A 144,179-nucleotide genomic window follows, 5' to 3' on the forward strand; every position below is an offset into this window, starting at 1 on the left:
TGCGGCTCCTGGACTGGTTTGAGCTGCGCGACGGCTTCGCGCTGGTCATGGAGCGTCCGGAGCGCTGTCGGGACCTGTGGCACTTGCTGGACGCGGGGGGGTTCCTGCCAGAGCCCGTGGCGCGGGGGCTGTTCCGCCAGGTGCTGCAGGCCGTGCGGCACTGCACCAGCCGCGGCGTCCTGCACCGCGACATCAAGGCCGAGAACATCCTCGTTGACCTGGCCACGGGCGAGGCGAAGCTCATTGACTTTGGCTGCGGAACCTTCCTCCAGGACACGTTCTACACCCACATGGCAGGTGAGCCCAAAGCCAGGGCCCAGCTGGGCAGCGAAGGTTCTCCCCTTTGCTGGCACAGGGGAGGATGGAGGGAGGGACGGAGGGGGAATCTTTCTTCAGCCGGCTGCAGCCAAGTTGTTTTTTGGCTGGGGCAGGGTCTGGCTGTGTTTGAGCTGTCTGGGAGTGAGGGAGCAGCATCGGCCTGATGAGCTGCGCCCGTGTCCCATAGGAACACCGCAGTACAACCCACCAGAGTGGATCCTCTTCGGCTGCTACCATGGCCAGCCAGCCACCATCTGGTCCCTGGGCATCCTGCTCTATGACCTGGTCTGCGGGCACCTTCCTTTCAAAACCCCTGAGGACATCATCCGGGGCCAGTTCTTCTTGCCACCCCAGGTGTCTCAAGGTGGGGATATGTTTTCAAGGCAAGGGAGCAAGAATGGGCTTGGGAGATGGCAGCTGGCACATAAGCGTCCTGCTCCTGCAGCTAGGGAGGAGGTTGATCTCCTGGGCTTAGCTGGAGGAGGTGGCATGTGTGCTGCTCTGCTCCAAAAGGGAGGATGGATGGGAAGCTTTGGGTGCAGCCCCCAGCACTCCTGGTGTGGGGTGGGCACTGTGGAATCTGGGAGAGCCTGGACAGGAGGTGACCAGGGGTTTTTGGTTTCTCTCTGCAGAGTGCCAGCACCTGATCAGGTGGTGTTTATCCATGGACCCTGCAGACAGGCCATGCCTAGAAGACCTTTTTGAGCATTCCTGGCTGCAGAACCCCCAGGTGGCCCAGGAGACAGCAGAGATCCATCCCTCTGCACAGTAGGATCCAGGAGCCCAGCAAGTTCCAGCTGCTCGTGTCTCATGGCGCTCAAAGCAAACCCCAGAGCATTTCCCTGTGGCCGTGGCACGGAGCAGAGAGCGCGGCCGAGGAGACGCTTCCATGGGTCCCCGGCGAGCTGTGGAGGGAGCGGCTCAGGGCTCCCCGTGCTATTGGAGAAGTGGTGGCACAGTGCAGTGAAGTTGGCACAGACTGGACAAGGGGAAACATCCCCCTGCAGCTCAATGGTATCGTGATGTCCCCGCAAGCCGAGGCACAGCTGGCGTGTTCTTCTGGAGCACGACGCGGAGCCGGAGAACACCATCCTCGAGCTGGCCGCTGGCAGGGCAAAGCCCACGGGCTTTGGTTGTGGCCCCTTCCTGGAGGACAGGACAGGCTCTGTGCCCCGACGAAATCAAGATGAGTCCCCAGCCGGTGCAGGGGCGGGGGGATGCTCGTGCTCCCAGGCATGCCAGGGCTCGGCCTGGCCACGCGCTGGAGGTTCCCCGCTCGGCGGCAATGGGGAATATTCATCTTTGCGCCGCCCGCCCAGCTGCTTTTTGGCAGGACAGGGGACGGATGTTGTGGAAGGGGAGCCGGCTCCTGGCCTCGCCTACAGCTTCTGCCAGCCAGCCTGGTGTGGGCTGGGGTGGGGGCAGCCTGCCTGACAAAAGCATCCATCCATGAGGATGGGGGACAGCATAGGGGGGGTGGGTCCCAAAGCCATGCCCGAGCTGGTCTGCTTTTCAGGCCCTTGAGGAAGGGGTGGGCTTACAGGCAGGAAAGGTGGGGTTTTTCCCCACCTGGGGAGAGGTTTAACTCTTGCATGGAGTGGTCAGACCCTCCCCAGGGCCATCAAACATTGATAACCTTTGGTGGTTTTTCTTCTTTCTAGGTCTCATTTTGAATTGACTTTCATGCAATTGTTCTTTGTTTTTTCCAGGAAGATTGCACCTTGTGCCCAGACCGGGTGGGGAAGCGCCGGCACTGGACGCACTCCACGGAGGTGCCAGCGCTACCCGGGGCAGCCACGGTGTGCAGGGACATCCCCTTCAAGAAGGACGAGGACCTTGTGTGGGATCAGCTCCTCTCCTGGCAGCAGCTCTGCAGAGGTGGGTACCCAGCTCCACAGCACAGGTGGCACAGGGGCAGATGGGAGTGGGCACACGAGAATCTCGCTCTTGCAGCTGCTGAGGAGGTTGCTGTGCCGTGCTTAAGCAGAAGAGGTGGAGCGTGGCCTGCCCTGCTGCTCTCCTCTAAAAATGGGAGAATGGGTTGGGAGGTTTGGGCTCTGGGCACAGCCAGCAGCCTGGCCCACACACAGGCCCTGGTGGGACAGGGGGGACAGGAGCCTTCTGTGAGTGACCGTGGCTTTCTGGCTTCTCTCCCCAGGCTCCCAGCACCTCATGCCATGGAAACGGCACTGCTGGGCCTGCCCATCTGGGAGGGCTGGAGGGCGGCAGGTGTTCATTTGCTGCCAAAAATAAATCTTTTTCTTGTTATCATCATCGGCGTGTTTCTTTCATCCTTTTCCAGGCTTTTGGCCTCCCTTCTTCCACGGAAATCTTTTTCTGTCCTTCCTCTTGGTGGGATTTGGGTTGGGGGGGTTAAGCAACGTGAAAAATTCAACAGCAGCTCCTGTTGCCAACTGCAGCAGCCCCTTCAAGAACCCTGAGCTTCCAGCAAGGTCTGAGTGTGCCTTGCAAAAGGGAGTGGTTTGCAGGGCTGGAGCTGTCCCCCCTCTGCTGAAGCTGGGAGGAAATCACAAGTGGCAAAATGCCATTTTGGCTCCAACATTGCCCAAATTCTTCATCCTTCCCCATTCCATGCAATTGATCAAACTACCCAGGGAAAACAGCTCAATGTCTTCCAAGAGCCCATTTTGACATGGAAGTTGACAAGTTCAATGTTGGTCATATGCCTTTTTCTGGGCACCAGATGTTACCCCTCCATCACCATGCAGGCATCCTGCCTTGCTCCTGCTCCCAGAAACAGCAGCCCCACCCCTCCCTATGGCCTGGTGCCCTGCCCTCTTTGCCAGCCCTCCCCACACCCTCTCACTGTTCCCTGAACTGCCCAGGAAGGAAAAGCCACTTGGCATGGCAGACTGTGTGGCCTGCCTGAGGATTCCAAAGCCACACGAATTTCACAAATAACTCCTGGGATTAGCACATCCAGGTCACATCCTCACTTGAGGATATCCTGCTCTCCCTTCACTCCCCTGTTCCCCACAGACAAGAAGAAGGCTTGTGCTGGAAGAAAACTGTTGATTTTTTTAAATAGAACTTGTTTTTCAAATCCCTGGGTTATCATTCTTTTTTGGCAAAGATAGAGTATTATCTGAACAATCTCTGCATATATATAAAATATCTGTGTGTGCATATATTTATAAACTTGAACAATTCTGCAACCTTGTGTCATTCATAGCAGCCCTTCCTGCTTCCTGACAGAGAAGAAAACTCCAACAAAGGGCAAAAATGCAGCCCCTCTCAACCAGAGGAATTGAACCACATCCATCTGTGGCTGGAGAGCATCCCACCAGCTCCAGCTGGGAGGCTTGAACTTGAGTGTAAATGCATCTTCTTACAGCATTTCTAGACACTGGCCATTGCTAGACAGGGCTGTGCTGGGACACATGCCACCCTCCCCTGTGCCCATCCCTTGGGGAGGGCACACCAAGCACAAGGAGCAGCCCTTGAACAGGTGGCAAGTGGTCCTCACTCTGCAGGTGGGCTGTGACTTTCTAACTCAAATACCTACAGGCAGAACTGGAGAACAAGGGAAAAAGGCAAGGAGATGCCTTTCTGAGAGAGGTGGCCACAGTAACACAGACCAGCTGCCCAGAGCATGTTCCTGCATATCCAAGAGTCACTGAGCAAGAAACATCTCAGAGGAAATGTTTTGTTCCATCTGAGAGCTCCTCCCTGCCTTCCAGGAAAAACATGAACACAAACCGGTTGAGACAAAGAAGAGGCAGAGGTCCAAGGTGGCAGGCTGGGTGACAGAACACAGCTATTGTAGCTACCACTGGAACATCATTATCATAAAAGTAAGAATCACAATCTGAATCATTATCAATCATAAAGTTGTCTTCATCAAGGTCATCATCATAGTCTTCCTGCCACTGTGGATCACACTCCTCATCTTCAGCCTCCTTGCCACCTTCATCTGTGTTGGGGCAGTCACACAGGATGTTGAGGTTTTGCCTGTTGAGAAGGAGAGCACAAGAGCAGAGCCTCTGCTGTGAGCACCAGCCACCACCCAGCCCCACAACACCCCACTGTCATGGTCTCAGCATCTCCATCCAAAGAAACTCAAGAGAGTCCAGGGAGAGCAACTTCCATAACTGAGTCTGCCAGTGTTGGAGCTTTCTGGATCAGAGCTGCATACAAGCAGAGGTTTTTCTGCTTTCCCTACACCACTATGTTGCCCGATGCCCCAAACAGAACACAAACTAACAGAGTTAGTTTATGAGGTGCTTTATTCAGGGCCCGGGGAACCTGCGGACTAGCGTCCAAAGTCAGGATCCCACAGTTCCCTTTTTCGTCAAGTTTTTTATACCTTTTTACAAAGTAGTCCACGTGCAGAGGTACACATTCTTCAAGACAATACAGATACATAAATCTTGTAGATATCATTCCTAAAAGTTATAAATTTTGCATGCTTGTCTATTCAAAACTATAGGCTACCCCCCTTTAATTCCCCCTTGCATGTTTTCCCATCACCAGAACCCTTTATTTATTATTATACTTTAGCCTTATCCTGAAAGTTTCTAGATGTTCTGTATGCTCCACTAAATTCTTTAATTATCTTTAATTATTGTTTCCACAGTCCCCAGCTCATTCCCAGGGCTGGTTCCCAGGGCCTGTCCGAGAACTGCAGTTTTCTAAGCCTTAGCATGACTACTACTATATCTACATTAGTCCTTTTTCTCATTATTTCGGTATCAACTCCCCCCTTTTGAGCATTCTTCAGATTTTCTGCAAGGATGCTCAATTCTTCAAGTTATGGTTTCTAAGTAGGATGGTGAGTCTTCTTTTCGAGTTGGCAGGATTACTTCTTTCCGGGTCAGTGCTCTCATAACACGTCGAGTATGAGTTCCTTCTCTGGCAATCATTCCTAAAAAACATCTGTACATAATCATGCATACTGCAATAATCAATACAATCATTATTACATATTGTACAATTGATGATATCCAACCAGAGACTTGGATTCCTAGGGAGCTAAACAGTGCTCCTACCCAGTTATGTTCAGCTTCCTCCTGGACTTCATGCACTTTTGTTTCAATTTGTTCTAATTGACTTATGTCTTTTTCTATTTCTTCTGTGACATTTGGGATATGTACGCAGCAATGGTCAACCTTTCCTTGGAGGTACCCACAGACTCCATGTTCTTTTAATAAAAGCAAATCTAATGCCATTCTATTTTGAATTGTCATTCTTGTCGTTGCTTGCAACTGTAAGTTTAGATCCCTAAATCCTTTCTTTGTAACTGCGGCTAGCCTCTCAGTTTGTCCTACTAATTTGTACAGCATCTCCCGGTTTCTATATGTAGAAATTGGTGCAAACAAGGACTCCAATACCCATCCAAATTTAACTCCTGATGAGGGTTCATGCCATTCATCTTCATCTCCCAATCCTAGTTCTTCTGCCACTTCATTTGTTTCTCTCTTTGTTCGTGACTGCATCTCTTTCTGCGTTAATTTAGACTGTTTCCAAAAAGGGCAAAGTGTAGGGACTCCTAAAGTAATCTGTGTGACCGGGCCATTAATAGGCATATGAGTAGTCCACTGTCTGTGCCCCATTACCCACACTGAATGCCCTGGACTCCTGATGGTAGTCGTCTGACAATCTTTCCATGCCCCTTTTATTTCACCTGTTATTGTATGATTATACCTTTGACATTCACAGCCCCATTTTAATAGTATCCGTACTGGCACTAAACCAATTTGGGATTCAGGGGTATCACAGGTGATGATTTTGCTACAATTCCAGCTAGGTGTGAGGGTCACTCGATCCTGTCTTACTGTTTCAGTTCCTAACACTCCTAGATGTCCTTGCTCTCTCTGGCCTGACCATTCGACACACCAATGTACTGGTCCTATGTAACTGTAAGGTTCTAACAAACTAGGACCCCAAATCGTTTTCCAATGTTCCCATTCTTCCTTCCCTTCTTGACATACTATCTCATAAGAAAATTCTGTGACTGGTTTTTGTCTTTTTTGTCTTATGTCATAAGTACACCATCCTACATTCTTGAACCGTCCAATTCTTGTAAAAACTGGATTTAGTAATTTTAGGCACTCACTCTTTTGTCCCGGTGTTGACCATTTCCCTCGAACTGTATAGGTTTCCTCTATCATCTTAGTATGATTCCGTATTTCTTTGTTACATCTTTTTGTCCCATTTATAGTTACTGGAGGCATTTCCCCAACGGGAATGATGCCCCATGGTATTGGATCTCCCGCCGCTTTAGGTAAAGGTAAACATGCAGTGATGGACGTAGTATTTTGTACTTGTCCAAAATCCCTAACTAATCCCACTATTAAATTTTCTTGTCCCAATTCTTGTTGTGTTTTTCCAGCTTCTGTCACCTGCCGTGTTCTCCCATTCTCTTTTAGAATACCTACATTTATGTTCCCATAATCAAAACTTTCTCTAATCCACACAATGCATGAGAATTGTCCTACCTGATCAGCTTGCATATGAGATATTGTCAATGTGGTGTTAACTCTTTGCTGTTCCATATCCCAAAGTGTCACAATTCCTTCTGTAAATACCTCGTCTGTGGTGATATGTCTCCAGGCTGCATGTACTTCTTTTAATCCAGTTCTCTGGTTGTCAGAAAACAAACAGGTTAAATTTACTCCCGCACCCTCAGGCACCATTACATCTGGCTCCGGAACTGTAATTTTAACAAACGCTTCTCCCACCTGCATTATACAGACTAATGTTAAAATAACTAAGGCCTTGCCCTGAACACCAGCTTTGTTGCTGACAGAGGCTGTACTTCCCATCTTGACGGGACCTTCTTGATTCGAGTGTAGTGAATCCAGTTTTCGATCCCTTGGACTTTCACTGCCGTGTAGGTAGTCATGATCACCTGGTGAGGACCGTCCCATACTTCTTTCAAGGGTTCCGTATTCCAGTTTTTCACATATACTTGATCTCCTGGCTGTATGTCATGGACAGGATTCTCCAAGGGCAGAGGCCAGTTCCACTGCAATGCTCCTCGCAGCGCTGTAAGGACTTTATTTAAAGACAAAATGTAACTCAACAATACTTGATCTCCTACTAAATGAGGGTCCCCTTTGTAGGTTGTAGCATGATATGGTTTGCCATACAAAATTTCGTATGGACTTACTCCTATCCTTTCTCTGGGTTTAATCCTGATTCTTAGCAAGGCTAGAAGTAGTGCCTGAGGCCACTGTATCTTCGCTTCCTGACAAATTTTCTTAATCTGCCCTTTTAATGTCTGATTCATCCGTTCCACTTGGCCACTAGATTGTGGTCTCCAGGGCGTATGGAGATTCCAAACTATCCCTAACACTCTGGCTACCTCTTGGACTACTCTAGCTACAAAGTGAGGTCCTCTATCTGAGGACATTCCTAATGGGATTCCAAATCTAGGGATGATTTCCCGTAGTAAAGTTTTAATTACTTCCTTTGCTTGGTTAGTCCTGCATGGGAAGGCTTCTGGCCACCCTGAAAAGGTACACACATACACCAGTAAATAACGGTACCCTTGTGCTTTTGGTAGCTCTGAGAAATCTATTTGCCAATAGTCTCCTGGTTGCGGCCCCACTTGTAACTTTCCTAGTTGTATCTGCCTTCATGTCACTGGGTTATTTTTAATACAGACTGGACACATGGCGTTAATCCGTTTTGCCATTGTTAACATCTGATTGGAAATCATCTCACGTTTTAAAAACTGTACCAATGCGTCTGCTCCCCAATGGCACTTGTTATGTTCGATTTCTAAAATTGTTTTCATTACTTTTGTTGGCAATACAACCTGACCTTCAGCTGTGACATACCATCCTTTTTCGTTCTTCTGGGCCTGAACGAACTGAGCAAGCTTCTCATCTTCATGTGTATACCATGGTTTCTGCTCAAGAAAAGAAGTGGCAGGGTTAATTCGCACTGGCAATAAAGCTAATTGTGTCCATACCTCTCGAGCAACCTGTTTGGCAACTCTGTCAGCCAGCTGGTTTCCTTGGAACGCTTTTCCCTCTTCCTTTTGATGTCCTTTTACATGCATCACTGCTACTGCCTGAGGTTTATGCACTGCTTCCAATAGTGCTAATATTTGTTCTTTGTGCTTAATTTCTGATCCTTGAGAATTCAACAGTCCTCTTTCTTTCCACAGTGCTCCATGTACAATACTCCAAAGGCATATTTTGAATCAGTCCAAATGTTTACTCTTTTCCCCTGACTCAATTCTAAGGCTCTTACCAGAGCTTGTATCTCGGCTTTCTGGGCTGAAGTTCCCGGGGTTAAAGCTCGAGCTTCTATTATTTGTGTCAAAGTCACTACTGCGTATCCCGCATACCTGATTCCGTTTCCCACAAAGCTGGATCCATCTGTAAACAGTTCCCATTCCGGATTTTCCAAAGGCTCATCTTTCAGGTCCTTCCGGCTGGCATATACCTGTTCAATGATTTCTAGGCAATCATGTGTCAATTCGCCTCCTTCTTCCTGGCTGCTGCTCCTAAGAAATTCTGCTGGATTAAGATGATTGGTTATTTTTAATTCAATGTCATCCTGTTCTCGGAGGAGTGCCTGATATTGTAACATGCGACTCGACGAGAGCCAATGCCCCCCTTTTTGTTCCAAAACTGCAATGACCATATGGGGAAAAAATACTTCCATCCTTTTTTCCAAAGTCAATTTTCTGGCTTCTCGAATTAGGAGCACTGTTGCTGCCACAGCCCTAAGACAACTGGGCCATCCGGCACTTACAGAGTCTAGCTGCTTTGAGAAGTACCCCACCGGGCGCTTCCATGAGCCCAATTTTTGGGTGAGAACCCCTATTGCCAGTCTCTGTCTCTCATTTACGTATAGTTGAAAAGGTTTTGTGAGATCTGGCAATCCTAGTGCTGGGGCTTCCTTTAAAGCTTGTTTCAGACTCTGAAATGCCTTTTCTTGCGTTTGTCCCCACTGAAACACAGGGCTTTTGGCTGCTTCATACAAGGGTTTTGCTTTCAGTCCAAATTCCGGAATCCACAAGCGGCACCACCCTATCATGCCCAAAAAGGATCTTAACTCTTGCGGATTTCGTGGTGTGGGTATGGTGCAAATTGCTTGTACTCGATTGATTCCTAACTTTCACACCCCTTGTGAAATTTCGCAGCCTAAGTAAATCACTTGGGTTCTTACCAGCTGAGCTTTTTCTTTCGATACTCAGTATCCAGCTTGTCCCAGCATATTAAGTAATTCAATGGTGAGTCTAAGGCAAACATCCTTTTCTGCGGAGGCTATAAAGATATCATCAACATATTGTAGGAGAACATATAAAAAAGGTGATTCTTTTACCTGAGTCATCTTCCATTCTTCTAACTCTCGAGCCAATTGATTTCCAAAAATAGTTGGTGAGTTTTTGAATCCTTGTGGTAGACGCGTCCAGGTGAGCTGCTTCTTGCGTCCCGTGTCTGGGTTCTCCCACTCAAAAGCAAAGTATTTCCTACTTTCAAGTGCCAAGGGGATACAGAAAAATGCATCTTTCAAATCAATCACTGTGAACCACTTAAACTTTTCCGACACAGCTGTCAACAATGTATACGGATTAGCTACTACTGGGTGTATATCTTTAGTGATATTATTAATTGCTCTTAAATCTTGAACTAATCTATACTTACCATTTGGCTTTCTAACTGGGAATATCGGAGTATTGAATTCTGACTCACATTCCTGTAAAATTCCTAAGCTAAGAAATTGTTCAATCATAGGTGCTATTCCTATTCGTGCTTCCAATTTCAAAGGATATTGTTTTACCCTTACTGGGGAGGCTCCTTCTTTTAGTTCTATTACAACCGGTTGTGCCGCTTTTGATTTTCCAGGTACTCCTGTTTCCCATACCCATGGTACTACAGCTTGCTCTATTTCTTGTGGTATTTCTACTACTTCTACTTCTTTCACTACAAACAGCTTAGCAATATTCTCCTCGGGAAATTCCAATCTTACTCTACCTTTTTCAAATATTATCTTTGCTTCTAACATTGACAATAAATCCCTCCCAAATAGTGATTCTGGGCTGTTTGGCATATATAAAAATCGATGGTCAAATTCCTTCCCCCCAAATTTTATATCTAATGGCCGCAAAAATGTTCGTTCCTCAACTTGTCCCGTAACTCCCACTACTTGAATAGTAGAATCACTCAAAGGTCCTATCTTAGTGTTGACAGCTGAGAATGATGCCCCAGTATCTACTCTAAATTCTAACGGTTCCCCATCTACTTCCATTATTACCTTTAAATCCTGGTCTAGTCAGCTCTGATTCTGGTAATTTCCCATCATAAAGGCCTGGGCGGCACCTTGTGGATTTCCCGGGAAAGCACCTGTATTATTCATCAGCCCCTGATTTCCATCCCCACTGGCTATAATTCCTCCCCCAAAACCCATTCCTTGGTTGAGAGGACACTCATTTTTCCAATGTCCTCTATTTTTACATAGAGCACATTGATCTATCCCCAGCTGCATTCTTCCTCTTCCCATATTCAATTGTCCCATGAGTCCTCCCGCCCCCATTGGCATTTCCCCCTTTGCTATTCCTCTTCCCCTTCCTCGTCCACGTCCACGACTCCCTCCTCTCAAATTATTTCCAGCCACTTGCTGTAACACCGCTAACATAGTAGCCTGTTGTTTCCTGGCCGTTTCTTTTTCCCTGTTATTATATACCTTCCACGCAACTTCCAATAGTTTATCTAAATTCCGAGTATCTTCTCCCTCCAATTTTTGTGATTTCTTTCTAATATCTTCCTGGGACTGCCCCATAAAAATTAATGCTAGCTGTAATTTTCCCGATTCTCCCTCAACTTCTAAATTAGTGTATCTACGAGCTGTCTCCTTAAGCCGCTCTAAAAAGGTTGATGGAGACTCATTCTTTTCCTGTCTGACTGAATATAACTTAGACCAATTCAAAGTTTTTGGTATTCCATTCCGTATTCCTTCTGTTAACAAATCCTGATAAGCTTTAAGTCTCCGAGACCCGCCCGTCGAGTTGGGATCCCACTCCGGATCTTCCCTAGGCACTAAGTCATTTACTGTACCATCCGCAAGCCGCAACCTAATCATTTCCCGTGCTTTCTCTGTCATGGCTTTAAACACCATTTCCTTTTCAGTAGAATCCATTATTGTGTCTAACAGAACTTGTAAATCATTCCAATCTGGGTTCTGAGTCTTAATTACCATTTTTACCACCCGCGCAGTTCGTTCAGGATCCTCCCGATACGCCCCCGCTGATTGTTTCCAAATTAGCAAATCATTCGGAGAAAAGGGAACTTTCACTATGACCCGTTCCCCCTGCGGCCTGACTGCTTCACGCAGCGGAACCATTAAATGAGCACCTTCTTCCTTTTTCTTCCTTTCTACCTCCCACCGCCCTCTCCGAGTTCTTTCGCATAAGGGGGTTCATGGTATATCTGTGGTTCATATTTTTGTTTCTTGATCCTCCCTTTCTGCCTCTAGCATGCTTTCTCCACGTTCTTCCATCGGAGGAGCACTAGGGGCTATCAGCAAAGAAACATCCTCTTCAGGTTCCGAAAACTTAACTGAGCATTCCTTCTCTTTCTGCCACCCCTTACATCCTTCACAATTCAGGTTTAATGTTTTCAAAACCATGATCCCACACTCCTTTTGCCACTCTGGTTTATCTTTCAAATAATAAAAGAGGTCTAGATACGGTATTTCATCCCATTTTTCATTACTTTGCAGGAAATGCATCAAAGGTGTAATAATGTCAGGATTCAGTGTACCGTTCCTAGGCCATTGCATACCATCGGGTTCATATAAAGGCCATACATGATTACAGAAATCAATCAATTTCCTTTTACTTAATTCTTGACCAAAGTTCCCATCATTCCAGTGTTGTAATAAACAGCCCAATGGTGAATCGTCCGGGATTTCCATCCTGGAACTTGCTAGAGTTTTAAACGTTTTTAAAGGCATCATTACACTTTTTCTTTCTTTTTTTTTTTTTTTTTTTTTTTTTTTTACAATACACACCACACACAACACTCACACCCTTTCCACAAACCTTGCCTTTCTCGTCTCTGCGAGTGGCAAGTGCTGAACCTGCGCAGTCACTGCTCCATCTGACGGTCAGCGCCTAGGCTTTTCCACAACCTTAAAGACGTCTGTGACCCCCGTGCAGAAACGCCGTTCCGACTTAATCGGCAGGCCCCCCTTTCCCACAATAAAAGGAATAAGGCACCTTCGGGCTTACCTCCTGGTCGTCCGTCAGGCGCGGGGTCGGGCACGGGTTGATGTCCTCCCCAGAAATCACCTGGTGCCGGCGTGGAGTGGATCAGCCCACGAACCGCCCCTGCCGCCTCCGGAGTCCCATCTGGGTCGCCAGAAAACTGTTGCCCGATGCCCCAAACAGAACACAAACTAACAGAGTGTCAGTTTATGCGGTGCTTTATTCAGGGCCCGGGGAACCTGCGGACTAGTGTCCAAAGTCAGGGTCCCACAGTTCCCTTTTTCGTCAGGTTTTTTATACCTTTTTACAAAGTAGTCTACGTACAGAGGTACACATTCTTCAAGACAATACAGATACATAAATCTTGTAGATATCATTCCTAAAAGTTATAAATTTTGCATGCTTGTCTATTCAAAACTATAGGCTACCCCCCTTTAATTCCCCCTTGCATGTTTTCCCATCACCAGAACCCTTTATTTATTATTATACTTTAGCCTTATCCTGAAAGTTTCTAGATGTTCTGTATGCTCCACTAAATTCTTTAATTATCTTTAATTATTGTTTCCACAGTCCCCAGCTCATTCCCAGGGATGGTTCCCAGGGCCTGTCCAAGGACTGCAGTTTTCTAAGCCTTAGCATGACTACTACTATATCTACATTAGTCCTTTTTCTCATTATTTCGGTATCAAATTCATAGGTCCTCCCACATCAGTCCACGCCCAGAATATCCCAGTCCAAGAGTCTGTCCCAAAATTTGTGTGTTGGTTTGAAAGTAAAACCAGTGCGAGACTCCAAGTCAGTAATACAATTTAATAGGAGAAAATAGAAAAAATAAAATACATGCAATAATATAAAAGAAACAACCATCAACACAGTCAGAAATACAACCTGACACCCTGTCAGTCAGGGTGTTGGTAGCAGTCCGTATAAATGATGCCTGCAGTCCTCCTGGATGATGGATGTGGTTCTGTTGAAGCAGTGCTCCTGTAGAAGGTGCAGTTTTCCTCCGACGATCCAGCGATGATGTGGAAAAGGTCCGACTTTCCTCTGGGATCCAGTAGAAAGGTCTGCCTTCGCGTCCCAAACCCCAGTTTTTTATCTAGGTAGGAAAGGCTTGGCTCCTGCCCCTGGCTGGGGCATCTCCCAATGGGATGATGTAATCTTATCAGTCACACAATAGGACTTAATGGCCCATTAACTGAATATATCTTCTGGAGGAAGGATGGGTTGTGAATAGATAACGATGATCATCCCCCGATCTTATCAGATGGCACATCAGCAGAGGATATCTCCCACAGAGATAAGGATCACCACCCCTCCCACATTTTAACAGATGGTGATAGAATACACATTTTTGCATTGTACCCCAGGACATAATCCACCCCTTATTCTATTGCCATCTACATCATACCCAAACCAATACCCTCTTACAGATATATAATACAAAATGAAACCTTACATACAGTTCTCACTAAAAATTAGGTCTCCTTGCGGTACACAACGGGTTTCCCCATCTTTCTGCATTACCCACCAAGTGCAACCAGGTCCTTGAGCAAAAACAATCCCACAGATTGGTTTGCCTTTGCCTGTGGTGGTATTAATCCAAACAGTCTTTCCTAAAATACCTTTCATGTGTACCACAGGGACCTTGTCCCCATCCACTGTGTGCAGGGGTTCAGAGTGGGCAGGACCGGCTCGATTGATGGACCCTCGGGTGTTAACCATCCAGGTGGCTTTGGCCAAGTTCATTTCCCAATTTCTGAAGGTTCCACCACCAAGTGCTTTCAAAGTAGTCTTAAGGAGTCCATTACACCGTTCAACTTTCCCGGCAGCTGGCACATGGTAAGGGATATGATATATCCATTCAATGCCATGTTCTTTGGCCCACGTGTTGATAAGGCCGTTCTTGAAATGGGTTCCGTTGTCTGATTCAATTCTCTCAGGGGTACCATGCCTCCAAAGGACTTGTTTTTCTAGGCCCAAGATGGTGTTCCGGGCAGTGGCATGAGGCACAGGGTAGGTCTCTAACCATCCTGTGGTTGCTTCCACCATGGTCAGTACGTAGTGTTTGCCCTGGCGGGTTTGGGGAAGGGTGATGTAGTCAATTTGCCAGGCTTCCCCATACCTGTACTTTGACCATCGTCCACCATACCACAGAGGCTTTACCCGCTTGGCCTGTTTGATTGCGGCACAGGTCTCACAGTCGTGGATGACTTGTGAGATACTGTCCATGGTAAGGTCCACCCCTTGGTCACGGGCCCATTGGTACGTCGCATCTCTCCCCTGATGACCAGAGGCATCATGGGCCCAACGAGCTAGGAATGATTCTCCCTTGTGCTGCCAGTCTAGATCCACCTGTGATACTTTCACTTTGGCAGCTCGGTCCACCTGCTCGTTGTTGTGATGTTCTTCATTAGCCCGGCTTTTGGGTACATGTGCATCCACGTGTCGAACCTTTATGGTCAATTTCTCTACTCGGGCAGCAATGTCCTGCCAAATCTCAGCTGCCCATATGGGTTTCCCTCTGCGTTGCCAGTTGGCCTTTTTCCAGCGATCCAGCCAACCCCACAGAGCATTAGCTACCATCCATGAGTCAGTGTAGAGATAGAGCCTTGGCCACGTCTCTCGTTCAGCAATATCCAAAGCCAACTGGACGGCTTTTAGCTCTGCGACCTGACTCGATCCACCTTGTCCCTCGGTAGCTTGTGCAACTTGTCGTGTGGGGCTCCATACTGCAGCTTTCCATTTCCGGTTAGTGCCTACAATTCGGCAGGAACCATCAGTGAAGAGGGCATATCGTCTTTCAGTCTCTGGTAGCTCATTATATGGTGGGGCTTCCTCAGCACGTGCCACTTGCTCCTCTTCTTCTTCAGAAGACAATCCAAAAGTCTCACCTTCAGGCCAGTTTGTAATTATTTCCAGAATCCCAGGGCGATTTGGATTCCCAATACGGGCACGCTGAGTGATGAGAGCAATCCACTTGCTCCATGTGGTGTCAGTGGCATGATGTGTGGAAGGCACCTTTCCCTTGAACATCCAGCCCAGCACTGGTAGTCGGGGTGCCAGGAGGAGTTGTGTTTCTGTGCCAATCACCTCTGAGGCAGCTTGAACTCCTTCATAGGCGGCCAAGATCTCCTTCTCTGTGGGAGTGTAGTTGGCTTCAGATCCTTTGTAGCTTCTGCTCCAGAATCCCAGTGGTCGACCCCGAGTCTCACCAGGCACCTTCTGCCACAGGCTCCAAGACAAACCATGGTTCCCGGCTGCGGAGTAGAGCACGTTCTTCACATCTGGTCCCGCCCTGACTGGGCCAAGGGCTACTGCATGAGCAATCTCTTGCTTGATCTGGGCGAAGGCTTGCTGCTGCTCAGGGCCCCAGTGGAAATCGTTCTTCTTGCGGGTAACCAGGTAGAGAGGGCTCACAATCTGACTGTACTCAGGAATGTGCATTCTCCAAAAGCCTATGGCACCTAGGAAGGCTTGTGTTTCCTTCTTGTTGGTAGGTGGAGACATAGCAGTGATCTTATTAATTACCTCTGTTGGGATCTGACGACGTCCATCTTGCCACTTGACTCCTAGAAACTGAATTTCCTGAGCTGGTCCCTTAACTTTACTTCGCTTAATGGCAAAACCAGCTTTCAGCAGAATCTGGATAATCTTCTCTCCTTTCTCGAAGACTTCCCCTGCTGTGCTGCCCCATACAATGATGTCATCGATATACTGTAGATGTTCGGGGGCCTCACCCTTCTCCAGTGCAGCCTGGATCAGTCCATGACAGATGGTGGGACTGTGCTTCCACCCCTGGGGCAGACGATTCCAGGTGTACTGCACACCCCTCCAGGTGAAAGCAAACTGAGGCCTGCATTCTGCTGCCAGAGGAATGGAGAAAAATGCATTGGCGATATCGATAGTGGCGTACCACTTTGCTGCCTTGGACTCCAGCTCGTACTGGAGTTCCAGCATGTCTGGCACAGCAGCGCTCAGCGGTGGAGTCACCTCATTCAATGCACGATAGTCCACGGTCAATCTCCATTCTCCTTCAGATTTATGCACAGGCCAGATGGGGCTGTTGAAGGGTGAGTGGGTTTTGCTGACCACCCCTTGGCTCTCCAGTTTACGGATCATTTCATGGATGGGAATCACTGAGTCTCTGTCAGTACAGTATTGCCGACGGTGTACTGTTGTTCTGGCGATTGGTACCCGTTGCTCTTCAACTCTCAGTAGTCCCACAGCAGAGGGGTCATCTGCAAGACCAGGCAAGGTGCTCAGTTTTCTAATGCCGTCTGTCTCTACAGCAGCTATCCCGAAAGCCCAGCGATATCCTTTTGGGTCTTTGAAGTATCCATTTCTAAGATAGTCTATGCCAAGGATGCATGGGGCCTCTGGGCCAGTCACGATGGGGTGTTTCTGCCACCTGTTCCCAGTTAAACTCACTTCGGCCTCCACTACAGTCAGCTGCTGGGATCCTCCTGTTACCCCAGAAATAGAGATGGATTCTTCTCCTACATACTTTGATGGCATCAGAGTACACTGGGCGCCGGTGTCAACCAAAGCCTTATGTTTTTGTGGGTCGGATGTGCCAGGCCATCGGATCCACACAGTCCAATAGATCCGATTATCCCTCTCCTCTACCTGGCTAGAGGCAGGGCTCCTCTATTCCTGATCCTGGTACACGTTGCTCTCTCCCTGTAAATAGGTTCTTGAGGTTCCTTCAAGAGGATCAGTCATATCATCATTCTGATACTGTCTGGAGTTCTGTACACGAGAGACTGGAGCAGCATTGACTCTAGATGAGCTTCTTGGGGTAGGTGTCCCTCTTTTCAGCTCACGTACCCGGGCTGCTAAGGAGGAGGTGGGTTTTCCATCCCACTTCCTCATGTCTTCTCCATGCTCCTGAAAGAAAAACCAGAGGTTACCTCGTGGAGTGTGTCCTCTCTCCCTGCCTGAGGAACGCCGGCTCCTAATGGCAGAAACTCTTGTTGGTTCAGGAGAGATCTGGTAGTTGTTTTCCTTAAGTTCTTTTTTTAGTTTCTGATGGCCCTCTTCAATCAGGCTTCGGACTTGCTCCACCAGCCGTGTTTCCACGGATGAGACATGGGTACGAAATGGGGCTGTGACAGTGTCCTCATAAATTCTTAGTTTATTGGCCAAGACGCCTACCATGTCCTCACCTTCCCTCCACTGCAGCGTTGCCAGGTAACGGGAATACATCTCTGGTCCAAGTCGTGCAAATCTCAACCACATCTGTGACGTGCACCGGACACAGTCTGGGCTCTTAGGAAATCTCTCATCTTCTGAGAAAATGATCTCCAGCACGGCCAGTTCCCTCAGGCATCAGATACCTTGTTCTATTGTGCTCCATTTTCCTTGGTGCACCTGAAAATCTTCTTTACAAAGGTATCTGTCCTTCACACTTGTCAGCAGTCGCCGCCAGAGGCTGAGAGTTTCTTGGGTTCTCCCAATCCCCTGGTCAATGACCACATCCCGGGACAGAGATCCCAGTTGCCTGGCCTCACATCCATCCAGAATGGTGTCATTGGCTGCAGCGTCCCAGATGCGGAGCAGCCAGGTCAAGATGGACTCATTTGTCTGGCGGGTGAATTCCCTCCGCAGGTCACGCAGCTCACCCAGGGATAGAGAGCGAGTGATGATTTCTGGCTCTGTCACTTCTGCTGGGTGCGAAGGTCCTGCCACGTCCTCGTCAGTCACTATGCGAACTGATTTGCTCTTTGATTTCTTCTTCTGAACGGGGGCAACTGCTACTGGTCTAGGCTGTTCTGGCTCAGTGATGGTTTGTGTGGAGATGCTGATGGTGCTTCTGGCTTTTTTCTCCTCTGTGGCAGTCTGCATAGACATGGACACTGTTGCTTTGCTTTTGGCTTTTTCCTCCTCTGTGGCAGTCTACGTAGACATGGACACTGTTGCTTTTTGTTTGGTTCTTCTCCTCTTTGTGACATTCTGTGCAGACGTGGACGAAATTGATTTGTTTCTTTTTTCCTCTTCCTCAAGAATACACATCAATACACCATGTAGTGTTTTGTTTCTAAGCATGTTGTAGGCTGTAAAGGCTGTGCAGAGGAGACAAAGCAGAACTAACAACAATATTATGCTGTCCTTAGCATCCAGCGGGAACTGAACATTTCCAAAACCTACTGTATCAGGCCGGAAAGATTGGAAAAAATCAACCTTTACCCCTCCCCCCAAGGGCTGGGTGTGATTGTTAAAACCCCGGATGTAGCAACCTAGACTAGGACAAGCAAACAAAGTCGAGTATATATTCCGGATTATGTTCATTGCCTCAGAGGTTATCATGCAGTAGACATAATAGGCCAGTAAAGCAATTTTTATACCATATCCTGGTCTACACAGGAGCATTACAGCTGGCAGATAGTTCCCCATGTGTGGAAAAATATAGAGAGCAAGATATAAAACCCATGTAAGCATGTTGAGAATCATGGTGAAAACAAAATTGTAATACTGAATTTTCTCAGTACCCTTCATGCCCCAAGTTGGGCGCCAATAAATGTGTTGGTTTGAAAGTAAAACCAGTGCGAGACTCCAAGTCAGTAATACAATTTAATAGGAGAAAAGAGAAAAAATAAAATACATGCAATAATATAAAAGAAACAACCACCAACACAGTCAGAAATACAACCTGACACCCTGTCAGTCAGGGTGTTGGTAGCAGTCCGTATAAATGGTGGCTGCAGTCCTCCTGGATGATGGATGTGGTTCTGTTGAAGCAGTGTTCCTGTAGAAGGTGCAGTTTTCCTCCGAAGATCCAGCGATGATGTGGAAAAGGTCTGACTTCCCTCTGGGATCCAGTAGAAAGGTCTGTCCTCGGGTCCCAAACCCCAGTTTTTTATCTAGGTAGGAAAGGCTTGGCTCCTGCCCCTGGCTGGGGCATCTCCCAATGGGATGATGTAATCTTATCAGTCACACAATAGGACTTAATGGCCCATTAACAGAATATATCTTCTGGAGGAGGGATGGGTTGTGAATTGATAACGATGATCATCCCCCGATCTTATCAGATGGCACATCAGCAGAGGATATCTCCCACAGAGATAAGGATCACCACCCCTCCTACATTTTAACAGATGGTGATAGAATACACATTTTTGCATTGTACCCCAGGACACAAACAGAGAAGGACTGGTGGGAGATGTGGTGGTCAGAGGCTGTTTGGACAACGACTATGAAATAATGCAGCTTTTAAATTTTGTGTGAAAGAGGATGGGACATCAACAAAACCTCTACACTGGATGTAGAGAGCAGACTTTGGCCTATTCAGGATTCAGATTTGGGGATAACAGAATGAGGTGCTGATTTTTTTAAGGGAAATAGCCTTTTAAAACAAAGAGATCCAGGCAAGATGGAAACATTTCAAGAAAGAAATGTTGAAGGACCAAGAGCAGCCTGTCCCTATACCCCAAAAAGAGAGCTAGCAAGGAAAAAGACTGGCCTGGCTAGGCTTCCATGTAGTCAGGGAAAAAAAAAGGTACATCAACTTTGGAGAGAGGGGAAGACAACTCAGGAAGTGTTTAAGGATGTTTTCGGTCATGCAGAAAGAAAAGGAGAGAGCTGAACGCTTAATTATACCTTAACCTGGCAACATCTGTGAAAAAATAATGAAAAATATTTGTACAAGTATATTAATAATAAAAGCAGGGACAAGGAGAACCTCATTTTTTATTGGATATGGGGGTGAATGTAGTAACTAAAGATGAGGAAAGGTTTGAGGTACATCAGGAATTTGCCTGAGTTTTCAACACTAAGACAGTTTGAGCTCAGGACAAGTGTTCTCCTGAGCTGGGAGATGGGGACAGGGAGCAGAACTAATCCCTGTAATCCAGGAGGAAGCACCTGGGGACCTGCTGAGCCACTCAGATGCTCACAGGTGTCTCTGGCACCAGATGGGATCCATCCTAGGGGGATGAGGGAGCTGCTGGATGAGCTGCCCAAGCTGCTCTCCATCATTTCTCATCAGTGCTGGCTCAGCAGGGAGGTGCCAGAGGACTGGAGGTGCCAATGTGAGCCCATCGCCAAGAAGCGCTGGAAGGAGGATGTGGGGAACTGCAGGCCTGTCAGCCTGACCTGGGTGCCTGGTGAGGTGATGGAACAGATCACCTTGAGTGCCATCACAGGGCACCTACAGGATGGCTGAGGGATCAGAGGCAGCCAGCGTGGATTTCAATATCTGCATTGATGATCTGGATGAGGGCATTGAGTGCAGCATCAGCAAATGTGCAGATGGCACCAAGCTGGGTGTGAGTGTGGATGTGCTGGAGGGTAGGAGGGCTCTGCAGAGGGACCTGGACAGGCTGGATCCAGGGCCCAAATCCAAAAAGGTGAGGTTTAACAAGACCAAGTGCAGGATCCTGCACTTTGGCCACAAACACCCCTGCAGTGCTGCAGGCTGGGGACAGAGTGGCTGGACAGCAGCCAGGCAGAAAGGGACCTGGGGACACTGATGGACAGCAGGCTGGACATGAGTGTCTTGGTTTGAAAGACAGGTATGGTCTAAGGAAAGGCAAGAGCCCCTTTTCTGCGATGCAGAGTGCAACCCCCCTCCCTTTTAATTATTTTAGGTCCAATTCAGACGCCTTCAGGCAGGAGATATGGGGATAAGAAAAGCAGTTCTTTACTGGTATCTAACAAGGCAGAAAACAACAACAGCTATAAAAATTGGCAACAGAAACAGTCTAGCTCTGCTCCAGTCCCTTCTGGCCCCAGGCCGTCTCCCTGTGCTGTTACCGGTGCTGTGGGGGCAGGGCAGGTCCCGCGCAGTTGAAGAGGGCTGGGTGATGGCAGCCGCGGCCCAGGGGTGAGAGGGGATGGGGAAAGTGACTCCCCCTCACGGTGTCGGTCGTGGTGCTCAGCAGAGTGTCCGAAGGTAGTAGGGTGAGCTGGGAGAGCAGCAGAGCGATGTCCAAAGGCAGGGAGCGTGGATCTCAGTGCTGGGATGGCAGGGGAAGATGCCAGAGCGGAGCCCAGGCTGTATTCCCACTCCACGAGCCAAGCGAGAGAGAGTCCCCCTCTGCAGACCCCCCGTCCCACCTTTCCTTTTCCGGTTCCCCCCCCTCCCCCTCCAGCCACTCCCCTACGAGAGAACATTATCTGTCGTTTCAAGGTGTAGCCACAATTACTTAGCATAAAAATGGGAGAAAATTCCACTGAAAGAAAAGGGAATAGTTCAACCTCCAACAATGAGCCAGCAATGTGCCCAGGTGGCCAAGAAGGCCAATGGCACCTGGCCTGGGTCAGGAATGGTGTGGCCAGGAGGAGCAGGGCAGTGATTCTTCCCCTGTGCTCAGCACTGGTTGGGCAGCACCTCGAGTGCTGTGTCCAGTTCTGGGTCCCCAGTTTAGGAAGGACATGGAGGGTCTGGAGCATGTCCAGAGAAGGGCAGGTTGGTGAGGGATCAGGAACACAAGTCCTATGAGGAATGGCTGAGGGAGCTGGGGTTGTTTATCCTGGAGGAGGCTCAGGGAGCCAAGGTGGTGTCAGAGCACAGGTTGGACTTGATGATCTCCAAGGACTTTTCCAGCTTTTCCGATTCTGTGATTCTCTGAAACTGCCCCTGGAGCAGTTGCAGGATGAGCCCTGGGCCTCCTCTTCACAAGGTCCAGCAGCCCAGGTCCCTCAGCTTCTCCACACAGCCCCAAAGCCCATCCTGTCAGTCCTGCAGAGCCTCTCCAGCCCCTCCTCATTGCCCACAACAGGGAGCCCCACACCCAGACACAGCAGCCCAGATGTGCCCCCCTGGCCTGTGGTGCCTCTGGCAAGGGAGCATCACGAGGCACTGCAGGACCCTGCAGACAATTCCTGAAGCACTTGCAGGATGATCCTGCTTCCCAAAGGATGGTTTGTTTTGTTTTTTTCCTGCTGCCAGCTCAGGAACTGAAATAGGGAGTGGAGCCAGAGAGGAAAGGGCAAACAAGGATGGGGTGTTTGAAGGGTAGGGAAGTAGGGTGGGCAATAGGAAGAAATCAGGAGCAAGAAAGTGGATAGAGAGCAATGGTGAAGCCAAGGAAATGCTCAGGGCAGTTTGGGGGTGGCTGCCAGCCAGCCCTGGATCTGAGCAACAGCATCTGCAGTGGGACAGGAAACTCACAGCTCATGGGAACAAACTTCCTGGCTGACTTCAGAGGCCAAAAGAAAGCTGAGTGGTTTCCCTGCTGTCCCCCAGCCCTTGCTGTCGCCAGGGCTGATGGCATTTGTGCTCACTCAGCTCCATGTCCCCACAGCAGCACCATGGGGGTGCTGACATTGCTGTGTGCAATGCAAACAGGGGCTCCTGAGCCAGTGCTGCCGTGTGTGTGCCTGCAAGGATGTGGCTCCTGTGTGAGCTGGGGGAGAGGCCAGGGCTGCAGAGGGGGGATGTTGTTGGCAGGTGCATGAGGACGCTCTGGGACGCTGCTCTGGGGTGTCCAGTGCAGTGGGGATGGATCAGCCCCTGCTCTGCTGCTCCTTGCCAGGGTGTCCCCCTTGCAGGGAGCTTGCAGAGCACCAGCCATGCTGTTTGCCCCCAGCCTGCCCACGGCCAGCCTGAGGCTGCTCCCGGGGCTTTTCTGTGCTCAGCATTGGGCTGGCCAAGTGTTGTGGAGAGAGCCTGGCCAAGGAGCCTGGAGCCCCCAGGCCTTGTCCTGAGGCGTCAGCGCTGCCCCAGCAGTGCCCATGGCCTGTCCCTGCTGCAGTCCTGGCACTGCCACCCCCAGGGCTGTGCCTGTCCCCGAGAGCACTCAGGCCCTACAGCAACATGAGGGCCAGGAGGGCAGCGGGGCAGTGGCACGGGAGCAGCACTGGCAACACCAAGTGCTGCTGCTGCTGCTGGGCACAGCTGCTGTGCCAGCACTGATCTGCCCCCAGCTCTGCACACAGACATTGCTGCAGCAGCTCCAGAGAAGGGAAAAAAGGGACATCTCTGGAGAAAACTTTGTTGGGGAGAGATTCTTTAGTTCATCTAAAGCCACCAAGAGCACAGCACCTTATTTACAGTCTGTGGCCACAGGGAAGGTGGAGAGAAAGAAAATGAGAAACAACATGAACAATGAAATTACTTTATGGATTATAGTAAAAAACTAAAAAAAAGACAATAACCTCCAAAATGAAACCAACAAGAATTTTCAAGGGTGGCTTTTAGTACAAATGATTTGCAGAATCTGACCAGCAGTTTACAGTTTCTTAAATCCTCCAGTCATCAGTGTCCACACTGCAGCCTTGAGCTCCTGGTTCCTCAGGCTGTAGATGAGGGGATTCAGGGTTGGAGGCACCACTGAGTACAGAACTGACAGGGCCAGATCCAGGGATGGGGAGGAGATGGAAGGGGGCTTCAGGTAGGCAAATGAGGCAGTGCAGAAAAACAGAGACACCACAGCCAGGTGAGGGAGGCAGGTGGAAAAGGCTTTGTGCCGTCCCTGCTCAGAGGGGATCCTCAGCACAGCCCTGAAGATCTGCACATAGGAGAAAATCATGAACATGAAACAACCAAATAACAAACAGGCACCGAGAGCAATGATCCCAATTTCCCTGAGATAGGATTTGGAGCAGGAGAGCTTGAGGATGGGTGGGATTTCACAGAAGAACTGGCCCAGGGCATTGCCATGGCACAGGGGCAGGGAAAATGTATTGGCCGTGTGTACCAGAGCATTGAGAAAGCCACTGGTCCAGGCAGCTGCTGCCATGTGGGCACAAGCTCTGCTGCCCAGGAGGGTCCCGTAGTGCAGGGGTTTGCAGATGGACACGTAGCGGTCGTAGCACATGATGGTCAGGAGGGAAAATTCTGCTGACATGAAGAACAGAAAGAAAAAGAGCTGTGCAGCACATCCTGAGTAGGAGATGTGTCTGGTGTCCCAGAGGGAATTGTGCATGGCTTTGGGGACAGTGGTGCAGATGGAGCCCAGGTCGCTGAGGGCCAGGTTGAGCAGGAAGAAGAACATGGGGGTGTGCAGGTGGTGGCCGCAGGCTACGGCGCTGATGATGAGGCCGTTGGCCAGGAGGGCAGCCAGGGAGATGGCCAGGAAGAGGCAGAAGTGCAGGAGCTGCAGCTGCCGCGTGTCTGCCAATGGCAGCAGGAGGAAGTGGCTGATGGAGCTGCTGTTGGACATTTGCTGTGTCTTGGCATGGGGATCTGTAAGAAAAGTAATCATGGAATAGTTCAGTTTGGAGAGGACTTGAAACATGCCAGCCCAGCTTGGTGGCACTTTCCCCCCACTACGTGCCCAGGGCTCTGCTGCCTGGAGCTGTCCCTGCCAGCAGCTGCTTCCCTGTGCCCAGGGCTGGGCCCTGCCAGTGCTGCCAGAGCCCAGCCCAGCCCTGGGGGCTCAGCTCTGCCCTGCACACCCCTCCCAGCACAGGGCACTGCCCAGGGCCAGCTCTGCCTCTGCAGGCTCTGATGGCAATGTCATAGCTATCCTGAGGAGGCTGGAAAAGTGACACTGATGCTTCCTGTGAGGGACCCTGGGCTAATTTCTGTCAGTGCCTGCTTTACTAAAATCCAAAAAAAAATTATATTTTTCCCAACCTGAACTTAGAGATTAATATCTATATGCAATTTCCCATCTACGCAACTCAGAGCAGTAGATTATAAAATCAGGATTTTCTTTTTATGCAGGCCCTACCTCACTGTGCTCCCTGTGTAATCTACCAAGAAATATTCTGGAGTTAAATGTTATGCTGGGAAGAGTTCTGAACTATGCAGCATCCTCACCACACAAGGACAACCCTTCCAAGCCTCACCAGCTGTCTCCTTCCACCCAGACCTTGTCCCCCAGTGCTGGGAGCAGCTCCCAGGGCTGGCTGAGAGCTGTCCCTGGCAGGCAGCAGAGTCCCTGCCCCAGCACAGCGCCCTGGGCTGCAGGACCCTGCTCTGCACCACAGCCCTGGGCACCCCTGGCTGCTCTACACAAGAGATCATCAGAGAATGTACTCACACAGTCTGCAGGCATTGGGATGTTCCAGCTTTAGGAGATCACTGCAGGAGCTGCAGCTGCATTGTCCTGTAGCCAGAGGCTTCCTGTGTCAAGGGCTGGGAGTGATTCTGCCCCAGTCACTTCTGAGCATCTTCCCAGCCCTGACTGATTGAAGCTCTCTGTGCCTCTGTGCTGTGCCCAGGGTGGCTGCAGGCAGTGCTCCAGACCTGCTGGGCTGGGAGAAGTGCTCCTCATCAAGGGAAATGTGTTTTTGAAGCTCTTCTTGGTTGCCAGGATTGCCTTCTATGCCAGGAGCCCAGCCCAGCTAATAAGCACAGACACAGCACAAGGACTTTAATGACCCTCTTGGGGATTGGGGCTGAGTCTCTGAGCATCAGTCCTGAGTGGGAGCTGAAGAAACTTCTCAAGAACTCCAAGTCACAATCAAACTCCAAAGTTTCCTAAAGTTTTAATGGTTCCCTCTGAGGGACACAACTGAGAAAGTGTCCCCAGGTTCCAGTTAGAGCAGGAAATTGGAGGCAGAGATGACAAGTGAAGACAAAGAGAAGCCAAGTCTTGGTGCCCTGGGGCACAGCAGGGTCTGTGCCACCAAGGGCTGGGAGGAGACACCTTGTCCTGAGCCACTGGGGCCTCCTGGCACAGCCCCAGCAAGGCTGGCCACTGTCACCCCTTGTCCTGCCCTCAGCATCCCCCCACATCCCAGTGGCCTCAGGGATGTGCTGGGACGAGTCCCTGGGGAGCCTTGGTCAGGAATGGCCCTGGGGGGCTCCTTCATGCTCTCAGGGACTGCAGGTTTTTCAGAAGACTTTGGGTTTTGCTTTTGCCTTGGAGTCTCTGAGAGCTTTGTGCAATCATGGCCTCCAATTATCTGCTTTAATTAGTCTCTTGAGAGCCTTTGTCAGTAACAACACTCAGCGGGGCTGATTAATGCTTCAAGGTACTCAGTTTTTTTAAGGTACTTGGAGGTTCTCTTTTGACACCAACTCTTCTAGTAGTTTATGCAATCATGGCCCCAATTATCTACTTTAATTAGTCCCTTGAGAGCTTTATATTGACACTCAGTGGGTCTCATTAATACATTGAGATACTCAAGGTTTTAAATGTAGTTTGGATTTTCCTTTCCTCTCTGACTCTCTGAGAGGGTTTTGGGCGATCCTGGCATCCAGTTTTTTCCTCCAAGAAGTCCATGAGGAGCCTGTGTTGGGGATGGACTTCAGTGGGACCCATTAATGCTTTGAGACACTTTGGGTTTTTCTTCTGCCTTGAACTCCTGGAAAGGTTTGTGCAATCTCCTCACAGGCCCTGAGGTTCAAGGGCTCAGCTCCAAATGCACCACGGGGCTGATTGGGATCAAGCAAGTCCTGACAAGCCATGGCTCTGCCTTCATTTCCCTCTGGTGAAGTTCATTCATTAGGAATATTTTCAAATCCAGTTATGGAGAAATATTTCCATGAGATTCTAAGACATACACATTCCTACTTTGAAGAGTGTATTTCATTGCTATTCTCCTTAGAGCAGAGGTGATTCCAGCATTCTGTGATTGATATTGATGCAGGCTCTCTCCTCAGGTCTGGCCTGCTCACAGAAGCTGTGCCGAGGTCTGACCCTGTGTGGACAACCTTGCTCCACATTCTCCAACTCCATCCTGTCTGTCCTCACTCACCTGCGACCTGCTTTGCTTGGAGAACTGGCTGCACACAGGCCAAAAGGAGTGTTCCCCTCCCCCCCCTTTTTTTTTTTATGTTTTGAAGCAATCTACAACTCCTTAATGTCCCCATTGAAAACAGACACCTTCTATTAGTGTGTGCTAAAGCCAAGGTGCCACCAAGCAGCTTCCCCTTCCCCAAGGCAGAACCCTGCAAGAAATGTTTGAGTCCTTTGGACTCCTTGGTTCCCTGAGGCCTTGCAGTGTCACAAAGGGCCCTTGGTTCTGCACTGTCACAATGGAGATTTGGGTCCATGGTGTCCCACAGTGTCACAATGCACTTTTGGGTTCCATGAGGCCATGTTCTATCACAATGGACTTTTGGCTCCTCGAGGTTCCATACTCTCAACAATGGTCTCTGTAGTTCCAGAGTGTCACAATGGACTCTTGGTTCCAGGTGGCCCCACAGTGTCACCGTGGTCTCCTTGGTTCCACAAGGCCGTGCAGTGTCACAATGGCTCACAGGTTCCATGAGGCCCCACAATGTCACAGTGGCCCCTTGGTCCCATGAGTTTCCCCAGTGTCACAATGGTTCCTTGGCTCCACGTGGCCCAGGTGTCTCACAATGGACTCTTGGTTCCGTGGGGCCCCGCAGTGTCACAGGGGTTTCCTTGGTTCTGCCGGGTCACAATGGACACTGCAGCGCCCCCTGCTGGCCGGGAGGACCTGGCACAGTGCAAGCACCTTCTGGTGGCCAACCCCTGCAACTGTGAGTGTCTTGTACTGGTTTGTACTGGTTTGTGCTGGGACGAGGCTGGGGTCACTGGGTAGTACTGGGTTATACTGAGAGTGAGTGTGTGAGTGTCCAGGAGGACCTAACACTATGTGTACAATTTGTACTGGGTTATACTGGTTTATACTGGGATGGGGTGCTGGGGTGTTACTGGTTTGTACTGGGTTCCACTGGGAAAGGGAGCAGGGCTGTATGAGTGCCCCCTGCTGGCTGGGAGGACCTAGTGGCCGACTGTGTGTTACACTGGGTTATACTGGTTTGTATTGGGATTGGGTGTTGGAGGTCAGTGGTTTATACTGGGTTATACTGGTTTGTATTGGGATGGGGTGCTGGGGGTGACTGGGTTGTAGTGATTGATACTGGGTTATACAGGGATATTCTGTATTTTACTGGGTCAGACTGGGGTGTACTGGGTTATACTGGGAGGGGTCTTGGGGACGCCTGGCACTCCACTGGGAGTGACTTCAGGTTGTGCTGGCCTTACTGGTTTATGCTGGGAGCTGCCACCATGAGCTCAGGGGCTCAGGGGTGGCTCCCAGTGCATACTGGTTTATACTGGTGCCTTCCCAATATAAACTTGGGAGCCCCAAGAGCACATTAGGAGCCCCTAGACTACACTGGGAATGGGTTTGGGTGCATGAGGCCATACAGGTTTATACTGGAAACTGCTGCCATGAGCCTCAGGAGATCAGGAGTGCTTACTGGTTTATACTGGTGCCTTCCCAGTCCACACCTGGGAACACTGGTAGGCACTTGTGGCTGGGCAGGACCTCAAGGCCGAGGTGGCCTTCACCAGGGCCTTGCTGATCCTCAGCTTCTCCAACTTCTCAGCCTGGCAACACTGCCTGTGGCTGCTGATGCCCACCAGGAACTACAGCAAGGGCACTGCCCCCTGGAAGGCTGAAGGAAGGTGAGGGTTTCCCTAAAAAACTCCCCCAATTTTGCGAGATCCCCAAAATTTTCCAGCCCGTCCCTCGCCTAAAGTGGGAGCTGCTGGGTTCTGTTGCATTGAATGGGTAGACCTGGTGTTCCTAAATCCCTATTGACTTCAATGAGTAGATCTGGTTTCCCTAAATCCCCACTGACTTTAATGGATAGACCCGAACTCCTGGATACCTGGGTGCCCCCATCAAGATATTGGAATTTTCCCCCGGTGTCCCCCTGAGATTTTGGGGTGCCTCCTTTGCCCACCCCAGAGCTGGAGCTGCTGCAGAATAGCATCTTCACCAACCCCATGCACCAAAGCACCTGGGTATACTTGCCCTGCATCCTCTCCCGAGGTAACTCAGGGCTCTCTCCCACCCCTGATGTCCTCACCTGGACTTTTTGGGTACCCCTGAATGTTGGGGTGTCCCCCGACAGCCCCACAGCTGCCCAGGGTCACCTGTGTCCCCATCGACTGGGAGGACGGTGGCCATCATCTTCTCGTGGCCTGTCAGGGTGAGTCAGGGCCCTTGGGTGCCCCAAAAATCACCTGGGTACCCCCAGAAATCACCTGCATACACCTGGGTACCCCTTGCACACCTGGATCACCAAAACCCCCTTGGGACCCCCAGAACTAGTGTCTCAAGCATCCTCATTGCTTTTAATGGGTAGACCTGGTGGCCCTAAACTTTATTACCTTTAAAGAGTAGACCTGCTGTCCCTAAATTCAATAGGTTAGCTCTGGAGTCCTGTTTATCTCCATTTATCTCTATAAATTCCTCCCAGTTGTCCCACTTTTTTCAGTGCTCTTAGTAACCCCAGTGTCCCCCCTTAGCCCTTCCCAGTGCTCCCAGTTTAAACAGTAACTCTTCCCAATCAAGCCCTCTCAATGGGTAGACCTGGTGTCCCTAAAACCCCTATTGGCTTCACTGGGGTAGACCTGGTGTCCTTCAATCCCCTTTGACTTCAGTGGGCAGAGCTGATGTCCCAAAAATTTGGCGTTAAAAGTCCCAGTTTTGGGCTTGGAATTCCCAGATTTCAGGCTGAAAATGGACATTTTTGGGCTTACCTGGAGGCACAGCTCCAGCATGGACAGCAGGTGAAGCATCAGGGATTCGGGATTGGCCTCCAGGAATTCATCCAGGACATCCAGAGCATTGGCACTGTGATTCTGGAGTGGAAATTCCCAGAATTCAGCCCAGGATTTTCCCCAAATTTCCCCATTTAAGGATCAAATTTATGAAAAATCCCCACTGACATTAATGGATAAACCAGGTGTTCCTAAATCCCTATTGACTTTAATGGGATAGACCTGGTATCCATAAGTCCCTATTGATTTCATTAGTCATGTCTGATGTCAAAAAAATGTGTATTGGGAGATTGATATTGCAAGAGATGAGGCAACTGAGAGACGTTGTAAAAGATGGTTTATGGCCTCATGGTGTCAGTCTCATAGAAGGGTGAAACATTAAAGGTGTTACATCCAACACCATAATATCAGAACCTGCCTCATTCTTAGTTACAATGCCTTAAGTTCGTTTTTTAGCCAATCAAATACTTCTGTGAAGTTTGCTAGCATTCTTTTACACTAATCATTAATTGCTTTCCTTCTCATGGCTTTACTGCAATGCATCATTTTTCAACCAATCCTAGAACACTGCACCAACCTACATTGATATATCTTAAACTTCTAATTAACTTTATAACAGGTTCTATTGCTAAGCTTTAAAATCTTTTACTATCTTACTTAACATACTGCTTTGCTTACATAATACTTATTTATGTTTCCTTAAAACATATTTCTACTTAAACTAAAAACTTATATTATTGTTTTAGATCTATTTTCCTTTTAATGCTCGGATTGTCCAAGATTTCTCCAAGGTCTTAGGTCAAACCTTGGATCCATCTCAATCTCTGAGCCTGTATGCACAAGGCCCTGAGAGCTCTCTGTGCCTGCATTTCCCACACCACCTGTCATCTCTGCCTCCAATTTCCTGCTCTCACTGGAACCTGGGGACACTTTCTCAGTCGTGGCCCTCAGTGAGACCCATGAGCAGTATCAGACACTTTGGAGTTTGATTCTGACCAAATTCTTCAGAGGTTTCCTAGAAAACAACGGTGCTGCCTTGATTTCCCTCTGGTCTGGTGCAGTTCATTTGGAAGTCTTTCAACTCCAGTTATGGAGAAATATGACAAAGAGCTTCTTAGAAATATCCATTCCAGTTTTCAAGGGTGTATTTTATTACTGTTGTCTTTAGAGCAGAGGTGACTGCAGCATTCTGTGACTGATATTTGTGAGAAATGGATTTGTAAAGGATTCTCAAAGCCTGACTGAAAGCTCACACAGTCTTGTACATCTGGATGCAAACTCTGAGATAAGGTGTGCTGACTCAGAATGGCCCTGGAATAGAGAAGACATTGTAGAGAGAGATTGAACTAGAAACAAGTTTCAAAAAATGGCCTTGCAAAAATACAAGATATTTTGGAGAATTAGAACTGTGAAAAATCCATTGTGGCATGACCATGTGGTGTAAAATACAAGGTGATTGGTGTTAGAATTATTAGCACCATTGTGTGGCAAAAGTTAATAGGCTGAAAAATATTTATAAAATATTGTAACCAGGAAATAACTTGACTTCTGATGGAATGGCATTGAGTTTTGCATCTTTTATTTTTCATCATTCAATGAGACTGATAATGGAATAAAATCTTTAAAAAAATGCACCTCTCTGTTGCCCCTTTTCTGTAAAGCTGGGATTTCCCAACAGTGCTGAGTCCCTGGACATCACTCCCTGAGAGGGAGCTGAAGGAAAACTTCTCAAGAACTCAAAATTAAATTGAAATTCCAAAGTTTATAGAAGTTGTAATGGGTCCCACTGAGGGATAGGACTGAGAAAGTGTCCCCAGATTCCAGTAAAAGGAAAACACTGGTGGCGCTGATGACAGGTGAGGACAAACAAGGGAAAGGTGTCTCTGATGCTGAGCACACCTGGATGTGTTTCAGGAATGCAAAGGGCTAAGGGCTGAGCCCCAGCCCCTGGCAAGGCAGATCCTGTCCCTCCCTCATTGCTCAGGGCTCTTCCCGGGCCACTGGGCTCTGGCCATGTGCAATGCCAAGGGCAGCACCATGGGGCGGCCCCTGCCAGGCTGCTGAGCAGGGACAAGGAGGCAATGAGGCCCCAGCACAGCAAGGCTCACTTGTCCCCTGCTGGCCTCAGGCCCAGGGCCAGCCTGCATGGCCCAAGTGCTGCAGGAGTTGGCTCTGTCAGGGCCTTTCAGCTGCTGCCCATCCCTGTGGCCTCTGCAGCCCAGGCTGTCCTACGGTGTCCATGCCCTGCGCCTCTGTCCCTGCAGGCTGTCGTCATCCTCCGGCTGCCCCACCTCGCTGGCCCCTTCCTTTGCTGACAGCTCTGCCTCCTGCCTGCCTCTGCCTGCACACACAAAGCCTTGGGCTGCTCCAGACTCCTTCTGGGGGATGTGTTGCACCACAGCCCTGCCCTAGGAGAGAACTTCCTTTATCCTTGTGTCCAGTCTGGGTTCTCCTCTGCTGTCCTCAGTCTCCACCCCACTCAGCACAGAGCTCCTTTATGTAGTGGTCATGTTCTTGCAGCCTCCAAACCCCACCTTGGGAGACATCTGGACACTCTCCCAGGTGTGGGAAAATTAAGACATTCTTCTCATAATCTAAGAAAATCATCAGAGGACAAGGCAGCCAGACTTTTCTGTCCTGGATAATTTTGTCTGGGCGCAATCCTTGGATGGATGGAATTTTAGAGGTAGAATCCCAGTTTTGGCCATTGACATTTAGGTGAGAAGGGCAGTTCTTTTCCACTGTAATGCAAGTACAGAGCCCCAGTGTTTGGTGGTAGATGAGAGACAGCCCTCAGGAGGCCAAGGCCAGCCAGAGCTGTCTGTCCTGGCAGTTTTTATCTGGGAGGACCGTTGTATATGGGGAACTCTTTAGGGGGAGTACCAATTTCAGCCTTGGGCACCTGGAAAGAGGGATGGTTCTTTTCCATGGGAAGGAAAGCACAGAGCCCCAGTTCTCCAGGGGCTGATGAGCAGCAGCCCTCAACATGCCAGGAACAGCCAGACCTGAGAGGTGGCCCCCAGGAGGCCAAGCCAGCCAGATCTGTTCCATGTCCCCTTGGTTCCATGGGACCTTGTAGTGTCACAATGTTCTCCTTGCTTCTGCAGTGTCACAATGAGGCCCTGCAGGGTCACAATGGCCCTTTGGTTCTGAGGGGCCCCACAGTGTCACAATGGTCTCCATAGGAAGAAAACAACTGAGCCCCAGTGCTGCAGGGGCATATGGGGGTCAGTCACCAGAGGCCAAGGACAGACAGACTTGATGGTGTTTGCAGATTTTTTGTGGGAGTAATCCCCAGATATACAGAATTTTAGAGGTGAAATACCAATTTCAGAAATGGACATCTGGAGGAAAAGGACAGTTCTTTTCCAGGGAAGCACGGAATACCAGTGTTTCAGGGGCAGATGAAAGATGACCATCAGAGGCCAAGGCCAGGCAGACCTGTCTGTTCTGACAGTTTTTGTCTGAAAGCAATCCTTCGATATAGGGAATTTCAGAGATGGAATCCAAATTTTGGCCGTATCTGCACTGATAAAAGGGACACATTTTTTCCATAGGAAGGAAAGCACAGAGCCTCAGTGATTCAAAGGCAGGTGAGAGGCAGCCCCCCAGAGGCCAAAGGCATCCCATCCTCTCTGTCCTGGCACCTTTCACTTGGGACCAATCCTTGGATGTACGGAGTTTCTGAGAGCATCAACCCCAACCTGTGACCCAACACCACCTTGTCACCCAGACCATGGCACTCAGTGCCACATCCAGTCTTTCCTGAAACACTTCCAGGGATGGTGACTGACCCACCTCCCTGGCCAGCCCATTCCAATGCTCAATCACCCTTTTTGTGAAGAATATTTCCTAATGTCCGGCCTAAACCTCCCTTGGCATTGCTTAAGGCTGTGTCCTCTTGTCCTGTCACTGTTTCCTTAAAGAAGAGCCCGATCCCCACCATGCTGTGCCCTCCTGTCAGGGAGTTGTAGAGAGTGATGAGGTCTCCCCTAAGTCTCCTCTTCTCCAGGATCAACATCCCCAGCTCCCTCAGCCACTCCTCACAGCACTTGTGTTCCAGACCTCTCACCAGCCTTCTTGCCCTTCTCTGGACACACTCCAGACCCTCCATGTCCTTCCTAAATTGGGGACCAGAACTGGACACAGCACTCGAGGTGCTGCCCAACCAGGGCTGAGCACAGGGGAAGAATCACTGCCCTGCTCCTGCTGGCCACACCATTCCTGATCCAGACCAGGAGCCATTGGCCTTCTTGGCCACCTGGGCACACTGCTGGCTCATGTCCAGCCTGCTGTCCATCAGTGCCCTCAGGTCCCTTTCTGCCTGGCTGCTGTCCAGCCACTCTGTCCCCAGCCTGGAGCACTGCAGGGGTTGTTGTGGCCAAAGTGCAGGACCTGGCACTGTTTTTTTTTAAATCTCACTTTGTTGGATTTGGGCCCTGGATCAGCCTATCTGGACCTACTACCTTCCAGAAGATCCACACTCACACCCAACTTGATGTCAGCACAGTTCCATACAGCCCTAGGGTGTCACAATTTCATGAGGCCTCCCAGTGTCACAATGTCCCTTTGGTTCCATGGAGCCCCTGGGTGTCACAATGTTTTCTTGGTGCCATGACACCCTGCAGTGTCAGTGTCACATTGGTGTCTGAGTCTCTCTACAGAGCCCTCCTACCCTCCAGCACATCCACACTCACACCCAGCTTGGTGCCATCTGCACATTTGCTGATGCTGCACTCAATGCCCTCATCCAGATCATCAGTGCAGATATTGAAATCCACGCTGGCTGCCTCTGATCCCTCAGCCATCCTGTAGGTGCCCTGTGATGGCACTCAAGGTGATCTGTTCCATCACCTCACCAGGCACCCAGGTCAGGCTGACAGGCCTGCACTTCCCCACATCCTCCTTCCTGCCCTTCTTGGGCATGGGCTCACATTGGCACCTCCAGCCCTCTGGCACTTCCCTGCTGAGCCAGCACTGATGAGAAATGATGGAGAGCAGCTTGGGCAGCTCATCCAGCAGCTCCCTCATCCCCCTAGGATGGATCCCATCTGTTCCCAGAGACACCTGTGAGCATCTGAGTGGCTCAGCAGGTCCCCAGCTGCTTCCTCCTGGATTACAGGGGTCTGTTCTGCTCCCTGTCCCCATCTCCCAGCTCAGGAGAACACTTGTCCTGAGGACATCCTGCCTTATTGTTTGAAACTGTGGCAAAGAATGGGTTAGTCAGCTCAGTCTTTTACTAATCTTCAGTTTCTCTATTCCCCACAGCATCCAATAAAGAGCTGAGATTCTCCTTGTCCGCCAGTTTGCTAATAACTTCTTTATAGAAATATTTTCTATTATTTTTCACAGAAGTGGCCAGGTTAAGTCCTAATTGAGTTTTCAATTCTCTCATTTTCTTTCTGCATGACCTAACAACATCCTTTAATACTTCCTGAGTTGCCTGCACCTCTGTCCAAATGTGATGCACCCTCTTTTTTCCCTGAGTGCCTGGAAAAAGCTCCATACCCAGCTAGGAGAGTCATTTTCCTCACTAGCTCACTTCTGGCACACTGGAACAGGCTCCTTCTTCTCATTCATGATTTCTTTCTTGAAGTGTCTCCATCCTTCTTGGAATGCTTTGTTTTTAAAGACTGTTTCAGTAAAAAAGTCAGTTATCCCCAAATCTGTATCCTGAATAGGCTGAATTCTGCTCTCTGTAAGGCCAGTGTACAAATTTTGTTGATGCCTCTTCTTCTTTCACAGAATATTTAAAAACTCAATAATTTCGTGATCACTGTACCCCAAACAGCCTCTGAGCACCACATCTCCCACCAACCCTTCTCTGTGAACAGCAGGAGACAGAGCTTTCCTGGGCAGTGAGAGTGTTAGCAAAAATTCAGTAAAATGAAAAACTCCTCAACACCAATATAACATTAAAAAGCAGCATTCTTTTTTTGGCTGGATACACAGGGGACAGCTCCTCCCAAAGCCAAGTACAGGAAAGTTTCTGTTTATATTCTGTACTTTACAAACTTATTCATTGACTGTCCTGGACTAAACACACATATGATAATAATTTCCCCAAGATCATGAACATATTTCCCCTCCTCTTTACCCAAGGGTTCTTCTGTCCTGGGGGTCTCTCTGGTGGTCCCTGGTGGTCGTGGACCCCAATGTTCCAGTTCAGCCTGGCTGAGCTGGCAGGACACTGAGGCTGGGGAACTTCCAGTTCTCCTTCTTACACAACGGGCATTGTGCAGTTTCCAGAGGCCAGTGGTTTTGGAGAACAGGAATTGTGTTAGCTCAGCTGGGGTAGGCAGTTTATCATCTGGTAACATGAGGTCACAGAGTGGGCTATGACGTCACAGAGTGGGTAATGTGAGGCCATTGAGCATCACAGGCTGTCCCTGGGACATCATAGAGCTGACTGTGACATCACAGGACAGAGGTGTGACATCACAGGGCAGGCTGTGACATCACAGGAGGGGCTGTGTGACATCCCAGCAGGGCTGTGTGAGGTCACTGGGTTGGTCACTCTGCCCCAGCCCCCCCTCACAGTTTCCCCAGACAAGTCCAATGCTGTTCATGCCCAGCAGGGTCCCCTGTCCCCCGGGATCCCCCTGCTCCACCTGGAGCCACAGCCTCCCCCAAGGATGTTCCACAAATCAACCCCAGAGCCTGACACGGGGACAAGGGGCCAGGGCTGTGTGACCAGGACATCAAGGCCGTGGATTATCCAGGTCACTGGGGCCTGGTTTGGGTTGCCCAGGGCAGGAAAGATGTCTGGCAGCTGGAGCAGGGTGAGGGAAGGGCCTCCAAGGTGGGGCTGGAGCCCTTTGGCTGTGAGGAGAGGCTGAGGGAGCTGGGCTTGTCCAGCCTGGAGCAGGGAAGGCTGAGGGGCTCCTCATGCCAGCAAGGACAGGAGTTTAAATGAGTCAGGGTGGCTTCAGTATTTCCACAACACAAAACACAGCATGAATTCCCTTGCTCCATCAACCTTGAAACTTTTGCATGTAGAAGATTTTTTTCAAGCTTTTTTAACCCCATTCCAAGCAGAGCATCCTGATACAACACCTTGATTGTTTTTATATCTATCACAGCATCATCTGTGCCTAAAATCAACTTTGTAGAGAAATCCCCTATGGATGGTGGACCTCTCAGATGCTGCTGGGATGTCTCTCATTGTTGAGGGAAAAGTTTCAATGTTTATTAAATTTTATGATGTTTCCATTTTTATGTTAGCAATGAAGAGAAACCTTTCCCAGCCTCTCAAGTCCTACCAGTTCCTGACCCCCAAAGCACAGAAACCAGATGAGGCTGTGGGGATCAGGGGCAGGGCACAGGCAGGGATTTGGGGTGGTTGTGAGCCCAGGGCAGGAGCCAGCCCTTGGCCTTGGTGAACCTCATCCAATTGTCCTGGGCCCATGGCTCCAGCCTGTCCAGATCCCTCTGCAGAGCTTCCTGCCCTGCAGCACAGCCACACTCCCACCCAGCTTGGCCTCACCTGGACACTGACTCAGGGTGCCCTCCATGCCCTCGTCCACATCAGCAAGAAAGAGATTTCACTGCCCTGGCCCCAGTCCTGAGCCCTGAGGACACCCCTGGATGTGGCTCCATTGCCCAGCACTCCTTGGGCTGGAATTCTGTTTTTTATGGAGCTGTGCCTGCCTTTGGTTTTGTTTGCTGACAAGAAATGAACATCCCTCTGTGTCTCAGGCAGCTCCTTCTCCAAGGAAAGCAGGTGGGAGTTGGAGCCAAGGAGCTGAAAGCTGCAGGCACAGCCTGGAGGGGAGGAAGCTCAGATTTGCACAAGACTGCTCTGAGTGCCAGGGGTTGGATGGGGGAAATGGTGGGGTGGGGGTAGGGACAAAGTCTGATTGATTGTCAGACATAAAGGGTCTTGATTTTCATATCTATTCAGTCTGCATTAGGAAGTGCTTGGGATCAATATCAACTGGAGATTGCTGATATCAATCTATAAACAGGAAAACAAAACCAAATAGGACAAAAAAACCCCTGCATTTAAATATATATATATAGCATATTCTCTATGAAGACACTTCTGAAATATGTATAATTAACCATAGAAGGATTTAATTCTTTAAAAAGAAAATATTCCCACAGGCTTGTCTTGTTCCAGTGTTTTGATATATTAATGAGTCTTTGTCACAGAATTCCTGAACAGAAGAGCTGAAGAATGGACAAGTCTCTGAAGAACTGAAATCCATCAGGGAACCTCCAAGTTGCTGAGGATCCATCCTCAGCAGAGCAGGAATGAACAGATTCCAGGGGTTTCCAGGCTGCTCAAGAGCTGTGAGCTCACGTGCAGGCACAGGGGCTCCATGGGGACATCTGAGGGGTCTCTGGGCTCCTGAAGATCTGTTTGGTCACACTCAGTCACAGGGGCTCCATGGGGACATCCCAGGGCTCCTTAATCTTCCTAAAGCTCATGAGGTGACAGTCACAGGGCTCCACAGTGACAACAGAGGTGTCTCTGCCCTGCCAAGGAGCCAATTTGTCACAGGCAGTGGCAGGAGTGCAGTGGGGACATCCCTGTGCTCCTAAAGAACAGTGAGGGCACAGACACTCACAGGGGATCCAGGGTGACACCCCAGGAGTGCCCAGGCTGCCAAAGAGCCGGGATGTCACAGACACTCACAGGGGCTCCTGTCATGGGCACAGTGGGAGCTTCACACAAAGTTCATTAGAGAAGCTCCTGTTGGGTGAAGAAAGGACCCCCATCACCTCAATTACACCCCCAACCTCCCCCAAACCAGGACCCCCAGGCTTTCTAAACTCCTTCTGTGAGAGGAGCCTGGGAGTGTCTGGATCCAATCCCAGTCCCAGACTTTGTCAAGGATTTATGTGTATAGGATTATACGGGTGGAATTGAATCTTTGTACAACTTTGTCCCTTAACATTAAGGATGCTCTGGCAAACCAGAAGTATTTATATACATAGAGATATGATTGATTGTGATCATGATTACACATAAAGGTCTGAATCAGAATTATTTACTCCACAGTACAGGAGCTGTAACATCAATTTTAATATAGTGCTCTAGGAAGCAATTTTGAAGCAATTGTATCAAAGCAGAACTAAGTAGAGATGGGTGTCACTCCCCCAGACCAACGACCCTGGGCTCAGTGTTCTTTAGCTCAGCCTCAAGCAGTGACCCTGAGGGGTGTCTCCACTCCTCTGAAAAGGAAATTGTCAGGAGATGCTGCCACTAAAATTTGGGACGGGGCTTTTCTAGGCTGAAGTGCTGCCCTGTCAGTCAGATGTGCCCAAGCTGTGCCAGCTCAGCAGCTCTGCACAAGTTCTCAGTGGTGTCAACTTGGTTGTTCCTTTCTCTGGGGATTTTACCAGCTCTGCCACAGCTCCAGCTCCCTCTCAGGATGCTGAACTTTGGGATGGAGGAGGCAGGCTGGTTTCAGCATTATTCACCCCAAAAGCAGTGTGAACCCCCCTCTTCATTTCCCACTGGGGCTTTGCAAACAGGGCCTTGCTGGAGTTGTTTGAGCCCATTCCAGGCAGAGCCTCCTGCTCCAGCAGAAATTGCCTTTCCTGTGCCATGGCCAGCCCAAGCCCATGGGTTGGAGAAGGCTGCAGATACGCCTCATGGTGGGCAAGCACTGTGACAAGACCAGAAGAGAATAACATTTATTCTTATCAAGAACAGTAGAACAGAACAGCACAGTCTTGGAGAAATGGATGATGGATGTAACTCCAGCATACAGAAGTCACACAAAATGTAAGCAGGATGCCAGCTCAGCTCTGCAAGGCTGAAAAAAGAGAAATTATGCAAAACAAGGAAATTGTCATCATTCAAAAGAAGGGATCGAGTAACAGTCACCTAAAAAGGACATTGGATGTCGAAGACAGACCACATAAAGATTTTTGATAAAGGGTCCAACTACGTCAAATAAAGAAAAGGCAATGGGGATAACTCATGAATAGATTATCAGTGTGTGTGATAGAAACTCTGTTCATTTGATGCTCAGTGCACTTGAATGGATGAAGGATCCCCTGAGTGACCACCATGCTGTAATAAAGAATACCTGCTTTCACATACTCAAAATTGTGTTCAAAAGTTTCTATCCTGTGGGTTTCAGTATCAGTGGAGTCCTTGACTCCATAATGTCCCTTGCACAGTTTCACGAGGGCCCCTTGGTTCCATGAGGCCCTGCTGGATAACAATGGACCCTTGGTTCCATTTGGGTCTGTACTGTAAAATGGCCTCCTTGGTTCTGCGCTGCCACAATGCTCTCCTTGGTTCCACAAGGCCTTGGTGTGTCACAACAGCCCCTTGGTTCCATGAACTGCCATAGTGTCACCACGGTCTCTTGGATCTGCAGTATCACAATGGACAACTGGTTAAAGCAGCCCTGCAGTGTCACAATGAATATTTGGTTCCTTGGGTCCCCACAGTGTCACCATGGCCCCTTGGTTCCACGAGGCCTCGCTGTATAACAATGGCCCCTCAGTTCCATGAGGTTTTGTTCTGTCATCAATGGTCTCCTTGGTTCTGCCATGTGAAATGGCTGCTTGGTTCCAGAAGGTTCCTCAGTGTCACAGTGGTGTCCTTGGTTCCATGAGGCTCTGCAGTGTCACAGTGTCTCAACGCTTCCATGAGCTTCTGTCCCATCAACCATGTCCTTTGTTCCAGTGAGGCCCCACAGTGTCACACTGGTTCCTTGGTTCCATGAGGTTCTGTGGTATCACCATGGTCTCCCTGGATCTGCAGTATCACTATGGACCATTGGTTCCATGGGGCCCTGCTGAGTCACTGTGGCTCCTTGGTTCCATGAAGTGTCACTGCATAACAATGGAATCTTGGTCCCATGAGGTTCTGTACTGTCACAATGGTCTCCTTGGTTCCACAAGGCCTTGCTGTGTCACACTGGATCCTTGGTTCCATGAGCTTCTGTGGTGTCACCATGGTCTCCTGGGATCTGTCACAATGGACAATTGGTTCCATGTGGCCCCTCTGTGTCACAATGGTCTCCTTGATTCCATCATTCCCCGCAGTGTCACAATGGAGCCTTGTTTCTGTGAGGTTCCGAACTGTCACAATTGTCTCCTCGGTTCCATGACTGCCCTCTGTGTCACAAGGGTCCCCTTGATTCCATGAGGATACAAAAGCTTTGCATAAACATTGAGCAACATCTGCTTAACACACCTGGGAACATCTGTCTGCATTCAAAAGAGGGGTTAAAGGTGAGGGTGGCACCAGAAGCTTCCATCTGCAACACAGATCCAGGGAAAGGACAGAGAATTCAGCTGAAAGATGCAGAGAATTCTGCTTACAGACATCATTTCTGGTCACACTGTCCCTTGTAGGAGGGTGACATCATTCCAGGCAGCCTGGACTGAGCATGTGGTTCCTCAGTGGGGTTTGTTGTTCAGGAAACCTGCTCAGGTTTTTCCATTCTGTCCGCACAAACAGGAAAATTTCTCCTGGGCCTGTGTGCAGGCAGAGCCCTGAGGAGAGCAGGTGGGACATGGTGCAATGGGCTGGGACAGCCAGCTGCAGAGCTCAGGGGACAAGGTTCTGCTGCAGGGCACAGGGATGTCAGTCCCAGGTGGGCGATGTCAGACATGGTGAGGCTGGGGGTGAGGAGCAGGTTGTCCAAACAGGGTCAGCCGAAAAGGGGCTCATTCTTCTCTGTACCCAGACCTCTTAAGGAAACATCCAGCATCAAGATCACCTGGGGAATGCTTCTATCCTCTCTTTTCTGAAATTAAAAATTAAAAAAATAATCACTTTATTAAAGAAAAAAAAGTTACAAGGTGCACTTTGAAACCTTCCTCCTTAACAAAACTCCAAACGGACTCCAAGCAGCTGCACAACCCCTGATAACTTGAAGACAACTGGAAGAAGACAAGGTGCTCCTGAAAACTTTGTGTATTTTTATGATCCCCACAGTGGATTTGGGGCTGAGTCCAGGACCCTCAGGCACTGAGAGAAGGTTGAAGAAGCTGCTCAAGGAGTCAGAAACAAAACTCCAAGTCCCTTGGAGCATCAGTGGCCCCACTGAGGGCAGGGAGTGCCAAAGGCTCCCCAGGGACTGGTGAGAGCAGATCCTTGAGGGCAGGATTGCAGGAGCCCAAGGCTGTGAGCAGGGAACTGCAATGCTGAGCAAGGCCTGGGCTGGGTGGAGGAAGCAGAAAGGCCAAGGCCTGAGCCCAGGCCTGGCCCAGCAGGGCCTGTCCCTCACGGGTGGCTCGGGGCTGTTGCTGGGGCAGTGGGATGGCAGGGGCAGCAAGGACAAATGTCATCAAGCTGCAAGCCCTGCCAGCCTCCTGAGGGAGGGCCGAGGCAGAAGCAAAGTGCAGCCCCTGCCAGGAAAGTTCCTTCTGTGGGGCTGCAGAGGCCCTGCCCGAGCCCAGGGCACAAAGGCCTGGGTGCCTCTGGCCCTGCCAGCCCTGCCCAGCCCTTGGCCATCTCTCCTGCAGGCTGTGCCCCCTGTGCGTGCTGCTCCTGTGCCCTGGCCGGCTGCACACGCCCATCTCGCTGTCCCCCCCAGCATTTCTCAGCCCAGCATTGCTGTGCCCTCCCTGGGCTCCCTGCACCCAGCGCTGCCGGCTCCTGGCACACAGAGCCATGGCATGGCCCAGCCTCACGCTGGGACACCTCGGGCACCAACATTCTGCCCTGGGAGGGACTTTTCTGCTTCCTCACCTCCAGGCTGAACCTTCCAGGCTGCACTTTGGGGAGGTTTCCTTCTCTTCCCACTCCCAAGGGAAGCTCTGTCTCCTGGTGTTCACAAAGAGAGAAGGGCTGGTGGGAGATGTGTTGTTGAGAAGCTGTTTGGGCTACAGTGACCATGAAATTATGGAGATTTTAAATATTCTCTGGAAGAAGGAGAGGCATCTACAAAACTTCTACATTGGACTTTAAGAGAATAGAATTTGGCCTATTCAGGATGCAGTTTTGGAGAGTACCAAATCAGTTACTGATTTTTTTTAAGGGAAACAGCCTTTAAAAAGCAAGGTTTCCCAGGAAGGATGGAGACAATTCAAGAAAGAAGTCTTGTAGGAGCTGCCTGTCCCTCTGTGCCAAAAAGTCAGATAGAAAGGAAAATGACTGGCCTAGTAGGGCATGGAGCTTTTCCAGGAACTCAGGGTTGAAAGAAGGTGAATCACCTTTGGACAGAGGGGGACAGGCAACTCAAGAAGTATTTCAGGATGTTGCTAAGTCATGCAGAAAGAAAACTAGAGAGGTGAAAGCTCTATTAGGTTTTAAAGTGGCTGCTTCTGTGAAGGATAACAAAAATGATTTTAGAAATACATTAATGGCAAAAGAAGGGAAAAGGAGAACCTCTATTGTTTATTAGGGGGGATATGGTTACCAAAGATGAGGAAAAGGCTGAGACACTTAACCCATTCATTGCCTCAGTTTTCAACAATAGGACAAGTTGTCCTCAGGACAAGTGTTCTCCTGAGCTGGTAGATGGGGACAGGGAGCAGAACAGACCCCTGTAATCCAGGAGGAAGCAGCTGGGGACCTGCTGAGCCACTCAGATGCTCACTGGTGTCTCTGGGACCAGATGGGATCCATCCTAGGGGGATGAGGCAGCTGCTGGATGAGCTCCCCAAGCTGCTCTCCATCATTTCTCATCAGTGCTGGCTCAGCAGGGAGGTGCCAGAGGACTGGAGGTGCCAATGTGAGCCCATCGCCAAGAAGCGCTGGAAGGAGGATGTGGGGAACTGCAGGCCTGTCAGCCTGACCTGGGTGCCTGGTGAGGTGATGGAACAGATCACCTTGAGTGCCATCACAGGGCACCTCCAGGATGGCTGAGGGATCAGAGCCAGCCAGCGTGGATTTCAATATCTGCATTGATGATCTGGATGAGGGCATTGAGTGCAGCATCAGCAAATGTGCAGATGGCACCAAGCTGGGTGTGAGTGTGGATGTGCTGGAGGATAGGAGGGCTCTGCAGAGGGACCTGGACCGGCTGGATCCAGGGCCCAAATCCAACAAGGTGAGGTTTAACAAGACCAGGTGCCAGGTCCTGCACTTTGGCCACAACCACCCCTGCAGTGCTCCAGGCTGAGGACAGAGTGGCTGGACAGCAGCCAGGCAGAAAGGGACCTGGGGGCACTGATGGACAGCAGGCTGGACATGAGCCAGCAGTGTGCCCAGATGGCCAAGAAGGCCAATGGCTCCTGGCCTGGATCAGGAATGGTGTGGCCAGCAGGAGCAGGGCAGTGATTCTTCCCCTGTGCTTAGCACTGTTTGGGCAGCACCTCGAGTGCTGTGTCCAGTCCCTCAGCTTCTCCACACAGCCCCAAAGCCCATCCTGTCAGTCCTGCAGAGCCTCTCCAGCTCCTCCTCATTGCCCACAGTAGGCAGCTCCACACCCAGACACAGCAGCCCAGATGTGCCCCCCTGGCCTGTGGTGCCTCTGGCAAGGGAGCAGCACGAGGCACTGCAGGACCCTGCAGACAATTCCTGAAGCACTTGGAGGATGATCCTGCTCCCCAAGGGTATCCGCTAAGGAACTAAAATAGGGAGTTGGGCCAGAGAGGAAACGGCAAACAGGGATGGGCTGTGTGCTGGGGACGGGACAGGGATGGGCAAGAGGAAGAAATCTGGTGAAGGAAAGAGGAAAGAAAGCATAGGCGAAGGAAAGGAAATGCTCAGAGCAGTTTGGGGGTGGCTGCCACGCAGCCCTGGCTCTGAGCAACAACATCTGCAGTGGGACAGGAAACTCCCAGCTCATGGGAACAAACTTTCTGGCTGACTTCAGAGGCCACGACAAACCTGAGTGGTTTTGCTGCCATCCCCCAGCCCTTGCTGGCCCCAGGGGCTGATGGCATGTGTGCTCACTCAGCTCCATGTCCCCACAGCAGCACCATGGGGGTGCTGAGCCTGCTGTGTGCAATGCAAACAGGGGCTCCTGAGCCAGTGCTGCCGTGTGTGTGCCTGCAAGGATGCGGCTCCTGTGTGAGCTGGGGGAGAGGCCAGGGCTGCAGAGGGGGGATGTTGTTGGCAGGTGCATGAGGACGCTCTGGGACACTGCCCTGGGGTGTCCAGCGCAGTGGGGATGGATCAGCCCCTGCTCTGCTGCTCCTTGCCAGGGTGTCCCCCTTGCAGGGGGCTTGCAGAGCACCAGCCATGCTGTTTGCCCCCAGCCTGCCCACGGCCAGCCTGGGGCTGCTCCCGGGGCTTTTCTGTGCTCAGCATTGGGCTGGCCAAGTGTTGTGGAGAGAGCGTGGCCAAGGAGCCTGGAGCCCCCAGGCCCTGGCCTGAGGCGTCAGCGCTGCCCCAGCAGTGCCCATGGCTTGTCCCTGCCTCAGCCCCGGCACTGCCACCCCCATGGCCGGGCACGGCCCCGAGAGCACTCAGGCCCTGCAGCAACACGAGGGCCAGGAGGGCAGTGGGGCAGTGGCACGGGAGCAGCACTGGCAACACCAAGTGCTGCTACTGCTGCTGGGCACAGCTGCTGTGCCAGCACTGATCTGCTCCAGCTCTGCACACAGACATTGCTACTGCAGCTCCAGAGAAGGGAACAAAAGGGGCATCTCTTGAGAAATCTTTGCTGGGAGATCCTTTTTTTAATTTAAACCACCAAGAGCACATCTCCTTTATGGTGCAGTCTGTGGCCACAAAAAAGTTGGAGAGAGTTAAAATGAGAAATGGAACAAACAATTTGTTTTCTTGAGGACAATATGATAAAATTGAATCAAAAGAAAATAACCCCACAATCACACCATCAAGAAGTATCAAAGATTACTTTTATTACAAGTGATTTGCAGAAATTGACCAGCAGTTTACAGTTTCCGATATCATCCAGTCATGAGTCTCCACACTGCAGCCTTGAGCTCCTGGTTCCTCAGGCTGTAGATGAGAGGGTTCAGGGCTGGAGGCACCACTGAGTACAGAACTGACACCGCCAGATCCAGGGATGGGGAGGAGATGGAGGGGGGCTTCATGTGAGCAAATGTTCCAGTGCTGATAAACAGGGAGACAACAGCCAGGTGAGGGAGGCAGGTGGAAAAGGCTTTGTGCCGTCCCTGCTCAGAGGGAATCCTCAGTACAGCTCTGAAGATCTGCACATAGGAGAAAACCATGAACACAAAACACCCGAGTACTATACAGACACTAACTGCAAGAAGCCCAACTTCCCTGAGATAGGATTTGGAACAGGAAATCTTGAGGATGTGTGGGATTTCACAGAAGAACTGGCCCAGGGCATTGCCATGGCACAGGGGCAGGGAAAATGTATTGGCTGTGTGCAGCAGAGCATTGAGAAAGGCACTGGCCCAGGCAGCTGCTGCCATGTGGGCACAAGCTCTGCTGCCCAGGAGGGTCCCGTAGTGCAGGGGTTTGCAGATGGACACGTAGCGGTCGTAGCACATGATGGTCAGGAGGGAAAACTCAGATGACATAAGAAAGAAAAAAACTTGTGCAGCACATCCTGCATAGGAGATGTGTATGGTGTTCCAGAGGGAATTGTGCATGGCTTTGGGGACAGTGGTGCAGATGGAGCCCAGGTCGCTGAGGGCCAGGTTGAGCAGGAAGAAGAACATGGGGGTGTGCAGGTGGTGGCCGCAGGCTACGGCGCTGATGATGAGGCCGTTGGCCAGGAGGGCAGCCAGGGAGATGGCCAGGAAGAGGCAGAAGTGCAGGAGCTGCAGCTGCCGCGTGTCTGCCTATGGCAGCAGGAGGAAGTGGCTGATGGAGCTGCTGTTGGACATTTGGTTTCTCTCGACATGGGGACCAGTTCATGGAGAAAATGTTATTGAGGAGTTAGAGGAGATAGCTGTACCAAAATCAAAGCCATATCCCATCCTCCCTCCCCTGGAACACACACAGATACACTTTGGTGATTCAGAGTTCTGAGGTTTTGTATTTTTAGCTCCCCCCACCTCTCTCCTGGTATTCTTGGATATCAGAAACCCTCAGCATTTTTGCTGCCCTCTGGTAGAACAGAGTGAGTTCCCTGAGGCAAGATGATCAGTGGAGACTGAGGGAAAATAATCTGTCATTTCATTCTGTTCAGAGTTTCTTCAGGCTTTCATATTTCTCAAATGGAGGATGTTCACACTGCCCTGTTTTCCTTAAAGATCAACAGATATTGCTGAGAGCAATGTATCCACCACAGCCCAGCACCATTTTTGTATCCAAGGACTCACATTGCTCATTTCACCACCCTAACAGAATTTTCACTGTCAGAACACTTCTGCCTTTCCCCGTGGGTTTTCAGATAACACAAAGATGCTCTAGGAGGGGTTTGCATCCTGGATTGAAGCTCCCAGCTTGGGCTGAAATCTCAGAGACACTTCCAAGTGTCCCAGTGATGGCATTGGAGTAAGGCAGATCCAGCTCCTTCCCTGGCTGCACTGACAGCATTGCCCACAGCCAGGCACTGGGGACAGCATCACCCTGAGCCAGCTGTGCCCCCTCCCAGAGCCCCCAGTGCCGGGCAGCTGCTCCCAGCCCTGTGCTCTGCAGAGGGAACTGGGCCCGGGGCCGCAGAGCTGCCCCACGGCTCTGCTGCAGCTCTGCCTGCACAGGAGGGGCTCCACAACTTGGACCCCCGGCCCTGAGGGCAGAGGCTTGGCTGGGGGACAGGTGGGAGGGGGCTTGTTTAGAGGGAGGGGCTGCACTGCAGGGGATCCTATGGAGATCTCTGAACTCTCCCTGCCACAACATTTCTGGGTTTGTTTTCTCTCATTGCCTGATACACTTTCTGTGTCCTGAGGATTTTCCTCCTGCAGGTGTTTCCCTGTGCCTAATCTCTCGCTTCCAGCATGTGAGGTTTAGGAAAACCTCCGGGTGCCTCTTGTGAACCCACACTGTCAGGCTTACTCTCCTTTTGTGTAAAAAGCAAGGTGTCGGAGAAGGGAGACGCGGACACCATATGGTCATCAGCAAAGTCTCGTTTATTGATACGCAGAGTGGCGATTAAATACAGTGCTTAATTAGCTCATGCATAGTGCAAAATCTGAGCTCATCATTGGTCTAGCTGTGCGGCTTAGCTAAGCACTTCGGCATTCATGTTTTTCTCAATTCTGCGTGCCTTCCCTATCTCAAGGACACTGTATCCGTGAGACTGAGGCCCACTTTGCTAGCTTTACTAAGTTGATCTGACTATGGCCTTTTTCTTCCAGCTATTCCTGCACCAGGCTCTCTACAGCAAGGCAGCTAATAGTTTCTGTAAAGTTATTTATTGTAGAAGCACGTTAGTCTCAAAAGCAAAAACAAAGTAAAGCAAAGCAATGGCATAAAGCAATGGCAAAACTGCAGTGGCAAAATGCAATGGCAAAATGCACATGTGTAAGGGTCGGTCCGAAGTTCCCCTCGATTTTGCCTCCCGACCGTCGCAAGGAGACCTTGAGGACCCCACCCAGGCTGACTCTGAACAATGGTTTACTGGCCGGGCCAGGTGGATGCTCATGACTGTGTGCTGGTGTATTGTGTTCACTGGACCGTGCTGTCGTGGCACCAACCAGAGACTGTGTTGCATCAACTGAGGACTGATTGTCCGTACCTGTCTCCTGCAGCACCACACAATGGTCCATAAATCTTCCCACCTTTTGGCCAGAGGCCACTCGCTTTGGAGAAAGACTATAAAAGAGAGACCCTCTGGAAAAGACCCTTTGAGATCTCTCCACTGATGAAGACCCCTGAGATCTCCCCACGGACGAGGACTCGTCTATCGGATGACCCGCGAGGACGCCCGTCTCGTCTGTTGGTAGCTATTCTCCCATCCCTTCCTTTCCTTCCCCTTTCCTTATCCTGTACCTCTCCCCTTTACCGTAACTGAATTGTTGGCATTTGATGAAATGCATTGCTGTTGTTGACTAAACTGATTTTCTGTTGTTGAATAAACTGATTTTGTCCCCTGCATTTTGCCTGTTTGCACCTTTGAGATCAAAAGAACCATCACGACCCCCGCTCTGCATTAATAGCGGATCGTGACATTAAATTGGCGTCACGGACAGGATTTTCTGGCAGACAGAAGGGATGCAAGGTTGTCTGTAGTCTGTATCAGGGGAAGGAAGTCTTACTCCAGCCGCACCTAGCTGGCCACCTCGGATGGGTGAGCCTGTCTGGAAAGCAAGGGTGGTTTTTCTGATTTCCCGCAGACTGCAGACACCTTGGTGTGGAGCATCCCCAGACTCGCTTGAGGGCTCTGTCGTCAGAATTTCACAAAAGATCTACTGGTGCAAAAGGCGGGACACTGTTGTTGTTGTTGTTGTTGCTGTTGCTGTTGTTGTTGTTGTTGTTGTTTTTTATGATGTTTGCCTACTTGGTGCAGTGAAGAGACAACCTGGTGTTTTGTAACTAAGGAGTGCCTCCCAAGTAGTTTGGTCTCTTCACCCACACAGGGAAGCGAAGGGGGGCACACAGCGAAAGCTGTTTCGTTGTGTGTGGTAACTTAAGCAATAGACCTCCCTGTTGTGGTTTTTACTTATCCCTTCACAAAATGACTGAGAATTCCACTGTAACAGATAAAGCTGCATTCTATGCTCTATTAGCTAAGTATAGCGCCAGACCGTCCCAAGGTGGGGAGGAATGGGCGAACAATAATTGGTTTAATCTGGAGAATGTGATTGATAGGATATATTCCTTGCAACATGAGTCAAGGTTCAAACTGGGCAAAAATAAAACCATACTCTGCTCAGTTTTGGGAGCTTGTCTTACGGCAGCCATAGAAACTCGCTTTAAGCGAGTGAGTGAAGAAAGCACAATTATAGATTCTTTGCAAAATCTTGTTCAAATTCTGCAAAATGAGAACCACTCATTGCGAGACGAAAATCATATGCTACAGGCTGCCCTAAAAAAAGAATGTGCAAAAAGATTAAAGCAGAATGAAACACACACAGAAACAGAGGAAAAGGAGATTGTTCACATTAATCAAATTTATCCCCAAAAGGAGTTAACTGTAATGAAAAATCTTGGGGAAAACTGCTGTCCAAAATTAAGACCTATGGTTAAAACACAATATACTTATCTTGGTCCTGATGATTTTGAACCAAACATATCTACAAAAGAAATCCCATATTCTGCCACTGAATTAGCAAAACTGAAAAAAGAATATGGGCGACTCCCTCATGAAACAGAAACTGAATATGTATTTCGAGTGTCTCTTACTGGGGGAGATCAGATTAAATTATCAGAAAGCGAAGCAAGTGGGTATTGGGGACATGGAGTTTTCTTAACAACCAGAGATAAAAGATACCCATGGTCCTTGACCCAACGTGCAGCTTTTTGGGCCGGGGGGCTTAACCCCCTGGAAAGGGGAGACCCTATAGCTTTAGTTGGTACTCCCGACCAACTTTTGGAAAACATTCACAAAGCTGCTTGCTTGCAAATGATACATGAGAGAAAACTGACTACCACCTATGAATCACCTATGCAATTACCTGTAATGCCTGAAATCATGACCCCTTTAATTCGTGGTCTCCCAGAAACTCTCAAATCTACCGCAATTCTCCTTCAAAAAACTATTGCATCCATGACACCTGTAGAAAGATTAGATAGATTTCTTGGGAACTCACATGAGCGATCTGGTTCCGTGGACTCTTTCCCTCCCTATGAAACCCCTCCTAGATGGACTCCAGAGTCTCCGGACAATAACCGTAACGTTTGGACATGGAGCAAAGTTGCACAGGAATTGCTGAATTACAGCAGGAAATATGGACCCGTCAAAGTCCCAGAGGATAAAGTGGAGAAAACCAAAGGTGTTAGACACATCATTTCTCCTAGTAGTGATAAGCCAGAAAAGGGGAAGTTGAATACTTCTCGTCAGTACTGGTGGTCGTTGGGGTTAAAGAAACAAATTCCTAAAGATGTTATGGATGGCTTACCACTTGACAAGTTGATAAAAATTGTTGTGAATTGGCATTGCCCTAAGATCCTTACATCAAACTCTCCTACTGTCCAGCCTAGTGCACCTCCTGCTCCACCGGCTATGGTCAGTGAGTAAAACTTAACCCCTCCACAGATTCTGGGCAGTGAGCCAAATCAATCTCCTCCACAGGTTCTGAGAGCTGAGTCAGAGTTTCCTCCTTCTCAGTTTTTGGGAATGGAACTGAAACGGCTTCAGAAGCAGGGAAACTAGAAACCCCGTCTCTCGTGGGTGAGCAGAGGGAGGGGGGGGAAAACTGGTTATTTCTTAGAACGCTCACCAGAAATCCCAATACTGGGGACCTCCTGATAACAGCAATAGTTGGTCCTAGAAGGTCACCTGTCACTTTTGTGGTTGACACTGGAGCCCAAATTTCTGCACTAACAAGAAAAGCTGTGCAGAAATGTGGAGTTGTTCCAACGAGGAGACAATGCTTTGTTCTCAGTGCCTTGGGGACCACAGAAGCTATGGATATAGCTCTGATAAAAATCCTACTACCTGGAGAAGAGAATTTGTTACTTATTAAAATTGTAATTGGGGATATTCCAAATGATTTATTAGGAATGGATGTCCTTGCTGGGAGGCAGTGGGAAGATGAGGAGGGTTGTCTCTGGTCCTTTGGCACACCACGTTTTAATATTAATCTGCTCCAAACCGCACCCTCCTTACCTTTCAGTAAAATTACTAATGTGAAACAATACCCACTTTCCCACGGGTGCCAAAGAAGGAATCAAGCCAGTTATTCAGGACCTGAGAGATCAGGGAGTGATAATTGACACTCATTCTCCCTTTAACTCTCCAGTGTGGCCAGTCCGTAAACCTAACGGAAAGTGGAGGCTGACAGTAGATTTTCGCAGACTAAATGCAAACACAGATCCTCTCACAGCAGCTGTCCCAAATTCAGCTGAACTGATAACTTCAATTCAGGAGAAGGCTCATACAATCATGGCAACTATAGATGTCAAAGACACGTTCTTTATGATCCCTATACAGCCAGAGGACATAGACCATTTTGCCTTCACCTGGGAAGGACAGCAATACACCTTCACTAGGCTTCCTCAAGGCTATAAACACTCCCCTACTCTAGCCCACCATGCTTTAGCCCAGGAATTAGAAAAGATACCCAAACCTGACAATGTAGCTGTCTATCAATACATTGATGATATTCTGGTGGGGGGAGATGAAATAGAAGTAGTGGGGGTTACCCAACAGAAAATAATTTCTCATCTGGGACGCCTTGACTTACAAATTCCCCCAGAGAAAATTCAGAAACCTTCTCAGGAGATGAAGTTTTTGGGGATTTGGTGGAAAGGAGGTATGACATGTATTCCACCTGATACTCTAACCTCCCTGGATCAAATCAAAATGCCTGGATCCAGGAAAGAGCTTCAACAAGCTCTGGGATTATTAGTGTTTTGGAGAAAACACATCCCTGATTTTTCAATTATTGCCAGACCTCTTTATGACTTGCTGAGGAAAGGGGTAAAATGGGATTGGACTCCTTCTCAGGAGGAAGCACTACAATTGCTGATTTTTGAAGCAACTGCACATCAAGCCCTAGGCCCTATCCATCCCACAGATCCTTTTCAGGTAGAATGGGGATTTGCCACCTCGGGGTTGTCAGTGCACATATGGCAACGGGGCCCAGAAGGCCCTACAAGGCCTGTTGGTTTCTATTCCCGTGGTTTTAAAGATGCTGAAAAAAGATACACTACCTGGGAAAAGGGGCTTTTTGTTGTTAGTATAGCTCTCATAGAAGTGGAGAAAATTACACGCCAGCAATCAAAAATTGAATATAATTGATTTGCTTTGTTTTCCTTTTTTCTCCTTTTCCTTATCCTTTCCCTTATCTTTTTCCTACTTTCCTGTCTCTGTTTTCCAGGATATGCTGCCAACTTGGACGAGTCCTGAAGACGCCACAACTGAAGACTTCACTACAACTCTACAAAAGGGCGCTCTTGATGATGATCGTGAGTCACGGGGTGGTGTAAGGGTCGGTCCGAAGTTCCCCTCGATTTTGCCTCCTGACCGTTGCAAGGAGACCTCGAGGACCCCCACCCAGGCTGACTCTGAACAATGGTTTCCTGACCTGGCCAAGGTGGATGCTCGTGACTGTGTGCTGGTGTATTGTGTTCACTGGACTGTGCTGTCATGGCACCAACCAGAGGTTGTGTTGTACCAACTGAGGACTGCTTGACCGTACCTGTCTCCTGCAGCACCACTCAATGGTCCATAAATCTTCCCACTTCTTGGCCAGAGGCCACTCACTTTGGAGAAGGACTATAAAAGAGTGACCCCCTGGAGAAGATCCCTGAGATCTCCCCATGGATGAAGACTCGTCTATCGGACGCCCATCTTGTCTCGTTGGTAGCTATTTTCCCATCCCCTTCTTTTCTTTTTCACTCTCTATACTTTGTTTCCTATATCTCTCCCCTCTATTGCAACTGAGTTGTTGGCATTTAATGAAAATGCATTGCTGTTGTTGAATAAACTGATTTTCTGCTGTTGAATAAACTGATTTTGTCCTCTGCATTTTGCCTGTTTGCACCTTTGAGATGAAACGAACTATCACGAACCCCGCTCTGTATTAATAGAGGATCATGACAGCAGCCAGACCTGTTACATGGTCCCTTGGTTCCATGGTGGCCTCACAGTGTCATCATGATCTCCTTGATTCCATGAGTCCCTGTATTGTCACAATATTCTCCTTGTCAAAATATTCTCCTTGCTTCTGTAGTGTCACAATGGCCCCTTGCTTCCATAAATTCTTGCAGTGTCACCATGGCCCCTGGGCTCCATGTGGCCCAGCTGTGTCACAATGGCTCCTTGGTTCTCTGGGCCCCACAGCTTCATCACTGACCCTTGGTTCCACAGAGGTCCTGATTTTTGCACTGGTCAGCCGGATTCCATGAGGCACCAGAGTGTCACAATGGTCTCTTTGGTTCCGTGAGGTTCCATGGTGTCTCCATGGTGTCCTTGGACCCACATTGTCACAACTGACCCATGGTTCTATGGGGTTCTGCAGTGTCACCATGGTCTCTGTCAGAGGCTGGATGAGATCAATGTCCCAGACACCTGGGGATGAGCTGTCAATCAGTCACACAGTGGGGTGGTGCTGACCCAGGCTCTGATTGCCCCAGCAATCACAAGTCCCACCTGGGGGAGGCCCACGAAGGCCCAGGGGCTTAAAACACGGAGCAGGCGCTCAGCCCATGGTCCATACCCTGCCTTCTCCTGGGGTCTGTGTCTCACCCACACTGGAACCCCAGGGGTTGGGAGCCATGTGTGTGTCTATCTTCAGAGCTTCTGTGTTTCTGCCTCTCTCTCTTTCCTCTCCTTCTAATGCTCTTTATATGGAACAATTTTGGGCACTGCAACAACTTAAGTGTTTAAAGATTTCGAGGTTAAATGGGAAAGGTTAAGGAAGTTCCTACTATTAAAAGTGTTTCATGTTAATTTCTATTATGTATTGAATCCTTTTCCAAAGTTCCTTGATTTTCTATATTTCACCAGTCAAATTATGTGTCATTTTGACCTCTTGAGAATATCTGGCTGGGGTTTCTCCTGTGCAGCAAGCTCGAGTAAAGGAACCTTTGGTCACCCCCAGCATTTCAGTGTTCTGGGGTGTTCCAGCCCTGCAGGCTCACCATGGCCTCTTGTTTCCATCAGGCCCTGCTGTGTCACACTGGCCCTTGGTTCCATGAGCATCTGGAGTGTCACACAGCTTGATGACATTTGTCCTTGCTGCCCCTGCCATCCCACTGCCCCAGCAACAGCCCCGAGCCACCCGTGAGGGACAGGCCCTGCTGGGCCAGGCCTGGGCTCAGGCCTTGGCCTTTCTGCTTCCTCCAGCCAGCCCAGGCCTTGCTCAGCATTGCAGTTCCCTGCTCACAGCCTCGGGCTCCTGCAATCCTGCCCTCAAGGATCTGCTCTCACCAGTCCCTGGGGAGCCTTTGGCACTCCCTGCCCTCAGTGGGGCCACTGATGCTCCAAGGGACTTGGAGTTTTGCTTCTGCCTCCTTGAGCAGCTTCTTCAACCTTGTCTCAGTGCCTGAGGGTCCTGGACTCAGCCTCAAATCCACCATGGGACTGATCAAAATGCAGAAAGCCCTCAGGAGCTCTTTGTTTTTCTTCAATTGTCTTCAAGTCTCCAGGGTTTGTGCAGCTGCTTGAAGTCAATTTGGAGTTTTCTTGAGGAGGAAGATTTCAAAGTGCACCTCGTGACTTTTTCTTATTAATCATGTTTTTACTTTTCATTTCAGAGGAGAGGTGAGTGAAGCATTCCTTAAGTGATCTTGTTGCTTAATGTCTCCTTAGGAGGTCTAAGCACACAGAAGAATGAGCCCCTTGCAGGCTGACCCTCTTTGGACAACCTGCTTCTCATCCCCAGCCTCACCATGTCTGACATCGCCCACCTGGGACTGACATCCCTGTGCCCTGCAGCAGAACCTTGTCCCCTGAGCTCTGCAGCTGGCTGTCCCAGCCCATTGCACCATGTCCCACCTGCTCTCCTCAGGGTTCTGCCTGCACACAGGCCCAGGAGAAATTTTCCTGTTTGTGAGGAAAGAATGGAAAAGCCTGAGCAGGTTTCCTGAACAACAAACCCCACTGAGGAACCACATGCTCAGTCCAGGCTGCCTGGAATGATGTCACCTTTCTGCAAGGGCCAGTGTGACCAGAACAGATCTTTATAAGCAGAATTCTCTGGGTCTTCAGCTGAATTCTCTGTCCCTGTCCTTTCCCTGGATCTCTGTCTCAGATGGAAGCTGCTGGTGCCATTCTTACCTTGGACTCCTCTTTTGAATGCAGACAGATGTTCCCAGGTGTGTTAAGCAGATGTTGCTCACTGTTTATGCAAAGCTTTCATATCCTCATGGAACCAGGGAGACAATTGTGACATTTCAGAGCCTCACAGAACCAAGGCTCTGTTGTGACACTGAGGGGAATCATGGAACCCAGCAGACCATGATGACAAATCAATATCACATGGAACCAATGGTCCATTGTGACAATGCAGATCCAAGGAGACCATGGTGACACTGTGGGACCTCATGGATCCAAGGGGCCATCGTGGCACTGAAGAGCTCCATGGAACCCAGGGTCCAATGTGATTTTGCAGCCCCTCATTGGAACAAAGGCACCATTGTTGACAGCACAGGAACTCATGGAACCAAGGGGCCCTGGTGACACAGCAGGGCCACATGGAATCAAGGAGACTGTGGGAATCCTTAAAATCAGAGGGTTTTGGAAAAGCTGAAAAATGCAGGCCTCAGAGACAGCCAACTGCAATTACAGCTAAGTGGAAAGCATAAGGCATATCAGCAGAGGAATTATATGAAATATAGAAAGCAAGGACAAATAGAACAATGGTTTGTGTATTAACACGTGGCGAGAATAATTCTCTAAGCTGCAGAAAAATATATCTAGCAAGATATTAGGAAGGTCTAAGTTTAATAATGGTGCCCTGTGTGTTGTATTTTAAGGCTTACAACTAGGTATTGTATTTGATATAAGCAAGCATTGTTTTAACCAAAGGTATATGTGTACTTATAGTGGTTTGATAGAACTACTGTCAATATGTTTTTGCTTTTGTGATTGGTCATAAACCTTTCAAACCGTGTTGTAACATCACATTCTCGGGCTGTTGCTGAGGATGTGAGCTGTTGGCATCTTCCCACTGTCCCAACCTTGTAATGAGACTGATGCTTGGGAGGAAAAAATAATAATAATGCAGCTCGAGACACATTCCACAGCAGTCCCATCCCGTTTGTGCTTCTATGTGTAAAACCCCTGGCCAGCATTAGAGACCAGTGACATTTAGGAACCTTCTGGAACCAAGGGTCCACTATGACACTGCAGAAACAAGGAGATAATTGGTGGTACTATGGAAGCTCATGGAACCAAGCAGCCACTGTGACACTCCAGGACCTTGTTGAACCAGGGAGACCATTGTGACACTCCAGAACCTCATGGCACTGGGGGTTTATTGTGACACAGCAGTGTCACATGGAATCAATTGTCCATTGTGACAATGTAGATGCCAGGAGACCATGGTGACACCATGGAAGCTCACAGAACCAAGGCTCCAGCGTGACACAACAAGGCCTTGTGGAATCATAGAGAGCATTGTGACAGTACAGAACCTCGTGGAACCAAGGGTCCATTGTTAGAGTCCAGAACCAAGGAGACCATTGTGACAGTACAGAACCTCATGGGACCAAGATTCCATTGTTATACAGTGACACCTCATGGAACCAAGGAGCCACTGTGACACAGCAGGGCCCCATGGGACCAATGGTCCATAGTGATACTGTGGATCCAGGGAGACCATGGTGATACCACAGAACCTCATGGAACCAAGGGACCAGTGTGACATTGCAGGGCCTCACTGGAGCAAAGGACATGGTTGATGGGACAGAAGCTCATGGAAACATTGGGACACTGTGACACTGCAGAGCCTCATGGAACCAAGAAGACCACTGTGACACTGAGGAACCTTCTGGAACCAAGCAGCCATTTTCACATGACAGAACCAAGGAGAGCACTGTTGACGGTACAAAACCTCATAGAACTGAGGGGCCATTGTTATACAGTGAGGCCTCGTGGAACCAAGGGGCCATGGTGACACTGTGGGGACCCATGGAACCAAATGTTCATTGTGACACTGCAGGGCTGCTTTAACCAATTGTCCATTGTGATACTGCAGATCCAAGAGACTGTGGTGACATTATGGCAGTTCATGGAACCAAGGGGCTGCTGTGACACACCAAGGCCTTGTGGAACCACAGAGAGCATTGTGGCAGCGCACAACCAAGGAGGCCATTTTGACAGTACAGACCCCAATGGAACCAAGGGTCCATTGTTATACAGCAGGACCTCATGGAACCAAGGGGCAATTGTGAAACTGTGCAAGGGCCATAATGGAGTCAAGGACAGCACTGATGTTGAAATCCACAGGATAGAAACTTTTGAACACAATTCTGAGTATATGAAAACAGGTATTCTTTATTACAGCATGGTGGTCACTTGGGCAATCCGTGCTCCATCTTAGTGCCCAGAGCATCGAATAAACATTGAATGAACAGAGTTTTTATCAGACACATTGATTATGTGATTTATTAGCTATCCCACTTCCTTGGACTTTATTTGACATAGTTGCACCCCTTATTGAAAGTCTTTCTATGGCTCTTTGGGGTCTGTCTTCAATATCATTCAGTGTCCTTTTTAGGTGGCTGTTCCTCTATCCCCGCTTTTGAGTAAGGGCAATATTGTTGTTTTGTAGAACTTCTGTTTTGTCAGCCTTGCAGAGCTGAGCTGGCATCCTCCTTGCATTTTGTGTGACTTCTGTTTGCCTCAGCTACATCCTTTATCCGTTTCTCCAAGGCTGTTCTGTTCTGTTCTACTGTCCTTGACAAGAGTAAATATTGTTCTGTTCTCCTGTCCTTGTCACAGTGCTCGCCCCACATGAGGCGAGTCTGCAACCCCCTCCAACCCATGGGCTTGGGGAGGGCAAGTGTTCCTTAGGGAGCAGGGATGGGACAGCTGGGCTGGACTGACCCAAGGGATGTTCCATTCCATGTTATGCCACGATCAGCAATAAACTGAGAGTAGTGGGGGGCAAGGGTCATAGGGAATTGATTTCTTTTTTAAGACATTTTTATTCAAAATAGCACCTACACATACAGAATCCACTCCTGCCACAGCATGGTTCAATATTTTCTGCTGCTAGGAGATTTCTTGTGGATTTATTTTGCTTCTGTGTATGGCCTTTGCTTTTTGTGCTTGCTTTGTTCATGGAGTTTTTTGCTGTTGTGGCTGGGTCTTGTGTGGGACACATATTGAGAAAGTAAGAAAATTACAGCCTGAAAAATATTCCAGGCTGGAGCTTTTCAGCTCTGTTCCCAGCCAATAAGCTGGTCCAGCTCAAGGCTAGGGAGAATTTTTCCCAGGGTGATCATTTGGTCAAAATAAAAAGGAATGAATAACAAAGATAGAACACCTGTTGTGGTGTGTGACCAGGCCCCGGGAATGAGGTGTCTTCTCTCTGAACCAATCACCTTTTCTCTACTCTTGGAATTGCGAGTCATGCTATAAAACCAAGTGTGTTTCTGAATAAACTCCTCTCTTTCCTTGCTATCATGAAAGATGACCATGCAGCTGTGCATCTTATTTCTGCCGCATTTAAAGGGTTAAAACCCCTTTCCACGGCTACAGTCTTGCTTTATTTTTATTTTTTCCTATTGAACTACCTTTTAACTAATACATAAGTTCTACCTTTTCTTGTTGCTTGATTGGCCCCTGATGGCAACAGAAATTTACCCAACTCAGTCATTTTGCCCAATTACATTTTGCAGTCACCATTAACTAGATGAGTTTGGTCACAGACTCCCTGCAATTTGGCAGCATCCACAAAGGAATTGAAAGTGCATTTCATGCCATTGTAGAGATAATAGAAATGTTCCACACTGGTGGTCAAGGACTGGTCACTGAGGGATGTCACCAGGGAGTGGCTGCCCAGAGGACTCTGTGCCATGGATGACATTTGACCCTGATTGTTCAGCCAAATTCCCACCCACCCCATGTTCCTCTCCTGCAGCCCAGCTCTCTCCAATCTGGCTCTGAGGGGAGCACAGCAGACCATGTCCCAAGCCTGGCTAAAGTCTGGGCACACAACATCCCCTTCTTTTCCTTCCCACGGGGGTTCTGCAATCCCTGCCTCGTGCTGCCAGTGCCTGGAATGGCTGCAGGAGGATTTGCCACCTGCCCTTCCCTGCTGAGCCTGACCAGTCTGTGTCTGTCCCAGTGCCCCTCCCTGCCCTGTTTGCAGACTGGTTCCATGTCTGCCCTTCCCAAGTGCCCAGGACGCTCTGGGATGGCTCTGCCCTTTCCAAGGGGTTTGAGAGAGGTCTCACAGTGACACTTCCCAGCCTTCTCAACATCCCTGACTCCAAAGGCCTTTTCCATATCCCTGAGTTCCAGGTCAGTGCCCAGAGCACAGCACAGCCCTGTCCAGGTCCTTGGGATGGTTCAGAAGGGAGACAGCTCTGATTTCTCCCCACAGACCAGGGAACTCCAATGGTCTCTCTGTGTAGTCCATGGCTGTTCTGAGCACTTTTTCCTGGAACCTCCCTGCCAGAATATTTCTCTCTATGCAGTTCTAACCAACACTCAGTAATGAATTCAGGTTTTTTCCCAGAGTGTAGTGGCCTCAAGGCACTGTTTGTGCCACCAGAACTGTGCCACCCCCGAGTGCTGATGATGGTGTTTGTGCTCACTCGGGTTCATCTCCCCACACACACACGATGCTCTGCTGAAATCTCCTCAGTACACACCAAACATGGCCTGCTGGCCTGGTCACTTGGTGTCCCTCCATGCAGGGACAAACAACCTCCTGCAGCTGGGGGAGAGGCCAGTGCTGGGTGTGGTGTTTGCTGGGGCTGGTGTGGGACAATTGCCCTGGGGCACCTTCCCAGGCTGTGCCCAGAACAAAGACACAGTCCAGGCCCTGCCCTGCTGCTCCTCAGGTCCATCCCAGGAACTCTGGCTGTGCCAGGACATTGCTGTGTGCCCCCTGCACACTGCCCCTCTGCCCCAGGCTCCTCACTGTCTCTGCTGAACACAAGCACGGTAGATACTGATGGAGCAATACTGTGACTAATGGCATCCCTTGGTGGAAAATATAATCAGAAGTTAAAAAAAAGAAAAACAAGTGGAAAAATAGAATACACCAAATAGAATAACAAAAAAGACACATGGCCCAAAGCAGTCTGGGCAGTCTGTAATGAGTTCCATACTGAATGCTATGCAGAACAAACAGGTACTTTATTGTTTCTGAAAAGCACAGAGTGGTCATATTCCTCAGGGCATCCTCAAGCTCCTGGTCCCTCAGTCTGTAGATGAGGGGTGCAGGGCTGGAGGCAGCACCAAGTACAGAACTGACAGTGCCAGAGGCAGGGATGGGCACCAGGGTGGCACAGGTGACCTTTGGGCTTTGCAGGGCCCAGGCACAAGGGCTGTGCCAGAGGCAGGGCTGAGGTCACACTCTGTGGGCTGGGGCAGAGCCCAGCCAGAAATCCCCCCTGAGCCAGCAGCTCTGCAGTGGTGGCCACCAGGCCAGCTTGCCCAGGGAGGCTTCTGGCCATGGCCTGCAGGGAGCTGCTGCTGCCAAGGTGCCTTTGGTGCCTCAGGCTCTGCCTGGCACAGGTCCCACCACGGCTCTCTGCTCTTGTGCCCGAGCCCTTCCCTGTGCTGGGGCTGGCCTGGGGCTTTTCCTGCAGCAGGACCTGGGCTGGCCATGGCACAGGAAAGGCAATTCCTGCTGGAGCAGGAGACTCTGCCTGGAATGGGCTCAAACAACTCCAGCAAGGCCCTGATTGCAAAGCCCCAGGGGGAAATGAAGAGGGGGAGTCACGCTGCTTTTGGGGTGAATAATGCTGAAAACAGTCTGACTCCTCCATCCCAAAGTTCAACATCCTGAGAGGGAGCTGGAGCTGTGGCAGAGCTGGTAAAATCCCCAGAGAAAGGAACAACCAAGTGACACCACTGAGAACTTGTGCAGAGCTGCTGAGCTGGCACAGCCTGGGCACATCTGACTGACAGGGCAGCACTTCAGACTAGAAAAGCCCCATCCCAAATTTTAGTGGCAGCATCTCCTGACATTTCCCTTCTTGGGTGGGTGCGGAGATTCCTCGCTGGAGTGGAGACACCCCTCAGGGTCACTGCTTGAGGCTGAGCTAAAGGACCCTGAGCCCAGGGTCGTTGGTCTGGGGGAGTGACACCCATCTCTACTTAGTTCTGCTTTGATACAATTGCTACAAGTGCTACAATTCCTAGAGGACTACATTAAAATAGATGTTACAGCTCCTGTACTGTGGAGTAAATAATTCTGATTAAGATCTTTATGTCTAATCATGATCATAATCAATCATATCTCTATGTATATAAATACTTCTGGTTTTCCATTCTTAATGTTGAGGGACAAAGTTGTACAAGGGTTCAATTCCACCCGTATAATCCTTTACACATAAACCCTTGACAAAGTTTGGGGCTGGGATTGGATCCAGGCACTCCCAGGCTCCTCTCACAGAAGGAGTTTAGAAAGCCTGGGGGTCCTGGTTTGGGGGAGCTTGGGGGTGTAATTGGGGTGTTGGGGGTCCTTTCTGCACCCAACAGGAGCTTCTCTGATGAACTTTGCCTGAAGCTCCTACTGTGCCCATGACAGGAGCCCCTGTGAGTGTCTGTGACATCCCGGCTCTTTGGCAGCCTGGGCACTCCTGGGGTGTCACCCTGGAACCCCTGTGAGTGTCGGTGCCCTCACTGTTCTTTAGGAGCACAGGGATGTCCCCACTGCACTCCTGCCACTGCCTGTGACAAATTGGCTCCTTGGCAGGGCAGAGACACCTCTGTTGTCACTGTGGAGCCCTGTGACTGTCACCTCATGAGCCTTAGGAAGATTAAGGAGCCCTGGGATGTCCCCATGGAGCCCCTGTGACTGAGTGTGACCAAACAGATCTTCAGGAGCCCAGAGGCCCCTCAGATGTCCCCATGGAGCCCCTGTGCCTGCACGTGAGCTCACAGCTCTTGAGCAGCCTGGAAACCCCTGGAATCTGTTCATTCCTGCTCTGCTGAGGATGGATCCTCAGCAACTTGGAGGTTCTCTAATGACTTTTAGTTCTCCAGAGACTTGTTCATCTCTTCAGTTCAAGAATTCAGTGACAAAGGCTCCTTAATATTTCAAAACACCCTAACAAATCAAGCCCCTGGGAATAATTTCATTTTAAGTCTTTAATTCTTCTGTGGTTAATAATACAGATTTCAGAAATGTATTCAAAGAGAATATAGCATGTTTTTTTAATACAGGGACTTTTTTTATCCTATTTAGTTTTGTTTTCCTTTTTATAGATTAATATCAGTAATCTCCAGTTGATATTGATCCTGAGAACCTCCTAATGCAGACTGAATAGATATGAAAATCAAGACCCTTTATGGCTGACAATCAACCAGTCTTTGTCCCTACCCTCACCCCATCAATTCCCTCATCCTACCCCTGGCACTCAGAGCAGCCTTGTGCAAATCTGAGCTCCCTCCCCTCCAGGCTGTGCCTGCAGCTTTCAGCTCCTTGGCACCAACTCCCACCTGCTTTCCTTGGAGAAGGAGCTGCCTGAGACACAGAGGGATGTTCATTTCTTGTCAGCAAACAAAACCAAAGGCAGGCACAGCTCCATAAAAAACAGAATTCCAGCCCAAGGAGTGCTGGGCAATGGAGCCACATCCAGGGGTGTCCCCAGGGCTCAGGATTGGGGCCAGGGCAGTGAAATCTCTTTCTTGCTGATGTGGACGAGGGCATGGAGGGCACCCTGAGTCAGTGTCCAGGTGAGGCCAAGCTGGGTGGGAGTGTGGCTGTGCTGCAGGGCAGGAAGCTCTGCAGAGGGATCTGGACAGGCTGGAGCCATGGGCCCAGGACAATTGGATGAGGTTCACCAAGGCCAAGGGCTGGCTCCTGCCCTGGGCTCACAACCACCCCAAATCCCTGCCTGTGCCCTGCCCCTGATCCCCACAGCCTGTCCTGTTTCCTTCATCCCTGCATTGCCAGGGACTTTCTGGGACAAGGGAGCTCTGCTGTGGGTATTGAGGGAGGTGCAAGTGCCAGCACTGCAGTGCTCATCAGGTTTGTGTCCTTTGGGGGTCAGCAACTGGTGAGACTCAGAGACACAGGTAGGTCTTCCTTCATTGCCACGAAATAAAAGTTTAACCTGATAAAATTTAATAACCATCACAGCTCTTCCCTCAGTTTTGTGCGATGTCCCAGCAGTATCCTCCATCTATCATCCACAAGGGATTTCTGTGATAGATGTATACACAGCTGAGATGTTGTATCAGGATGCTCTACATGGAGTAGGTTTAAAAAACCTCAAACCTTGTCCTATTTGCAAGGCTGCCAGTAGTGGATGCTAAAGGGTGCTCAGGCTGGTTTTAAAACAGCGAAAACCTGAAACCAGCCTGACTCCAGGTGGACCAGGGGGATCCCAGGCAACAGGGGACCCTGCTGGGCATGAACAGCATTGGACTTGTCTGGGGAAACTGTGAGGGGGGGCTGGGGCAGAGTGACCAACGCAGTGACCTCACACAGCCCTGCTGGGATGTCACACAGCCCCTCCTGTGATGTCACAGCCTGCTCTGTGATGTCACATCTCTGTCCTGTGATGTCACAGTCAGCTCTGTGATGTCACAGGGACAGCCTGTGATGCTCAATGACCTCACATACCCCACTCTGTGATGTCATAGCCCACTCTGTGACCTCATGTTACCAGATGATAAACTGCCTACCCCAGCTGAGCTAACACAATGTTTGTTCTCCAAAACCACTGGCCTGTGGAACCTGCACAATGCCCGTTGTGTAAGAAGGAGAACTGGAAGTTCCCCAGCCTCAGTGTCCTGCCAGCTCAGCCAGGCCAACTGGAACATTGGGGTCCACGACCACCAGGGACCACCAGAGAGACCCCCAGGACAGAAGAACCCATAGGTAAAGGGGAGGGGAAATATGTTCATGATTTTGGGGAAATGATTATCATATGTGTGTTTAGTCCAGGACAATCAATGAATAAGTTTGAAATATACAGAATATAAACAGAAATTTCCTGTACTCAGCATGCACAGCATTGGAAGGAGCTGTACCCTGTGTATCCAGCCAAAAAAAGAATGCTGCTTTTTAATGCTACATTGGTGTTTGGGAGTTTTTTATTTTACTGTATTTTTGGTAACACTCCCACTGCCCAGGAAAGCTCTGTCTCCAGCTGTTCACAAACAGAGAAGGGTTGGTGGGAGATGTGGTGGTCAGAGGCTGTTTGGGGTACAGCGACCATGAAATTATTGAGTTTTTAAATATTCTGTGAAAGAAGGAGGGGCATCAACAAAATTTCTACACTGCCCTTACAGAGAGCAGAATTCAGCCTATTCAGGATACGGATTTGGAGATAACTGACTTTTTTAATGTAAACAGTCCTTAAAAACAAAGCAGTCCAAGAAGGATGGAGAAACTTCAAGAAAGAAATCGTGAATGAGCAGGAGGAGCCTGTCCCAGTGTGCCAGAAGTGAGCTAGTGAGGAAAATGATTGGCCTGGCTGGGTATGGAGCTTTTTCCAGGCACTCAGGGAGAAAAGAGAGTGCATCACCTTTGGACAGAGGTGCAGGAAACTCAGGAAGTGTTTAAGGATGTTGTTAGGTCATGCAGAAAGAAAATGAGAGAAGTGAAAATTCAATTAAGACTTAACCTGGACACATCTGTGAAAAATAATAGAAAAGATTTCTATAAATATGTTATTAGGAAACCGTCGGACAAGGAGAACCTCAGCTCTTTATTGGATGCTGTGGGGAATAGAGAAACTGAAGATGAGAAAAAGACTGAGCTACTTAACCCATTCAAGTCCTCAGTTTGGAACAATAAGCCAGGTTGTCCTCAGGACAAGTTTTCTTCTGGGCTGATAGATGGGGACAGGGAGCAGAACAGACCCCTGTAATCCAGGAGGAAGCAGCTGAGGATCTGCTGAGCCACTCAGATGCTCACAGGTGTCTCTGGCACCAGATGGGATCCATCCTGGGGGGATGAGGGAGCTGCTGGATGAGCTCCCCAAGCTGCTCTCCATCATTTCTCATCAGTGCTGGCTCAGCAGGGAGGTGCCAGAGGACTGGAAGTGCCAATGTGAGCCCATGCCCAAGAAGGGCTGGAAGGAGGATGTGGGGAAGTGCAGGCCTGTCAGCCTGACCTGGGTGCCTGGTGAGGTGATGGAACAGATCACCTTGAGTGCCATCACAGGGCACCTACAGGATGGCTGAGGGATCAGAGCCAGCCAGCGTGGATTTCAATATCTGCATTGATGATCTGGATGAGGGCATTGAGTGCAGCATCAGCAAATGTGCAGATGGCACCAAGCTGGGTGTGAGTGTGGATGTCGTGGAGGGTAGGAGGGCTCTGCAGAGGGACCTGGACAGGCTGGATCCAGGGCCCAAATCTAACAAGGTGAGGTTTAACAAGACGAAATGTTGGGATCTGCACTTTGGCCACAAGAACCCCTACAGGGCTACAGGCTGGGGACAGAGTGGCTGGACTGGGGCCAGGCAGAAAGGGACCTGGGGACACTGATGGACAGCAGGCTGGACATGAGGCAGCAGTGTGCCCAGGTGGCCAAGAAGGCCAATGGCACCTGGCCTGGACCAGGAATTGTGTGGCCAGCAGGAGCAGGGCAGTGATTCTTCCCCTGTGCTCAGCACTGGTTGGGCAGCACCTCGAGTGCTGTGTCCAGTTCTGGGCCCCCAATTTAAGATGGACATGGAGGGTCTGGAGCATGTCCAGAGAAGGGCAACAAGGCTGGTGAGGGGTGTGGAACACAAGTCCTGTGAGGAGTGGCTGAGGGAGCTGGGGTCGTTTCTCCTGGAGGGTGCTCAGGGGAGACCTCATCACTCTCTACGGCTCCCTGACAGGAGGGGGCACCCAGGCTGGGATCAGGCTCTTCTCCCAGGGAACAGCAACAGGACAAGAGGACACAGCCTTAAAGCTGCACCAAGGGATGTTTAGGCTGGACATTAGGAAATATTCTTCACAAAAAGGGTGATTGGGTATTAGAATGAGCTGCCAAGGGACGTGAGTGTGTCATTGTCCCTGGAAGTGTTTAAGGAAAGAATGCAGATGGCACTGAGTGCCATGGTCTGAGTGAAAAGGTGGTATTGGGTCACAGGTTGGACTTGATGCTCTCAAAGCTCTTTTCCAGCCTGGCTGATTCTGTGATGATTGTGACACTGCAGGGCCCTGGGCAGAAAGGGGCCATTGTGACACTGCGGGGCCTCGTGGGACTGAGAGGACCAGAGTGACACTGTGTACGACATGGCACCACAGAGCCAAGGGGCCACTGTGACACTGTGGGGCTACATGGAAGCAAGGAATCCATTGTGACAGTCTGGGTCCTGGTGGAACCACAGAGGCCACTGTGACACTGCAGGGCCTTGTGGAACCAATGGGCCATTGTGCCACTGCAGAGCCAAGGAGAGCCTTGTGAGAGCCTGGGGCCCAATTGAATCAAGGGGCCATTGTTCCATTGCAAGGACTCTGGGAACTAAGGGAACAATTGTGACACTGTGGAGCCCCATGGAACCAAGGGTCCCTGGTGACACTGCAGGATCTTGTGTAAACAGGGCTCCATTGTGACACTGCAGCACCAAGGAATTCATGGTGGCACTCGGAGCCCTCATGGAACCAAGAGGTCACTGTGACACTGCAGGGCCTCGTGGAACCATGCAGAGCATTGTGACAGAGCGGGACCTCGTGTAATGATGGGGCCATTGTGACACTGCAGGGCCCATGGAACCAAGGGGCCAGTGCTGCTCCTCAGGGACCCCTGGAATGAAGGAAACATATTTGGCACTGTGGTGCCCCTTGGGACCAAGAGACCATTGTGACACTGTGGAAGAAGGAGAGCATTGCTGCATTGAGAGACCTCATGGAACCAAGGATCCACTGTGACACTACAGGGACTTGGGGGATCAAGGTGCCATTGTGAAACTCTGAGGCCCAAGGATCCAAGAGCCTTTGTGACACCAAGGGCTCCCATGGAACCAGAAGGACACTGTGACACTGGGAGGCCTCATGGAATCATGGAGACCATTGTGACACTCTAGGTCCTCATGGAACGGTGGTGACACCAAGTAGGCTGGGAGTGTTGATCTGCTGGAGGGTAGAAGGGATCTGCACAAGGACCTGGACAGGCTGGATCCAAAGCCCAAATCCAACAAGGTGAGGTTTTACAAGATGAAATGTTAGGACCTGCACTTTGGCCACAAGAACCCCTACAGGGCTACAGGCTGGGGACAGAGTGGCTGGACTGGGGCCAGGCAGAAAGGGACCTGGGGACACTGATGGACAGCAGGCTGGACATGAGCCAGCAGTGTGCCCAGGTGGCCAAGAAGGCCAATGGCACCTGGCTTGGATCAGGAATGGTGTGGCCAGCAGGAGCAGGGCAGTGATTCTTCATCTGTACTCAGCACTGCTGACACTGGACCTTGAGTCCTGTGTCCAGTTATTGGCCTCCCCAGTTTAGGAAGGACATGGAGGGGTTGGAGTGTGTCCAGAGAAGGGCAAAAATCCTGGTGAGGGGTCTAGAAGAGAAGTGCTGTGAGGAGTGGTTTAGGGAGCTGGGGTTGTTTATCCTGGAGAAGAAAGGGCTCAGGGGAGACAAGGTGGTGTCAGGGCACAGGAGACACGTGATGATCTCCGGGGTCTTATCCAACCTTGATGATCCCGTGATTCTCTGAAACCACCCCTGGAGCTGTTCCAGGATGAGCCCTGGGCCTCCTCTTCACAAGGTCCAGCAGCCCAGGTCCCTCAGCTTCTCCACACAGCCCCAAAGCCCATCCTGTCAGTCCTGCAGAGCCTCTCCAGCCCCTCCTCATTGCCCAGAACAGGGAGCCCCACAGCCAGACACAGCAGCCCAGATGTGCCCCCCTGGCCTGTGGTGCCTCTGGCAAGGGAGCAGCACGAGGCACTGCAGGACCCTGCAGATAATTCCTGAAGCACTTGGAGGATGATCCTGCTCCCCAAGGGATGTTCCCATGGTGCCAACTCAGGAATTGAAATGGGGAGTGAGGCCAGAGAGGAAAGGGCAAACAGGGATGGGATGTTTGCAGGGGAGGGGACAGGGCTGGGCAATAGGAAAAATTTGGATCAGGAAAGACTAAAGAAAGCAAAGGTGAAGCCAAGGAAATGCTCAGGGCAGTTTGGGGGAGGCTGCCAGGCAGCCCTGGCTCTGAGCAACAACATCTGCAGTGGGACAGGATACTCACAGCTCAGGGGAACAAATTTTCTGGCTGACTTCAGAGGCCACGACAAAACTAAGTGGTTTCCCTGCCGTCCCCCAGCCCTTGCTGGCCCCAGGGGCTGATGGCATTTGTACTCACTCAGCTCCATGTCCCCACAGCAGCACCATGGGGGTGCTGACCCTGCTGTGTGCAATGCAAACAGGGGCTCCTGAGCCAGTGCTGCCGTGTGTGTGCCTGCAAGGATGTGGCTCCTGTGTGAGCTGGGGGAGAGGCCAGGGCTGCAGAGGGGGGATGTTGTTGACAGGTGCATGAGGACGCTCTGGAACGCTGCCCTGGGGTGTCCAGCGCAGTGGGGATGGATCAGCCCCTGCTCTGCTGCTCCTTGCCAGGGTGTCCCCCTTGCAGGGAGCTTGCAGAGCACCAGCCGTGCTGTTTGCCCCCAGCCTGCCCACGGCCAGCCTGGGGCTGCTCCCGGGGTTTTTCTCTGCTCAGCATCGGGCTGGCCAAGTGTTATGGAGAGAGCCTGGCCAAGGAGCCTGGAACCCCCAGGCCCTGCCCTGAGGCGTCAGCGCTGCCCCAGCAGTGCCCATGGCCTGTCCCTGCTGCAGCCCCGGCACTGCCACCCCCAGGGCTGTGCCCGGCCCCAAGAGCAGTCAGGCCCTGCAGCAACATGAGGGCCAGGAGGGCAGTGGGGCAGAGGCACGGGAGCAGCACTGGCAACACCAAGTGCTGCTGCTGCTGGGCACAGCTGCTGTGCCAACACTGATCTGCCCCAGCTCTGCACACAGGCATTGCTGCTGCAGCTTCAGAGAAGGGAACAAATATGACATCTCTGGAGAAAACTTTGCAGGTAGATCCTTTAGTTCGTTTAAAGCCACGAATAATGCAGCCCCTAATTGACACAGTCTCTGTTCGCAATAGTGGTGGAAGAAAACAAAATGAGAAATGGCACAGGCAATGGCATTTCTTTCCAGACAATAGTAAAAGACTAAAGAAAGGAAAGAAAAGAACAGACTAACAACCAAACTAACAAGAAGAATCAAAGATGACTTTTATTACAAGTGAATTGCAGAAATTGGCCCGCAGTTTAATGTTTCTTAAACCATCCAGTCATCAATGTCCACACTGCACTCCTGAACTCCTTGTTCCTCAGGCTGTAGATGAGAGGGTTCAGGGCTGGAGGCACTACTGAGTACAGAACTGATAGCGCCAGATCCAGGGATGGGGAGGAGATGTAGAGGGGCTTCAAGTAGGCAAAAAACCCAGTGGTAACAAACAGGGAGACCACAGCCAGGTGAGGGAGGCAGGTGGAAAAGGCTTTGTGCCGTCCCTGCTCAGAGGGGATCCTCAGCACAGCCCTCAAGATGTGCACGTAGGAACAAACAATGAACACAAAACAACCCAAACCTAAACAAACACTAACAGCAAGGAGCCCAAGTTCCCTGATGTAGGAGTGTGAGCAGGAGATCTTGAGGATCTGGGGGATTTCACAGAAGAACTGGCCCAGGGCATTTCCATGGCACAGAGGCAGGGAAAATGTATTGGCTGTGTGCATGAGAGTATTGAGAAAGGCACTGGCCCAGGCAGCTGCTGCCATGTGGGCACAAGCTCTGCTGCCCAGGAGGGTCCCGTAGTGCAGGGATTTGCAGATGGACACGTAGCGGTCGTAGCACATGATGGTCAGGAGGGCAAGCTCTGATCCAAGGAAGAAGACAAGCATAAAGAGCTGAGCAGCACATCCTGAGTAGGAGATGGTCCTGGTGTTCCAGAGGGAATTGTGCATGGCTTTGGGGACAGTGGTGCAGATGGAGCCCAGGTCAGTGAGGGCCAGGTTGAGCAGGAAGAAGAACATGGGGGTGTGCAGGTGGTGGCCGCAGGCTACGGCGCTGATGATGAGGCCGTTGGCCAGGAGGGCAGCCAGGGAGATGGCCAGGAAGAGGCAGAAGTGCAGGAGCTGCAGCTGCCGCGTGTCTGCCAATGGCAGCAGGAGGAAGTGGCTGATGGAGCTGCTGTTGGACATTTGCTGTGTCTTGGCATGGGAATCTGTAAAATAAATAATCATGGAATAGTTCAGTTTGGAGAGGACTTGAAACATGCCAGCCCAGCTTGGTGGCACTTTCCCCCCACTACGTGCCCAGGGCTCTGCTGCCTGGAGCTGTCCCTGCCAGCAGCTGCTTCCCTGTGCCCAGGGCTGGGCCCTGCCAGTTCTGCCAGAGCCCAGCCCAGCCCTGGGGGCTCAGCTCTGCCCTGCAGACCCCTCCCAGCACAGGGCACTGCCCAGGGTCAGCTCTCCCTCTGCAGGCTCTGATGGCAATGTCATAGCTATCCAGAGGAGGCTGGAAAAGTGACACTGATGCTGTCTGTGAGGGACCTGTGCTGATTTCTGTCAGTGACTGCTTTATTAAAATCCAAGAAAAAAATATTTTATTTTTTCCAAATTGAACTTAGAGATTAATAACTATATGCAATTTCCCTTCTACGCAACGCAGAGCAGTAGATTATAAAATCAGGATTTTCCTTTTTATGCAGGCCCTGCCTCACTGTGCTCCCTGGGTAATCTAGGTAGAAACATTCTGGAGTTAAATGTTATGCTGGGAGCAGCAGTTCTGAACTATGCAGCATCCTCACAACACAAGGAGAACACTTCCAAGCCTCACCAGCTGTCTCCTTCCACCCAGACCTTGTCCCCCAGTGCTGGGAGCAGCTCCCAGGGCTGGCTGAGAGCTGTCCCTGGCAGGCAGCAGAGTCCCTGCCCCAGCACAGCGCCCTGGGCTGCAGGACCTGCTCTGCACCACAGCCCTGGGCACCCCTGGCTGCTCTACACAAGAGATCATCAGAGAATGTACTCACACAGTCTGCAGGCATTGGGATGTTCCAGCTTTAGGAGATCACTGCAGGAGCTGCAGCTGCATTGTCCTGCAGCCAGAGGCTTCCTGTGTCAAGGGCTGGGAGTGATCCTGCTCCAGGCACTTCTCAGCATCTTCCCAGCCCTGACTGATTGAAGCTCTCTGTGCCTCTGTGCTGTGCCTGGGTGGCTGCAGGCAGTGCCCCAGCCCTGCTGGGCTGGGAGAAGAGCTGCTCATGAAGAGAAATGTGTTTTTGAAGCTCTTCTTGGTTGCCAGGATCGCATTCTGTGCAGGGAGCCCAACCCAGCTCAGTAGAAGAGACACAGCACAAGGACTTTAATGAACCTCTCAGGGATTGGGGCTGAGTCTCTGAGCATCAGTCCCTGACAGGGAGCTGAAGAAACCTCTCGAGAACTCCAAGTCACAATCAAACTCCAAAGTTTCCTAAAGTTTTAATGGCTCCCACTGAGGGACACGACTGAGAAAGTGTCCCCAGGTTCCAGTTAGAGCAGGAAATTGGAGGCAGTGATGACAAGTGGGGACAAAGAGAAGCCAAGTCCTGGTGCCCTGGGGCACAGTAGGGTCTGTGCCACCAAGGGCTGGGAGGAGACACCTTGTCCTGAGCCACTGGGGCCTCCTGGCACAGCCCCAGCAAGGCTGGCCACTGTCACCCCTTGTCCTGCCCTCAGCATCCCCCCACATCCCAGTGGCCTCAGGGATGTGCTGGGACGAGTCCCTGGGGAGCCTTGGTCAGGAATGGCCCTGGGGGCTCCTTCATGCTCCCAGGGACTGCAGGTTTTTCAGAGGACTTTGGGTTTTGCTTTTGCCTTGGAGTCTCTGAAGGCTTTGTGCAATCATGGCCTCCAATTATCAGCTTTAATTAGTCTCTTGAGAGCCTTTGTCAGTAACAACACTCAGAGGGGCTGATTAATGCTTCAAGGTACTTCAGTTTTTTTAAGGTACTTGGAGGTTCCCTTTGACACCAACTCTTCTAGTAGTTTATGCAATCATGGCCCCAATTACCTACTTTAATTAGTCCCTTGAGAGCTTTATATTGACACTCAGTAGGTCTCATTAATACTTTGACATACTCAAGGTTTTAAAGGTAGTTTGGATTTTCCTTTCCTCTCTGACTCTCTGAGAGGTTTTTGGGCGATCCTGGCATCCAGTTCTTTCCTCCAAGCAGTCCATGAGGAGCCTGTGTTGGGGATGGACTTCAGTGAGACCCATTAATGCTTTGAGACACTTTGGGTTTTTCTTCTGCCTTGGACTCCTGGAAAGGTTTGTGCAATCTCTTCTCAGGCCCTGAGGTTCAAGGGCTCAGCACCAAATGCACCACGGGTCTCACTGGGATCAAGCTCATCCTGACAAACCATGGCTCTGCCTTGATTTCCCTCTGGTGAAGTTCATTCATTAGGAAGATTTTCAAATCCAGTTATGGAGAAATATTTCCAAGAGATTCTAAGAAAAACACATTCCTATTTTGAAGAGTGTATTTCATTGCTATTCTCTTTAGAGCAGAGATGATTCCAGCATTCTGTGATTGATATTGATGCAGGCTCTCTCCTCAGGTCTGGCCTGTTCACAGAAGCTGTGCCTTGAGGTCTGACCCAGTGTGGACAACCTTGCTGCACATTCCCCAACTCCATCCTGTCTGTCCTCACTCACTTGGGACCTGCTTTACTTGGAGAACTGGCTGCACTCAGGCCAAAAGGAGTGTTCCCCCCCCCCATTTTTTTTTTTTTGTTTTGAAGCAATCTACAACTCCTTAATGTCCCCATTGAAAACAGACACCTTCTATTAGTGTGTGCTAAAGCCAAGGTGCCACCAAGCAGCTTCCCCTTCCCCAAGGCAGAGCCCTGCAAGAAATGTTTAAGTCCTTTGGACTCCTTGGTTCCCTGAGGCCTTGCAGTGTCACAAAGGCCCCTTGGTTCTGCACTGTCACAATGGAGATTTGGGTCCATGGTGTCCCACAGTGTCACAATGCACTTTTTGGTTCCATGAGGCCTTGATCTGTCACAATGGACTTTTGGCTCCTCGAGGTTCCATACTCTCAACAATGGTCTCTGTAGTTCCAGAGTGTCACAACGGACTCTTGGTTCCAGGTGGCCCCACAGTGTCACCGTGGTCTCCTTGGTTCCACAAGGCCGTGCAGTGTCACAATGGCTCACAGGTTCCATGAGGCCCCACAATGTCACAGTGGCCCCTTGGTCCCATGAGTTTCCCCAGTGTCACAATGGTTCCTTGGCTCCACGTGGCCCAGGTGTCTCACAATGGACTCTTGGTTCCGTGGGGCCCCGCAGTGTCACAGGGGTTTCCTTGGTTCTGTCGGGTCACAATGGACACTGCAGCGCCCCCTGCTGGCCGGGAGGACCTGGCACTGTGCGAGCACCTCCTGGTGGCCGACCCCTGCAACTGTGAGTGGCTTGTACTGGTTTGTGCTGGGATGGGCTCAAGGGGGTGCTGGGTTAGGGCTGGGGTTACTGGGTTGTACTGGGTTATACTGGGAGTGAGTGTGTGAGTGTCCAGGAGGACCTAACACTGTGTGTACTGGTTGTACTGGGTTATACTCGTTTGTACTGGGATGGGGTGCTGTGGTGTTACTGGTTTGTACTGGGTTATACAGGGATGTGGTGCTGGGGGTTACTGGGTTTTACTGGTTTGCACTGGGATGGGGTGCTGGGGTGTTGCTGATTTGTACTGGGCTCTACTGGGAAAGGGAGCAGGGGTGTCTGAGTGCTTCCTGCTGACTGGGAGGACCTGGTGGCAACTGTGGATTATACTGGGTTATACTGGTTTATATTGAGATGGGGTGCTGGGGGTCGCTGGGTTATACTGGGTTATACTGGTTTATACTGGGATGTGGCCCTGGGGGTGACTGGGTTGTAGTGGTTTATATTGGGTTATCCTGGGATATTCTGGATTTTACTAGGTTAAACTGGGCTGTACTGGGTTATACTGGGAGGGAGCTTGGGGATGCTTGGCACTCCACTGGGAGCAAATTCTGGGGATGCTGGCCTTAATGATTTATATTGAGATGGGGCTTGGGACCTACTGGGAGTGACTTCAGGTTGTGCTGGCCTTACTGGTTTCTACTGGGAGCTGTCACCAAGGGCTCAGGGCCTCAGGGGTGACTCCCAGTGCTTACTGGTTTGTACTGGTGCCATCCCAGTATAAACTTGGGAGCCCCAGGACCACACTAGGAACCCTAGACTACACTGGGAATGAGTTTGGGTGCATGAGGCCTTACTGGTTTATACTGGGAGCTGATGCCACAGGCCTCAGGAGCTCGGGGGTAGCTCACAGTACTTACTGGTTTATACTGGTGCCTTCCCAGTCCACACCTGGGAACACTGGTAGGCACTTGCAGCCAGGCAGGACCTCAAGGCCAAGCTGGCCTTCACCAGGGCCCTGCTGAGCCACAGCTTCTCCAACTTCTCAGCCTGGCAACACTGCCTGTGGCTGCTGATGCCCACCAGGAACTATGGCAAGGGCACTGCCTCCTGGAAGGCTGAAGGAAGGTGAGGGATTCCCCAAAAAATCTCCCCCCAATTTTGAGGGATATCCAAAATTTTCCAGCTCTTCCCTCACCTAAAGTGGGAGCTGGTGGGTTCTGTTGGGTTGAATGGGTAGACCTGGTGTTCCTAAATCCCCTTTGACTTTAATGGGTACACCTGAACTCCTGTATACCTGGGTGTCCCCACTGAGACATTGGGGTTTTCCCCACTGCCCCCCTGAGATTTTGGGGTGCCTCCTTTGCCCACACAGAGCTGGAGCTGCTGCAGAATACCATCTTCACCAACCCCATGCACCAAAGCACCTGGCTGTACCTGCACTGCATCCTCTCCTGAGGTAACTCAGGGCTCCCTCCCACCCCTGATGTCCTCACCTGCAGTTTTGGGGCACCCCCTGAATGTTGGGGTGTCCCCCAACAGCCCCGCAGCTGCCAAGGGTCACCTGTGTCCACATCGACTGGGAGGACCATGGCCATCATCTTCTCCTGGCCTGTCAGGGTGAGTCAGGGCACTTGGGTGCCCCAAAAATGACATGGATATCCCTCAAAATAATCTGGGTACACCTGGATACTGCCCAAAATCACCTGGATCCCCCCCAGCAATCACCGGGGTACACCTGGCTGTCCCCAAAAATCACCTGAGTACCCCTAGAAATCACCTGGATACACCTGGGTACCCCTTGGATACCTGGATCATCAAAAACCCCTGGGGCCCCCCAAAACTAGTGTCTCAAACATCCTCATTGCTTTGATTAGGTAGACCTGGTGCCCCTAAACTCCATTGCCTTTAAAGAGTAGACCTGCTGTCCCCAAATTCCGATTCATTTCAATGGGTTAGACCGGGAGTCCTGTTTATCTCCATTTATCTCTACAAATCCCTCCCAGGGTTCCCACTTTTGCTTCAGTGCTCCCAGTCACCCCAGTGTCCCCCCTTATCCCTTCCCAGTGCTCCCAATTTAAACAGTAACTCTTCCCAATCAAGCCCTATCAATGGGTAGATATGGTGTCCCTAAATCCCTATTGACTTCACAGGGGTAGACCTGGTGTCCTTCAATTCCTGTTGACTTCAACGGGTAGACTTGATATCCCAGTATTTTTGCTGCTAAAAATACCAATTTTGGGCTTGAAATTCCCAGCTTTCAGGCTGAAAATGGAAACTTTTGGGCTTACCTGGAAGCACAGCTCCAGCATGGACAGCAGGTGAAGCATCAGGGATTCGGGATTGGCCTCCAGGAATTCATCCAGGACATCCAGAGCATTGGCACTGCGATCCTGGAGTGGAAATTCCCAGAATTCAGCCCAAGATTTCCTCCAAATTTACTCAAATTTCCCTATATTAGGGCCAAAATCCCATTGATTTTAATGGATAGACCAGGTGTCCCTAAATCAATATTGACTTTAATGGGATACACCTGGTGTCCATAAGTCCCTATTGATTTCATTAGTCATGTCTGATGTCAAAAAAATGTGTATTGGGAGATTGACATTACAAGAGATGGGGCAACTGAGAGACGTTGTAAAAGATGGTTTATGGCCTCATGGTGTCAGTCTCATAGAAGGGTGAGACATTAAAGGTGTTACATCCAACACCATAATATCAGAACCTGCCTCATTCTTAGTTACAATGCTTTATGTTCGTTTTTTAGCCAACCAAATACTTCTGTGAAGTTTGCCAGCATCCTTTTACACCAATCATTAATTGCTTTCCTTCCCATGGCTTTGCAGTAATCTGTCATTTTTCAACCAATCCTAGAACACTGCACCAACCTACATTGATATATCTTAAACTTCTAATTAACTTTATAACAGGTTCTATTGCTAAGCTTTAAAATCTTTTCCTATCTTACTTAACATACTGCTTTGCTTACAGAATGCATATTTCTGTTTGCTTAAAATAGATTTCTTCTAAAACTAAAAACTTATATTCTTGTTTTATATCAATTTTCCTTTTAATGCTCTGATTCCCCAAGCCTTCTCCAAGGTCTTAGGTCAAACCTTGGATCCATATCAATCTCTGAGCCTGTTTGCACAAGGCCCTGAGAGCTCCCTGTGCCTGCATTTCCCACACCACCTGTCATCTCTGCCTCCAATTTCCTGCTCACACTGGAACCTGGGGACACTTTCTCAGTTGTGTCCCTCAGTGGGACCCATGAACAGCATCAGAAATGTTGGAGTTGGAATATTGTCCTGGGGTACAATGCAAAAATGTGTATTCTATCACCATCTGTTAAAATGTGGGAGGGGTGGTGATCCTTATCTCTGTGGGAGATATCCTCTGCTGATGTGCCATCTGATAAGATCGGGGGATGATCATCGTTATCTATTCACAACTCATCCTTCCTCCAGAAGATATATTCCGTTAATGGGCCATTAAGTCCTATTGTGTGACTGATAAGATTACATCACCCCATTGGGAAATGCCCCAACCAGGGGCAGGAGCCAAGCCTTTCCTACCTAGATAAAAAACTGGGGTTTGGGACCCGAGGGCAGACCTTTCTACTGGATCCCAGAGGAAAGTCGGACCTTTTCCACATCATCGCTGGATCTTCGGAGGAAAACTGCACCTTCTACAGGAGCACTGCTTCAACAGAACCACATCTGTCATCCAGGAGGATGCAGCCACCATTTATACGGACTGCGACCAACACCCTGACTGACAGGGTGTCAGGTTGTATTTCTGACTGTGTTGGTGGTTGTTTCTTTTATATTATTGCATGTATTTTATTTTTTTTCTCTTTTCTCCTATTAAATTGTATTACTGACTTGGAGTCTCACACTGGTTTTACTGTCAAACCAACACACTATCCTACTCTCTATGACTGTCTTTACCTAATTGATTCGATAACAGGATAGGCATGGTAGCCATTCTTTGTGACTGTTTCAAGTTCCAGAAAATCATAACCAAGAACAAATCTTAAACTGATCAGAACTAATAAAACCACTGTCAGATGGCACAATCAGTGTAGAAACCCTGCTGCAGTAGGAGACCACCCAAAAAATACATCCCACCAGTGCTGAGATGTGTCTCCCTCCAACCTTCTGTGGTCTCCTTATAGTCTGTCTCATGGTGTATTGTGATCAAGATCTTCTTTCCCAAACTTCTCATTTCTTTCAGAATTTCCTAAATATGTCTGTGTTTTAGTAGCTCTATAACTAGAGTGAGATTCATTCTTCTGGGCACAGACAATACATCCTGCACAGTTGTCATGTTTGCCTTTATATACTGATGTGATACAACAGGTGCCCAATAGGAGAAATTGCACCCCTCCATTTTGACCAAGTTACAAATGCACAAATCAGATTGTGTTTCCTTTATAATGAGCTCGTCCACTCTTATGTTGGGGCATGCTGTTCTGAGGCATACACAACCCTGATCTATATATACCAGCAAGGTTGTCTGGTTGACTGAATGGATTCTGAAGAGACAGATGCTTTGTTGTGTATCCAGGCAGATATCTCGGTCATGGTTGACATCTCCTTCACATACAAACCTCAGTTGTTTTCTTGTGGCACAGAGCTCTGTGTTAATAATCTGCCACTTCCCTTTAACCTCTTGTGCCCATGTTCTGTGTTCAGATAGATGTGGCACAGTTCCCTCATGGTTTAATTCTAAAAGCCTTGGTTTCACATCCCTCTATTTTAAGCCTGAATTCAGAACAGTTAGTGAAGCATGTGTCACAACATTCAGTACCAATTTGAATGGGTGTCCTAGGGTGATGTTATGGTGTTTGTACCTCCAATCGTGTGTCCTGATTATGTTTGGTATTATGTCCTTTGCTTCCAGGACTGACTCTGAAAGTGAAGCTTTGTTTTGTCTTGTTATCAGCCAGCTCACCTCCCCCATGGTCTATGTTTAGGAGAGGTTTTAGCTCGGCTTGCTTGCTTGCCTGCTTGCTCGCTTCTGCCTCTTTTCCTTTCCTTCGCTTTGCCCTTGCTTTTGCGTATTAGTTAGTTCAGCTAGGCAGTCCAACTTTTTCCCTGGACTATTTTCCTTTCTACCCCGTCCCCTCCCTCTCCTGGATACCATCTGAACCTGTTCTGGACGGAGACCTGGGAAACCCCAAGAAACACCGTGAGTCTGCATTCTGTCACCTGCAGCAGTCATTCCCCAGCGCCGGAGACTGATAACTGAGCGACCACTCGCCAGAGAGACTGAGTTTGTCATCCCTTCAGAACGGTGAAAGAGGTTTTTTTGTCAGCTGGTGTTGTTTTTTTCCTGTGCTGGGGAGTGTCTTGCTTGTTAAATAAACAGGTTTTTTCTCCCACTCTTCTCTGAGGAAATTCTTCCCGAACCCGGTGGTGGGGGGGAGGAGTCGTGGGGTTTGCTGTCTGGGGGCTCCTTCTGGAGGTTTTCCCCCAAATTTGCCCAAAACCAGGACAGTATTCTATACTTTGATTGTATTAATTTCAAATACTTTGATTGTAGAAATTTAAAAAAATTACTATCAAAAATTTGCTACTAAATTTAATCTTGTTGTTTGGTAAATTGGATAAATAGAATAACATTCATTACCCTCCTTTCCTTCCTTCCTTCCTGGAATCCTTCCTTCCCCCTACCGAATGATCTTCCATCACTGACCAGGATCCCCAAAAAATGCTCCCAGCTGCAAGGCTGGCACAGCTCCAGGAGCCTTTGGACACCTCTCCCAGGGATGCACAGCCTCCCCTTGTTGGGCTGTCTGTGCAGGGCAGGGCCCTGGACTCCATGATCCCACCGGGTCCCTCCCAGCTCAGCCCCTCCCGCAATTCTCACCCTTTGCCTCAGCCTTTGTGTCCTTGAGAGGAGCTGGCAGAGCTGTTGGGGCCGGGCCAGGAGCAGGGCACCCCAACATTCCCCTCTCTGGGACACGGCAGCTGTGGCAGCCCCAGCGTTCCCCTGTCTGTGACACCACAGCCCTGGCAGCCCCAACCTTCCATCCCTGGAGACGCTCCATGGCAGCTTCCAGTCAACGCAAGGCACCGGCCACGGAGCACCCCCAGCCTGGCCTGATGGGGATTCCTCTGCACACAGCTCGGGCAAGGCCCCCCTGGACACCTTCACTGTGCCACACACAAGTGTCACACACAGCTACAGAGCTCTGCCCACAGCTGCCAGGAGGAGATGATTAAAAAAATAAAACAAAATTTAAAATTATAAACCTCAATAATCAAACCCATCCAAGAAAACAATCCAACAAGAACAACAACAACAAAAACAAAAACAAAAACCACTAGAGAAGGAGAACATCCTCCCCAACAGACCTGTTCCATCCTTCACTCGGTACACCTGCACACACACAGGGGCTGAGACTGCAAAAAAAGAGAATTCCTTGAGTACATTTGCAGGAAAAGCAGGTTTAGGACAGGCTCTCAGTTCCGACTGTTCTCAGCAGATTGAAAACGGCCCCTTTGGCACCTGCAGGGCCCTTGCCAATGGCAAGTGCCACACCCTCAGCCCATGGGGGAGAAAAGGGCTCTGAATTTCCCACCCTGGCATGGAAACCCTGTTCCCAGGCTGCTTCACACACAGGATTCTTCTGGATGAATCCAGAAAGCTGAGGGTCTGCTCTGGCTCCTCCATGTCCTAAAGCTGCCTGACAGAAGAAATGGAGGGTGGGCTCCAGCAGCACAATCCCTGCTGGCCCAGGGCACAGTGCCAGGAAGGTCTCTGCGTGCCCAGCCTTTGCTCCAGCCAAGAAAAGCTCCCGGCACAGGCTCACCTTTCCTGCTCAGCCACAACCCCCGAGTGCCCCAGCAGCAGGAAACTGACGGCTCTGGGCGGCACCGATGCTGGCAAACGCCAGACCTGGGCACTGCCAGCGTCAACAATCTGCTGGATCTGCAGTGCTGGCACCCACAAATCACCAGATCTGAGCAGGGCTGGTGCTGGAACCGGGGAATTGCCGAGTTTTGGCTTCCTGTGCATGCAAATTGCTGGACTTGGGATGTGCCAGGGTTGGGATGGATAATGATTGGACAGGAAAGTCTCACAGATATGTATGTATGTGATAAATGTGATTCGTGCTAACTAAATTGTAACTATATTAGCAAAATTGTACTCATATCAATAGAAAATAATTGTCATAAAGCCAAAAAAAAAAGGAAATGAGTGAGACAAAGCAGATGGAATCCTCCAGATGTTGGAAGGGAGTACTAGAAGGACATAGGTCTGATAAGTAGCATCTAGAAACAGAAAGTTTTGACCTTGGAATGGGCCAAAATGGGATGATTCCAGGCATGGGATTTAATCAGAGCCTTATTATGGAAAACATCTGCTCAGTCACACAGGGCGCCTGTGCTACCTGCAGGTCACACCTCGGTCATTGATGAAGACGATGAGCCTTCATCAGAAATAAGACCCTCAAAAGGAAGAGAGACCCCCTAACCCATTAGTAGAGCATGTCCCATACACATAGTGACGTAGATTTTAGGAATAGAAACAAGGACGAGTTTTCTAGAAACTTCTGTATGAATATGTATTAGCATATAGTATATAAGTGGGAATTTTGGCTTGATTGTTCAGTACGTGAGGAAGGGCGAGCCCCTCCCTATAGCCTCGGTTGTTTTTGCTTATGCTTTATAGGAACCTCAATTATACTAAATTACTAACTGCCAAATTTTGTATATATTCAGATATACGTATCCAATATATTTTGATTGTATTCATTTATATACAACTGTTGCTATTAAAAAAAATTGCAGCAAAATTTAACCTTGTCTGATAAACTGTACAAATAGAACGACATTCATGACAGACAGAAGCATTTCCAGAGTGGTCTTGATGCTGAATGTCTCCTGAGGAGCTCTGGGCACAGAGAAGAATGAGCCCCTTGCTGGCTGGCCCTGTTTGGACAACCTGCTCCTCACCCCCATCATAACTGTGTCATGATATCACCCACCTTTGACTGACAAACCAAATTAGAAAAAACCTCATAAATTTAAATTTAAAATGTTCTTAAATAATAAAATATAATTATATTTTTCTTATTTATAATATTATTTTTCTATATTTTTATAACAATTTTTTTATATTTATAATAAGGCTCTACACATTATTAGCAACCAAAAAAATTATTGGCCAATGGTTCTAAGTAACACAATTCCCTTCATTAATTAAATAAACTCTCCTGGTTATTTATTTCTCCCTCTTCATGATAATTTGTAATACTTGATAATTTGTAATATTTGTAGTCATTTGGTCACCTTTGTTATCATCTTTTTCTCCGACAGCGTCCAGGGGGGCACTTCGGGTCCAGGGAGACATTTCTGGGGCACATTTGCGGCAATTTTGGGTCTGGGGAAAGAATTTAGAAGGAAGTTGAGGACGGGAGGACACTTGGGAGCGTCAAGTGGGCACTAACAGAGAACTTAGAGATGCTGAGGGAAAGTCTGGGCTTCGGATGTTACCTGGCTGTTTCAGGGAGGCCCTTGGCGGTCAGGGAGGGGAATCTGGGGCCATTCGGGGTCCGGACGGGCACTCGGGGGCTCTAACGGGGCTCTGCGGGGCGCGGGGGGTGATGGGAGTTGTAGGCGCGGGTATAGTAAGGTTTAATGGAGCCGTGGAGCATCACGGGAGTTGTAGGCGCAGCTTCAGTGTCTCTCAGTGGAGTGCAAGGCATTATGGGAGATGAAGTCATGGTTAGAATGGCGTTTACCTGGAACAGCGGAGCATCATGGGAGCTGTAGTCCCGGAAGTGGTTCTTACGGAGAGTTTAGGGATCTAGGAAGGCACTTAGGGGACAGTTTTCCCTCTGAGTGGCGGCTTCAGGTCCTCAGCGGGGAACATATACGGGTCAAGAGAACTTGGGGAGAGCCTGCGGAGCTCTAACCGGGCTCTTTAGGGCGCTGGGCAGGGCAGGAGTTTTCGGCACGGGACTGGATTATGAGGTCCTGCGAGCTCGCGGGTGTGACAATTGATAAAAGATTCGTGTTAATCACAATAGCATTGGGATTTGCATAAACCAGAATGCTAAGCTCTGAAGTGAAGCATGGACACTAGATAAAGGAAATTATATGATTAAATAATTTTGTTTAAAATCACCTTGTTATGTTATATTATGTTGTATTATGTTACATTACATTATGTTATGTTTTTTTCAAACAAGTTGTATTGGCTACCAGCTTGCAAAATCGAACTTCCAAAAAAAAAACCCTTCCTGCCTTTGTCTGATCAATGCTGCCTATCTCAAGGACCAGACTCCCAGAACTTCTCTGGTGGCTATCTACAAGGACCAGATGGCTATCTGTGACTGATTATCGCCCGAGGGCTTTGTGAATTTGTGTAAGGATGTTTATTCAACCACCACTGCTTATGACAACAAAAACCCAAAAATTGTTGACTACAATGAGAACCCACAGTATAAGAAGAGGCTGCAAACCGAGGTTGGGTGGAGCGTGGAGTGGGCGGTGACCCCTCACGTTCCTCAGCGCGCTGCTTGCTCTTTCTTTATCAAATAAAGCAATCTAAATTTTGCTGAAAATCGAGACTTTTGTCTCTCATTTATAACAATTTGGTGCCGATACCCGGGACGTCCTTGGAGCCCTGAGGGGCACTGCGATTTCGGGGAGGCGCCCCACTGCTGTGGCCCCGGTTCGTCAGTGATTCTCGGGACCCATCGACGTCCCGCACCATAGAGACTGAGCAAGGAAAATCTCCCCGGAAGACCGCGGCAAAATCACCTGTAATTCTCGTGCACGAAGATCCAAACAGGAGCATCGGACTGTGAGTATCTGTGTGGTTTGGTGGGGATGACTGTGTGCTTGCCTGAATGAGACGTGGCCTTTGCTGCGAAGCGAGAGCGGAGTCCTTCTATCCGCGTTTCCAGCATCCCGCGAGGGACCTGGCCAGTGACCGGACGAAGCGAGTGAGCACAAAGGGAGAGACTGCTTTTCTTGTCCTAGCCCAGGTAGAGGCTAGATCCTTCTCATCCTAGTCCAGGCAAACGCAGGACCCGGGAAGGGGGGGGGGGGAGGGGGAGGAAAAGAAAAGCAGGTGGCAACACACGAGTCACGGAGGGAGAAGGGAAAAGCTGCTTTTCCCATCCCAGCCCAGGTAGAGGCGGGTTCCGGTCCATCCTGACCCAAGGAGGGGCAGGGGTTTGGGCGGAACACATCGGGGAGTACAAACACCTCAAGACAGTCCCTTGAGGTAAAAATGGGACAAAGAGGGAGTAAGATTCTGAGTCCCAAGGACCCACGAAGAGGTTCAAGTTCATTTGGTCCACAAGGAGACCGGGAAAATAAAGACAAGACAAGTAGGTTGCCAGAAATACCACCAGGCAGCCCATTGGGAGTAATATTAAGATGTTGGGACACAGGGGTGGTATACAGAGGAAAAAGTAAAGAAAAATTGATTCAATTTTGCATGGTGGAATGGACCAGAGAAATGATCCGTAAAGATAACCTGATAACCTATAGTGGCCCATGTTTGGATCATTTGAGGGTTGGATTTGTCGGGCATTAAACACATATGTGGCTTGTAAAAAACCATTTAACAGAGAGGAATGTGAGTATGCTGCCCTGTGGGCAAAACAGTCCAAGCCATCCTTGATATATACGCTAAAAGAAAAAAAGGATGAAAATAGAAATAAGGTTACCTGGGAACCCCTCGATAATCTCCCACCTCCGTATAATACAGAAAATACAGGAGACACCCCCACGCACCCACTTCTCCTCCTGGTACTCCCATAGCTCTAAGAACTCGCTCCAGTCAAAGGAATACCAGGAGAGATGGTATCACCAGAGAGGAGGGAGATAACGACACAAAGGCTCGCCTTTACCCCCTGAGGGAAGTGCCATTAGCAGGACAACAGGCTGGATTAATTGGATTTGTAAATGTTCCCTTGAACACTGGGGAAGTGAGGAACTTTAAAAAAGAAATGGGAAAACTATTAGAAGATCCTATAGGGGTATCGGAGAGACTAGATCAATTCCTCGGACCAAGTATGTATACTTGGATGGAATTACAATCTATATTAAGTATCCTATTCACCACAGAAGAACGGGAAATGATCAGACAGGCTGGAATGAGGGTATGGGACCGGGAGCATCAGATTGGACCTAGGGGAGACCAGAAATGGCCATTAAATAATCCTAACTGGGATAATCAGAATTATGTCCATCGCCAGAATATGATGGACTTCAGATGGATACTCGTTAAAGGTATCCGAGAATCAGTTCCTAAAGGACAAAATATTAATAAAGCCTTTAGTGAACAACAAAAAAAGGACGAATCCCCGACTGACTGGTTGGAGTGGCTGAGGAAAGATCTCCAAATGTACTCCAGGATAGACCCTGATACACAAGTGGGTCAGGCACTCCTCAAAACCCAATTTGTTGCTCGATCATGGGGAGATATTAGAAAGAAATTAGAAAAGTTAGATGATTGGCAAGATCCGGGGTTACAAGAATTGCTAAGAGAAGCACAAAAAGTTTATGTAAGGAAGGATGAAGAGAAGCAGAAAGCAAAAGCAAAAATCTTTATAGCTGCAGTTCGTGAAACACAGAAAGAAACCCAGCAGAAAGGGGGAGGGAAACCACGAAAACCCCCACCAAAACAAGGAAATGAAGCAGGAAATAATTCACCAAGGCGAACCTGCTTTTACTGTAACAAGAAAGGTCATATAAAGAAAAACTGTAAAGAACGGATACAGGATGAAAAAATGTTCCAGGAAGATGAATAGGGGTGTCAGGGGCCTGTATTAGGGACCATACCATCCAAAGAGCCCTTGATAAATTTAAAGATTGGTCCCCAGGGGGAGGAGGTGGAATTTTTAGTTGATACAGGAGCCGAAAAATCCACAATTAAACACCTACCAAAAGGGTGTAAACCTAGTAGAAAAACAGCACTCGTGGTTGGAGCAAAAGGTGAACCATTTCGGCTCCCTATTATTAAAAATGTGCAAATTGAGACCCAGAACAAAATTGAATTAAAAGATCTGCTGTTACTGCCAGAGGCAGAAAATAATTTACTGGGGAGGGATTTAATAATAGCATTGGATTTGAAAATTGAAGTATCCCAAGGTCAGCTTAAAATTTTTGCTTTAACTCAAAAGGACGAGGAGCAAGTATGTCCTGAGGTGTGGTACACCCCTGGAGAAATAGGGAAGTTAAAAATGAAACCTATCAAAGTGAAAATCACTGATCCCGATTTACCTATCCGAGTTCATCAATATCCAATATCACTGGAAGGGAGACGGGGCCTTAAGCCTCTCATAGAAAACCTTTTGCAACAGGGGGCTTTGGAACCATGTATGTCCCCACATAATACTCCTATTCTGCCTGTCAAAAAGACAGACGGGAATTACAGATTGGTTCAGGATTTGAGAGCTATAAATCAGCGAACTGTTACCAAATTTCCTGTAGTAGCAAACCCTTACACTCTCTTAAAGGAGTTGTCCCCTGACTACACTTGGTATAGTGTAATAGATCTAAAAGATGCCTTCTGGGCATGCCCATTAGAGGAAAGTAGTAGAGATTGCCTTTGAATGAAAAAATCCTAATAAGGGCAGGAAACAACAACTGCATTGGACAGTATTGCCTCAGGGCTTTACAGAATCTCCCAATCTCTTTGGACAAGCCCTAGAAGAATTAATGCAATCTTTTAAGTCACCAGAAGGGCCGTGATTGTAGCCCGTTCATTAAAAAAAAAAAAAGGTTGTCCATATTGTACTGAGTTGTGGTGGTGTCATTCCTATGGTGGGTATCCCTCATTCCCATTATGTGTCCAGTGTAGAAGAAATGAATGTAAGGAAACTATTAAGGTACTTAATACCCTATCAGCACAAGGAGAAATCGAAACTGATGATCATAACTGGTGGGAGTTATTTGAGAATGAAACAAGGAAAAAAAGAAAGCCAGAGCAGAGGTATTGGCAAAAAAGAGTCGGAAGGGTTGTGTATACCAAGCTGTTACTGCTGTACCTCGTACTGAAATGTTAAAACTAAAAGCTGTGACAAAATTAAGAAACACTACCAAAAGAGAAAGACAAAGTGGGAGACCCCAGGACATACTCCCTGCTGCCGAGAAGATCAAACAAACCTTGACTACTGGCAGCAACCCCGTAGGCCTTGAGGGAGGCAGAGGGATGAAAATGGTCATGGGAGTCATCCTATTGCTAATGATGATAAAAGGAAATAATGCTGATGCTTGTTCCAAGTGTCACCAGACAATTGGGTACGGGGATGCACGGTATCCACCCTTGCCTTCCATACACACATCAATTCGGCCTGCTATAATAAACACAATTTAGAAACTTGCACTATTATGGGAAGAAGTTACTGGGTGGCCACCAATTCGGGAAAAGGAGGGTGGGCTCCATCAGCATACCAAAGTTGCCCAGTAGGAGAGACACACCTCTGCTTCACAAAAGAAGGTATGTGGGGATATTCAGATCAGGGAGGAGTGCAAGATCACTACAAGGAGGAATTGATACAAAAAAAATTATAACTAAAATGTTCAAGGGAACAAACCCTGGAGGAAGTTTTAACTTGTATGAGAAAATAAAACAACAACTCAGCGAATGGGACTTATCCACTTTGGGAAAGAATTTATTTGTAGAATTAATGAAAGAAATTACTACTGATCTTAACTCACTGTTGGATCTGTAGAGGAATGCAGATGACTGAACAATGGCCATGGAGGGGGGAGGGATTAGGGCCAGAACAGTTGCTACAGTGAAATCAAACAGAAATATCGAGGGGGAGTGTGTGGGAAATTTAATAATTCTGAATACTGATTAGAAATGTATTATAATAGTGAAGTAATTACTAAAATTGCAGAAGAAATAAAACGACTAGCCCATATACTGTACAAACCTGAAACAATATGATTAATGATAATTGGTGGAATAACCTGTTGGGGGGAGCTTGGTGGAAAAAATTAAGGTTTATGTTAACATGTGCATTATTAGAACTACTGTTCATCCCTTGTTTTGTTCCATGCTTCATTCGACTAATCCAGTTGGTGGTTCAAGGAATGCAAGTTGCTACAATACCAATAGACCCTGAGAAGGCAACAAAATTAATGGCAGTAGATGTAGTAAATCTAGTACAAGAAGTACTGACAAAATTTGAAACCAGAACACGAATCAATGGGATAAAAAAAGAGAAATGGGGAAATTGTGACAATTGATAAAAGATTCGTGTTAATCACAAAAGCATTGGGGTTTCTATAAACCAGAATACTAAGCTCTGAAATGAAGCATGGACACTAGATAAAGGAAATTATATGATAAAATCATTCTGTTTAAAATCACCATGTTATGTTATATTATGTTGTATTATCTTACATTATGTTATGTTATGTTTTTCAAATAAGTTGTATTTACTACCAGCTTGCAAAATCGGACTACCCAAAAAGCCCTTCCTGCCTTTGTCTAATCAATACTGCCTATCCCAAAAACCAGACTCCCAGAACTTCTCTGGTGCTTATCTCGAAGGACCGGATGGCTATCTGTGACTGATTATCACCCAAAGGCTTTGTGAATTTGTGAACAACGAGAACCCACAGTATAGGAAGAGGCTGCAAACCAAGGTTCGGTGGAGCGTGGAGTGGGCGGTGACCCCTCACGGTCCTCAGCGCGCTGCTTGCTCTTTCTATATCAAATAAAGAAATCTAAATTTTGCTGAATATTGAGACTTTTGTCTCTCATTTATAACAAGGTTCACCTTTTCCTCCTCCATGTGTAACGTCGTCTAGAGCACAGAGGTCCCAGGAGCTGCTTCCTCCTGAGCCAGTGGCACTCCTGGCACTGGGCAGCGCAGGGCCCTGTGCCCCGTATATACCCCTGCAGGGCGGGGCTGTGCCATGTCACCAGGACAACAGAATGGCCAACAGCACCCAGGAACCCGATAGAACGGCCCTGTGTCACAAAGGGCCCAGCCCAGCACCCCTTCAGCAGCCCAAGCCCCTGGAAGTGGCATGGAGCAGGTGCCCAGCAGGTGCTGGCTTTGCAGGCTGGGCTGTGCGGGGCCAGAGGAATTGGCCGGATGGACGCAGGCAGGGAGTTGTGGTCAGCGGCTCCATGGGCGGCTGCAGGCCGGGGATGAGGGGTGTCCCTCAGGGAGGGCTCTGCCTCGGCCCCGGGGGGGCCCAATGCGAGGGCGAGGGGCTGGGGGGGCCATGGGGGCGTTCGATCAATGGGGAGGGCCCGAGGAGTGCTGAGAAGGGGGTGGTGAGTGGGGGGGAGGGAGGGGTCCCATGGATTTGGGGGGAGTCTTGATGAGTGTGGGGGGAGTCCCATGGATTTTGGGGTCCTGGTGACCGGGGGGAGCGGTGAGTGGGGGGGTCCCATGGATGGGAGAGGGGCTGTGAGTGAGGGGGGGGTCCCAGCGCTTTGGGGGGGTCGGTGAACAGGGGGGCAGTGAATAGGGGGAGTCCCGGTAAATTAGGGGGGTCCCTGGTGATAACTGGAGGAGGAGAGGGGGGAAAGGAGCGAGGCCCAAGGGACCCCCCCGGTGCTGGGGACACCCCGGTGCCCCCCCAGCGCACGCCCCCCCACATTCCCGCTCCTGTTCCCGGGGAAGTCAAAGGGGAGGGGCGGAATCCCCGGGATGGGCAGGGGGGGCACAAAGGGGGGTCCGGGCCCTGTGCACCGGAGGGTGGTCGGTACACGAGGGGGGGGTCCAGTCCCGGTGCCCGAGGGGGCGTCCCGGTGCCCGGTGATTCGTGAGGGGGTGTCCGGTGATTCCTGGGGAGGTCTCCGGTGGTCCTGGTGCATGACGGGGGAGTCCCGGTGACTCATGGCGGGCTCTCCGGTGATCTCGGTGCCCGAGGCTGGCGATGTTTGAGGGGGGGTCTGGCGGTCCCCGTGCACGATGAGGGGGTGTCACTGCTCGATGGGGGGGGTTTGTCCCAGTGCACGGTGACGGTGCTGATTGATGGGGGAGGTCCTCTGGTGGTCCTGGTGCCCGGTGATTGATGGAGGGAGTCTCCGGCGATTCCTCGGGAAAGGGGGGGGCGGTCCGGTGATGCCGGTGCACGAGGAGGGGAGAGAGGAAACTCGAGGGTCCTGAGGGGGTCCCGGTGCACGAGGACGGTTAAATTCGGGGGTCCTGGTGCTCGGAGGGGGGGTCGGTTCCTGGTGTGTGACACAGAGAGAGACCCCGGTGACACTGGGGATCCTGGCACGGGGCTGGTGACACTCAGGGGCTCCTGCTGGCACAGAGACTCTCCCCAAATTCTCTGGCACGAGGTCCTGGTGGCACGAGGGGCTCTTGGTGACACGAGGAGCTGGTGGCACTCCAGGGGCTCCTGATGGCACAAGGAGCTGGGGGCACTTGAGGGGCTCTTGGTGACAGAGGGCTCTCAGTGTCACTCGCAGGGCTCTCGGTGATACGAGGAGTCCCCCCGTTCCTCCTGGTGGCACTCGAGGAGCTCTTGGTGACATTCGCAGGGCTCTTAATGACACGAGGGGCCCCCAAATTCCTCTGGGTGACATAAAGAGCTCCCCAAACTGGTCTGGGTGACACGAGGAGACGGTGGCAGGAGAGGAGCCCTTTGCACGAGGATCCGTCGCACGAGAACCCCAAAATTCCTCGAGCGAACCCCCCCGAAATCCTCGCGCGGGAACCGCCCCCCTCAGCGCGAGCCCAACCCCACCCCTTGCTCCTCACCCCGGGGGTCTCCGGGTGATCCTGCCCCAGGTCCTCCCCTTTCCCCCTTTTCACCCAGTACTGGGAAGGTCAGAGGGACTGAAGGGGGGGTGCAGGTGTAGGGGTTTTTCGGGGGGGTCCCGGCGGCCCCCGGGGCGGGGTCAGTGCTCAGCAGCGGGGCCGCGCCGCTCGCACCCGTTGGCCGAGATCGGGGGGGGGGGGGCGGGGGCGGCCCGGGGACCCCCTGGGCCCCGAAATCACACCCGGGTCTGCTGCTTTAGTCCTGTGCTCTCAGCGCTGATTTTTCTCTTTATTCAGTCTTTTGGTGTATTTTTTTTGCTAAGATTTAATAAACCTTTAAAATTTTACAAAGTGAGCGTCATTTCTCCAACCCTGCGCTGCTGGGGTAGGAGGTGCAGCTGGAAGGAGGGAGGCGTGTGGAAAGCTGGTTTGAAGGGTCTTCATTTACTTCTCATTATCCTGCTCTGAGTTTTTGGAGTTTTCTGCCAGAAATCTCTCCCCTCTTCCACTCATCCACAGGGGATGTGGAGCAGTTTTCCCTGTTTGGGGGAAATTAAAGCCAAGCACAGACGCTCCGAATTAGGGGTAGCAGAAGTGAGGCTCCAGGGGTTCCCTCTGAGCCGGAGGCAGCGAACACGCAGGGCTGGGAAAGGCGTGCCGGGAGCTGCGGAGAACTTTGTTTGTGTTTCCAGGCCAATGGCGGCTCGGGCCCGGGCCCGTTCCAGGGCTGTTCCTCATCTCCGCCTTTGCCCTCACACAGCCCGGGGGGCCCTGAGAGCGCGGGCCGAGGCTGGGCCGTGTGCAGAGCCCGCCCCTCGCTGCCATTGGCTGATTGTGCCAATGTCACTCCTGTTTGTCGCGCGCTGATTGGGCAGAGCAGCAAAGGCGCCATTGTGGCAGCGTCTGTGCGGGCCCGGCAGCGGCGGCAGCGGCCGGAGCCCGGGGAGGCGGCAGCGGCGGAGCTCGGAGGCGGCCCCAGCACAGGTGGGAGCCGCGCTCGGTTCTGCGGGGGCTCGGGGCTCGCTGCGGGCCGAGGGGGCGGCAGGGGGCTCTGGCGGGTTGGTTGTGCCGGTGCCGGCCCGTGTTGGCGCTGGGCTGAGGGTGCTGCGGGAGCGGCTGCCCGCGGTCTCCTTCCCGCTGGGGCCTCGGCAGGAGCCGGTGCCGGAGCAGCGCTGGCTCGTCCCGGTTGCTGTGGGTGGGACAGCGGTGTCTGCCCTGTGCCCGGGGCTGTGCGGGAAAATTCCCGTGGCCAGAGGTTTGTGTGCCCAGAGGAGACAGAGGAGTCTTGTACAAGTGACTTTATTGATGAACAAAGAGAGACGCCATGCGGCATTTGCCATGCGGTCTCTAAAACGCAGCCTCCTTTTTATCCTCATTTTCCCGTCTGCATCTCCCTCTCTCTTTCCCCACTGGCTGAGATACTTGGAAGGTTCAGACTTCGTGATCCGCCTACTGCATGTCCTCGTTAATATGCACTCCTACTACGATATTAATCTTACTGCCTTCAATCCCTCCTTTTCTGGTTTTCTCAAGAATTGCCTTTACAAACTTTTAATTTCCGTTGACTCCATCTCTTTTCCTGCATCCTCTTTGACGCAAGATGTCTTGCATGGTAAAAAGATGAGAGTTGGTGCAGCAGGTCAGAGGAGGAGCAGCATTCGTTTAAGCCATGGTCTGCCAGGGAACCACGAAAACGTGTCCCATTCCCATCCTTCCCCTCTTTGGACTGGTACATGAGCTAATTTCTTATTTCCTTTGTTATCTGTTTCACCACTTTCCGGTTATCATCTGCTTGCAAACAGCACTTTGAATAGTTTAATTTTCCACAAACTCCACCTTTTTCTGTTAATAGATAATCTGATCCCATCCCATGGTGAAATGTCTCGTTCCTCATTTCAGTGGATTGGTCGTCAGGAAGTTCAGGAGCTGGGGCTGTCTGGTTGGTTATTATTTCAAGGACACTTTTTAACCTAATTATGCCACTCAAATTACGGATGGATTTTCTGTGTCCTGATATGAATTCGTTAGGGATCCCAGGGGTTGGTCCATGGTGTTGTAGGATTTGTTCTAGTGGCCGTTCATCTTTTTCCCAATTTCGGGTGCTCCTTCCAGTCAGGGCTGCATCAATTGACCACTTTTATCTTATTAAATCATCAAATGTTTGGATTCCCAAGTGATTTCTCTGGACTAGCAAAAACACCTCAGTGCTCTGGGGAGAGGGATGATTCCCCCCCACACTTTTTTTTCATGAAGTTTTCCCAACATTCTCCATTTGCTGTTTCCCTTTGCAGCTTAACCAATTTCTGTTGCAGTCAGATATCCTCACTATGGACTCTGCCTTTATCTGTGCAAATTCCATCTGTGCAAGCAGGCAGAGCTTGGGGTGAGGGGCAGAGGGAATCAGCCAAATTCCTCCCCCAGGCAGGAAGATCCTGGGGCATTGTCCACACTTTGCTTCAGGTAATTTGCATTTCTAAAGCTCCCCTCCTGGCTGCCTGGAACCGATGCTTTTCTTCCAGAGCTGCCATTAGGTGATTCACATGTGCACCCCCACAACCTGCTTGTTTTGTTTTGTTTTGTTTTGCTTTTTTTCCTAAACGATTTTGTATTAACTGGTTATGCATTAAAGTCTCACCATTAATACTCTTCTAGTTTTGCCAAATGCAACCTAAAGATGCGCATCCAAAAATCCATTCCGACATTCTGCCATCATTAAGAGCCTCCTGCAAATATGTAGAAAAATATTCCAATGCAATCAAGTTTTTTCTGCTTTTCCTGGGAGTAAAAATTGTCACAACCCTGGCCCAATCCTAACTGATAATATAAAAGTAGGATTATTATGAATTTTTTTTCTAAAGGTGTAATCTTGTCAGTTAAACTGCAGGAAAAACAAAACTCTCCAATAATATCTTTGGTGTTAGAGAGTCAAGGTTTTACTTGATTCTGGTCGGGGTGTGCAACAGAAATCATTTCATCCACACACAGCCCGGATGTGCAAAGAAAATCATTTCATGACACGTGAGTTTTACTAGATTTTCATAAAGTTTTTACAGCCTGAACCCATAGAAATCCACTCGTCTGTTCCTCACTGCTTCAAAGTTGTGTGGTTCTTAGTATTTTGTTTCGTAGCAGACCCGGATTTCTCCTCTTGTGATGTTAATGAGGTCCGAACTCCTGGATTTCCTTCTCAGCCTTTTCCAGACCAGGTGTCTCCATCTATGCTCTATGCCGGGGGCAGTCTGGGGTGGGTGTTCTTTGATATTTGCTGATGTTTCGTTGAGGTTTTGATGATGGCCATTCTCTCTGTGGATATCTTTTGGGCTCTTCCCAGTCTGTTGACATATTAAACTCATCCCTATTGACTGGTGTAACACCCACTAAAAAGTTCTTTAAAATTTCTTTCCCCAGTGCAAAGGCAAAACAAGCCTGAGTTGAGAAATAACTTTTAAAAATTTAAACTAGGTATATTTTCCAACACTGGAATCCCGGGCAGGCCAGTGTGTGAGTGTAACTGAGAGGCAGAGTGGAATTCTGCCATTGTCTTCCCCAGCAGCTGTGGCAGTGCAGGCACTCTTTTGGTTATCAAAGCTTTAATTTGATCCAAGACTTGACCAACAGGAGATCCTCCTTCCAGCAGTTTTTGGGCCTCAGGTCCCATTAAAGCTGTGGCTGCACAATTCTGCAGACAATGAGGCCACTCTGGCCACTGGGTTAAATATTTTAGCATGAGAATTCCTTTGGCATGGCCCTGTTTAGCATTCTCATACAATTCAAATTCTTTTTCCCTTTGTGGTAGGGCCAGGGCAGGAGGCTCAGTTAATCTGCTTTTTAACACTTGAAAATTCTGCTTTCCTCCTGGTGTCCATCCCTCCAGTTTCTTGACTGGCAAGATAGGAATGTCTTAGGAAGAAATCCCTGGCTCCAAAAGCCCTGCCTTTAGCAGGGACTCAATAAGAGGCTGTAAGCCCTTCCTTCCCTCCCTTGGAATAGGGTATTGCTTTCAGACGCCACTTGTCCTGGTTGCTTCAAAGTACTTTGGAGAGGCTCCATATCTAATTTCCCTATTTTCCTGGAGCTGCCCACACTTCTGGGCTCACTTCAGCATAGGCCTTGCCAGACATTTGACACAAAGGTGCAACAGAACTAGCCTCTGTATCACCTTTTCCAATATTAATTTGCATTCCAAATTTAGACATCAAAAACCTTCCCAGTAAATTACAATCACAATTAGGAACACGTAGGAATTCCTGCATTTCAAACCCAGTCCCCTGGATGCTGGGGCCCCCTTGGGCCCAGGGGTTCATCCCTCAGGGGCTGTAGAAACTCTGCTATGGCCTTTGCCTTCCCCTTGGCCTTTTCCTCATCCCTTCTTGCATTCCCCTGCTGTGCCTTTGTGACCAACTGCTCCAGGGGCTTCTTCTGCTCCTCCTGCAGCCCCCTCAGTGCCTGGGGATGCTCATCCTCTGACAGCTGCCGAGCTTTCTGCAGAATCGTTCCTTTCTGCAGGGACCCAAACAAAATGCTTAAAAGCTGATCTCGATCCTTGCACGTCCAATCCCCATTTCCAGGCTGTTCCTTCGTGCTACTCCTTGTGCTGTCGCTGCCGTGGCCAGCCCGTATCCCAGAGCCGGTGCCTGTCCTGCCGCAGTGTCCAAACGCGGCCCCCCCGGCGGGCAGGGCCGGCAGCTCCACGGGGCCGGGCAGCGGCCGGGGCGTCCCGCAGCCTCCGGGGGGCCGGGGGCCACTGCCGGGCCTGCAATTGCTGGGGGGTGCTGGGCTCAGGCAGCGCCCGGCGCTGTGTGGATCAGGCAGAGCAGTGAAGGGCAGCATGGACCAGTTGTTCTGGCAGCTCTGACGAGGTCTGGTTTGATACAGCACTCACAGAACTCTGCTCCACCTGTGACACTTCCACTTGCAGAAGATGACTGTTCCTCTTCACAATATCCAGCAAGGCAGGTCAAAGACACTTTTACCATTTTCATCTTCAAAAGGAAGAAGAAATCAGCAGCAAACAGGAAGTAACCAGTCAGAGGTCCCAGGAAGAAACAAAAGAACAAAGAGTGGTGGAAAAAAACAGGTGGAACAGTGATCCTTATCTCTGTGGGAGATATCCTCTGCTAATGGGCCATCTGTTAAAACCAGGTGGGGCAGTGTTCTTTATCATTTCCACAACCCATCCTTCCTCCAGGAAGATATTTTCTGTTAATGGGCCATTGAGTCCCAGTGCCTGACTGATAAAATTCCATCAACCCATTGGGAGATGCTCCAGCCAGGAGGAGGAGCCAAGACTTTCCTACCTAGATAAAATCTGACATTTGGAACACCAAGGCAGCCCTTACCCACTGGTTTCCCGAGGACAAGAGCTACCAGACCTTTCTACAGCATCACTACTACAGCAAGACCACTTCATCAGGACTGCTACCACCACCCTAAGTAGCGGGGTGTCAGGTTGTATTCTGATTCTGTCAGTTGTTTTCTTTTGTACTATTGCATGGATTTTATTTCTCTTATCATTTTTCCTATCAAATTGTATTTCTGACTTGGAGTCTCTCACTGGTTTTGCTTTCAAACCAGCACAATTTTGGAGTGGATTTTGTCTGAATCTTGATATTTGAGGAGGTTTTGATCTGTGTCTTAAAGTTTGGAGGATTTTAGGTGGGAATCTTGGTGTTTGGGAGGTTATTACAGATACAATATGCTCAATGAATTCCAGAGATGAACTTGGGCGAGGAGGAACACCCACTTTATGGAGCTCCTTTCTTGTTATTTCCCGCTAAACCAGAAATTTTCATTCCTCAGGTGTGTGGGGATGGAGGAGGCAGAAAAGCCCCGGAGATCTCTCTCGAGGAGGGGCTGCAAACCCAGCCCAGGGAGCTGCGAGGAGGAAAGACCCTCCCTGAGCCGGGAAGGCGGCCGGAGATCCAGGCAGAGCTCAGAGCTCATGGAGAAGCTTCATGGAGGGGAGAAGCTGCACAAGTGCTTGGAATGTGGGAAAGGTTTCAGCTACAGCACCCACCTGATCCGGCACCAGAGGATCCACACTGGGGAACGGCCATATGAGTGTGGGAAATGTGGGAAGAGCTTCAGGAGTATTTCTCATCTGATGGAGCACCAGGTGATCCACACAGGGGAACGGCCATACACCTGCTTGGAATGTGGGAAGAGCTTTGGATGGAGCTCTACCCTGAGAAGACACCAGCGCAGCCACACCGGGGAGAGGCCCTACGAGTGTCCCAAGTGTGGGAAGAGGTTTCAAACCAGCTCCAATCTCCTCCTACATGAGCGGATTCACACAGAGGAGAGGCCCTTCCGCTGCCCCGACTGCAGGAAGGGCTTCAAGCACAACTCCCATCTCATCCTGCACCGGCGCATCCACACTGGGGAGAGGCCCTACAAGTGTCCTGAGTGTGGGAAGAGCTTCTCACGGAGCTCAACCTTGACCCGACACCAACGGAGGCACCACTAAGGGAAGCCCTGTGAGTGCCCTGAGTGTGGGAAGAGCTTCGTGCTCTGCTCCAGCTCCATCCCCCATGGGAGGATTGGTGTTGGATGGTCAAAAAAACCACAAAAATCAAACAAACAAACAAAAAACTTTAGTTTACTTCTAAGGGTTTTTTTCTTATAGTTTCTAGTAATAAAATTTCTCTTTATACCTTTTAAAGTAAAACCTGTTTTTTGTCTACTTCTTAATCCTCTCTCACAACAAAAAAAATCAAATTAATAAACCAAAACTACTACATTTAACCTCAGTGATTCCAGGATTTTGATTTCCTATTACCCAAGGGTGTCTTCCGCAGCCAAATGGTGATGAACTCAGGCAAAGACCAAGATTTTGGAGATAGTGGGGTGGAAACTCCTCCAAAAATGATCTTCCCTCCCTCCCAAGCACGTGGATCTTCAGCTTACACAGACAGAGAAATTCTTTTCTTTTGGCCTTGATTTGCTTTTCATTTCTCTTCATCCCTTTAAAACATCCAACACTGGGGTAAAAATAAAGACACTGAACTGAGACATGGGTCGGACACGGAGGGACAATGACATGGTGGGACACAGACCTGGAGAGTGACATGGGGACACATGGACATGGAGGGGGATGTGGCCATTCGTGGGGACATGGGGGGACACAGGCATGGATGGAGATGTGGGGGACAGTGACAGGGATGGAAACATGGTGGGGACACAGCCATGGGTGAGGACATGGTGGGACATGGCCAGTGACATGTGGGGACACGGCCACGGCCGGTGCCATGGGGGGAACTTGCAGGGGCTGTGGGGGATGCTGGGTTGGAGGAAGTTGAGGGTTCCTGGCAGGGACTTGGGGCTGGCTGAGGCCTTTGGGGACCCCAGGCCGAGCGGTTCCGGCTGCGCTGGGAGACCCTGGCGGAGGTTCTGGGGCAGCAGCTCAAGGACCCCCTGCCCTGGAGCCCCAGCCGGGCACTGGGCTCCTGGAAGGGAATGAACGTCCTTGTCCCCAGCAGGACAGATTTCTTATTTCTTGCAGGTGCAAATGGTTCTCTTACCAGAATAGCTTGTTGTGTTAATTGTTTTCATGCTTAAGATTGTTTTCACATGGAAACAATCAAGTAACTTAGCTGCACATAGAAGAAGTGACAGGCTAGCTATTAATTTAGCAGAGAGCAAGACCTGATTTTATGAAGCCTTTCTTTTATAATTTGTCTACCTGACTGCAACATCTCACCCTTTTTCATTAATTCAAAGAAGGTTCATATGGTCTGATGATAAAATAGCTCTCTCTTGTGAGGGTGTTATCTCATTAAGGTTATTACTGGTTATCTGTTAGATATGGGATAAGATACATAAACGACAGATTACAATCAACAAAACTTAGCAAATTCTATCAGGTCATTGACACAGGGTTTCACAGCATGAGAAAACAAAAGAATAATGTCCAATGTCTCCTAGGCAAATGGGAATAAATGACCATTGTTTTAAAGTCCAAATAGTCAATTAGCTTGAAATGTTAATCTTTGACATCACTGAATGTGCTCTTGGATCCTGGAACAGGGAATTACTGAAGAAGGTTAGTAGGAACACCATACCGTGATGATGACCTAAGGCTTTCCTTGGCAATTTGCCTGTAAATTTCCAGACACAGCTATGTCTTGGCAGTCCTACTTCTGATTTTGCTCTGTCCACGAAGGCTGCATGGTGATTAGGTTCTTTTTCTTCTCACTGGGCTTCATTTTCTTGGAGGCAATTGATATTTGGCTGAAAAAACAGGTGACTACTTTGAAGTTGTTGATGATAAAAACACATGCATACCTTCTCCTTAAGTTAATGAATTAATTAGTCTTTGTCATTGTACATTCAATTCAAGAGCCTTACATTAAAAATTTTACTTTTTTTGTATAAATATTGCAAAATTTTTTTTGTAACTATGTAAATATTTAGGAGCTAACTCCCCCTTCTTTGTTTTAAAAACAGCATGCATGATTCTTGCCATGAAAGGAAGTTCAAAACAAAACAATACATGTAGTAAAACCAAAAACTTACAGTAACTGTGAATAATTCTGATATAACAATCCAAAACATTTCCGATGACAGATATAATTAAAAACACTTGTAAAATTAGATTATTACCAAACATTAAAACATTGTACCATCATCCCAGTGTCTGCAACAGCTGATAAACCTGAAATCAGTGAAGAACTGGATAAGCGTCTGTTGGGGGTTGGTTTTTCCTTTCCTCTCTGCCTGTGGAATTTTTTTCCCATTGACATGCTAAGAAGCACTGATGGTTAGGTCCTAGCACCAGGGAGGGCATCCCTGTTTTTTTGGGAGTTTCTGTCGGAGGGCGGGGGGAGGGAATGGGGGAACACGGTGAGATTGGAAGCAGGTAAAGGAGGGTGGGGGGCAGTTGCTGGCTCTCGCTCGCTTTTGGCTCTCGGAGCAGAAAGGTCATTGTTACCCCCCCACCATCCCAACGCCGGGAGCTGCCTCTCTGTTTTGGACCCTGCACCCCTGCTTGGACGCCCTCCCGCTTCAGCTTGCTGTTTTCCCAGCATCCTGCCTCTCCTCCATCCCTTCCCATCTGGGACACAGCTGCCATCACCCCCAGCCCCTGCAGGTGCCGGGATCGTCACATCTGCCCCGTCCACCGGGAACCTGCCAGCGCTCACTGCCAGCGGTGACGGTGACTGCAGCACAGGGGAAAGTGCCTGAGGCCCAGAAGGACTGGAACTGGGTTCCTGTTCTGCTTCTTGTTAATTCCAGAGTTGTTGTTCTGTTTGCCTTCTTAGATATACTGGTAAAGAACTGTCATTCCTATCCCCATATCTTGGTCTGAGAGCCCCTTAATTTCAAAATTGTACTAATTCAGAGGGAGGGATTTGCTTTCTCCATTTCAAGGGAAGGCCCTGCTTTCCCTAGCACACACCTGTCTTTTATTCAAACCAGGAGTGATTTTGGCACCCGACAGTGGAACCTGTGGGCATTGAGTGGAAAGGCTGGAACAGGAATAATAGTTCTTGTGTGACCTGATTTTGTGTTTTAGGTGGCACCATGGTGTCCAGCTTACCCTGGCTCGGGCTGCACGTGGTCACAGCTACATCTCTCCCACTTGCAGCCCCTTATCTCAACACGGGTGCTATCACTAAGGCTACTGTGACTATTATAGAATTCATTTTGTGGGTTGATAAGGTGAGGAATTCATGGCTTTTTAACTCTCTCTGGAAGGTAAGTACATGGATTCAGAGCTATCACACTCTATCTGTGTGCTTTTGGGATTACTTCAATAATGGTACTAAATGTGAGGAAGTGAGAGCAGGGGAAATTTTCTCCTAACCCATCACCCAGTTGTTTAGGTCCACCCCACCAGTTTTCAAAGGCTTCAAATCCACTCTAAATGCTAATGATATCATACAGTGGCTGGTGTTGCTAATCTGCCTGTTCTGTTTAACATTCAGAGACAAGGGGACATTGACTTGGATAACAACCCCAGGAAATCTGGATGCTGCTGCAGAGACTGACCCTGTTCCAGAGACTAGGGATGTTTCCACAGAGCCTAACCCTGCCCCAGAGCCTGACCTTGCCCCACAGCCCACTTCAGAAAGAAACCACCCAGTGTGGGTAGGGGTTACAGTGAAGGAGATACATGAGATGGGCCAGATGCTGAAGGAGTACCTTGCTCCAGCTGGTGAGAAACCCTCCCCCTGCCTTAAAGAGGGAGAGTCTGATGGTGCAGCAGTGGAACCCACAGACATTACATCTGTCCAGGTTCCAAATGTACTGCAAGAGCACTTGTAGCCAGCAGCAGTCACCCCTGTGGAAACTAAGAAATCTAGGATGAGAACAAAGCACCTAGTTAATAAGGATAAGAAAGGAGGGCATGCACAAACAGCAGGGCAGCCAGAGGTTGAGATCATCACTGAGTCCCTGTCATATGAAAGTCTCTGTAATCTGTAAAAAGACATTATATGATGGGGCCGTGAGGCTTTTAAAACTTGGTTACTTTGGGTCTGGGACCTTAGGGGTACAGGCGTGCAACTGGATGGCATTGAGGCAAGGAATTTGGGACTCTTGACCCAGGACTCAGGTGTGGAGCAGGTATTTGTAAGGGAGCCAGGCCTCCTTTCCCTCTGGGAGTGACTTTTAATGAGTGTGAGAGAGAGGTTTGTCCACAGAGACAGAATGCAGGAGCACCACCGTAGAATGCCTTGGAAGACCCTTGAGGAAGGGATCCAACAGCCGAGAGAAGTGGCAGTGCTGGAGGTGCTCTTTGGGAGGGACAAACAGCATGACAATGACCCTGACAAGGTCAGGTGCACAGGGCAGAGATGGAATCTGACAAACCTGGGGCCATCTCACTACACCACCTTTACTGAAACAATTAATGCTAATAACAACTGAGAGACAGTGGGTTCTGTCACCAGCAAATTTAGAAATTTTGGGAGTATGATCAATGGCCCGATGCAGGCTCCTGTCTCTGCCATGGTCAAGGGCCTCCAAGAGAAGATGAGGGAGGAGATGAGGAAAATCAGTGCAGCACCAGTGTGAGTCACAGGCCCCAAAATCAGAGCCCAATGTCCCCCAGCTAGACAGAGAAGGTACAACCCATGAGCTCCCCTGTGGTTCTTTCTGTGTGACCATGGGGAAGACATGAGAAGGTGGGATGGGAAACCCACTTCTGTCCTGGCAGCACGGGTGTGTCAGCTCAGGGGGGGAAACACAAACCGAGGGAGCTCCACTAAAGTGAAGGTAGCCTCAGCCTCCCATGACTGAGGTGTTGGGTATTACAGAAGGGAGGATGATCTGTCAGATCCCCTTGAAGGAACCTCCAGCATGTATCCCCAGGAAAGAAATAATAACCATGGCTAGTGGGGCCCTGCCTCTACCCAGAGAGAGGGACGGGGAAACTGGATCTTTTGGATGGTGTGGATCCGATGACCTGGCACATTAGAGCCACAGAAATATCGAGTGTTAGTTGATCCTGGTTCACAATGTACCCTAATGCCATTGGGACATGTGGGGACAGATCCTATGCCCATTGCTCAGGATTCCCTGTTTCCCCTCAGTGACACAATGGCCTCAGGCTTTCATGTGCCCACCAGTGTCACAATGGCCCCACAGATCTGGGAGGTCCTGCAGTTTCCCAATGGCCTCACGGTTCCATGTGTCCCTTCAGTGTCACCATGGTCCCACTGTTCCAAGAGCCGCTGCCGTGTCACAATTGCCCGATGGTTCCATGTGTCCCCTCATGTCACAATGGCCTCAGGTTTCCATGTGTCACAATTGCCCGATGGTTCCATGTGTCCCCTCAGTGTCACAATGCCACATGCTTCCAGGAGGCTCTGCAGTGGCGCAGTGGCCCCAGCGTTCCATGTCCCCTCATGTCACAATGGCATCAGGGTTCCATATGTCCCCTCAATGTCACAATGGCCCCAAAGTGTCATGTGTGTCCTCAGTATCACAAGGGACCCAGAGTTCCATGTGTCCCCTAAGTGTAACAATGGCCCTATAATTCCAGGAGGCCCTGCAGTGTCACAATGGCCCCGGGGTTCCATCTGTGCCCTCAATGTCACAATGGCCCCACAGTACCATGTCTCTGCTCAGTGTCACAATGTCCTCACATTGTCACAGACGAGCAGCACTGGAGTGGGAGCAGCACCATTGGAGGGGTTGCAGCTGCACTGGAACAGGAGCAGTGGCTGTGGAACAACAGGGGAGAAGCTGTGGAACACAAGTCCTGTGAGGAGCAGCTGAGGGAGCTGGGAATGTTTATCCTGGGGAAGAGGAGGCTCAGGGGAGGGTGCCGCCTGGTGGGGGTTGAGCTCTTCTTGTAGGGAACAGGGACAGGACAAGAGGACACAGCCTTAACTGCACCAAAGGAAGGTTTATCCTGAACATTAGAAACAATTTATTCACAGGGTGATTTGGCATTGGAATGGGCTGCCCAGGGAAGTGATGGAGTCACTTGTAAATGAGGTAAGTGAACCACCTAATTAGTGGTTTGTCTTAATTTTCTTTTGTTTTTAAGCAGAGTCAGGATTAAAAACATGAAAGAGGTGAATTTTCTCGAGTTTGGGCTTGGTTGTTTAATAAATCATATTTAAAGTACAGAGAGTTCTGCAACACGTCAAGCCACCAGCTAAAAGCCAGCAAGTGGAGGCGTATCGAGCTAGTTACAAGGTTTTTTAAAGATAAAAAATTCTATAAAGAACTAACACCTATATTAATTTATACTTTTCACTAAATAACCAAACTGCTGTGACCCACTGTGCAGCATTAACTGTCCAGTCAGAAACTACTACCTGAAACCATGCAGAAGAAGGAAGAAGAAGACAGAAAGAGAAAACACTGTCCTGGGGTAAAATGCAAAAATGTGTATTCTATCACCATCTGTTGAAATGTATGAGGGGTGGTGATCCTTATCTCTGTGGGAGATATCCTCTGCTGATGTGCCATCTGATAAAGTCAGGGGGATGATCATCGTTATCTTTTCACAACCCATCCTTCCTCCAGAAGATATATTCCGTTAATGGGCCATTAAGTCCTATTGTGTGACTGATAAGATTATATCAGGGCTTATCAGAGATTCTGACAGGACCAAGATCCCTCCCCTGACTGGGCACCTCTGTTTGCCCAATTAGCTCCCAATGGCTGCTCTAGGAGAAGTTCCAACTTCCCCATGTTCCTTGGGATGGGCACATCCTGCTCAGGGCCAGTGCTGGCCTGGGCACAAGGCCAGGGCAGTGCAGAGACCCTGTGTGGGGACAAGGGCCTTGGGGAGCTGTGGGCAAGTCCCAGGCAGGGACAGTGCTGGAATGGGAGCCTTGTTGGGGATGGGGTCCCTGGCACCCCCCATGAGTGGCAGCTGTGCAGAGCAGGACCAAGGAGCTCTGGGAGGTTTTATTGGCTGCAGGTGTGACAGGAGGAGGGTCAGTCCCAGAGCAGGGAATATTCCCACCTGGACTCCACCCTGAGGCTGAAGATGGGACCGGTTTGTGTCATGTAGGGAAAGGAAATTATGGGGTGGTGTGGATGTGGGAAGTGCCACACCTGAGCAATTCCCCAAGCTTCAGCCTTGTCTTGAGGTGATCACTTCCCAGTTCTCCCCAGTGACTCCAGAGCCTGGAGATCCAAATCACCTGGCTATATCCCAAGTTCATGACACCTCTGTCCTATCATATCCCAATTTTCCAATATTCTGGAGTCTCGTTGTCCCAAGAAGAGGGGTCAGTCCATCTCCTGTTTCCCCATGGGGCAGGAGGAGGAACAGTGACGATTCTGCTCAGACCCACTGGGTGAGTGGCTGGGGTCAACTCTGGGGTGTCTGGAAGGAAAAACCCTTGGAGAGGAGGGTTACCGGGAGATGGGGGGTGTGGGGCTGGGGGCTGTTGGAGGATGGATTGTGTTGGAGTGGGGGTGTCCCCACAGGGTCCCCAGCTGGCTTTGGATCCCTGCCTGCCCCCCTCGGCCCCCCGGGTGCCCGGTCCCCTCCAGGGGCAGCTGCCCCGTGCAGGAAGCTGCAGGGATGCGGGGAGCGGGGCTGGATCCGTGCCACGGCCGGGATGGACTCTGTGCCAGGGCTGGGCTTGTGGCCGGGGCTGGGGGCTGTGCCAAGCCGGGCTTTGGCCTGGGGGCTGTCAGGGAGGGCGCATGGAGGAGTCCCGGCAGGGATAAAGGTGCTCCTGCCCTGCTGCAGCCTCACCCAGCGCTGCCCAGTGCGAGAGGAAGATGAAGGTGGCTGTGCTCAGCGTGGCCCTGCTCTTCTCCATCCTGCTGTGCCCCCCGGCACAGGCCAAGGTGAGGCACCAGCCAAACGCTGTCCCCACACCCTGCCCTTTGTCCCCTCCCATCCCACCCTTTGGGTCCCTTCAGGAATTCCGTCCCTGCTCCCTCCTCTGTGTCCTCTCCAGGGTCCCCAAACGCCTCCCACTGACCATTCCCGACGCCTTTCCTTCCATGTCCCCCCCCGCAATCATTTGCTTTTCTTCCTGGTCACAGCAGCGCGGTCCCTTTCAACAATGCCTTGACTCCCTCCCCCCTTCCCAAATCCTCTCTCGGTCCTGTCGCTTTTGTCCTGACCCATCCTCGTTCTTCTGTCCCCACCCAGCCCCTCCCTTGCATTCCCATGTCCCTACCCTGCAATTCCTTTCTCCTCCTCTGTACCTCACACCGAGCCCCTTCTCCAGACCCAGCCCAGTCCCTTGGTCCCTCCATTGACCCCAGTGCAGTGTCTTTGGGTCTCCCCCCACCTCAAACAGATCTCCTTGGAGGCCCTGAATTCCCACCCCATCACCTCCACCCTGCTCCCTGTCCCCCCACAGCCCCAAAGGGTCCAAACCACGTTAAACTTTTGTTCTTGTTTCCCAGGCGCTCCTGGAAGGAACCCAAGATGATCTGCGGGAGGTGAGTGGGGTGCTGGGATTGGAGGGCATCCCCTCTGGGAATTTGGGGGCAGTTGTTTCCCCCCATCCTTTGCTGGCACCGGGGCCATCCCAGTTCCCAGCGAGGTCTCCTGGTCTCTCTGCAGATTGATGTAGACGATGTCGTGATCCTGGAGACGCCTCTGGTGGGTACCACGAGTTCTGGCAGTGTCAGACCCTCCCCTTGCATGGCCACCACACCCCAGACCATCTCAATTTGCCCCAGCACAGCCCAGTGCACCCCTACTGACACCCCAGACAACTCCCCTGCCCCACAGATCCTCCCCAGAGAACCCCTTTCCCAGGCCCCCATTGCATTCCCATCCCTGTTCCCCCAGCACCCCCCTGGGTGACCCAGGACGCAGCCCCTGCCCCAGCTGGGCCTCTTGGCAGGACCCCAGGGCTTCTGGGCAGGAGCACAGCAGCTCCTGCCCCCCATTTCCCCCCGCAGGACCCTTCCCCAAGGACCCCTGTTCTTTCCCCCACCTCCCAGTGCAGCCCAGTGTCCCCAGGGTGTCTCTAATGCTGTGTTTGTCCCCAGCCCCCAGCTGTTGAGAAGCTGGAGGCTGTTCTGCGGCAGAAGCGCCTGGCTGCCTCTCTGGGTGCCTAGGTGAGCCGTGCCTGCAGGGAGAGGGGTGGGGACAGGGCCCCTCTCATTTCCCAGTGGGCACCAGAGGTCACCTTCTGGGTTTTGATTTTTAGGATTGCAAGCTGTGGGGACACCGGTGTCCCGATCCCCTCTGGTGGCATGAGGAGATGATCATCCCTGGAGGAACCCCTTGAACCTTTTGAGCCCCGGGCCATTTCCCCTGAATAATCAATAAACCCTTTGAGCAAAGCTTTGCTCTGTGTCCGTGTGTCTGTGTCCGTGTGTATTTTACAAACAAAAAACGCCCAAATCTCCACGAGGTTTCCCCCAGAGGTGTTGTCTTGTCCCTGTGTCCATCTGCACATCCTGTCACTCTGTCACTGTCACCTCCCCACATCTCTGACCCTGCTGGCACCTCCCACATTGGCACTGAACTCCTCCCTCCCACTCCCCACCACCAGGAATGACCATGGGAGGGAGCTCAGACCAGGAGCACCCAGGCCAGGCATGGATAAGGAGCACCTGGCAGAGGCAGGGAGAATCCCCCATTCCAGGGGTTTGTGGGGTACAAGGGGGGCACCTGTGTCCCCTCCCAGCCCTAGGGCTACAAACCAGGGAGGAGATGCCTCTGCTGCCTCAGCTCAGTCACTTCCCTCTGGCCAAGTCTCCAGCTGCAGCACAACCTCTAGAGGAGACTTTCCACAAGGGAGACACAAGAAAGGAATTGTTTCTTCCCTCTTCCTCATCCCTCCCCCTCCTGCTAGTTTTCTTGTCATCTCTTACCAAAACCAACAGAAAAGCGTCTGCAATGAGGTGTTTCTGAGGATGAGTTCCTAAATCAGGCCAAAGGAAGGATTTCTGCCAGGGCAAAAGCGAGAAACATGGGATTTGGTCAGGTAGTTTAAAACATGACAATTTCTAAACACTGGAAATCCGGAGGCTACTAAAACAGAGTTTGTAGTTGGAATGGTCCATTATCCATTATCCTCCCTCTTTCCACTGCTCATTTGTCACATCCCAACTCCAGAGGAGCAGATTATGGAAAGCAGACCTGCAGGGAGTGGTGGAGGCTTAAATCCAGAGAGAGGAAGAAAGAGTGAAACCAGGAAAGAAAGGAATTCCTGTTGTTCCCTTGATCATAACTGTTGGAACCCTGGACCCTGAGAGTTTTAGACTTTCTGTGCTGACAGATACTGACCCACAAGAAAATACAGTTTTTGACCTGAGGCTGTGGAGAAGGCTTCGAAAACTGAATGATAGAACTGGGATCACTGGTGTGAAGTTTAAATAAAATTGTGTAATATCACATGGTAGAAATTTTGGAATTTAGGGTTTTAGAATATAGTAATATGTAGAAGGCAAGATGGAGGTTTCTTTCTTGTTCACCTTCTTTTTCATGGGTCTAGGTGGGATCTTGTTTAATTGGATAGAAAATTCCTCATTGCAGGTCACAGGTGATTGGTTATTGGGTTAAAAGTAAAAATAATTTAGATGTTCATTCTTAATTGGACAGTTAGGCCTTAAAAGACCTTGTAAAGACAGAGATACATCACCATTTTTAGCTTGTTAGCTAGAAGTGCTGTAGAACTCACTGTAATTTAGATAAGAATAAACATCGGAGTCAAAACACGAAATACCGTCTCTCGAGCTTTTAATCCTGACTGTGGCAGAGGAGAAAAAAGAAGACAAAACACAATAAGAACAAGCAGAAATAGCTCTGTACTCCATATGCAATATTCAGATGATGAGGTATGTTGCTCGTTTTTAATGCCAAATTGCAGTACCTTGCAAATTGTTCCTGGATTAGAGCAAACCACAGACCAATAACTGACCCAGTTTGGCTCCTGTATCAGAAATCATTAAACCAAGATGTGTTTCCCTGCAGCTGAGAAGGCACTTTGATTCCTTTTGTTCCACTTTTGTCCTGAGTTCATGACTTCAGATGAACTGGAAGGGTCCTGGCACCACAGAATGTGGCTGCAGTGACAAGAATCAAACTCCCAAGTCACCATTAAATGCACTCAATTCGCACCTCCCATGGCCCAGCAGCAATTCCTGCCTCTGCCCCCTGCTCTGGGTCAGCCTTGATACCGAAATAATGAGAAAAAGGACTAATGTAGATATAGTAGTAGTCATGCTAAGGCTTAGAAAACTGCAGTTCTCAGACAGGCCCTGGGAACCAGCCCTGGGAATGAGCTGGGGACTGTGGAAACAATAATTAAATATAATTAAAGAATTTAGTGGAGCATATAGAACATTTAGAAACTTTCAGGATAAGGCTAAAGTATAATAATAAATAAAGGGTTCTGGTGATGGGAAAACATGCAAGGGGGAATTAAAGGGGGGTAGCCTATAGTTTTGAATAGACAAGCATGCAAAATTTATAACTTTTAGGAATGATATCTACAAGATTTATGTATCTGTATTGTCTTGAAGAATGTGTACCTCTGCACGTAGACTACTTTGTAAAAAGGTATAAAAACCTGACGAAAAAGGGAACTGTGGGACCCTGACTTTGGACGCTAGTCCACAGGTTCCCCGGGCCCTGAATAAAGCACCGCATAAACTGACACTCTGTTAGTTTGTGTTCTGTTTGGGGCATCGGGCAACAGCCTGACGGGCACGGCTCTGGTGTGCAGGGCTGGCTCCTGCAGGACACAGCGCTCAGAGCTGCTCTGTGTCCCGCAGCTTCGGCATCTCCGGCACCGCTCCATTCCCGCTCCACCGCCGTTCCCTTCGGCATCTCCAGCACTGCTCCCAGAACAGCTGCCAGGCCTGTTCCACTCTTTATCCACCCATTTTCCATTGATGCTCCATTGAATCACGGAATCACAGAACTTAGGTTGGAAAAGACCTTTGAGATCATCCAGTCCAACCAATGACCCAACACCACCTTGTCATCAGACCATGGCACTGAGTGCCACATCCAGTCTTTCCTTAAACACTTCCAGGGACGGTGACTGTTGGATCCCAGAAACCTGGGAGTTTTGAACTTTTTGTACTTTCTGATACTGACCCCCAGGAGAACACTGCTTTTGACTTGAGGCCTTGGAGAAGGCTTCCAAATTTGAATAATAGAGTTGGAGTCACAGGTTTGTTATTGGAATGAAAGTGTGTGATTTCACAGGGTGAAGGGTTTGGAATTTGGGGTTTTTAGAATATAGTAAGAAGTATGGGACAAGATGGAAGGTTTTAAGAGCTTGTGTTGGTTTGAAAGTAAAACCAATGTGGGACTCCAAGTCAGGAATACAATTTAATAGGAAAAAAAAGAAAAAATAAAATACATGCAATAATACAAAAGAAAAACCACCAACAGAGTCAGAATCCAAGCTTACACCCTGTCAGTCAGTAGCAGTCCATATAAATGGTGGCTGCAGTCCTCCTGGATGACAGATGTGGTTCCGTTTAAGCAGTGCTCCTGTAGAAGGTGCAGTTTTCCAGCGATGATGTAGAAAAGGTCTGACTTTCCTCTGGGATGCAGTGGAAAGGGCTGCCTTCACGTCCCAAACCCCAGTTTTTTATCTAGGTAGGAAAGGCTTGGCTCCTGCCCCTGGCTGGGGCATCTCCCAAAGGGCTGATGTAATCTTATCAGTCACACAATAGGACTTAATGGCCCATTAACGGAATATATCTTCTGGAGGAAGGATGGGTTGTGAAAAGATAATGATGATCATCCCCCTGACTTTATCAGATGGCATATCAGCAGAGGATATCTCCCACAGAGATAAGGATCACCACCCCTCATACATTTCAACAGATGGTGATAGAATACACATTTTTGCATTTTACCCCAGGACAGTGTTTTCTCTTTCTGTCTTCTTCTTCCTTCTTCTGCATGGTTTCAGGTAGTAGTTTCTGACTGGACAGTTAATGCTGCACAGTGGGTCACAGCAGTTTGGTTATTTAGTGAAAAGTATAAATTAATATAGGTGTTAGTTCTTTATAGAATTTTTAACTTTAAAAAACCTTGTAACTAGCTCGATACGCCTCCACTTGCTGGCTTTTAGCTGGTGGCTTGACGTGTTGCAGAACTCTCTGTACTTTAAATATGATTTATTAAACAACCAAGCCCAAACTCGAGAAAATTCACTTCCTTCATGTTTTTAATCCCGACTCTGCTTAAAAACAAAAGAAAATTAAGACAAACCACTAATTAGGTGGTTCACTTACCTCATTTACAAGTGACTCCATCACTTCCCTGGGCAGCCCATTCCAATGCCAAATCACCCTGTGAATAAATTGTTTCTAATATTCAGGATAAACCTTCCTTTGGTGCAGTTAATGCTGTGTCCTCTTGTCCTGTCCCTGTTCCCTACAAGAAGAGCTCAACCCCCACCAGGCGGCACCCTCCCCTGAGCCTCCTCTTCCCCAGGATAAACATTCCCAGCTCCCTCAGCTGCTCCTCACAGGACTTGTGTTCCACAGCTTCTCCCCTGTTGTTCCACAGCCACTGCTCCTGTTCCAGTGCAGCTGCAACCCCTCCAGTGGTGCTGCTCCCACTCCAGTGCTGCTCGTCTGTGACAATGTGAGGACATTGTGACACTGAGCAGAGACATGGTACTGTGGGGCCATTGTGACATTGAGGGCACAGATGGAACCCTGGGGCCATTGTGACACTGCAGGGCCTCCTGGAATTCTAGGGCCATTGTTACACTTAGGGGACACATGGAACTCTGGGTCCCTTGTGATACTGAGGACACACATGACACTTTGGTGCCATTGTGACATTGAGGGGACACATGGAACCATGATGCCATTGTGACACGAGGGGACATGGAACGCTGGGGCCACTGCGCCACTGCAGGGCCTCCTGGAAGCGTGTGGCATTGTGACACTGAGGGGACACATGGAACCATGATGCCATTGTGACACATGGAAACCTGAGGCCATTGTGACATGAGGGGACACATGGAACCGTTGGGCCATTGTGACACGGCAGGGTCTTTTGGAGCTATGGAACCATGGTGATAGTCAGGAGACACATGGAACTGTGAGGCCATTGTGACATGAGGGGACACATGGAACCATCGGGCAATTGTGACACGGCAGGGGCTCTTGGAACCGTGGGACCATGGTGACACTGAAGGGACACATGGAACTGTGGGGCCATTGTGACACTGAGGGGACACATGGAACTGTGAGGCCATTGGGAAACTGAGGGGAAACAGGGAATCCTGAGCAATGGACATAGGATCTGTCCCCACATGTCCCAATGGCATTAGGGTACACTGTGAACCAGGATCAACTAACACTCGATATTTCTGTGGCTCTAATGTGCCAGGTCATCGGATCCACACCATCCAAAAAATCCAGTTTTCCCGTCCCTCTCTCTGGCTAGAGGCAGGGCCCCACTAGCCATGGTTATTATTTCTTTCCTGGGGATACATGCTGGAAGTTCCTTCAAGGGGATCTGACAGATCATCCTCCCTTCTGTAATACCCAACACCTCAGTCATGGGAGGCTGAGGCTACCTTCACTTTAGTGGAGCTCCCTCAGTTTGCGTTTCCCCCCCTGAGCTGACACACCCATGCTGCCAGGACAGAAGTGGGTTTCCCATCCCACCTTCTCGTGTCTTCCCCATGGTCACACAGAAAGAACCACAGGTGAGCTCATGGGTTGTACCTTCTCTGTCTTGCTGGGGGATACTGGGCTCTGATTTTGGGGCCTGTGACTCACACTGGTGCTGCACTGATTTTCCTCATCTCCTCCCTCATCTCCCTCATCTTCTCTTGGAGGCCCTTGACCATGGCAGAGACAGGAGCCTGCATCGGGCCATTGATCATACTCCCAAAATTTCTAAATTTGCTGGTGACAGAACCCACTGTCTCTCAGTTGTTATTAGCATTAATTGTTTCAGTAAAGGTGGTGTAGTGAGATGGCCCCAGGTTTGTCAGATTCCATCTCTGCCCTGTGCACCTGACCTTGTCAGGGTCATTGTCATGCTGTTTGTCCCTCCCAAAGAGCACCTCCAGCACTGCCACTTCTCTCGGCTGTTGGATCCCTTCCTCAAGGGTCTTCCAAGGCATTCTACGGTGGTGCTCCTGCATTCTGTCTCTGTGGACAAACCTCTCTCTCACACTCATTAAAAGTCACTCCCAGAGGGAAAGGAGGCCTGGCTCCCTTACAAATACCTGCTCCACACCTGAGTCCTGGGTCAAGAGTCCCAAATTCCTTGCCTCAATACCATCCAGTTGCACGCCTGTACCCATAAGGTCCCAGACCCAAAGTAACCAAGTTTTAAAAGCCTCACGGCCCCATCATACAATGTCTTTTTACAGATTACAGAGACTTTCATATGACAGGGACTCAGTGATGATCTCAACCTCTGGCTCCCCTGCTGGTTCTGAGGGCCCTCCTTTCTTATCCTTATCAACTAGGTGCTTTGTTCTCATCCTAGATTTCTTAGTTTCCACAGGGGTGACTGCTGCTGGCTACAAGTGCTCTTGCAGTACATTTGGAACCTGGACAGATGTAATGTCTGTGGGTTCCACTGCTGCACCATCAGACTCTCCCTCTTTAAGGCAGGGGGAGGGTTTCTCACCAGCTGGAGCAAGGTACTCCTTCAGCATCTGGCTCATCTCATGTATCTCCTTCACTGTAACCCCTACCCACTCTGGGTGGTTTCTTTCTGAAGTGGGCTGTGGGGCAAGGTCAGGCTCTGGGGCAGGGTTAGGCTCTGTGGAAACACCCCTAGTCTCTGGAACAGGGTCAGTCTCTGCAGCAGCATCCAGATTTCCTGGGGTTGTTATCCAAGTCAATGTCCCCTTGTCTCTGAATGTTAAACAGAACAGGCAGATTAGCAACACCAGCCACTGTATGATATCATTAGCATTTAGAGTGGATTTGAAGCCTTTGAAAACTGGTGGGGTGGACCTAAACAACTGGGTGATGGGTTGGGAGAAAATTTCCCCTGCTCTCACTTCCTCACATTAAGTACCATTATTGAAGTAATCCCAAAAGCACACAGATAGAGTGTGATAGCTCTAAATCCATGTACTTACCTTCCAGAGAGAGTTAAAAATCCATGAATTCCTCACCTTATCAACCCACAAAATGAATTCTATAATAGTCTCAGTACCCTTAGTGATAGCACCCGTGTTGAGATAAGGGGCTGCAAGTGGGAGAGATGTAGCTGTGACCACGTGCAGCCCGAGCCAGGGTAAGCTGGACACCATGGTGCCACCTAAAACACAAAATCAGGTCACACAAGAACTATTATTCCTTTTCCAGCCTTTCCACTCAATGCCCACAGGTTCCACCGTCGGGTGCCAAAATCACTCCTGGTTAGAATAAAATATAGGTGTGTGCTAGGGAAAGCAGGGCCTTCCCTTGAAATGGAGAAAGCAAATCCCTCCCTCTGAATTAGTACAATTTTGAAATTAAGGGGCTCTCAGACCAAGATATGGGGATAGGAATGACAGTTCTTTACCAGTATATCTAAGAAGGCAAACAGAACAACAACTCTGGAATTAACAAGAAGCAGAACAGGAACCCAGTTCCAGTCCTTCTGGGCCTCAGGCACTTTCCCCTGTGCTGCAGTCACCGTCACCGCTGGCAGTGAGCGCTGGCAGGTTCCCGGTGGACGGGGCAGATGTGACGATCCCGGCACCTGCAGGGGCTGGGGGTGATGGCAGCTGTGTCCCAGATGGGAAGGGATGGAGGAGAGGCAGGATGCTGGGAAAACAGCAAGCTGAAGCGGGAGGGCGTCCAAGCAGGGGTGCAGGGTCCAAAACAGAGAGGCAGCTCCCGGCGTTGGGATGGTGGGGGGGGTAGCAATGACCTTTCTGCTCCGAGAGCCAAAAGCGAGCGAGAGCCAGCAACTGCCCCCCACCCTCCTTTACCTGCTTCCAATCTCACCGTGTTCCCCCTTTCCCTCCCCCCACCCTCCGAGAGAAACTCCCAAAAAACCAGGGAACCTCTCCCTGGTGCTAGGACCTAACCATCAGTGCTTCTTAGCATGTCAATGGGAAAAAAATTCCACAGGCAGAGAGGAAAGGAAAAACCAACCCCCAACAGACGCTTTTCCAGTTCTTCACTGATTTCAGGTTTATCAGCTGTTGCAGACACTGGGATGATGGTACAATGTTTTAATGTTTGGTAATAATCTAATTTTACAAGTGTTTTTAATTATATCTGTCATCGGAAATGTTTTGGATTGTTATATCAGAATTATTCCCAGTTACTGTAAGTTTTTGGTTTTACTACATGTATTGTTTTGTTTTGAACTTCCTTTCATGGCAAGAATCATGCATGCTGTTTTTAAAACAAAGAAGGGGGAGTTAGGTCCTAAATATTTACATAGTTACAAAAAAAATTTTGCAATATTTATACAAAAAAAGTAAAATTTTGAATGTAAGGCTCTTGAATTGAATGTACAATGACAAAGACTAATTAATTCATTAACTTAAGGAGAAGGTATGCATGTGTTTTTATCATCAACAACTTCAAAGTAGTCACCTGTTTTTTCAGCCAAATATCAATTGCCTCCAAGAAAATGAAGCCCAGTGAGAAGAAAAAGAACCTAATCACCATGCAGCCTTCGTGGCCAGAGCAAAATCAGAAGTAGGGCTGCCAAGACATAGCTGTGTCTGGAAATTTACAGGCAAATTGCCAAGGAAAGCCTTAGGTCATCATCATGGTATAGTGTTCCTACTAACCTTCTTCAGTAATTCCCTGTTCCAGGATCCAAGAGCACATTCAGTGATGTCAAAGATTAACATTTCAAGCTAATTGACTATTTGGACTTTAAAACAATGGTCATTTATTCCCATTTGCCTAGGAGACATTGGACATTATTCTTTTGTTTTCTCATGCTGTGAAACCCTGTGTCAATGACCTGATAGAATTTGCTAAGTTTTGTTGATTGTAATCTGTCGTTTATGTATCTTATCCCATATCTAACAGATAACCAGTAATAACCTTAATGAGATAACACCCTCACAAGAGAGAGCTATTTTATCATCAGACCATATGAACCTTCTTTGAATTAATGAAAAAGGGTGAGATGTTGCAGTCAGGTAGACAAATTATAAAAGAAAGGCTTCATAAAATCAGGTCTTGCTCTCTGCTAAATTAATAGCTAGCCTGTCACTTCTTCTATGTGCAGCTAAGTTACTTGATTGTTTCCATGTGAAAACAATCTTAAGCATGAAAACAATTAACACAACAAGCTATTCTGGTAAGAGAACCATTTGCACCTGCAAGAAATAAGAAATCTGTCCTGCTGGGGACAAGGACGTTCATTCTCTTCCAGGAGCCCAGTGCCCGGCTGGGACTCCAGGGCAGGGGGTCCTTGAGCAGCTGCCCCAGAACCTCCGCCAGGGTCTCCCAGCGCAGCCGGAGCCGCTCGGCCTGGGGTCCCCAAAGGCCTCAGCCAGCCCCAAGTCCCTGCCAGGAACCCTCAACTCCCTCCAAGCCAGCATCCCCCACAGCCCCTGCAAGTTCCCCCCATGGCACCGGCCGTGGCCGTGTCCCCACATGTCACTGGCCATGTCCCACCATGTCCTCACCCATGGCTGTGTCCCCACCATGTTTCCATCACTGTCCCCCACATCTCCATCCATGCCTGTGTCCCCCCATGTCCCCACGAATGGCCACATCCCCCTCCATGTCCATGTGTCCCCATGTCACTCTCCAGGTCTGTGTCCCACCATGTCATTGTCCCTCCGTGTCCGACCCATGTCTCAGTTCAGTGTCTTTATTTTTACCCCAGTGTTGGATGTTTTAAAGGGATGAAGAGAAATGAAAAGCAAATCAAGGCCAAAAGAAAAGAATTTCTCTGTCTGTGCAAGCTGAAGATCCACGTGCTTGGGAGGGAGGGAGGGAGGGAAGAACATTTTTGGAGGAGTTTCCACCCCACTATCTCCAAAATCTTGGTCTTTGCCTGAGTTCATCACCATTTGGCTGTGGAAGACACCTTTGGGTAATAGGAAATCAAAATCCTGGAATCACTACGGTTAAATTTAGTAGTTTTGGTTTATTAATTTGATTTTTTTTTGTTGTGAGAGAGGATTAAGAAGTAGAGAAAAAACAGGTTTTACTTTAAAAGTTATAAAGAGAAATTTTATTACTAGAAACCATAGGAAAAAAACCCTTAGAAGAAAACTTTAGGCTACTGCTTTTTCTTCCATACTTTTTTTTTTAGTACTAAAAACTTACAAAAACAACTCAGATAGTTTACCATCTCTAAAATAGTTTTTTACTCATTTACTTGAAAGAGGAGACTTTTTTTCAGTCTATGGACATTTCTTCACAAGAAAACGGATTCTTCTTCTTTTGATGTTACAATGATTAGCTTCCCAGGAGAATGGAAATCTAATTACTACCTAAAAATCCTTTATAGAGACTACGAGTTTTTCTAATAACTTTTATTGAGGACTATACTAACTGCTGAGGCACAGTTTAAGGATTATAACGGTTTGAACAAAAGCTTACTTTATTTTTGAGAATACAGTTTTTTCCTTTTTTTTTTGGGTGGGCAGCAGGGGTTTTCTTATTATTTAAAACTAGAAGATTACTGCAATTTTAATATTTGTTTAATATTAATGCTTTTCTTTATATGTACAGTTAGAACAGTCATATTCACTTCAAAATATTTTTACATGTTTTAGAGGAAACAAGAGTTTTTTCTCCATAGTTTAAAAACAGAGAAATTTTAGTTCATGATTTTCTCCATTCTTTATTTTGACGTCAACAATTCTTTTTGTTTTATTTTGGTGTTTTTATATTGTTTTCCTGTGTATCATTATTTTGGTGGGTTTTTGGTTTTGTTTTATTTTGTTTTGTTTTGGGGGGGTGTTGTTTGTTTTTTGGGGTTTTTTGTTTGTTGTTTTCATTTTTGTGGTTTTTTTCGACCATCCAACACCAATCCTCCCATGGGGGATGGAGCTGGAGCAGAGCACGAAGCTCTTCCCACACTCGGGGCACCCACAGGGCTTCCCTTAGTGGTGACTCCGTTGGTGTTGGGTCAAGTGAGAGCTGTGTGAGAAGCTCTTCCCACACTCAGGACACTCGTAGGGCCTCTCCCCAGTGTGGATGCGCCGGTGCAGGATGAGATCGGAGTTGTGCTTGAAGCCCTTCCCGCAGTCGGGGCAGCGGAAGGGCCTCTCCTCTGTGTGAATCCGCTCATGTAGGAGGAGATTGGAGCTGGTTTGAAACCTCTTCCCACACTTGGGACACTCGTAGGGCCTCTCCCCAGTGTGGACGCGCTGGTGTCTTCTCAGGCCAGAGCTCCATCCAAAGCTCTTCCCACATTCCAAGCAGGTGTAGGGCCGTTCCCCTGTGTGGATCACCTGGTGCTGCATCAGATGAGAAATACTCCTGAAGCTCTTCCTGCATTGCCCACACTCATATGGCCGTTCTCCAGTGTGGATCCTCTGGTGCCGGATCAGGTGGGAGCTCCACCTGAAACCCTTCCCACATTCCGAGCACTCGTGGGGCTTCTCCACTCCAGGAGGCTTCTCCACCAGCTCTGAGCTCTGCCTGGATCTCCGGCCGCCTTCCCGGCTTAGGGAGGGTCTTTGCTCCTTGCAGCTCCCAGGGCTGGGTTTGCAGCCCCTCCTCGAGAGGGATCTCCGGGGCTTTTCCTCGTCCTCCATCTGCCAATGCCTTGGGAATGAAAAATCCTGGTTTGGGGAAAGAACAAGAGAAGACAGCTCCTAGGACTGGGAGTTCCTCCTTGCCAAAGTGCAAATCACAAAGTCACTGTGCATCTTGTGTCTGTAAGAACCTACAAAACATCAAGATTCAGCACAAAATCCTCCAAACATCATGACAAAGATCAAAAGCTCTCCAAACATCAAGACTCAGCCAAAACTCCCTGCAAAATATAAGGATTCAGGCCCAGCAAAAAAAACAAAGAATCAACTTTTAGGCCAAAAAAGCTCAGAAACACCAAGGTTCACCCCTCTGAAAATCGTGGATCCTCCACTCCGGTCACCTGCTGAATGGGTGTGTGGGGTGGGGGGCAATGCCCTGGGACTGTAGGGACGCTGTAGATACAGGGAGGTTTGGAATCTTGTGCTGCTTCCCGTTTCAACTTCTCCTTCTCCTCCTGTGTCCCTGCTCTTCCTCACATTCCTCTCCCTCCTATTCTTCTTCGACCTCCTGCACAATCCCATCTTCTCCTCCCTCAGGCATCGTTTGACCATTTGGTTCTTCAACCCTGCTTCTCCTTCCCTTCTCCTGCTGCCCCCAGGCCCAGCACCCACTGCCGGCTCCCTCTTCCCCCCAAACCCACAGCATCCCAGCGCAGGGGCAGCGATGGAGCTGGGGCAGCTCGGGCTGGGGCAGCGCTGGGCTCTCGGCCGCTCCCGCCCGCACTCGCTCCCCACTGCAGCCGCTGCCGCCACAACAGCACGAGGGGGCCCGGCCTTGGCGCTCCCCCCCTCCCACCTCCCCAAATTCCCCTGCCGGGGGGCGCTGGGGCCCGGGCCGGGCGCAGGTGGCTCCAGGTGGGCAACGCTGGGAGCTGCGGCTCTGCCTGGACACTGCTGCGTCATCACCGCCGCGCGCTCTCATTGGCTCAGCGCTGCCCGAGGGGCGGGGCTGCACCAAGCCGGGACACCCTGCTCCAGGGGGGATGGCCCCAAAACGGGGGACCCCCAGGCAAGGAACAACAGCAAAGTGTCTTTACAAACACATGCTGCGAATCCGCTTGGACATAGGGCCAGGGACCTGGACATAAGGAAGTGACAGCAGAAGCCATCAGGTTCAGAAAATGTTATTCATTGCCCACAGACTGCTGTTCAGCCGAGGTCCTGGTCAATTCATGAATTCCCAGAAGAAGAACAAAGACTTAACAGAGCCATGAATATCGTTAGCTATTCAAAAGTGGGGTGCATATTAACGGGGAGGAATTCAGTAGGTGCATTGGGAAGTCTGTACCTCTCAAGTACTTTGGCCAATGGGAAAAGGGAGAGGGAGATGTAGCTGGAAAAATTAGGAGGAAAAGGAGGCTGTGTCTACTAACAATTGCAGAGACCCCATGGGAAATGGCCCACGGCCTCTCCCTTTCTTTATGAATGAAATTACTTTTACAGAACTCCTCTGTCTTCTTTGTGCACAGAATCCTGTGGTGATGTGAATTTTTCCACACACCTTGGGGCTCAGCCAGAATTCCTTCCCCCGTTTGGGGTGGGGGCAGTGAGTGGAGCTGAAGGTGCCTCACCCAGTTTGGGTGATCGGCTCCCTTGGGTGGCGGCGGCACCGGGCATGGATTGGGTACCCGAGAGTGACCAGGAGACAGACGAGTGACAGATCAGGGAGGGCTGGGAAGAGTCGGCAGCCAGAGAGCACTGAAAATCTCAGCAGTGACTACAGTGGGATCTTCGGGGACTAAACATGGCAGGGCACCCATGGAGGGTAGAAAGGGAAAGCCGGGAAGGGATCCCAGCAAAAGGGATGATGATCCCAAAAATATCTCTGAAGGGTCCCTTGGGAGCATGTTGAGGGAGTTTGCACATTCTCCCAGAGGTAATCAAGGACATGGACACCCACAGGGGCATTAAGGGAAGTCCAGAAGGGATTTAGACAACAGGAGATGGATGCTGTTGCTGTGCTGGGAAGGAATTGGGTGAAGGGGAGTGTGCAGGAATATGGCTCAGGCAAGAAGCAGCAGGAGGAATCTATGTGAGAAGAAAATGGATGATGACAAAGAGAAGGAAGAGAAAAATACTGAGGATGGGGATGTTTTTCAGCAGCCTCTTATCCTCAGAAGTTGCCAGCTGATGCAGATCCTTTGTATCCCCGGTTGCCAGGACAGGCACACAAGGAGGTCAGGATTCCAGGGGGTTTCTCTGTGCTGGGCAGCGGCAGGAGCGGGCGCAGAGGGGCGGCACCGGGAGCACGGGCTGGGGGCCTGTGGGGAGCTGCGGGGCCGGGCCGGGGCTGTGGGGCAGCCGGGGCTCAGCGCCGGGCGCTGCCTGAGCCCAGCAGCCGCCAGCAATTGCAGGCCCGGCAGTGGCCCCCGGCCCCCAGGAGGCTGCGGGACGCCCCGGCCGCTGCCCGGCCCCGTGGAGCTGCCGGCCCTGCCCGCCGGGGGGGCCGCGTTTGGACACTGCGGCAGGACAGGCACCGGCTCTGGGATACGGGCTGGCCACGGCAGCCACAGCACAAGGAGCAGCAGGAAGGAACAGCCTGGAAATGGGCATTGGACGTGCAAGGATCGAGATCAGCTTTTAAGCATTTTGTTTGGGTCCCTGCAGAAAGGAATGATTTAGCAGAAAGCTCAGCAGCTGTCAGAGGATGAGCACCCCCAGGCACTGAGGGGGCTGCAGGAGGGGCAGAAGAAGCCCCTGGAGCACTTGGTCACAAAGGCACAGCAGGGGAATGCAAGAAGGGATGAGGAAAAGGCCAAGGGGAAGGCAAAGGCCATGGCAGAGTTTCTACAGCCCCTGAGGGATGAACCCCTGGGCCCAAGGGGGCCCCAGCACCCAGGGGACTGGGTTTGAAATGCAGGAATTCCTATGTGTTCCTAATTGTGATTGTAATTTACTGGGAAGGTTTTTGATGTCTAAATTTGGAATGCAAATTAATATTGGAAAAGGTGATACAGAGGCTAATTCTGTTGTGCCTTTGTGTCAAATGTCTGGCAAGGCCTATGCTGAAGTGAGCCCAGAAGTGTGGGCAGCTCCAGGAAAATAGGGAAATTAGATATGGAGCCTCTCCAAAGTACTTTGAAGCAACCAGGACAAGTGGCATCTGAAAGCAATACCCTATTCCAAGGGAGGGAAGGAAGGGCTTACAGCCTCTTATTGAGTCCCTGCTAAAGGCAGGGCTTTTGGAGCCAGGGATTTCTTCCTAAGACATTCCTATCTTGCCAGTCAAGAAACTGGAGGGATGGACACCAGGAGGAAAGCAGAATTTTCAAGTGTTAAAAAGCAGATTAACTGAGCCTCCTGCCCTGGCCCTACTACAAAGGGAAAAAGAATTTGAATTGTATGAGAATGCTAAACAGGGCCATGCCAAAGGAATTCTCATGCTAAAATATTTAACCCAGTGGCCAGAGTGGCCTCATTGTCTGCAGAATTGTGCAGCCACAGCTTTAATGGGACCTGAGGCCCAAAAACTGCTGGAAGGAGGATCTCCTGTTGGTCAAGTCTTGGATCAAATTAAAGCTTTGATAACCAAAAGAGTGCCTGCACTGCCACAGCTGCTGGGGAAGACAATGGCAGAATTCCACTCTGCCTCTCAGTTACACTCACACACTGGCCTGCCCGGGATTCCAGTGTTGGAAAATATACCTAGTTTAAATTTTTAAAAGTTATTTCTCAACTCAGGCTTGTTTTGCCTTTGCACTGGGGAAAGAAATTTTAAAGAACTTTTTAATGGGTGTTACACCAGTCAATAGGGATGAGTTTAATATGTCAACAGACTGGGAAGAGCCCAAAAGATACCCACAGAGAGAATGGCCATCAACAAAACCTCAACGAAACATCAGCAAATATCAAAGAACACCCACCCCAGACTGCCCCCGGCATAGAGCATAGATGGAGACACCTGGTCTGGAAAAGGCTGAGAAGGAAATCCAGGAGTTCGGACCTCATTAACATCACAAGAGGAGAAATCCGGGTCTGCTACGAAACAAAATACTAAGAACCACACAACTTTGAAGCAGTGAGGAACAGACGAGTGGATTTCTATGGGTTCAGGCTGTAAAAACTTTATGAAAATCTAGTAAAACTCACGTGTCACGAAATTATTTTCTTTGCACATCCGGGCTATGTGTGGATGAAATTATTTCTGTTGCACACCCCGACCAGAATCAAGTAAAACCTTGACTCTCCAACACCAAAGGTAATATTGGAGAGTTTTGTTTTTCCTGCAGTTTAACTGACAAGATTACACCATTAGAAAAAAATTTCATAATAATCCTACTTTTATATTATCAGTTAGGATTGGGCCAGGGTTGTGACAATTTTTACTCCCAGGAAAAGCAGAAAAAACTTGATTGCATTGGAATATTTTTCTACATATTTGCAGGAGGCTCTTAATGACGGCAGAATGTCGGAATGGATTTTTGGATGCGCATCTTTAGGTTGCATTTGGCAAAACTAGAAGAGTATTAATGGTGAGACTTTAATGCATAACCAGTTAATACAAAATCGTTTAGAAAACAAAACAAAACAAAACAAGCAGGTTGTGGGGGTGCACATGTGAATCACCTAATGGCAGCTCTGGAAGAAAAGCATCGGTTCCAGGCAGCCAGGAGGGGAGCTTTAGAAATGCAAATTACCTGAAGCAAAGTGTGGACAATGCCCCAGGATCTTCCTGCCTGGGGGAGGAATTTGGCTGATTCTCTCTGCCCCTCACCCCAAGCTCTGCCTGCTTGCACAGATGGAATTTGCACAGATAAAGGCAGAGTCCACAGTGAGGATATCTGACTGCAACAGAAATTGGTTAAGCTGCAAAGGGAAACAGCAAATGGAGAATGTTGGGAAAACTTCATGAAAAAAAAGTGTGGGGGGGGAATCATCCCTCTCCCCAGAGCACTGAGGTGTTTTTGCTAGTCCAGAGAAATCACTTGGGAATCCAAACATTTGATGATTTAATAAGATAAAAGTGGTCAATTGATGCAGCCCTGGCTGGAAGGAGCACCCAAAATTGGGAAAAAGATGAACGGCCACTAGAACAAATCCTACAACACCATGGACCAACCCCTGGGATCCCTAACGAATTCATATCAGAAGACAGAAAATCCATCCGTAATTTGAGTGGCATAATTAGGTTAAAAAGTGTCCTTGAAATAATAACCAACCAGACAGCCCCAGCTCCTGAACTTCCTGACGACCAATCCACTGAAATGAGGAATGAGACATTTCACCATGGGATGGGATCAGATTATCTATTAACAGAAAAAGGTGGAGTTTGTGGAAAATTAAACTATTGAAATTGCTGTTTGCAAGCAGATGATAACCGGAAAGTGGTGAAACAGATAACAAAGGAAATAAGAAATTAGCTCATGTACCAGTCCAAAGAGGGAAAGGATGGGAATGGGACACGTTTTCATGGTTCCCTGGCAGACCATGGCTTAAACGAATGCTGCTCCTCCTCTGACCTGCTGCAGCAACTCTCATCTTTTTACCATGCAAGACACCTTGCGTCAAAGAGGATGCAGGAAAAGAGATTGAGTCAACGGAAATTAAAAGTTTGTAAAGGCAATTCTTGAGAAAACGAGAAAAGGAGGGATTGAAGGCAGTAAGATTAATATCGTAGTAGAGTGCATATTAACGAGGACATGCAGTAGGCGGATCACGAAGTCTGAACCTTCCAAGTATCTCAGCCAGTGGGGAAAGAGAGAGGGAGATGCAGACGGGAAAATGAGGATAAAAAGGAGGCTGCGTTTTAGAGACCGCATGGCAAATGCCGCATGGCCTCTCTCTTTGTTCATCAATAAAGTCACTTTTACAAGACTCCTCTGTCTCCTCTGGGCACACAAACCTCTGGCCACGGGAATTTTCCCGCACAGCCCCGGGCACAGGGCAGACACCTCTGTGCCACCCACAGCAACCGGGACGAGCCAGCGCTGCTCCGGCACCGGCTCCTGCCGAGGCCCCAGCGGGAAGGAGACCGCGGGCAGCCGCTCCCGCAGCACCCTCAGCCCAGCGCCAACACGGGCCGGCACCGGCACAACCAACCCGCCAGAGCCCCCTGCCGCCCCCTCGGCCCGCAGCGAGCCCCGAGCCCCCGCACAACCGAGCGCGGCTCCCACCTGCGCTGGGGCCGCCTCCGAGCTCCGCCGCTGCCTCCCCGGGCTCCGGCCGCTGCCGCCGCTGCCGGGCCCGCACAGACGCTGCCACAATGGCGCCTTTGCTGCTCTGCCCAATCAGCGCGCAACAACCAGGAGTGACATTGGCACAATCAGCCAATGGCAGCGAGGGCCGGGCTCTGCACACGGCCCAGCCTCGGCCCGCGCTCTCAGGGCCCCCCGGGCTGTGGGAGGGCAAAGGCGGAGATGAGGAACAGCCCTGGAACGGGCCCGGGCCCGAGCCGCCATTGGCCTGGAAACACAAAGTTCTCCGCAGCTCCCGGCACGCCTTTCCCAGCCCCGCGTGTTCGCTGGCTCCGGCTCAGAGGGAACCCCTGGAGCCTCACTTCTGCTACCCCTAATTCGGATCGTCTGTGCTTGGCTTTAATTTCCCCCAAACAGGGAAAACTGCTCCACATCCCCTGTGGATGAGTGGAAGAGGGGAGAGATTTCTGGCAGAAAACTCCAAAAACTCAGAGCAGGATAATGAGAAGTAAATGAAGACCCTTCAAACCAGCTTTCCACACGCCTCCCTCCTTCCAGCTGAAACTCCTACCCCGGCAGCGCAGGGTTGGAGAAACGACGCTCACTTTGTAAAATTTTAAAGGTTTATTAAATCTTAGCAAAAAAAATACACCAAAAGACTGAATAAAGAGAAAAATTAGCGCTGGGAGCACAGGACTAAAGCAGCAGACCCGGGTGTGATTTGGGGGCCCAGGGGCTCCGCGGGCCGCCCCCGCCCCCCCCCGATCTCGGCCAACGGGTGCGAGCGGCGCGGCCCCGCTGCTGAGCACTGACCCCGCCCCGGGGGCCGCCGGGACCCCTCCGAAAAAAAACCCCCGCACCTGCACCCCCCCTTCAGTCCCTATGACCTTCCAAGTCCTGGGAGAAAAGGGGGAAAGGGGAGGACCTGGGGCGGGATCACCCGGAGACCCCCGGGGTGAGGAGCAAGGGGTGGGGTTGGGCTCGCGCTGAGGGGGGCGGTTCCCGCGCGAGGATTTCGGGGGGGTTCGCTCAAGGAATTTTGGGGTTCTCGTGCGACGGATCCTCGTGCAAAGGGCTCCTCTCCTGCCACCGTCTCCTCGTGTCACCCAGACCAGTTTGGCGAGCTCTTTATGTCACCCAGAGGAATTTGGGGGATCCTCGTGTCATCGAGAGGAATTTGGGGGCCCCTCGTGTCATTAAGAGCCCTGCGAATGTCACCAAGAGCTCCTCGAGTGCCACCAGGAGGAACAGGGGGACTCCTCGTATCACCGAGAGCCCTGCGAGTGACACTGAGAGCCCTGTGTCATCAAGAGCCCCTCAAGTGCCCCCAGTTCCTTGTGCCATCAGGAGCCCCTGGAGTGCCACCAGCTCCTCGTGTCACCAAGAGCCCCTCGTGCCACCAGGACCTCGTGCAAGAGAATTTGGGGAGAGTCTCTGTGCCAGCAGGAGCCCCTGAGTGTCACCAGCCCCGTGCCAGGATCCCCAGTGTCACCGGGGTCTCTCTCTGTGTCACACACCAGGAACCGACCCCCCCTCCGAGCACCAGGACCCCCGAATTTAACCGTCCTCGTGCACCGGGACCCCCTCAGGACCCTCGAGTTTCCTCTCTCCCCTCCTCGTGCACCGGCATCACCGGACCGCCCCCCCTTTCCCGAGGAATCGCCGGAGACCCCCTCCATCAATCACCGGGCACCGGGACCACCAGAGGACCTCCCCCATCAATCAGCACCGTCACCGTGCACTGGGACAAACCCCCCCCATCGAGCAGTGACACCCCCTCATCGTGCACCAGGACCGCCGGACCCCCCCTCAAACATCGCCAGCCTCGGGCACCGAGATCACCGGAGACCCCTCCATGAGTCACCGGGACCCCCCCGTCATGCACCAGGACCACCGGAGACCTCCCCAGGAATCACCGGACACCCCCTCACGAATCACCGGGCACCGGGACGCCCCCTCGGGCACCGGGACTGGACCCCCGCCTCGTGTACCGACCACCCTCCGGTGCACAGGGCCCGGACCCCCCTTTGTGCCCCCCCTGCCCATCCCGGGGATTCCGCCCCTCCCCTTTGACTTTCCCCGGGAACAGGAGCGGGAATGGGGGGGGGGGGGGGGGGGCGTGAGCTGGGGGGGCACCGGGGTGTCCCCAGCACCGGGGGGAGTCCCTTGGGGCTCGCTCCTTTCCCCCCACTTCCTCCTCCGGTTGTCACCAGGGACCCCCCTAATTTACCGGGACTCCCCCTATTCACTGCCCCCCCGTTCACCGATCCCCCCAAAGCGCTGGGACTCCCCCGGATACTTGGGACCCCCCCAGCGCGCCAGGACCCTCCCCACACTCACCGCCCCTCCCCCATCCATGGGACCCCCCCCACTCACCGCGCCCCTCCCGTCACCAGGACCCCAAAATCCATGGGACTCCCCCCACACTCATCAAAACTCCCCCCAAATCCATGGGACCCCTCCCTCCCCTCCACTCACCACCCCCTTCTCAGCACTCCCCGGACCCTCCCCATTGATCGAACGCCCCCATGGCCCCCCCAGCCCCTCGCCCTCGCATTGGGCCCCCCCGGGGCTGAGGCAGAGCCCTCCCTGAGGGACACCCCTCATCCCCGGCCTGCAGCCGCCCATGGAGCCGCTGACCACAACTCCCTGCCTGCGTCCATCCGGCCAATTCCTCTGGGCCCGCACAGCCCAGCCTGCAAAGCCAGGGGGCTCGGGGGGGTCTGTCCTGGGCCACTGGGCCTCACAGGGCTCTGGGCACAGCAGCGGTGTCACACACTGAAATGTTATGGGGAATGGCTTAAACGCTGCCAGGAAGGAGATTTGCACATTATGGCGAAACTGAATAAAGAGGCTGAGACCACCCCAGCCCACCCCTCCTTCACCTGACTGCAGCTTTGGCCTGGGACTTGAGCGGCCTAACAGCACCTGAGGTACCATAAAAGTGACACCATTGATCAATTGCCTCTGGTCTAGGGACAAGGACACAAGAGTGAGGCAGGAGAATGTATCCAAAGAAAGCCAAAGCCAGCAGCTGTCCTGAAAATCAGCTTGGGCCAGGCTGGGGCTGGGGGAGGCCGTAGCCCACAGGCTCATCTGCTGAGGCCACGTTTGCACACACTGCCCACAGCCAGCCAGGGAGGAGGAGAGTTCTGGGGCTGTGGGGGAACCTCTGCTCACAGGCACTCAACACCCATCCTCCCTCACACAAACTGGCTCCGCTGGAAAATCCCCACCCCGGGAAGGCCACATCCACGGCACATTGCCGTGAGGGGCAGCTGAGGAGGTGCCAGAATCCATCCAAGAGCCCCAAAGCGCTGCCCAGACTCACTGCTGAGGCCTTGCAGCAGAGCACTGCTCCTGATGCAAAGGGATGCAGCAGAGCCAGAGGCTGCTGCCAGAGCCTGTGTCAGACTTGTCCCTGCCAGGGGAGGAACCTGGGCCTTCCCACCTGCCCCAAGTGTGTATGGACCCCCTGAACTCCATGTTTGTGGGGAACCCTGCACACGAAGGAAATGGAGATGTAGAGCATCCACAGGAAGCCACTGGGATCCACAGAGTGGTGAGGTTTTCTACTTAATCTATCTCTGTCACTCTCTTTCTCTCCTCCTACCTCTATTGCATTTCTATTTTTCTCTCTTTGTCATTCTCTCTGTCTCTCATTTCCTCTTCAGTAAAACCCATCCTATTGACTTTGGCACATGGTCTCATTTGCAGCCTAATTGAGGCAGAGCCATTTCTGATCATTGGAATCAGTGGATCAGAACAAGGGGCTAGAAGCCCTCCAGTCTGGCTGCTGCTCCATGCCACTTCCAGGGGCTTGGGCTGCTGAAGGGCTGCTGGGCTTGGCCCTTTGTGACACAGGGCCGTTCTATCGGGTTCCTGGGTGATGAGGGACATTCTGTTGTCCTGGTGACATGGCACAGCCCCGCCCTGCAGGGGTATATACGGGACACAGGGCCCTGCGCTGCCCAGTGCCAGGAGTGCCACTGGCTCAGGAGGAAGCAGCTCCCGGGATCTCTGTGTGCCAGACGTTCTGCACTGCACATGGAGGAGGAAAGGGGGAAGCCCAACTCCAAAGCAGCCAGCCCCATGCCCAGCAGGCTGGAAGACCAGGCCCTCAGCGGGCAGGGGCTGGGGACAGGCGACGGCTCAGGCCTGCAACCATGCAGCAATCTCAGCAACAGCTGCCATGAGGGATCCCAAGGGGAAGCCTGCACTGAGCAGGAGCTGTCCCCAGCAGAAACCAGCATGTACCATCAAGAGTGCCATGAGGAAGCGTGCATTGGGCAGGAGCTCTCCCCACCAGAAGAGGATGAGGGGGATGGAGTGAGCGTCCTCGAGCTGTGTGAAGAGCGGGCAGAGAGAGAGTGCAGATGGGCAGGTCTGTCAGCAGGCGGGTTCCCCTTGGCTGCCCCTCGCCAGGCCTGGGTTGAGCCGGGCCCACCTGAGCCGAGCTCTCCAGGCCCGTGCTGTGCCTGCCCTGCCCGTGTGGAAGCGCCTGCACCCATCAATAACCATCGATCCCGGCTGCGGCGGGCACTGCGGGCGCTGTGCAGACTCTGCCCCTGCCCCTGCCTGGCTCCACTGCCCCAGCAGGAGGGCTGGAAAAGGAGCAAAAATTGAAAAAAGAAACAGAAAGAAAAGGAATAATAATAAGAATTAGAATAAGAATAGGAAAAATAATAGGAATTAAGAATAAGGAAAAAAACCCCAAAAGGAATAATACTATAAGAGTAAGAACAAGACTATAAGAATATAAGAATAAGAAATAGATGTAGAAATAGGAGAACAAGTAGAAGAAGCCATGAGAAGAAATAGTTATAGTCAGAATTATAATAGGAAGAAGAATAATAAAAATACTAAGTTGAAGAAGAAATAGAGGTAGCAGTAAATGTAATAATCATTATAAGTATAGAAAGAAGAAGAAGAAAAAGAGGAGGAATGGGAAGAAGAAGAAAGAGAAGAGGAAGAGGAGGAGGAGGAAGAAGAAGTAATAGATGTAGTATCAAATAGTAGAAGTAGTAGTAAATAATTATAATAAACATAAAGTTATGATGATAATTATAATTTGTATTAATGTTATCAAGTTAAAAAAAACATCCACACATCTTCTAGAGTCACAGTATAGTTTGGGTTGGGAAGGCCCTCAAAAATCCTCTACTGAATAAAGAGGCTGAGACCACCTGTAAGGGTTGGTCCGAAGTTCCCCTTGTTTTTTGCCTCCCGACCATTGCAAGGAGACCTCGAGGACCCCCACCCAGGCTGACTCTGAACAATGGTTTCCTGGCCTGGCCAAGGTGGATGCTCGTGACTGTGTGCTGGTGTATTGTGTTCACTGGACTGTGCTGTCATGGCACCAACCAGAGGTTGTGTTGTACCAACTGAGGACTGCTTGACTGTACCTGTCTCCTGCAGCACCACACAATGGTCCATAAATCTTCCCACCTCTTGGCCAGAGGCCACTCGCTTTGGAGAAGGACTATAAAAGAGCGACCCTCTGGAGAAGACCCCTGAGATCTCCCCACCGTTGAAGACTCATCTGTCGGCTGACCCATGAGGACGTCTGTCTCATCTGTTGGTAGCTATTTTCCCATCCCTTTCTTTTTCTTTCTCTCTCTCTATACTTCGTTTCCTATATCTCTACCCTCTATCACAACTGAGTTGTTGGCATTTAATGAAAATGCATTGCTGTTGTTGAATAAACTGATTTTGTCCCCTGCATTTTGCCTGTTTGCACCTCTGAGATCAAAAGAACCATCACGACCCCCGCTCTGCATTAATAGTGGATCGTGACACCCATCCCCCACCCCAGTAAGTCCAGCTATCACAACCCCAGTTCCAGTTTTAACCAAAGCAATCTCTATTTCAACTCCAGCTTCAGTTTGAACCTCAGCTGAATCAACTCCAATTTCTATTTCCAGTTCAGCTTCATCTTCTATCCTATCCCCTACTCCGACTACTCCACTTACTCCTAAATCTCTCCCACTGCTTAGCAGTGACAGTGAGGAGGAAAAGCCCTCTCCAAAGCGTCTAATAGCATCCCGAAATCGGAAACAAGTCAAAGAAATTGTACAAGCACCTTTGAGAGAGGCAGTGAGTCCTGAAGGGAAAACAATGCTAGTTAAAATTCCTTTTTCTACAATAGATTTAGAGGCCTGGGAAAAGCTTGCTAAGCATTATCTGAGTGATCCGATAAGTGTTGCAAGGAGTTCAAAATTTATGGTTAAACAGCGTCGACCTGACTGGTCAAGTCTCCAGCTGCTGCTAGATGCCTTAACAGAAACAGAGAAACAATTAGTTTTGAAGGTAGCTGGAAGCTTAGCAGAAGATGCTTGCAAAATAACACAATGTAGAACTAGTGATTTTTCCTCTTCAGGACCCACAATGGGATCCTAATGATGATGATGATATGGGAAAATTAGAGGATTATCAAGATTTTATAGTAAAGGGGTTGGAAAGAGGAATTCCTAGAACAATAAACTGGTCTGCCCTGTATACAATTAAACAAGGTCCCTCTGAAACGCCTTCTGAATTTTTGGAACATTTACGAGATGCAATGCGTGGCTATACAACTTTAGATCCTGAGTCTGAGGAAAGAATACAGTAGGTAGTGGGTTTATTTCTGGGACAATCTACAGGGGACATCAGATACAAACTTCAGAAAATACGGGGTCCAACAGCACGGGATTTAGAGACTTTGCTAGAAGAGGCATGGAGAGTTTTTAGTAATTGGGAAGAAGGATATAAGGAAGGAATGAAACAATTAGCAACAACGTGAGGAAGAAAGAGAAAAATATAGACAAGGGCTACCAAGGCAAGAACTACCCCGGTTAGGGAAAGATCAATGTGCATACTGTAGGAAAACTGGACACTGGAAAAGCCAGTGCCCGGAACAAAGAAAAGGTGATAATCAAAGAAAAGGAGATCGAAGAGGGGAGGCGATGGTGACTTATGTCAAAGAAGACTGAGACAGACCGGAGAGTCTTACCCTAGGAGACCCTCTGGTTATAATGAACCTAGGGAACAAAGAACAAGAAATAAAGTTTTTAATAGACACAGGGGCAACATATTCGGTGTTAAATAAAGCTTTGATATCAATAACAGATGATTATGTCATGGTAAAGGGGGCAACTGGCCAATCTGAGAGGGCTTATTTTTGTAGACCCTTGAAATATAAACTTGGGAAACAATGGGGAATTCATAGATTTTTATATATGCCCAATGCTCCATTAGCACTTTTGGGTAGGGATCTATTGGAACTATTAGAAGCAAAAGTAATATTCAAAAGTGGGGAAATTATTTTGGAGGTAAAAGATCAGCAATATGTGGAACTGCTAAGGTTAATGCTAATAACGAAAGATATTGAAGCTGAAAACAAAGAAGAAATTATTAAGAAAATAATGGCTCAGGTGTTCCCTGGGATGTGGGCCTCCAATATACCAGGGAGAGCAAAGAATGCTCTACCAGTACAAATCCGGCTTAAAGAAGGAAAACAACCAGTTAAAATTAGACAATATCCCTCAAAGAAGGAAAATAGAGAAGAAACTAGTCCAGTAATTAAGAACTTTTTGCAAATAGGACTATTAAAAGAATGTCAATCTGATTTTAATACTCCTATTTTGCCCATAAAAAAGCCCAATGGATCATACAGGTTAGTACAAGATTTAAGAGCTGTTAATAAGATAACTGAAGATTTATATCCAGTGGTTGCCAATCCCTACACTTTGTTAACTCATTTAACATCTGAACTAACCTGGTTTACTGTTTTAGATTTGAAGGATGCTTTCTTTTGCCTTCCTCTCCATGAAACCAGCCAGAAAATTTTTGCATTTGAATGGGAAAATCCCAAAACTGGACGTAAAACTCAGCTCACATGGTGTGTACTACCCCAGGGGTTCAAGAACTCCCCTACCATATTTGGAGAACAGCTGGTAAAAGATCTAGAATCCTGGGAAGCTCCATCAGGAGAAGGACAGCTGTTACAGTATGTGGATGACCTCCTGATAGCTACTAAGACTCAAGAAGCATGTATGGAGTGGACAGTAAGCCTCCTAAATTTCTTGGGTCTACAGGGGTATCGAGTATCCCAGAAGAAAGCCCAGATGGTGAGATGAACACTTGTCTATTTGGGCTGTGAGATTAGTGCTGGACAAAGAACCTTGGGACAAGATGGCAAGGAAACAATATGCCAGACCCCAAACCCCCAAACAGTGAAAGAACTGAGAACCTTCTTGGGCATGACAGGGTGGTGCAGACTGTGGATTTACAATTATGGGCTGTTAGTCAAACCCCTATATGCCTTGGGTACGGAGGGAAACAGAGATCTCCAATGGAGGAAAGAAGCAACATGAGCCTTTGACCAACTAAAAAGGCTCTCATGTCAGCTCCAGCCCTGGGACTTCCAGATGTGAGTAAACCATTCTTCCTGTTTTCTCACGAAAAGCAGGGGATTGCTCTGGGAATACCAGCACAGGACCTGGGCCCGTACAGGAGGGCAGTCTCCTACCTCTCCAAACAGCTGGACACGGCAGCCAAGGGGTGACCAGGGTGCCTCAGAGCTGTTGCAGCAATAGCACTGAACATCCAAGAGGCACACAAATTCACCCTAGGCCAGAAGATAACTGTGCTAGTATCCCACACAGTGTCTGCAGTCCTGGAGGCAAAAGGGGGGCATTGGCTTTCCCCACAGAGGTTCCTGAAGTACCAGGCTATACTAGTAGAGCAAGATGATGTTGAAATTGTGGTAACTAACACTGTCAATCCAGCTTCTTTCCTCAGCAGGAGTATGGGAGAGGCAGTGATCCATGACTGCCTGGAGATCACTGAAGCCACCTACTCCAGTCGCCCAGATCTGAAGGATACCCCTCTCAAGGATGCTGAGACCTGGTTCAGTGATGGGAGCAGCTCCATCATCAGTGGAAAAAGACACGCTGGGTATGCAGTTACCACAAACAGGGAGGTAACAGAGTCTGGACCATTGCCAACAAACACCTCTGCACAAAAGGCTGAAATAATTGCCTTAACCCGGGCCCTAGAGCTGGCGAAAGGAAAAGAAATCAACATTTATACAGACTCAAGGTATGCATTTGGAGTGGTTCATGCACACGGAGCTATTTGGAAAGAAAGAGGACTGCTGAACTCACAAGGGAAAAATATTAAACATGCACAAGAAGTACTAAAACTATTAGATGCAGTCCAGCTACCAAAAAAAGTAGATATTATGCACATCAAGGCACACCAAAAAGTGAGCTCTGAATTGGAAGAAGGAAATGAGCTGGCGGACAGAAAGGCAAAAGAAGCAGCCAAAGGTGAGGTAATTATTAAAACAATTGAGGCAGCTTTGATCCCAAATGGACAAATCTCTACGGAAGGTAAGCCAAGATACAATAAAAGAGATAAAAAGCTCATTAGGGAAGAAAATGGGAGTTATAACCAGGAGGGATGGGCTATTACAGATAGAGGAAAAGGTAGGCTTGTGATCCCCTCTTACATGTTATGGATATTAGTGAAAAAGGAGCATGAGAAAACACATTGGGGAATTGATGCTCTATACAATTATTTGAAAGATCGAATCATCGCCAGAAACTTGCAAGGTGCAGTAATTCAGGTGACTCGTCAATGTAGCCTTTGCCTCCAAACTAATCCCAAAAATATTCCTAAACCAAAGCTTGGGCAAATTGGAAAAGGCTATGGGCCTGGGCAGCAGTGGCAAATTGATTTTTCAGAACTACCCAGGAGAGGGGGATACCCATACCTATTGGTACTAACAGATACCTTTTCAGAGTGGCCAGAAACTTTCCCTACCAGAATTGCTAAAGCACAGGAGGTAACTAAAGCATTGTTACAAGAAATAATACCACACTTTGGAGTCCCAGCCACAATGTCTTCAGATAGGGGACCACATTTTATTTCAAAAATTGTGCAACAAATTAGCCACCATTTAGGCATAGACTGGGAACTTCATACTCCATATCATCCCCAGTCGAGTGGCCAAGTGGAGAAAATGAATCATCTGATTAAGCAGCAAATTATAAGATTGGGACAAGAAGCAAAGTTACCTTGGCCTCAAGCTCTTCCATTAGCATTATTACGAATCCGGACTAAGCCAAGAATAAAAGAAAAACTAAGCCCCTTTGAAATACTATATGGAAGGCCATATGGAATTCAGGAGGGGATAACACCCACTCAAGTAGGAGAGGAGACCCTACACAGATATATGATGGCCCTAAACAAACAACTTAGAGAAACTGAGAAACATGTGGCTGGGGCTCGAAGCAGAGAATTAGATGGACCAGTACACGATGTACAGCCTGGGGATTATGTATATGTTAAGTCTTTTGCAGAAAAGACTTTGGAACCTCAGTGGGAGGGACCGTTCCAAGTACTCCTTACCACCTCCACTGCAATCAAGATCAAGGAGCAAAACGCCTGGATCCATCATTCCCGAGTGAAGAAAGCTCCTGAGGAACTCTGGAAAGCTATACTGGGTGACAACAAACTGAAGTTAAAACTCTCTCGGGGAAAAAAATAAATAAGAGCGGGCGAAATGATAAATATAGTAGAGCAATTCTCCAAAAATAGAAAGGCTTGTAGTTGCAATGGATAATCAATTAGGCATAGCCTGGAGAGTGGTAGCATTTGTGATCATCATTTCAGCTACAGCTAATGCAGCACCAGTGCATTATAATGTAACTGGCATATATAAGTGTAAAGGGAAAGCTTATGATTTTGACTCCATAAGTCTCTGGTTCAGATGTTAAAAGTTACAAATGCAACTGTGTGGGAAGGAAGGAATGTTTGGGGATGTGAATATGCGTTTGTCCAGGATGGATTCCATGAAACTTATCAAGAACCCATGAAACTCATTCGAATGAGTTCTGAATGCTGTGACAAGTGCTTAACTGACTGTCCTGAGTTTAGGCTCAAAATAGAGGGTTGTGCAACTAAGAATTTTAAAATTGACTTTAATATAACTCAAGTTTGTACTGCTCCCCGAAAAGATGAGGCTAAGACAACCCAATCACCTCGACTAGCAACACCCCAAAAAAAAAAAAAAAAAAAAAGAACCACAGTGGGTTAAACAAACCATTCTAGAATCCATAACTCCCATAATTACCAAGGTTGGGCCATATGCTGTTAAGAAGACAGGAATTCAAAAATTGATAGTTAAACCAAAGTGGTCGCTAAAACGGGTAGAGATGGCAACGCAAATAAATGCTTCTGATAATCGCCCCTAGTGTGCTCCATTTTTAAGGACCTCTTTTATGGATTGGATCACCTGGCTGCAGAAGCATGTCCCTTATACATCCAGACAGACGAGAGACTTAACTGGGTTGTTAGGGACAGGACTGGGAATACTGAATACCATGGATTTGGAAGTATTAATGAACAAATTGGCAGTAATAGGTGGTGATATGGTAAAATTGCAGCAATCTCTACAATCTTCCTTATTAGCATTAGGTACCAGCCAGTGGAAATTGTCTAAAATATTACCAGATTGGGAAAATATAGAAGAATGGAAACATCAATTAATAATTAATACCTTGGGTGACGCTAGTGAAAATATTTCTTTGGCACTTGGATGTACACAGGCACAGTTATGGATGCAATCAGTAGCAGCCTCAGTCATTCGGGATGGAGGAGAAGGCATATTCCCTGCTGAAATTCGTAAAGTCGTTTGGGATAATGCCTCGGATCTAGAGAAGGAGCTCCAATCCTGGTGGGCACTAGTTAATTTTATGTGTGATCCCATGACAAGGATGGTTACAGCTTTTGTTTTAACTATATATGATGCATCAGTGAGCTTGATACATCCAATTGTTGCTTTAGGGTTAAATCATGAGGGGACCATACTATATCCTTCTAGCACAGAATGTGGGCACGGAAAGCTGAAGGAAAGTGGCGAACCATTAACTTAGAACCCTGCTCGGTAAGGGAACAATTAGGGTTTATATGTGAAGGCAATATAGGTGATGATAGAGATACTTGTCTGGACACAGAACAAAGCATTTGTCACTTTGAAATGCATCCCATTAATCAAACAACTTTGCTTGTGTACACAGGACAAGGTTGTGTCTGTCTTAGGACAGCGTGCCCCACTATAATAGTGGATGGGATTACTGTGAATGAAACTCAATATAACTTGTGCATTTGTAACTTTGTCAAAATTGAAGGATGTGACTTTTTCTATCAGGCACCTGTCATATCACACCAACACATAAAGGCAAACTTGACTACTGTCCAAGAAATATCACCTGCGCCTATAGGGATGAATTTGACTTTGGTTGCACAATTATTGAAACACAATGAATTAAAAGAAATTCTCAGAGAAATTAGAGATGAAGGAAAAAGGACTTTAATCACAATACATCATGACACAGAGACTATAGGGAGAGTATTTAAAAGGTTAGAAGAAGGCCCATCCCATCATTGGTGGGATGAGCTTTTTGGGTGGTCACCAACGGCAACCGGTTTGCTCAATACTTTGGGTGATCCGATTGTTGTACTGCTTATTCTGGTTGGCATAAGTCTAATTCTGTCTGTTATAATATTTGTTTGGAATTGCAGAATGCTGAAGCAAATAGCAGCTTTAACTTCAATATCAAGAGCATATGGTACGGTTTTGAGAGATCCCTGCTGCCCAGCTTTGCTAGATGATAAAGAATCTCCATATTAGTAAAAGAATTTACTAACTTTGAAGAGGGAGTGGGGAATGAATCATGGTTTCAAAGAGTTAAGATTTTTACTAAAGGTAGAAGTAGTTTCCATGACCAAGATGTAAGCTAGGTAGAAAAATGGTAGGTTAATAATTACTAGATGCTTAGGTAAGAGCTAAATTGGTATAATTATCTGCTACTATGAACCTGCCTAGAGAAAAATGTAAAATAAGTAAACCGTTAATCATAAAGCACAGGGCCTTGGATTGTGCCAGAGGGTCACTGAGACCTGATGAAGATTCTCCTGACTTCATCCTTCGAGACCACCGACCCAATTCAAGAGAAGAACTGCACACGTGTGAAGGACTGATGGGCTCATTTTAATATGGGGTGGGGATGGGAGGTGCTGGGGTTATGCAGATGTATTGTATGTAAGATCTTGGGGAATAAATAGATGGCAAAGAACCTTGTTCGGGGTGGTCATGCTTTTTGGTGGTGACTCCCATGCTGCCCTCTGGTGAATAAACACACCACTTTGTAACTTTAATTAGTTAGAGGGTCTTTGTCCATGATTATACCGGTTTTTTTTAACGATTCAGCGAGTGGAGAGCAACACGTTGTGTTCTGAAAGAGGGATGCATGTGCACAGGAGATCTAAGCAGCTATGGCTGGCTTCACAGTCAGGGCCAAGAAGGACTTGGTCTCTGCTCAAGAGTGTAGATGCAGCAGGACTTTGTTGGCCTGGAATTGCAGAGGAAAGCCTGCTGCAGTACCAGGACTCAGGCACCTCTCTTCAGCTCCTGAAAGCAGAGCACTTCCACGTGGGTTTGGAGTTGGTGCAGCAGATCAAGGAGCCTCTCTTGGCAATTCTCTGGCACTCCACACAGGTGAAGGCCACGTGGCTGCTCGTGGCTTGTCTTGCTCTGGTCTGATTTGATTGTGGGCAAACTAAAGGACTTGATCAGCTGGGGGGATAGAGTCAGGATAGTGTGTGTGCAGGGTAGGAGTTTGCACCCCAAATTACATCTTGTTTCTCTGCCTCTTTTGGCTCTTCTTTCCTGCTTCCAGGATTTCCATGTTGGGCTCCAGACTTGAGGAGATGCTGTTCACAGAAAGCTGAAACTCCCAAATGTGCCTGCTTCAGCCCTTGCATGTACAGGGTGAGTTTTCTTAGTGGGGTAACAGGGCAAGGTGAGTGAGTGCAGACAAAAAGCAGGTGAACAGAGTTTTCTCCTGTGCTCACTGACATACAAAAGAGTGAATGACAGACACGGATTATTTGCATCCTGTTTTGTGGCTTGAGGTAGCACTTGAAGTGACATAGTGGTGTAGGGAAAGCAGCAAAACCTCTGCTTGTATGCAGCTCTGATCCAGAAAGCTCCAACACTGGCAGACTCAGTTATGGAAGTTGCTCTCCCTGGACTCTCTTGAGTTTCTTTGGATGGAGATTCTGAGACCATGACAGTGGGGTGTTGTGGGGCTGGGTGGTGGCTGGTGCTCACAGCAGAGGCTCTGCTCTTGTGCTCTCCTTCTCAACAGGCAAAACCTTAACATCCTGTGTGACTGCCCCAACACAGATGAAGGTGGCAAGGAGGCTGAAGATGAGGAGTGTGATCCACAGTGGCAGGAAGACTATGATGATGACCTTGATGAAGACAACTTTATGATTGATAATGATTCAGATTGTGATTCTTACTTTAATGATAATGATGTCCAGTGGTAGCTACAATAGCTGTATTCTGTCACCCAGCCTGCCACCTTGGACCTCTGCCTCTACTTTGTCTCGACCAGTTTGTGTTCACGTTTTTCCTGGAAGGCAGGGAGGAGCTCTCAGATGGAACAAAACATTTCCTCTGAGAGGTTTCTTGCTCAGTGACTCTTGAATATGCAGGAACATGCTCTGGGCAGCTGGTCTGTGTTACTGTGGCCACCTCTCTCAGAAAGGCATCTCCTTGCCTTTTTCCCTTGTTCTCCAGTTCTGCCTGTAGGTATTTGAGTTAGAAAGTCACAGCCCACCTGCAGAGTGAGGACCACTTGCCACCTGTTCAAGGGCTGCTCCTTGTGCTTGGTGTGCCCTCCCCAAGGGATGGGCACAGGGGAGGGTGGCATGTGTCCCAGCACAGCCCTGTCTAGCAATGGCCAGTGTCTAGAAATGCTCTAAGAAGATGCATTTACACTCAAGTTCAAGCCTCCCAGCTGGAGCTGGTGGGATGCTCTCCAGCCACAGATGGATGTGGTTCAGTTCCTCTGGTTGAGAGGGGCTGCATTTTTACCCTTTGTTGGAGTTTTCTTCTCTGTTAGGAAGCTGGAAGGGCTGCTGTAAATGACACAAGGTTGCAGAATTGTTTAAGTTTATAAATATATGCACACACATATATTTTATATATATGCAGAGATTGTTCAGATAATACTGTATCTTTGCCAAAAAAGAATGAACACCCAGCGGTTTGAAAAACAAGTTCTATTTAAAAAAATAAACAGTTTTCTTCCAGCACAAGCCTTCTTCTTGTCGGTGGAGACCAGGGGAGTGAACGGAGAGCAGGATATCCTCAAGTGAGGATGTGACCTGCATGTGCTAATCGCAGGAGTTATTTGTGAAATTCGTGTGGCTTTGGAATCCTCAGGCAGGCCACGCAGTCTGCCATGCCAAGTGGCTTTTCCTTCCTGGGCAGTTCAGGGAACAGTGAGAGGGTGTGGGGAGGGCTGGCAAAGAGGGCAGGGCACCAGGCCATAGGGAGGGGTGGGGCTGCTGTTTCTGGGAGCAGGAGCAAGGCAGGATGCCTGCATGGTGATGGAGGGGTAACATCTGGTGCCCAGAAAAAGGCATATGACCAGCATTGAACTTGTCAACTTCGATGACAAAATGGGCTCTTGGAGGACACTGAGCTGTTTTTCCTGGGTACTTTGATCAATTGCATGGAAGGGGGAAGGATGAAGAATTTGGGCAGTGTTGGAGCCAAAATGGCATTTTGCCACTTGTGATTTCCTCCCAGCTTTTGCCGAGGGGTGACAGCTCCAGCCCTGCAAACCACTCCCTTTTGCAAGGCACACTCAGACCTTGCTGGAAGCTCAGGGTTCTTGAAGGGGCTGCTGCAGTTGGCAACAGGAGCTGCTGTTGAATTTTTCAGGTTGCTTAACACCCCATCCCAAATGCCACCACGTGGCTGAGGAAGGACAGAAAAAGATTTGGGTGGAAGAAGGGAGACCAAAACTTAGAAAAGGATGAAAGAAAAGCTCTGATTACGATGATGGCAATAACAAGAAAAAGATTTATTTTTGGCAGCAAATGAGCACCTGCCGCCCTGCAGCCCTCCCAGATGGGCAGGCCCAGTGGTGCCGTTTCCATGGCATGAGGTGCTGGGAGCCTGGGGAGAGAAGCCAGAAAGCCACAGTCAGTCACAGAAGGCTCCTGTCCCCCCTGTCCCACCAGGGCCTGGGCGTGGGCCAGGCTGCTGGCTGTGCCCAGAGCCCAAACCTCCCAACCCATTCTCCCATTTTTAGAGGAGAGCAGCAGGGCAGGCCACGCTCCACCTCTTCTGCTTAAGCACGGCACAGCAACCTCCTCAGCAGCTGCAAGAGCGAGATTCTCGTGTGCCCACTCCCATCTGCCCCTGTGCCACCTGTGCTGTGGAGCTGGGTACCCACCTCTGCAGAGCTGCTGCCAGGAGAGGAGCTGATCCCACGCAAGGTCCTCGTCCTTCTTGAAGGGGATGTCCCTGCACACCGTGGCTGCCCCGGGTAGCGCCGGCACCTCCGTGGAGTGCGTCCAGTGCCGGCGCTTCCCCACCCGGTCTGGGCACAAGGTGCAATCTTCCTGGAAAAAACAAAGAACAATTGCATGAAAGTCAATTCAAAATGAGACATAGAAAGAAGAAAAACCACCAAAGGTTATCAATGTTTGAGGGGCTTGGGGAGGGTCTGACCACTCCATGCAAGAATTAAACCTCTCCCCAGGTGGGGAAAAACCCCACCTTTCCTGCCTGTAAGCCCACCCCTTCCTCAAGGGCCTGAAAAGCAGACCAGCTGGGGCATGGCTTTGGAACCCACCCCCCTCTGCTGTCCCCCATCCTCATGGATGGATGCTTTTGTCAGGCAGGCTGCCCCCACCCCAGTCCACACCAGGCTGGCTGGCAGAAGCTGTCGGCAAGGCCAGGAGCCGGCTCCCCTTCCACAACATCCGTCCCCTGTCCTGCCAAAAAGCAGCTGGGCGGGCGGCGCAAAGATGAATATTCCCCATTGCCGCCGAGCGGGGAACCTCCGGCACGTGGCCAGGCCGAGCCCTGGCATGCCGGGGAGCACGAGCATCCCCCCGCCCCTGCACCGGCTGGGGACTCATCTTGATTTCGTCGGGGCACAGAGCCTGTCCTGTCCTCCAGGAAGGGGCCACAACCAAAGCCCGTGGGCTTTGCCCCGCCAGCGGCCAGCTCGAGGATGGTGTTCTCCGGCTCCGCGTCGTGCTCCAGAAGAACACGCCAGGTGTGCCTCGGCTTGCGGGGACATCACGATGCCATTGAGCTGCAGGGGGATGATTCCCCTTGTCCAGTCTGTGGCAACTTCACTGCACTGTGCCACCACTTCTCCAATAGGACGGGGAGCCCTGAGCCGCTCCCTCCACAACTCGCCGGGGACCCACGGAAGCGTCTCCTCGGCCGCGCTCTCTGCTCCGTGCCACGGCCACAGGGAAACGCTCTGGGGTTTGCTTTGAGCGCCATGAGACACGAGCAGCTGGAACTTGCTGGGCTCCTGGATCCTACTGTGCAGAGGGATGGATCTCTGCTGTCTCCTGGGCCAGCTGGGGGTTCTGCAGCCAGGAATGCTCAAAAAGATCGTCTAGGCATGGCCTGTCTGCAGGGTCCATGGATAAACACCACCTGATCAGGTGCTGGCACTCTGCAGAGAGAAACCAAAAACCCCTGGTCACCTCCTGTCCAGGCTCTACCAGATTCCACAGTGCCCACCCCACACTAGGAGTGCTCGGGGCTGCACCCAAAGCTTCCCATCCATCCTCCCTTTTGGAGCAGAGCAGCACACATGCCACCTCCTCCAGCTAAGCCCAGGAGATCAACCTCCTCCCTAGCTGCAAGAGCAGGACGCTTATGTGCCAGCTGCCATCTCCCAAGCCCATTCTTGCTCCCGTGCCTTGAAAACATATCCCCACCTTGAGACACCCGGGGTGGCAAGAAGAACTGGCCCCGGATGATGTCCTCAGGGGTTTTGAAAGGAAGGTGCCCGCACACCAGATCATAGAGCAGGATGCCCAGGGACCAGATGGTGGCTGGCTGGCCATGGTAGCAGCCGAAGAGGATCCACTCTGGCGGGTTGTACTGCGGCGTTCCTATGGGACACGGGCACAGATCATCAGGCCGATGCTGCTCCCTCCCTCCCAGCCAGCTCAAACACAGCCAGCCCCTGCCCCCGCCAAAAAACAACTTGGCTGCAGCCGGCTGAAGAAAGATTCCCCCTCCCTCCCTCCGTCTTCCCCTGTGCCAGCAAAGGTGAGAACCTCCGCTGCCCAGCTGGGCCCTGGCTTTGGGCTCACCTGCCATGTGGGTGTAGAACGTGTCCTGGAGGAAGGTTCCGCAGCCAAAGTCAATGAGCTTCGCCTCGCCCGTGGCCAGGTCAACGAGGATGTTCTCGGCCTTGATGTCGCGGTGCAGGACGCCGCGGCTGGTGCAGTGCCGCACGGCCTGCAGCACCTGGCGGAACAGCCCCCGCGCCACGGGCTCTGGCAGGAACCCCCCCGCGTCCAGCAAGTGCCACAGGTCCCGACAGCGCTCCGGACGCTCCATGACCAGCGCGAAGCCGTCGGGCAGCTCAAACCAGTCCAGGAGCCGCACGACGCCGCGGAAGCCAGGGCACGACACCATCCACAGCAGCACCAGCTCCAGTGGCACCAGGGCGCCCTTGTGCTGCGGGGCGACCGCGATGCCGTCAGCGGGGCCGATGCTGCGCCGCGCCTTCGGCACCCCCTGCCCGGCGCCACCGCAGCTCACATTGCCCGGCCCGGGACGCTGCGCGGCCCCCGCTCACTCCACGCTCGCTCCCCTCGCAGCGTCCCGGCTCCCACCCTGCCGGGCCTGGCCTCAGCCCCGCCCGGCACGCCCCGCCGGCTGCTCCCGCTGGCCCCGCTCACTCACCAGCCGCGCCCACTCCCAGATGCGATCCCGGCCCACTCGCTTGATGGCCACCTGCAAGCCAAGACAAGCGGCGGGCTGAGCTCGCCGCCCGCCGGTCCCCCCCTCCCCGCTCCGAGCCGGCCCCGTCTCTTACCGGGGCGCCGTCGGCGAGCCGGGTCCCGGCGTAAACGCTGCCGCAGCCGCCCCTCCCCAGCAGCGGGCCCTCCCGGTAGAGCTGCTCCAGGGGAGGCTTCTCCGCCCGTGCGGACGGCACCGCGCTCTCGGCATTCTGCCCGGGGCACCCACTCGCCCCAGGCGCTGCTGCTTGCCCAGCCGCCCCGGGCTCCGGCGCCTCGGGGCCGGCGGCCGAGCTGACGGGCGGCGGGGCTCGCACCGGGGAAGCTGCCGGCGACGGGGCGGGAGCCGGGCGGCTGCGGGGCGGCTCCGGGCGGAACCGCGGGAGGGGCCTCGTTCTGGGCCGGGGCCGGGCCAGGGCCCGCGGCAGGCGGAGCCAAAAGGCGATGATGCTCCAGCACCACCACCAGCAGAGTGAGGAGCTCCTGCAGAGGCTCTTCAAAAGGCGCCTTGCGCAGCGCGGCATGAGCCGGGCTGGGAGAGGCAGAACACGGACGGAACGGGAGTAGAGGGAGTGTGAAAGGAAGAGGGGGACGGAGAGCGAGTCGGAATTCGAGCGGAAAACCGATCGAGAGAAGCGCTGCTGCTGCTGCTGCTGCCGCTGCTGCGGAGCCGCCGGAGCGCGCGGCCGTTCTTCCTCCGCGAGCCCAACGGAGGAGCGGCCGCGCGCCCCGCGGAACGAAAGAAACAAACAAAGAAATAAAAAACGAAGCTAACTCGTATTAGAGAAATAACCAAATAAAGAAATGTAGGCATAAAGAAGATTGCTGGCTTGTGGCTTTCTTCTTTGGGTTAGATGAAGCTTTTCGTGGAGAAGAATTGCCTCTTCTGACAGTTTTGCCAGTGTGAACAGGAGAAGAGCATTTAAATTTCAAGTAGAAAAGAGAAATCTTGTCAGTATTGTCATCTGTCTTCATTCTCTGTTGAGATAGTTGCAGGCTGCCAAAAGACATTTTCTGCAATGTGGAACTTGGTCCCAGGTTTCTTTTGCTGCCAGAGGATGAGGAGGGGAGGTATCCCAGACTCATGGAGTCATGGCATGGTTTGGCTGGGAAGGGACCTGAAAGATCACATCGCTGCAACCCCCTGCTGTGGCTGGGGACCCCTTGCTCTAGACCGGCTTGTCTGGAGCTCCATCCAGCCTGGCCTCGTACACTGTCAGGGATGGGGCATCCACAGATTCTCTGGGCAACGTGCTCCAGGAAAGTGGTTTTTTTTTCTGAATTTCTGTTCTAAACCTACTCTCTCTCTTTCAGTTTGGATCCATTCTCCCTTTTGCTGTCTCTGCCTGCCCTTGTACAAAAAACCTTGTCCGGCTTTCTTGTAGGTTGCCGTCAGGTACTGGAAGGCCACAGTTCAGTAAAGCCTAAGCCTAAGCCTCAGTCTCTTTTCCAGGCTGGAGAAGCCCAGCTGTCTCAGGCTTTCCTTGCAGGAGAGCTGCTCCAGCCCTCGCAGCATCTCGCTGTCCCTCCTGGGCACCTGCTCCAGCGCGTCCCTGTCCTTGCGGGCCGTGCTGGGGAGCCCAGCAGAGCCGGACGCGGCCCTGCAGGTGCAGCGACAGCGGC

The 144,179-nt window shown here is 49.9% G+C and overlaps 1 protein-coding gene across 1 annotated transcript; it reads left to right on the top strand.

The window, feature by feature from the left end:
• The first annotated feature begins 49,506 nt into the window (after positions 1-49,506).
• On the top strand, positions 49,507-50,816 carry LOC148218861 (uncharacterized). Its single transcript, XM_088157789.1, has one exon. The coding sequence runs from the start codon at positions 49,650-49,652 to the stop codon at positions 50,814-50,816; it is 1,167 nt and encodes a 388-aa protein (XP_088013915.1). The 5' UTR covers positions 49,507-49,649.
• Positions 50,817-144,179: the final 93,363 nt, after the last annotated feature.

Source organism: Sturnus vulgaris, unplaced genomic scaffold (assembly GCF_052056855.1).
Source record: "Sturnus vulgaris isolate bStuVul1 unplaced genomic scaffold, bStuVul1.hap1 Scaffold_157, whole genome shotgun sequence".
In the NCBI taxonomy this organism is placed as follows: domain Eukaryota; kingdom Metazoa; phylum Chordata; class Aves; order Passeriformes; family Sturnidae; genus Sturnus; species Sturnus vulgaris.

What these genes read in the sequence shown, in the direction of transcription:
- LOC148218861 (XM_088157789.1), top strand. Translation starts at nt 49,650, where the DNA reads ATGCTACAGGCTGCCCTAAAAAAAGAATGTGCAAAAAGATTAAAGCAG.